The sequence below is a fragment of the Brachyistius frenatus genome, unplaced genomic scaffold (assembly GCF_029030835.1).
Source record: "Brachyistius frenatus isolate BFR_SWC_R1_liver_20210118 unplaced genomic scaffold, ASM2903083v1 Contig_3, whole genome shotgun sequence".
In the NCBI taxonomy this organism is placed as follows: domain Eukaryota; kingdom Metazoa; phylum Chordata; class Actinopteri; family Embiotocidae; genus Brachyistius; species Brachyistius frenatus.
In genome coordinates this window covers 8,265,228-8,409,406 of record NW_027210602.1, presented here as the reverse complement: position 1 = coordinate 8,409,406, position 144,179 = coordinate 8,265,228, and the positions used below count along the sequence as shown (strand labels likewise).

General features: G+C 39.1%; 3 protein-coding genes across 3 annotated transcripts; 2 read left to right on the top strand and 1 right to left on the bottom strand.

Annotated features, from left to right (window-relative positions):
- Positions 1-9,036: 9,036 nt before the first annotated feature.
- Positions 9,037-22,845, bottom strand: adra1ab (adrenoceptor alpha 1Ab). Its single transcript, XM_069707170.1, has 3 exons — positions 22,737-22,845; positions 16,433-17,878; positions 9,037-10,629 (listed from the first exon to the last, which is right to left on the bottom strand). Exons 2-3 carry the CDS (start codon positions 17,346-17,348, stop codon positions 10,160-10,162), a joined length of 1,386 nt encoding a protein of 461 aa, XP_069563271.1. The 5' UTR covers positions 17,349-17,878; positions 22,737-22,845; the 3' UTR covers positions 9,037-10,159.
- An 11,017-nt stretch (positions 22,846-33,862) lies between these two features.
- tmem230a (transmembrane protein 230a) lies at positions 33,863-42,391 on the top strand. Its single transcript, XM_069705274.1, has 4 exons — positions 33,863-33,967; positions 36,587-36,701; positions 37,944-38,066; positions 41,533-42,391. Exons 2-4 carry the CDS (start codon positions 36,600-36,602, stop codon positions 41,671-41,673), a joined length of 366 nt encoding a protein of 121 aa, XP_069561375.1. The 5' UTR covers positions 33,863-33,967; positions 36,587-36,599; the 3' UTR covers positions 41,674-42,391.
- A 1,554-nt stretch (positions 42,392-43,945) lies between these two features.
- Positions 43,946-95,912, top strand: igsf9a (immunoglobulin superfamily, member 9a). Its single transcript, XM_069705258.1, has 21 exons — positions 43,946-44,260; positions 51,876-51,970; positions 52,118-52,318; positions 62,933-63,079; positions 66,146-66,294; positions 68,472-68,583; positions 71,413-71,554; positions 75,227-75,372; positions 78,101-78,243; positions 79,840-79,980; positions 80,455-80,571; positions 82,503-82,653; positions 82,929-83,040; positions 84,639-84,829; positions 87,220-87,437; positions 87,872-87,956; positions 88,813-88,983; positions 89,371-89,407; positions 89,731-92,040; positions 92,418-92,491; positions 93,804-95,912. The coding sequence occupies exons 2-21, from the start codon at positions 51,910-51,912 to the stop codon at positions 93,965-93,967; spliced, it is 4,872 nt and encodes a 1,623-aa protein (XP_069561359.1). The 5' UTR covers positions 43,946-44,260; positions 51,876-51,909; the 3' UTR covers positions 93,968-95,912.
- Positions 95,913-144,179: the final 48,267 nt, after the last annotated feature.

Below are 144,179 nucleotides of genomic sequence, written 5' to 3'. Positions count from 1 at the left end.
AAGATTCTGCTGCTGTTGGCACATCAATCTCCTCATAAAAAAACAATCACCTTGGACTGAAGCAAAATCAGTGATGCAATCAAAACGTGCTGATAATCAACCGTCCTGTTCCTGACAGCATTAAAGTGAAAATCCATAATTTCCTGTAACATAAAACATCTGTGACTTCAGCAGCACTTTCATTTGCCCTCCTCAGAGGGATGTGCAATAATTTGGAGAAAGATGCCAAAAATATTCACCAAATGAATGAAACGTTTGAGATTTAAATGAGCGTGTTCCACTTGGGGTTTCTTCCCCAAGTTGAATTCTCTCTTGAAAAGGAAAGTTTTTCCAAACCAAACTTTGGTTTATCTAAATTTTCACGAGAACAGATGAGCCTTAGTCCCCTTCCATGGAACGATAATGTCATGATGTTCACATGGAGACGTTAAGATCTGAAGGTTTACATACGGTTCAGTGGTGTTGCAGCTGTTATGCAGTGATGTTACACAGTGGCCACGTGATGTAAAGTTTGGGGAACTGTTTCCATTATTCTGAATGGCCTCCGTCTTTTCATCCATTCAGCACACTGGTCGGCGACAGGACAGGCAGAATGGCTCTATCACAGGGCTGACACATACAGAGAGTTGACCGTTCACATTCACAGCAGCAGATAATGGGAAGTCTCCAGTTCACCTGAGCTTCCTGTCTTTGGGTAGTGGGGTAAACTGGAACACCTGGAAACCAACAGAGACCAGGAGGACAGAGAGGCCCCAGACATCCAGCGCAGGTTTAACTGACCAACCACTACTCCTCTGAATTCAATCCACATACAGCAGTAGAGGTTTATGAGGAACTGTTAATGCATGTGGGAGCTAAGGAGCTGAGATAAGGTCATGGCTAAAATGATTTTTCTGTCCAAACTCTGTGGTTTGAGTGTGAAATACTACTTGATACTCACAAGCTTTTACAGTAAAATGAAAGTGTCGTTGGTGGAGCAAGTAGCCTACTTTTAGATAGGTCAAAGTAACAATGTAAAAATAAATGTCCTGCAGTCTGACTTGAAAAGTACAAAAGTATTAAAACATGTACTGGAGAACTAAAAGTAGAATGATTCAGTCTGTAGAGAGATGGCTTCTGTAAACGGTTTACTGTTAGATTCTTAATAGTAATGAATCAACACATAACATCCTACAAAACTGAGCTTATGACTACTTTTTAAACATTTCAGTAATCCAGTAGTTCTGATACAAGGGTGCCTTCCATCCATCCATCCATCCATCCATCCATCCGTCCATCCATCCGTCCATCCATCCGTCCATCCATCCATCCATCCATCCATCCATCCATCCATCCATCCATCCATCCATTATTTTGACATTTTGGATCAAACAGACATTGCTTTATACTCCTTATACAATTTATTAGGAATTATGAGTTTAACTAAATACATTAATAAAATGCTACGAGCCAAACAGGATGTCCGGTTTAGTGGTCTCCGCTTATTTGTCGATGATGTGGTTCTGTTGGCTTCATCAGACTGTAACCTTCAGCATGAAGCCAGCTGATCTATGGTTCGAGCCTCACCTATAGTCACGAGCTCTGGGTAGTGACTGAAAGAATGAAATCGTGGACCGAAGTGACTGACAGTTTCCCCCGGAGGCTGGCTGGGCTCAGCCTTAGAGCTCTGACATCCAGAGGGAGCTGAGAATAGAGCCGGTGCTCCTTCATGTCAAAAAGAGCCACTTGAGGTGGTTCGTACTTCTGATTCGGATGCCACCTGGGCGCCTTCCATTGGAGAGGGAGGGCAGGACCTGAGACACAAGAGAGAACACACTGCACCAAACGTCCGAGTTGTTGGAGACCCAGAACAAACTCATGTAGCCTGGGAACGCTGCCGGATCCCCCAAAGGGAGCTGGATTGCTGGACAGCGAGATGTCTGTGCTGATTTGCTCACCCTACTGCCACTGTGGTCCGACCCCGGATAAGTGGCAGAAAATGGATGGATGGATCAAGGTTAAGCTTTTAAATACCCAAACACTTGATACCTGAGAAGACTTTCTGTTGCTGAATTACAGTTGAATGTGGACCCTCAACATTGTTTTTTGTTTTTAATCATAAACTTTACAAGGCAGTTATGAAGACGTGTTTATTTTTCTTTTGTGAGGAATGAAACTGTCCACATGAAGAGAATTCCACAGCGTCAAGGTTGACATAAACTTTCAACACAAACCTACCGTAACAATGAGTTCAGTATTTACTAAGTGTAACACTTAAGTTATCCTGAGATGTTACCACTGACCTTTGGACAAGCGTACTGACCTTTTCAAGCTCAGTCTGGCTTTCAGAAATGAGTCCTTACGTGGCTTGTGCATGTTTGGCGCCTGAGGATAAACACTGGCGACAGCACAGGCCATGGCATAATGTTTACCTCCATAGACTTTTATAACAGGATCATCATTTTGCTTCTGATGAAAATCAAAACCTTAAAGATCATCACTCAGCTCAGTTACTGTGAAATAATATTATATATAATCTAAGATAAAATAAAGAGGTTTTATGCACAGGCACTCTGAGACTACCTGAAAACAAAATGTGCTGATGAAGTCGAGAGCAACTCGAATGAAGAGGAGAGCTGTCATTGTGCCAGATAGCAGATGCCTTCAATTAAAATAAGTGACTAAAATTGTATATTCATCTTACATGGTATAAGCTCCTTTTAGCATGCAGAGGTGCTAAGTCTTTTCTAATTAATTTGTATTCATCGCTGCCAACATCCAAATTATTTAATTCAAGTCCATGAATACACACACAATAGATCCAAATTCCAGCATTGAAAAGGTGCGAGGAGGTTGCAAATCATTTGAATAATTTATACAGTCAGTGCATACAAACAGTGCATACAAAAAGTTGTTCTATTTTATATTGCTTTTATTGTGTGCTTTATATTTGTTTAGATACAGAATTTTGTTTTCTTTTTCTTTATAGATTTTCAAGGACCTGCACCCCTGCACAGGAGTCTGAGTTATTCTGGCTGATTTAGAGATCTGCTCAGGTTGAAGTTGAAGGAGATGCACTTCAAATAACGTGAGGCCACGAAACTCAGCAAACCGGTAAGAATAATAAAAATGCATATAAAGATGTCAATCAGTCTGTATGCACAAAAAGCATATGCTAAAAAGAGGTACACTCTGGGGAAATAAGTGAAAACGTGTGGTGCTCTGTGGGTGTTCTAAACTCAGAAAGGAAGAAATAAGACATTTTCATTTTCCACTTTATTTTTCAAGCAGAAATTGATAACGTAAAGGGAACGTACACGTTAATGGACATACTAAATCTGTGTTTGCAAGAGGGGGCGTTCTATATTTATCTTGGATCATTTTTGGAAATAAATGATAAAATCATATGGGAAATTATATGGGATCCAAAACCTGCCACCCATTGTTAGAATAATGTGATTATACCAGTGCTGCTTTCTACCACTGAGAGACCACTGAAGGGCAACCTTAAGAAGTAGAATATTGCAACCTCGTTGTCTTTACTTGTGAGGAGTTTCTGTCAGAATGCAATAACCCTGTACAACCAAGTATCATGCAACAGCAAAACGTGTAGGTGTAACAGTTACACATTTTGAAAGTGTGAAACTTACACGCATGTAAATGTCATGTGATGTGGGATCATGTGACTGAGGTCCCGCAACAGAAGCAAAAAAGGACACTTTGCAAGTCCACCTCATTATATGGGTTTTTCCTCTCTCAGTAGTAAAAGGCTAAGATATGATTACATTAATATAAAGAGGTGAAAGTGTGTCCTTATTCCATTTATTTCCAAAAAAGCTCTAAGAAAACTTAAGACACCTGTAACGACTTTTCAAATAAGACTTGGTGCCCATAATTCACTCAGGGTCTTCTATCGGGGCAAACAAAAGGCAAAATTGAGGTTTGCACTTCCACTGAAATGTTTGGATAAAGGATGGGAGCATTCGCTGACATAATTTCCCTACTTTTAAGGCTGTACAATCCAGTTTTGGTGAATAGAGAAACTTGAAAACAAGCTAACAGACACTCAGAGACAAAGCAAGATTAGCATTAATCTGGAGTCATGTTTGTGTCTACCTGATGAATGTAAAGCTGTACAGGTGGTGATCGTTCTGTAGGCTCATCACTGCAAATGTCTCCCACATCCACTTTGATTCATTAAATAATATTGATTCACGCTGATTTAAATATTAATTTCAGTACTGAAGGCTGGAAATGCCTGCGTAAGCAACCTAAGATGGAAGGACATTACATTGCTTATGGCACGACATATTAAGATTCAGAGTTATTTTCATTCATTTTTGTCACATCACAATTCCCTGTGCAGCTGCTGTCCAATCCAACTCCAAGTAAACATTAAAATCTGTTCCAGAGGAAGAAAATCTTGGTAAATATTTGACTTTTGCCCAAAGCTTAATTGGAAATGATATTTTAGGGAGCCACAAAATAAAACAACTTTGTCCAATTTAATTTTGGCTGGCAGGCAGAATTCATCACTTCACAACATAGTGGGGAATTTTGCCAACTTTAACAGAAATGCTAATGACAGGAGTTGCATTTACAAGTAGGCTACTCATTTTAGCACATTTGAGTAAACATCAGTGGAGGCAGCTGCATTACGATGTTACATCCGAGTGCGTTTTCAATATGAGAGATGTGCCATTTCAAGTGCTTAAGCACTGGTTAGATTGATTGTAACTGTAAAACTTTTCACACATGCTCTTAGAAGTGACACTCTAAAAAAGCTTGGCCAAAATACAGGAGAAAAAGGATGAATTTGAGGAAATAATAAAATTATCTGTCAGTGCAGCTCGTTTTGTTTGATAAGTAATCCTAAAATAACCTGGTTCCAGTCTAGAAATAAGTCAACTCTGCTAAATGTTAAAAAGGTTTGAAATAACAATGGTGGTTTGAAGATCAAATTACTCGAGACTAGACTTGCTACAGCACAGTAATAAGTGAAAACAAAATGTGTGCTCCACATTTAACCATATCTTTCTATCTTTGTGAGGACAATCAGTGACATAATGCATTCCCTAGTTCCTTACTCTAACGTTAACCATCACAACTAGGTGCCTGCCTCCAACCCCAACCCAAACCGAATTTGAACCTGAACCCTAAAACCAAGTCGTAACCACTTTAAAGTTGTGGGAACCAACTTCTTGGTTCTGCCTGCCGTCGGGACTATGGGATTCAGTGTGCTGATCAGCGTGTGGATCAGACAAACTGGGAATTGAACCGCTGACCTTACAATTACTGCGCTGCGTGCCTCCCGTCTGAGACGCAGCCACAACAGAACTCAACATTTATCGACCATTGAAAGTAGTCTGGAAGTATTTATAGTTCCAGTAATTATAGTTCTTAGACTAGATGCTTAAAATAAGACCTCTGTAACCATGAATTTGTACCTATTTAAATGTGACTTAAATCAAGACACTTATCAGGAAAAGGCAAGTGATATTTACATGACCTGCTGGAGAAAGTGATGATCCACAACTAGGCCAACAAGATTTTAAACCTAAATACAGCATTATTTTGCTTAGTTTGATCCATCGTTTTTGCAGTGTATCAATTCAATGGAAATGCTTCTGAGAGTGTCAATACAATTTCAAAAGTGTGTTCAGGCACTTTGACGACCCCCTGCTCAGAAAGCTTTTCAGAAGAGGTGTCAGTGACGTCTTTCAGTTTGACACATAAAACAAAACTGTACTTTCATTATGGCAAATGACGAGGTCTCTTTGACTTCCAGATGCGGTTACAATTCTTGTCTTCCTTTTTCCTTCACTGCTCGACATTATTAATCATGATCAGCCGTTGTAATGAAGCATCACTTTGCTAAGTCAACGGATCAGGTTATAGCTTGTCTTTCCTGTAATGGGAGCCTAGATCCATTTATCACAACAGTGTTTGCCTTAATTTGGCAGCTGCTGCGAAGCTCCTCGAACCATGTGCAGCTTTTTGAAAATCAGAGCTGCATGTTTAATACGAATCGGATGCATTTATTTCCATAAATAATATGGGAGCTGATGGATGCAGATACGACACCGCCTGACTGCTCTTCACATTAAACACTGTAGACAAATACTGGTGTACTCACACACATGGATGGACACAAATCCACTTGGGCGTAAATCTACAAACGCCCAGAAAGCAAGTAGTGGTCGGATGATTCTCTCTCTGTAAGCTCGCCTCTTGCACTGATATTGTGTCATGAATCATTAGCTGTCAAGTTTTTGTTTTTTATTCCCCCCCTGCTGTGAAATGCTGTGAATTTGAGCAAAACAGGAAAATGCAAGGAAGGATTGTGTATGTTGGGTTGACATTCGAACATAAGGGCTACTTATGGAGATACAAAATAAATGTTTTGTTTAGATTTAAGAACATATATGAGAATATGTTACGTGAAATGTTGTTTTATTTAAGAATATATTTACATTCAGTCTTGGAAAAGTCAGAACAACTCTTTCTGCTGTTGCTGCCTGATGCAGCACAACATTGAGTCTTTTGCTGCTTTATCCTCCAACATGGACAAAACATAGTTTTAACATTAATGCGAAGCGTTTAGTGCTTATAGAGTTAACAACAGTTTAAAGAGAAACATTAATGAACAAATCCCGAACAGCAAAGCAGGATGAAGGAATCTCATAAAAATGGCAAATCATTTGTCTTTTAGAAATTCTCTCTACATACTACCATTCATATATAAACCTTCTCAGGTAGTCATCATTACTATGATGTCAGCACGGTATAAAAATGCCTTTAACCCAAGCATATGGAAGAAAAGCAACTTGAAACAGGAGGAGGCAGAGGATAAGTAGCTAAAAGAATCCTGTGACAACTTTTGTGAAATGATAACACACCTAAAACATGTTTTTTTGAAGCCAGTAATTGACATTGATGCATTTTTTTTTTTTTTTTATGAAACAGTCAATATCTTGACGCTGGACTGGTTAATGTTGACTGCATAATGGTTAAGCTAATTAAAAAAATCAATAAAGGCAAAGAGAGGACTGTCACATCATCGACATCCAGAGAATATAATGCAATCCAATTTAATGAAATCTACCCTTTGTAAAGCTTTCAGTTATTGTTGTGACCGGCTGGAATACAATTATTGTATTACTATTATTAATGTTGATGAGAGGATGCTGTTGTCACATTTTCTTTTAATGATATATTTTTGTAACTTTAATTGCAGCACTGATGAAAGTCAAACTCTTTTACATCAAAACACTTTTAACATTTTGTCCTCCTGTAGCATCAGAAAGGCGACCCTTCTGGGTTTTAGTGAACTAAATACCAACAACCTCACAGTAATGTCCTTCAAGTGAAACGCATGGAAATTCATATCCAACCTTCAATAGTAAGGGCCCTGTTTTCATCTGCCGAGGTGCAGCGCCGTCAAAGACCAATCACGGGTCGCCTAAGCTGTTGTGCATAAATTAACCTAACCTTGTGCATAAATGACGCTAAATTACTAAACCAGATGAGTAGGTGAAAAGGCTTTTGAATTAGTTTACCGGCATACTCTTTATATTTTATGGCTGTCATTGACTTCTGCGTCATGACGCGACCAACTGCCTGATTCAGATCCAATTCAATAGACAAAAGTTATCTTAATTTTTTTTTATATGATTAAAAGGATGCATTTAATTTTGTTTTGATTATTTATCTCAGTGGGATTGAATTTGTAGAACATTCACTAAACCTGTCTTTGGGATTTTAGATTGGTCTGTTAATGAGCGCTCTTGGTCACTGAAGCCACAAAAGCAGCAGCACCTGGTTTGAGCTGGCAGAAGCGCAAGGTTCACCTTTAACACCAAAATTGCACTGCACAGGCGCAGGTTCATACCCTCTGTTGCGCCACTCTACCCATCTCGGAAGTAGCCAGGTTTACTTGGTTCTAAAATTGCAAATCTGCACAAGGGCGGAAAAAAAAAACCTTAAGCCGCACCAAAATTCAATGCACCTGGATTTGCGCTGCGCCGGGTACAAAAACAGGGCCCTACTTAAACATATAGACTGAGACATAGACTTAAACATATATTAATCAGCATGTTTTAAATCAAAAGTGATTCAATAAGAATGTTGTTTGATGTGTCAACACTGCACTGCAGCTGAAGTTTTTAGTGATGATGGTTGGGAGGTAGATTCACATGAGAATCGGGATTCCTGCCTTCCGTGATTCTGAATTTGGGAACAAATAGCAGTGCAGTTGGCAAACACTGCAGCTATAATTACAGTTCACCTGCAAAAGGAAACTTAATAATTAATAATCACTCTACATCGCAGCAGTCTTACAGTGTTGGAGACATGACAGTAATAATTCATTCTGCAATGTTGATCAGCACTTGGTCGTTCATTTCATGACAATCACAAAGGCAGAAACTTTACAATGTTTCAAAATTAATGAAGGCAGCCTTTTAGAATTAGATTTACAGCTGCATACTCCCAATACACTTACTTTCTTGCTCAGTTAGACAGAAATCTTAATCAAGATCTCTGTGTAACTGCTCCTTATATTTCAAATTGAATTTGAATAGAAGAAGAGTCTAAAAATCCCCCCCCTTGTATCTGTTCAATCAAGAATTGGGTTTGACTCAAGAGTTAAATCATGGCATCAAGAACCAAAATTAATTTCAATAATTAAAATCAAGTTCTTAACCTTGTTAATATGTCCACGTGATGTTTAAAAAAAAAAAAAAAGTATTCACCAGACATACCATGAGCGAAATACACAGTCAAGCTGAGCATTTCAACTTTGGAATTACAGTGAAAATTACGGATTCAGACAGCCGGGGTTTCATATGTCACGTACCTGAGGAGCCAATCACAGGCTGGAGATTTCCACATCATCGAGCTGCCAGCTTCGAGTTGCGCAGATCGATGAGTACTGAATGAAGGCAAAGGTGTCGTGTTACATCCAAAACACTTTAAGACATTAGTGAACGTTTTTTCTCAGGAAAAAAAAACAACCCTTCTAAATATTAACTTTTAATGAACGTTGATGAAGTTTGTAAGAGTTTAATCACTGCCAGGAGTGGAACTTTAATACTGAACTTCCATTCATCAGGTGGACAGACGGCCTAATACGGCCAAATGGGATGTAAGGTTGTAAGCAGACAATGCTTTGCTTAATTTAGCCATAACAGTATTATGAGAAGATAACATGTGAGAGTTCTTCTGCCCTTGTGGTGTCTAAAAATCAGGGAATGCAGCTTACAGACAAACAAACACATCAGACAGTTGCTCATGCATCACTTTTAAATAACCACAACATTTTCCAGTGTTTGCGTGGGAAAAACCTCTGAGGCAGGAAATCAGTATTCACAAATAGTACAAAACATCCAACATGCTGTCATTTATTTACCAACAACAACTATGGTTTATGGTGGACTAAAAGTTGAACTGTACAACAGTAATGTCTCCCTCTTATTTATCTCAAACACAAATATGAGCTAATATACCCTAATTTCTCACTTTTTCTCTCTGACAGATTATCGTTTAGTACTTTTAAAACAAAGGTCACTCCTATAATACACACACTTCTACCAGCTTCCATGTTCTCAGAGCTGTCAGTGAATGGTAATTATTTCCTTAAGGGTTTTGTATAATCTGCAGGAATACCTCTGATGCTTGAAGAAATCATCTCTCCGGAGCTCTTTTACAATGTCACTTTCGAAAGGCTGCTTTTATTCCTTGGCAGGCACTGATGGGTATTCCTTCTATAGTGATCGTACTCTCAAAAAGGGCACTTTACTTGGATTTTTACCCAAAGAGGTTGTTTCAAAAGTTTCTCACAGTGCATTCATACTTGATAGCATTCCACTTTACAGCTAATGAACAGCTCCTGACATTTAGTGCCCAGTTCTGGAGCTCAGTAATGTCTGTTGAGCAAAAATAAGTATTTTTTATTCAATTTCCAAATCAAATTTCATTTGACACTCCAGGCATTTAGACCAAAGTGAAGTCTTGGGGGCAGCAGAGTTATCTTCTGCCTGCTCTGGACAAAAGCCATTATCGTCTGGACATGCACACTGAGTAAACATATATTCACATAAAAGTTGTATACATACGGAATGTTTTTCCAAGGAAACTGAAGCACAAGATTGGATAACAACAAGTGCCTCAACACTCCCGATCAAACAGCCTCCCCTGTAATTCCAAGAGAAAGGTGTAAGACCTTAGCCGATCCGTGAGTGGAAGGGTTCTGTGGTACCGGACTTCCACTGGCTGATAAGCAGCACGCCTTCAACAGACTCTTACTCTGGATTTGTGCCCTCTGAGCCTGGTCTGCACCACCGACAGACGAGGAGGAGGTCGGCAGAGCCCTACAGCGAGCCCAGGAGGAGGCGGCAACACGGTTTTGGGCTGAGGGAACAGATGTACTAGACTTGAGGCCCGGAGAGGAGGAATGGGCGGTGACAAGTCCTTTGGCAGTCGGCACCCCAGTTCTCAGGCAGCGACCACGCAGCACGTTGTGGAAGGCTTTCTTGAACTCCCGACTGAAGCATGGGTAGATAATGGGATTAATGCAGCTGTTGAGGTAACCCAGCCAGAAGGTTATCTTAAAGATGGTTTCAGAGGGCTTACAGGATGGGAAGATGGATCCTAGAAAAAACACACAAAAAAAAAGAATAAAAAAATATTCTAATGAACCACTAATACCTGAAGTAGAAATCACTTAGAAAGCTCATACATCTGCCAAAGCTAAATTTACAGTTTTTTTGATAACGTTGTAGCACTTCAATTTATACCTCGGTACTCTTGTCCATATACTTTCATGTGCTTTTGGTTTGTGGCTTATTTCTATAATTGACTTCAAATTCAGGGAAATTCTAATGCTACTATATTTAAATTGCATTGGCCATACAATGATGTTCTCATACCTCCAACTTTGTGGCTACAAATCGTTTTCTGTCAATATGACAACGTCTTTGTGCACCATTTCAGGTTCGTAAAGAAATGTTTTTCTATTTTTGATGTGAAAGACTTTGGCTGACTGAGGGGCCACAGGCCACAACACCGACTTTGATTCTTTAGATAGTCCTCCCAGATGGGTGAAACTTATAGGAGCATCTTAAAAGTAGCTGGAGGAATGTTTGACTATTTGTAGCACGGTGGAGCAATGCTTTTATGAAGGGGGCTCCCAGACTGTTTATAAAAATTGATGCAGCCTTCGGGTCTGAAAAGTGAAGTCAATACAAGTGCCTTAATGTGCAGTACCACTAGTGACTGGCTCCAAAAACCTTCTGGCTCCAGTAGACTCCAGTTCAAAAAGTAGCTCATTCTCTCTTGAAATACAAAGTCAATACATTTTCCTCACAATTCGTTATGCCGTCATTCGCTAGATTCACTCCATCTGTTGAGTGTTCTGGTGGTCCTTTTAAAAAAAAAAAAAATTATATGGTCAATTAGATATTAGGTCTCAAAGAGAGGAGGTATGTTGGGGGGTGGGGGTTCCTGGTTTGATTTACATGCCCGGGGTGCATTGAGGTGTTCTTGTGTTCTCGGTCAGATCCACACTTCATTCCTCTCCAGCTAGTCCAAATATGGTCACTTCTCGCTCCAAAAAAAAAAAACAGATGACGATGGTGAAAACAATTCAAGGCTTCAAAACAGTAGTTCATAAACCCATGAATGATATCACAGTAGTTTTCCACTTGGTGGAGTCCCAACCGGAGGGTTGATGTAATAAACTTATCAGCCTCCAGTTTCAGTCTACTCACCACTTGTTGGGAACAATTCACAAACAGTGCAGAAATATGCCAACAAAGGCAAAAAAACAACAACTTGCAAACTTTCTTGTAAACATGGATTGAAGGTATTTTTAATTGGCTTTTCTAAGGACAGAATGCATAAATGTTTGTTAAACCATAAGGAATGCAATAAAAAAAACAATACAGATGCTTTGGTTTGTACCCAAGAAAGCTCACAAGGGTGATGTTAATGTCCACGGTTTTGTAACGATGTATTCAACAATCAAACAAACAAATGGGTGTAATTATCAGTTGTGTGCATCCTTGAGAATATGACTATTTTAATCAGCTTAATTTTGCCCAGCATTGGTGAGATAAATCGTTTCAAGACCGCTTGATGTTTATACCGTATGTGTACATTTTCTAAACGTGGTAACAGTGCACAGCACATTCAAGTGTTAAACCCCTTTACATAAAAACAGCCTCACATACAATAACCTGAAAACCAATTCGGTAAATATTGGGAATATACAAGTCTAATATGAACCAAATGTGGCTGTGTGTGTGCCGCATTGGTTGAGAAATGTGAAAATGGCAGGAGATCAACTGAGATGTATACTGATTTGTCTTGAACAACAGAATCCAGAAAAAAGTTACAAATAATGAAAGTAGCAGTTAGTGGTGTACTACAATTATCCATAAAAAAGTAGCAGCATTAAGGGCGTTATAATAAAATCTCTTTTGGATAGCAGGCTAGCACACAACCATAAACATCTACCCTTTTAGAAAATAAAACCCACAGACACAGAACTGATTTTTTCAGGCACAACTGATATCAAATAAATTCTTCACTGCAGCTTTATATTCTGTATGATGCTGATGTGCTGCGGTTACCTTGTTTGATAAAAAAAACAAAACAAGCATCTTGAATGGGCCACTGAAACTTACAGAATTGCTGCTATTGCAGCCCGAGCAAAAGGTGGGTGACCAACAAGTGCTTCAGAACAAAACAGGCTTCTCATCTGAAGAGCTCAGGGATATTCAAAATAAGAGATTGTTTTTCAAAACCTCATTCCAAAAATCTCAGAGTATCAATGCCTCTGAGCTTGAATGAGCGCTGTGAGCCATGAATGGCTGTCTCTTGAAATGCACAACTATCCTCCCATGACTGGCTGCCTTGGGAGGCGACAGGGTGACTGAGGATGCCTCCTGGCATTAAGCCCATTAAGCCTCATGCTTGTTATCTATAATAGCTTTCACAGGAGGGAGTAATAGTTTGACTCATTCCATTTCATCACAGAGTAGAAACCCTCGCTGCTACAATGTGGTGTTTTATTTGGGTGCTAGTAATTGAATTCCTTGATGTTACCTCAGAGAGACTGAGGCAGTCGAGTCGAGGTGCAGCAGGAAAGGAGAAAGGCGCTGCCTCATGTGGTGTTCATAGAGCAAAACATGCCATTAAATAAGCTTTTGTGCCATAATAGTATGTAACTATATATGGATATGTATCCACAGTGCTAGCTCACAGGAGGACTCCTGTTAGATCTACATATTAAAGGCTCAACTTGCTGTATATTTTTAGCCATGGCAGCAGAGCTCCTGTGGATAGCCATGTTGGTCTGTCAGTGAGTTGGTCTGTTTGTCACCACTTTTGCTTTAGTGTGAAATATTTTAACGTCTAGTGAATGGATTGGTACAAAACTTTGTATACAGAGATCCATACATCCTAGAAGAACTTGCCACCATGTTTGTTTAATGACAATTATTAAATGGGTTGCCATACAATTTGCAACAATATTCTGTCCCTCTGAAGATGAAATTGCAGTACGTTTTTCATTTGGCACCATCATCAGGTCAAACTTTTAATTTTCCTTTCATTTTTGGTTTATGATGAAACACCTGCAGAACTAATAATTTTCCCATCAGCCTCAGCTGTATATTTAATGCCAATTAGCAAGTGTTAGCACACTTACTTGCTAAACTAACATTGTAAACACGATAAACAAGCAACACAGAGCTGCTGATGTTGTTGTAGACGGCAAACAGTCACTTCATTAATTCTTTCTCTATTATCTAAGGATATAATCTATATTTATTGCATACATGTATTCTTCTATCTACTGTGTAAATGGATTGTGTTTTGTTGTTGTCGCTGCTTTTTTATCTGCCAATTCTGAATGAAATGAACCAAGGTTATTTGTTTTGTATTGTGTGTGCCGATATTGTAAATGTAAACTGATGTTGCACATGAAGATTATTCTCAAAAATTACAGACAATAGTGTTACGGTTTCGTGCTTTACTCGTTTAAGTGAGTTTTATATACCCCCAGGAAACATCTTAAAGTGTTTGTTAGGTCCAACTAATAGTGCAGAACACCAGAAGATTGCATTTCCAATAACGTATAAAGGTGAAAAATGGAAGGCTGTCAGAGTTGAAAGGCTTTCTGTCAAATAAATTCTTGATTAATAGACGTTATTTCCCAGCAGATATTTGGACTTTTTCCTGCAGGAAAAACACATTTGTTTCCAATAACAACTCAAGTGTCCCAGTAAGCCGTGAGTGACAGTGTTACAGTGAGCCAGTGTGCGCAACACCTGGACACTGAAACTGAAGCAGCTAAAAACAACCCATTTCCAACCATCATTATTTGACACGTCAAGAAGGCCACTTGACTAAATGTTTTGTAGCAACAAAAAAAAAACAACACATGATTTTCACGTGTGCATATGTGCATAATGTGATTGTACACACGTGAAACGTATTTTGCCGATGGGAAACGTGGTTTTCTAACATTTTGATGGTGTCATGTTGATTCCCATGTGAAAACTCTTCCACATATTTTCCCCATGTTATCAAGGCGCGTTAATAAGCAACCGGGAAGTGGGAGAGTTCCGACCTCCAAGTGTGAGAAATCACCTGAACATCTGTTGAACTGGGAGTCTCCCACTAGAAAAGTCAGAGGTTTTTGAGAGCTCCATGAAGTCGGTCTGACGTAACCCGACATGGTAATGTTTGTGGTGAAAGAAAGAGATATACTTGCTCAGCACAAAAATAATCATCATACATCATACTACTTAGAGCAGGGTATTGTGTTGTTAACCAATGCAAATTACTATATTGACAGACAACGGCGGTAACAGTCCTCCCACACGGCCATTGCTTTGTTGCTGTTTGCAGGCTGTTTTATCTGCTAAAAAAAAAAGACATGTAGGAGTGTAATGTATAGTGACTCCATTTGGTCCCTCTGATGGTCTCCATCGGTGATGATAAGGTCGTTTGTTACTTTTCTGTATTCTGACAGCAGGTTTCCTGGGGGCTGCCATTTCAAGCTGCCTGAACGAACCATCATATGTTGCAACATGTGGTAAATGTGTCATACATCTAGTCACGTGTCCCATGTGGAAAACATGGGAACCTTTTTTTCTGTAATAATAATTAATACATTTTAACAGCATCGGGAAATGATCATGAAACTACCTTCTTGTCCTTGAATATCATGACTGCTGCTAACAACACATTTAGCTCCATGACAACTGTTGATGAAGACTGTGTGATACAACTGAAAGCCCTTGCGATTGGACTTTGAGTTGCCATAGTTTGGCCAAACCACAATAACTTAAATGTAGTTATTGGTTGTTAATCCCTGTATTCAAAGAGCTGTTAATCATTTTCGAAGAGACAAAAGCTTCAAGTCTTTGGTATAACAGGCCATTTGTTTACACTTGGATTGCACCATGGACCTTTAATATGGCTGCTTATGAATGTACACACTGCAAAGAACAAAAAGACAAAAACAACAGGTATATTATTTGTCTAGATGATGTGTTTCATCCACCCTCTCTTATTACAGCATGTTCCCTTCTTGTAGGATTACAGTCCACCTGTAAAACAGAGTAAAGTGTAACTGCGTAGCTGTTTCAGCATTAATCTCCCCATCTGTGACCTGTGAGGGAACTGCTGACAGACTGCTACTCTTTAATACACGCTGGTCCACTTGACAATCAATTATCTTGGTTGAGTTTTAAGAGTTATTTCAGAAGCAATTAAGATGCTAGATTAGGCTTCACAATGGTTGGTTTCCTCTCTTACTGTACATCTTTGATAACATCACCCTTATCACCATCTCTGACAGCGTCTGACAAAATGTTGGTGTAAGTTATTACAGATAAAGCTGAGAATATCTGGCTTAGTGGGCATTTACCTTTCGCTCAGCCTCCTAATATTTGTAATGGGCTCATATCTACAGTTTCACTGCAGGAGCAAAAAAAAAAAAAAAAAAAAAAAATCCTTAATTAGTTCATTTCTATTAAGTTTTGCCACTGCTAAAATTGTTATGATTTAAGTATTTTTCAAAGTAGACCACTGTAATAAAATGGACATATGACATCAAATAGTTTCTGAATAAATTAAATTCCCATTTAAATCTAAAAATGCTAAATTTTGTTGGTCCATTATATTGACGACCACGTTTTAATCACAGTTAGGGATTATTTTTATTTATCATGCTCCAGACAGAATATTTCTCATAAACATAAAAATCTTTGAGGACTCTGGAAATACATTAAAAACAGAAGCTTTTTGAAATATTGGATTGAATTATCGTTAAGAAAAACAGATGCTTATCTTTGTGACTTGAATCTTAATAGAATGCATAAAATGCACAAACCTTTTTTTTTTTTGTTAGGTTCAGTGCAGAGGAGGGTTAAGTACCTACCGATGGGTAAAACCAGGAAAAAAGGAAGCCAGCACAGAACGAAGCACCCGACAACAATGCCAAGAGTCTTTGCTGCCTTTTCTTCTCTCGAAAACTTCAGCAGCCTCTGCAGAGGAAAGGCGAAGCGTTTATGCATTGCGGTCCCGTCGTCCTCCTCTTGTTTCCCTGTGTGAGCTGCATTTCCCCTGTGTATCCTCAGCGTCACCCCCTCCATCTCCACACCTTCCTCCTTTCTGCCCTCCCTCAGGGTTTTGGTCTTCCTCTTCGCCACAGTGTAGACACGGCAGTACATGGCCAGGATGATGGCCAGTGGGATGTAAAAAGATCCTAATGCTGAGAACAAGGCGTAGCCGGGCTCCTCTGTAATTTGGCACACTGTCTCATCTTCTGGATCAGGCTCCTTCCAGCCAAACAGAGGGCCCACAGATATCGCCGCTGAGAGTCCCCAGAGAGCAGCCACCGCAGTCAGGCCTCGCCGCCCGGTAGCCATGACGGGGTAGCGCAGAGGGTAGCTGACAGCCAGAAAGCGGTCAATAGAGATCACACACAGGCTGAGGATGGAGGCAGTGCAGCATAGGACATCCAGGGCGGCCCAGACGATGCAGAAGGACCGGCCGAACACCCACCTGCCGAAAGCCTCCGAGGCGGCTGAGAAGGGCAGGACCGCGGAGCTGAGCAGCAGATCTGCTGCTGCCAGGTTGGCGATGAAGTAATGTGTCACAGATCTCCAATGGTGGTGGAACAACACAGACAGGATGACCAGGATGTTTCCCAGGACCCCAAACACTACAAACACCACCAGCACTATCGCCAATGCCACTGCCTTGGCTACATCCACCTCTGGGTAGGCGGAGGAGCTGCAGTTGGTACAGAGATCTCCTGCAGGAAAAACACTCATGTTCTCAGCAGGAACCATCGTACCCTGTTGGGTGTGTTAAGGTGTTAAGTGTCTTCCAGATTGATGACACTCATTCCACGTCTGCTCCTCACTTACTACAGCTGCAACCCTTTTTGTGATCCTCCCAAAGCAGAAGATAAAAGCCTTTCCTGCTGCATAAACTGCTCCACCAGTTTATTCGTAGACGCAGCTGCTCTTGCCAAGACTCCACTGACGGGGTAGCGCAGAGGGTAGCTGACAGCCAGAAAGCAGTCAATAGAGATCACACACAGGCTGAGGATGGAGGCAGTGCAGCATAGGACATCCAGGGCGGCCCAGACGATGCAGAAGGACCGGCCGAACACCCACCTGCCGAAAGCCTCCGAGGCGGCTGAGAAGGGCAGGGTTCCTTGGCAGAATGTCACATTTTGAAAGAGTAACACTGCCACACTTTGTCATATTTAGTCCGGAAAAGCTTAATTAAAAAAAAAAAAGCACAAATGTTGGTGTTTTGAGTGGCAGTCACTGATGGATTTGGGATGTTGAGTTCAGGCTTTACTACAGGAGACCTGTTGAAACAAGAAAAGAGATAGAATATATTAAACAACACAATTATAATCCCAGGCTTTTATAAATACCCAAAACAGGCTCATTACTCCTCAAGTGCAGTTCTTTCTTTAGTAGCGTAGGAACTAATCAAAACACAGCACACAAGTAAGAACAAATTAAATGTAAATTGCCTAAAAAAAAAGAAGCCTATTACACATCAGACAGTTATGATTAAAGGGTAAAAATATCACTTAACAGTCTCTTTTCAGGGGATACAGTTTTTGTTAGGAAATTCTTCAAACTAATTACAGCTGCAGGAAAGAAAACAGGGTATTTTTGAGTGAACTGAGGACCACTCACAATTTCCTTTTCATCCAAAAGAACAGTGCAGCTTATTTGTCTTTTGGCCTCTGCAAGCAAACAAGTGACAACCATAAAATATCCCTTTAATAGAATCTGACTTTTGTTTAACCTTTATTTAACCAGGCAAATAAATTAAAGCAAAAATGTGTCTGTATACAGACAGTGTTCTCGGGCGGTAAGAGTAGCGAGGAGGATTATAATGGGAAACAAAAAAAGGAACGAGATATGATCAAAAACAACAGAGGTAAACACAAGGTCATCACAGCAGGAATATTGATCCTCGGGGGCAAAAAGAAAATCATTTGTGGCATTTTGAAATCCAATCAACCGTGTGGACTACAAAGAGAAATGAATGCAGAGATTAATTATTTTGTTATTTTTTTCACTCAGCTGGAGCCTGTAAAGGCTTCCCTGAAGGTCTTGTGTTTGTAAACGGCGGGCTTTAACTCATCTGCCGGAGACAGGCCATGAATTGAACCTTGAGGGAAGTCACTATTACTACCCCTGTGAAGGCTTCGGCAGCTGATAGTGCCACTCTGTGGCACTCTCAGTGCACGTGTTTGAGATCGGGGATGTCACCGAGTGAGATAAGCGAGGCAAAAAAAAAAAAGGATGAAAACGAAGCGGCGATAAAGCCCTCAGAGAGCACAGTCATGCTTGTCACATGTTCATACAGGATCAAAGGCTTTTGCTCACTGCACATCCCACCGCAAGGCGGAACTAAATTCACCCAAATAAACACTTGATGCTCGGATTTCCGCATCAGGGGCCGGAGAGGGGATTGAAATGAAATCGGTGGTGAATGAATATCTTTGATTGTTTCAGCAGAATACCTAAAGGCAGTGATATCTGGAATACATTTTCACTGGTAATGAGATTCCTCAGGGTGGTGAAGTGGCTGCAAAAATAGATAAAGTGCGTTGAACATTTTTTTCCCTCTCAACCCACCAGTGTTTGAGGAGTCCTGTGTTACTGTGGAAAGTGCCAAATAGGAAACAGAAAATAGGAAAGTATTCGGGCTATATTGACTTGAGGCTGTAGAAACAAAACAACATAGGTAGCACAAGATTATTGATACATACAGTATACGATGCCATGCGGTGTTCCTACATTCAGCGGGCTGTGCTGTTTGTATAAACATTCATCTTTCCTGGAGTTAAAAACCAGAGCAGGAAGTCTGGTGCAGGTGACACATTCCTGTCCTGATGCTGCTTGGCTGACACGTTAGATTGTATTTGCATGCGCTGTGTTGACATCCATACTAGCGTCATCTGTAAAGTCAGAACTCCTCCACATGTCTCTCCACTTCATGTTTCATTCATTCATGGAATAATATGGTTGTGGGGCAGCAGGGTGACAGCAGCGCACTGACAAAATGATGAAGTGGTGCAAAATGTGTGTAATGGCCGCTCAATCTGCTCCTCTACTGACTGCCTTCACAACATTTCCAAGAGTTTTTGGTGTCTTTTATTCATATAATTCATACTCCAGGAAAAGAGGACTGACAGACAAAATGCAAATGTTGTTCAGCTGCTTTTGTTTTTATATTTGACCAAGTCATATTGTACTTGTTAGCTTCATCAAATGACCTAAAAATGTAGAGTAAGTAAGTATCAAGGACAAATGCTGTGTTCCAAATGGCTTACTATCATACTAACACTCACTATTTCAAGTGCATCTGTGCATTCACAGTCAAGTATGGAAACATGCAGCGCACTCTAAGTACCCGGATGGTGCACTTGAAACAGTCCAAAAATTAAGAGTCAAACGCTGGACGGTTTGTACACTCACCGGTCGCCATCTTTGCTGCGTATCAGAAAGGGAAGGATCACGGATGTAAATAATTTTCAAAGTGTGGCAGCCGAAGAAGCTGCAGCACTGGAACATTAAGTACCACCATCCTGCTGTTGGACGGAAGCCATCAGGGTGTTTAATGTGTGTGTTAAACAGAGGGCACAAAAACATGTTTAATTTTGGGTAAAATAATTAAAGCTGGCAGATATGTTGGCAGGTGATGCATTTAAATTTGAGGGTTTTTTCTGGTAAGTGCAGAACACCGTAGGATATGACAATACCCTGTCGAAATTAAAGCACTGCACTACACTACTACAGCAATAGCCCTTTTTGTTAGTGTACTGAGGGAAGTACAGCATTTGAAACACAGCCAAAGCAAAATGTAATTTCATCATTTTTTGTATTGATGCTTTTTCCTATACACTACAGGAGAGACAGTAACATATATCTGGGTGTTCAATCAATCAATCTTTCGGGAAAATTCATAATCACTCAATTGTTTATTAAACCAAAAGCTAAAACTTTACTTATTCCAGCTTCTCACTGGAGATTTGCTGTTTTTCTCTGTTTCATATTATTCTAAACTGGCTTTGGGCTTTGACTACATTTTTTAAACCATAAAATGTGGAGATTGGATGCAGAGATTAATGGATAATCATAGCCATTGTTAGCTGCTGCATTGAGGCCATTTTCTTTCACTTGACCAGCAGCCAGGCCCACCAGAGACGGACGCAGCGTACATCCCTCATTCACTGCAGATAGGATTTGATTAAAAGCTATCAGCAGACATCATTACACTCCAATTTACATCTGAAATCCAAAGGTGGCCCGCTCAGATTATAGCATTAGTGGATGTCATGGAAAGATGGTGCTTTGCCCTTGAAGAAACTTTCCTTCTGGAGCTGAGCGCCCATTACGGAATTGAGTAGGCCAATTAAATGTAGCATTTGAATCATAATTAGGGTTTTGTTTTAGGAGAGAGAATATTAGCCAGGATATTAACTGACCTGACCAGGGGCATATTCAATCAGAACAGTGGTCCACAGCATGGGATGGCATTATCACTGACAACATTAAGCCTTCCTGAGATTGTTTTGTTAGTGCAGCAGATCGGGAAATCCAGCTGTGTTTGTGTTGGCCCATGTTATTAACAACATATACCAGTCCCATCCATCCATCCATCCATCCATCCATCCATCCATCCATTATCTTTATCCTGAACACGGTAAACTGCTAAAGGTTACACAGCACAAATTAAGCCTACCCAAACACAACTTGCTTTATCAACCAAAATAACTCCTCATTAACTGTCAGCAAGGCTCTTCAATCTCCACTGTCAAAACAAACTGCATGTTAAACAGAAAAGCTAAAAACATGATGTCTTATCATAAGAATTAGACTACCATATTTTTACAAACATTCTTTTTTCCTCAACAAAATTCACTAATTTAACCATTCAGTAACCTCAGAAGGATTCAATAAATAGATCATTGGGCTCATGTTTCAAAATTAAAGAATACATTTACATCTCTCTTTAGAAAGTCGCCGCTCGGCAGCTGCAACTTGGACTCCTCTTCAGCATTGAAAAGCTCACCTGACCTGTCAGGTCCAGGGATGTTACTTGCCTTTGGACGGATTTTGTGACCTTGTAAACATTTCAAAGTTCTACTCGTTCATTCCAGTCATCGCTAAAATCAGTAATGGGGGAGTCCGAATCCTACTAGAGCTAATGTTAGCGTTCTGCTTTGTAAGATGTGACGTCACATCGCCCTACATGTCTGTGATGTGAAGAAACTCACAAAAAACTCAAAGAAAACTTTGCAACTGCTTTGCAATTTTTTTGAGTGAAGCTGCTGCAAAATCTAATCACGAAAAATCTGTTAAATCCTGGAGGGACTGATTAATGACCAGTGGGCAATATCAGCAACAGGGGTACTGGAAGTTTGTAGTCATCGTAACAATATTAAACATGTAATGTACGCAATTAATATAAGTTACACATATTACGTACTTTAAATATATTCCTCGAGTTAACTTACGTTTGAAACTTAAAATAAGCCAACGCTGACTTTTGCTCTCAGACAGGATGTGAACAGCAGCCTCCTGTGTGAAAGTGTTGTTTGAACCGTCTACACCAGTCTGAACATTGGACCACTGACATAAAGGCCTCCTGAAATCAACTACTATGTTTAGGGTCAATGCATGAAGTTCATAACTTCACACTGCCTCTCTGGACGGACAAGTGTTTTTCCTCTTTCATCCTCCTGCACAGGTTGTGTTGTTAGTGTTTATTATTATTTATACTCAATAAGTAGTTATATTCGCTGCCCATTCCCTGTATCTGTATTTTCTGGATTAATATGGCCAACCTGTTGATGTTCTAAATGTAAATCTAAATGAAACCACAGAAAGAGACAGCCTTTTGTTTTTATTTATTATTTATATTAAACATGCTTTTCACTGCTATTCGAGTACATTTTAAATATGCAAGAAATAAACTCAACAATTTGGGGTGCATGAATTAGCATTGCCATCGGATTATGAAAATAAAGCAATCTTTCTCAATGTGCTCATCAGCAGCCTATTACAAAAAAAAACAAAAAAACGCAAGCACCACATCATAATGAAAAATAATGAAAAATAATGATCCATTATGGAAATTGGAAATCATTCAGGCAGTGAAGTCAGCTGTAGGATGTAAGGAGAAGGAACAAGTCTTACCTCCTACAGAGCGCTGACATCTCAGTGCACACAGTTTTTTCTTTGAGGGCAGAATTGAGGTAATTTTCTCTGAAAGCAGTCATCCATTACTGTGTCTGCCACGGACAGCATGCAGAGCATAGTCAAGTGTCTCTCTCTCCCTCCTGCGGTCCTCCTCTTGCCTCCTCTGCTAAATAAAGTCACAGTGGACCACCCCACCTGATCCTCCCAGAGCCCCGCCCCCTGCCTGAGCGGCTCCCACCTTTTAATTACCGATGTGGTCACGTGGCCTAAATAAGTAAGCTGTACACATGCTCTTAATAGTCCACATAAACTAAAGTAAATGCTTTACATGTTTCCCCCCCAAAAAGCAAGTTTTATAACTGACTTTTTTGTCTTATGATCTCCTGTTTTTTTGTGTTGTTAACATCCAACAATGGATGGATACAAATTATTACTGAGTGTGTATCCACCCTTTTTACATTATCTCATTCCTCTGTGCTACTGTATATAACTACACTGTTAGTCAATTACTGGCAAAACTACTGTACTTATTTTGAGTCAATGTACATAGACTTATGTAAATACTCGCCACAGCACTTTTATATTTTTTGCACCTGAAAATAAACCCCAATAGACTGTTTTTGTTTGCTAAAAAGTACAATAACCAGCTATTTCAGGGAATGATTTAGACTTATTATTACAATTATTAATATTATTACACTATAGATTTGTGGCTCATTTTAACATCTTCAGTGGGAACTAATTAGTGCTAATTAATTTGTGTCCCAGACGGATAGAGAAAGTCAGAAAATAATGGGAGATGATCTGCCACATTGTTAGTGTACTATAATGATGACTGTTATTGAATTACTGTGATTTGATTTTGGTGGCATTTTGAGCTTAATATCTCCCTCATATGCAACAAGGTGAGACTGTCTTCACTTGTAATGATTTTCTTATTGTATAGTAAGGATACTTGGCTTAGAACACATGTAGCGCCAACAAACAGTCAATAATGATTTATTTTAACCATGACAAAAATCTCTATCTTTAAAAAGGTGGTGCAGGTTCCTCAAACAAACCAAACACCACAAAAATCATGATGAACAGCATATTTTCTCTTTTATTTTGGAGGACTTGTTATTTATAACAGGACTTATGTATATTCCTAGTCCTCTAAGCAGGACTAATGTTTAATGACTTTTATTTAGTATTGCAATTTACCCTGACTTATTCGTGGACCAGAAGCATCTTTAAATCCAATGGGCAATGGTATAAATCCACTGACAGACTCATGCTCCCCAGAGGATGAACCTTTCCCCAGATTCTGTGTATGTGCATTCCTCTACCGTCATCATCATTGTACACAACATTTTTCATATTGTAATGGTCTGATTTCAATGAAATATGTAGAACATATACATGCTCCTGCAGGATTAAACATTTGTTATGTTAACAAGTTTGTGACTCTTTAACAATTATGAAGATGAACTACATTTTGCACTTGGTGGAGTTCTGACATTAAAAAAGGCAACGGCCTCCTACCCAAACTTCTGCAAAACAGTAAAGCACAGCATTGTCTAAACACCATTACATACTGTATATTTGTGTTTTTTTTCTCGACCCAACAAATACAAAAGCACGACAGAAATGGTGTCCACATATTTATTGTTTTTTTTTGTGTTATTTTGTGCTTTGGAAGGTGGCATCCCATCAGAAGTTGAGGGATGTGTGGTCCTCCAGGGACTGACGTGATTACATTCATGCTGGTGGTGCTTGACTTTTGTGTTGCAGAGAGATACCAGATGTGCTGAGGCAGACCATGAACAGCAGCAGCAGGGGTCCAAGTGCATCAATATTACCTCAAGGATGACAAATGGTCTATATCTTCTTTTTGTTTTTTGTTTCAGGTTGAGTAATTTATGGCGTCTCGAGCAGCTCAGTAACCTGATCACAGGTGTCTCAGATGTCGCTGATAGCCTGAAAAGCTGAGTTCACTTCAAGATTTTTCCCCCCACTTCTGTCTCGAATGTTTGGCTCATGCATTCATCTTCAAATGACAGAAAAGTCTCATAAGTCTGGGATTATACGCTGTTGGCTGTATTGATCTAGTGTATGGATCTTTCTGCTTGGCAGGGTTATGTTGCAATTTTCACTGGTCATTTGGGGAGGCTTTTACATTGTCCATACTTTGGCCTGAATTCATGTCCCCGTCTGAGGGACAAAAGCTGCTTTGTTGTTAATAATTTGTGAAAGTCACACCGGCAGGATACATTTTAAAAAGCAGAAATGCTCAAAGCTGAAACATGGCTGCATCTTCTTTGATTAGTTATTTCACTTCCATGTAAATTAACAAGAGAGAGTTTGGTTTTAGCAGGTGCAGCGTAAAGTGTTGAGCTCATCAACATTTGAATTGTTTTGCTGAGAGTGTTGCCCTCAGCTAATGTTTAGTATAGACTTTGAGCACAGTGGACACAAACAGACATATATCTCACATCCCACCGGCCCAGAGGGTGGTGGGGAACACATCACGTAGTATATTTGTACTTGCTATGTTGAGGCATTTACATGAACTTAGAGTTGTCCAATGCTTGTGTGACCACATCCTTTATAATTCACATTTGTGATTGCAATATTCAGGAAATGACATGCTCTTAAACATATGTTTCAGTGAAGAGATGTGTTGATGTCATCTGTAAGTATACAATCTATAAAATAGGAAAGAAATAGTAGAAGAGTGTCTTCAGGTGGAAAAAGAATCAATCTATTATTTTGCAACAGGTATGTACGATCTGTGACAACTTACCAACCATGACCTTCTATTGAAATTAAAGGTGAACAGATAAACAACAATAAAGCAAACAATATTTTACATGAACTGGTTATGAGTTCATGTGACCTACAAAAAAAATAGAATGAATGCACAGAAAATAGATGTGTGAGGATGAATAAAGGTTTAACTTTTTGCATCTGAAGAGCTCACCCCTCTCCTTTTTTTTTTGTCAGTGAGCAGGAATTCTTTAATGCAATTATGCTTTTGAATTTGGTAACATTCATATGACACTCTCCTTTGAAAAGTATTGAGTTAACAGGGCAATCTCTTTTAATATACTTTAACTTCAAATATAAGAAAAAAACCTGCTATTTCAAAACTGTAAATCTAGTGATATTATTGTAAACCTTAATATATTTACAGTAAATGGGGCAGATACAACAAATACATCTTGGTATAAAACAATACATTGATTCGCACTGCAAACTATATACTCCAAAGAAAAAAAACCTCTAAACAAAAAGTGAGCATTATAATCTGCATCGAGGTTGGACTTTAAATAGGACTGATGAATCAGACTGTTTTACTTAGGTGTACCCAATAAACATGGCTTTTTAGTATAGCCTATTTTTTTGCGCCATTGTTAATCAATTTCCTCTTGTGAAGAGGCACGATGAATTTATCTTATGGAAGCAAATAAACCTGAAACAACCCCATAAAAAGCCTGATAAAGTCTGGATAGTTGACAATGTTTGGAGAATAAATTATGGCATATTGGAGAAGAGGCATGTGACTTGTTACATTTAATGAACTCGGCCGCCTGCTAGTGCCTTCAGAAAATTAAAACCTGAAAAAATGAAATGAAATAACAGACAGGAAAGCCTCGCTCTTAATGAGTGTCACCTCCCCCCAAAAAACTATTAAAGCTTCTGAACTGAAAAATAAAAAGCCATTAAGTCATATCGGCTGTATCTGCTTAAGAAACACCAACTGACGTCAAAGCAAGCGGTGCTAAATATAGAAAAGGCACACATGATCTCAGTTCAGGTATCTTTAATGTGTCAAGTTGCTCTGCCAGAAGATCTAAGACGCATGTACAGTGAGAGGCCATGGGCTGCTTTGTGGGGAGTAAAGTTCAGTCTGAAACTCCCCGTCTGAACACGGCTGCTGGTTTTGAACTTCTGTCTGATAGACTCTGAAGAGTTGTCAAAACAACAAGCCCTGTGTTCCTGCCACGAAATGACAGCTTGACAGTTTTTTGCAAGTTTAAAGAAGGACTCAAGCACTCTAAATGCTGTTTAGACTTCAATCACGGAAGTGTTCCTTCCTTTTATTGCTATTTCCTACTCCCCCTTTTCTTGGTCTGTGAAATTGTTGAGGGCTTGATAACCTGTAGTTTGCTGCTTAGAGAAGGAAATGGGTGCTTATGTAATCAGAAAAGGGTATGACTTTGCTGCCGTGTCACTGATCTCTACAAATCGGACTTTCCGTCCAGACATTCATTCCTCAAGCAGAAACTTTCTTGTTTGTGGTATTCAGCCCGTTTTCACTTTGCTTGCTTAACTTGTGTTACCATTCCCCTAAAAAACCCTTAAATAAATAAATATACCTGCACTTTAAAGGTTAGGCTTCTCGCCTTGGGCTGACAAACATCTCAGAGAGACATTCCTGCACCACAGCACTCACGGCATCTTCTCATAACCGATGTCCTTTCACATTTGCCGACTTCAGACATTAAATGGATTACATTCTGAGAAAAAAACAAAATTCTCTCTCCCTTTCTCTTCCAGAGAAATGCAAACATACCCGGCCCTGGTGTCGGCTTGGCAGAGAGAAATACATTTTGTTGTTATCGGCTTCAGTTGGTTAAATACAAAATTATTTGTAGGGGAGGTAAAAGCTTGCCCCAATGAGATTAGAGCACCTAATTGTTCATCCAGTTTGCTGCTTGAATGCAGGAGAGAGGCAGACTGAACACCTCCATCCCGGATGATTTCTGTAATGAGAAAAAGAAACATGCCATTCAGGAACTATTTACAGAACTCCTTAAACTTTCAATATATTCAGCTGAGCATTAATGGCTACCTCCAACTTTGCAGGCTGTGAAAATTCAAATGAAATTCGACTTTAAGTTGATGTTTTATTCTCTTGTTCACCCTTATTACATTTTATTGACATTTAAGAAAGTAATGACTGCTGTTCAGAAGTTTTATGGCCATTGTGTCTCTTTAAGTGTAATGAAGATATCATAGATGTTCATTAGACATTTCCAAAGAGCTTTTGTTGCTCAAATAGACCCACAGATGAGTCTGGTTGAGTATCTGGTGTCAAAGAACTGTGCTTTGTATACCTGCCATCTAACTCCCTGTGGCCAAGGAGCGCAAGATAAATGTCGCGATTCATTCACTCAAATATTGCTGCCAGTTATGTTACCACAAAGTAAATGGGAAAATTAAAAAAATGGCAATTTGAAAATATTGAGATATTGTGATGAGATCCTGCCATTCATCTGCCGCCATCGCCTTGTGTTGCAGCATGATAATACACAGCCTCATATTGCAAGAATCTGTACTGAATTCCTGGAAACTGAAAACATCCCATTTTTTGCATTGCCTGCAGACTTACCAGAGATGTCACCTATGCAGCGAGCATGTTTGAGATGCTGGGGATTGACATTTACAACAGCATGTTCCAGTTCCTCTCAGTATCCAGCAACATTGGGAGCGCAAACAAAAGTGTAGTGTTTATAATTTTGCTGTGTAGTAATATATAAATGTAATTTCAGGGTTGACAGGGTTGTAGCAAAGATGCATACATATATATAGTCGTTTTCAACCTTTACTCCCTCAAAGCAGTTATTTTAAATGCAAGTTTAGAGTGGAATACCACTGTCTGAAACTTACCACATTTCTATGCAATATTCAATATATTACAAAATGTATTTGTCATTTGGTCCTCAAATAAACTATTTTAATGAGTCCAGCTTTTTCATGAACATGAAACTGGTTACAGTCAATAACAAACACACACAGGCTTTTACAGTGAGTCAGTCTTGGAAAGCTCAGGGTTGTGGAACAACAATGGTAGTTTCAGTTGTGCCTGCAGGGGTCAGATATTTGCTTGCTTCACTCACACTGTTTTGGTTTTCTGGCACACTGTTTGGTTCAGGCATCTGTTTTTGGCAAAATGTGGTGTGATAAACCGATTTTACTCTGTCCTCCCAAATCCAAACAACAGACAGATAAAGTCAGCGAAAAAGCTGTGATGGCAGTGGAACAGCTGGCAGCTACAGAGTCAGATGTGTTTCTCAGGAGTTGGGGGAGACCAAAACAGAGGTGCCCCCTGGTGGCAAAAACTAAGATAATGCAGCTTTAATGGTTGTTTCTCAGTTTCTGTGCTTCCATTAGTACACTTAAATGTTGTACACTACATGTTAGTACACTCAACTTAAACAGTGCATGAATTTTGACAGGATAGTGTTGTCTCAAATTACAGACAGCTGTTGTGAATTTATTGGAAATGACGACAACAACATTTGAATGCATCACTCGCCAAACTACACAAACTGATCACTTCCATGCAACAACAGTGGCTTTATAGTGTGTGATTATGTTCAGTGTTGAAAACAGGCTTACTCAAACATCCTACACTTGTTATTATGGATCTCACACGGTAATTTTCCCAGCAGCAGCTTGCTCAGTTCCCTGACCTGCTGTCATACATAAATCTGAAGCTTGAGCTCTGAAAGTTGAACAGTGATGCCTCCTTAGACCACAGTTCATTTTATAAAAACAGATTGATACACTTACAGCCATCAAGTATAAGACACTGTGTGTTTACCTCCCTGTGTAGACACAGCAAAGTAGGCATTTCAAAGAAATGATGTCAATCCTAATTTGATTTCTTGTGCTGGATATTTCTGCACAAGATGCCTAGAATAGGAGACTTGTTGGGGGAAAAAAGATATGGTGGATCCAATTAATCATGGAATGCACTCAGAGATGGGCAAATGGAATTTGAAATGAGTACTTGTATTTCATTAAGTTATAAAGCCTGTGGGGTCGACAAACAACGTGATGGCTACATCAACAGTCGATGTCGGAAGAAGAAAAATCTCAAATGAAAATGGAAAGGAAAGATTGCTCAAGGCGAGCAATTAATGGCGGGGACTTAGCTCAGCCAATATGAGGAATGTCCTATTGATTGCTGCTAGTGCAGGGATTGCTTCATATGTTTGAAAAAGCAAACGGATAACAGTATCTTTCAGTTTATACATGTCCACATTGAGCCATTAAATACGTAAAGTATGTTTGCCTGTGGTAAATATTATTTACTTTGTTACTCGATTCGTCAAGTTTAGCAGTGAGCTGCAAAAACGATTATGATGACAGGAAATGATGGATTAGGCTATTTCTTTATGTGTGATTATTTCTGGATTCATTTTCTGTAAATGTACTCACTTGAATTATGTATAACAGTTTATTTAATAGATATTAAAGAGCATGCCAAAAAAATGACAAATCAAAGTCACAACAAGAGGAGGAAAAAAAGTGAATTGTAATAGTGCGTCTGTCTAACACATTCTGTACATGACAGCATATAAAAAAAAAAAAATCAATATACTGTATATGCACAGATGCATGCATACACCAACTGGAATCTTTGCATGTACAATCAATTTAAAGTCATGCAGATGCACATGCATGGTTGTGTGCATATATACACACCACACTATACCGCAGGTGCATACAGAATTGGATCAGTAGCAGGTTTTGCTACACACACACATCAACCCTGCACCTGAGAGGGTACAGTTTTTGGTTTAGGCACCTGCTGATTGTACTTCATAGTGTAGATATTATTGTGTTATAGTGAGGGGTGTTCCTATTATTTTGTCCACTATGATTGGTGTAAATAAGGTGGACTACTTATGTGTATGCATGTCTGCATGGCCACTCTAATTGCCTCGCAAGAGGAGGAAATACTTTTCAAAAAAATTAAATGCACTTATCAAACATCACTTCCAAGATCACAAATGTAACAGAAGCCTATAATTGGAACATTTTGCCAAATGACATGTTATAATGACAAAAAACTAATGACAGAAACTAATGACAGAAAACTACTTTCCATTATTATTCCTACTTTACTGACAGTTTTTGAATTTTGAGAAGAAAAAGTGACCACTAGGAAACTACACAATACAACAGTAAGTACATTATGGGCTTGCTGAAGTGAACAGAATGTCTTGCCAGCTCCGGTATCTCTTTTTTTTATGACTGCTGGAGCAGCAGCAGCAGCTACAGCTTGTGAATATAAAGAATATGATGCTGCAAGCCTTATTTAGCATAGTAGCAGGCGCACCTTGGCACCAGGTCAAGTACTACTTTTAAGTAGCAACTTTTCAGCACTTTCTAATGACCAGAAGACTGAAACAGGTTTTTGTGTTATTAAAGTGCCATGAGGTCTGATAGATGGTCCGCTGCATGTGCACTGTGTGCCAAGACATTTAGTTCATTTGATCATATCTATCTTATTAAATGGACCAGTCTGGCTATTAAATGATGACTGTCAGATGCTTTTTTTTTTTTTAAACTGGTATAATTGACTCAAAGTGTGTAGAAAAACAGTTGGAAGCCACAAGTTGTAAGAAAAGTGTTTTCTTTGATTTTAGTTTACTCAGACTTTTATGCTGTTCATACATTTCTCAGTTGAGCATGGGGTCTGGTATACTTTATGCTTTAAAAACTAAAGAAAGTTGCTCATACTGTATATCTTTAGGAGTGTATAGTAGTTCCTTCTAATTGTGTTTGCTAGGGTGACAGTTGTGATGTAAAGCTTTTTCCAGTAGTTTTTTTCACTTGACTCACCAAGTTCTATTTGTAGTTCTCACAATGATTAAAGTGTCTTAGAGTCTTAACAGTGTTTTTTTTTTTAATTTTTTTTTTTTATAGTTATGGTAGTATAGCTTTCATATTTGAGCACAGTATGTTCTTATAGGGTCCCTGGGTTCCTGCCATCAGGAAAAGACAGTTGATTCGAGCCTCAAGCTATTTGTTCCCTATAGTTTGTGGGCTGGATATTGGTTTGCCTGGCTTCCCAAAAAGGTGTGCTGGTTGTTTTTTTTAAGGAGGTGCTAATGTATTTGGATTTATATACAGAAAGCTGTGACATATGATATGTCAAATTATTTCAATGTATATATATGATCTAAGTGTCACATTCCCTGCATTCCAATATCCATACCAACATTTACTATGCCAGAAAAAGATTAAGTATGTCCTAATACATAATACGTTAATTGTAGTATGCTACAAATCGTGACGGATATGACCAAAAAGGTCAAAGTTCAATGTGTATTTTTATGATGAAGTAGTACGTCCCACTTTTAGGCTTTACATACTACATGCAACACTACATACTTTTAAAGGGGAGCTGCAGTACTTATTAAAAGTAAAACGCAATAATATGCGATTCGGAATGCAGGGATTATTTATTTTTCAGTCACATATGGATGGCAATGTCTGTTGGTCCACCATTGTGGTCCAGGCAGCCAAAAAACAACTTCATTTCTATAGAGCCACCAGCAGGTGACATTGCAGGTGAAATGTTCAACAATTTTTTCAAAGAAATTCTGCGCAGACATTCATGTTTCTTTGAGGATGAACCCTACTCACTTTATCAGCCATCAGCAGGTCTTGCTTTTCACTTATCCAAGGAGATATATCAAAATCTACTGGATGTACCGGCACAAAAATTGGTAGAGACATACGTGGGTAAGTGCCATCATAGGGGTTGATAGTATTTGATTACATGTTAAACTTGAGCTCATAGTAGTGTTCATAGTTCATGGTATTGCTTCCATAGAGCCTCAGAAAAGCATGTCTTGTTCAGCTACGCTGTACCTACAGCTCCTGTCTGAGTCGTACTGGAGCTGAATGGCTTGTCTTTGAAAGATTCATTATATATAATATATATAAGCATAATCCTCATGCTATCTGACTTTGACTCCACTGATTGAAGAAATGCTGTCTGGAGGAAAGTGTCTGGTGCTATTGATAGTCTGCGCCGACTGCTGGGATCAGTTCAGCAGTGAAACAATCACTCGTGATCTTTTTCACCAGTTTGGAACATACTGCACTTCTCCAAATCAGATCAATGAATGTTTACAGCACTTCCACATCCCAATGTCTGTGTCTAACAAAGCTGATTGACGCTTTGATGACATAATAACAAGTAACCAACGAGACTTCCTCCTAATACACCTGATTTGAGCTTGCACAGTGATGAACTACCTCTTGCATTCACACGTCAATAAATAAAGTAACTTCTGTGATGATGAGGTCTAAAGTTTAAACAGTTTCACAAAATCTGCAGAACATTTATTCACTCTTATGCAGATAAAAAAAAAATACACATACGTTTGTGTGGGTTTGAAGGGCAGCTCCAACCAAATCATTAGGAATGTCTTTCACTCTAATGTCACTGCCTGTAAAAGCCCAAAGCTCGAAGTGGTAGAGCCTACAGTGAAATCATTTGTATAAGCCACAAATAAAAAGGAATGTAATGGTATGAATATACGAAAACTAAAAATAACATGGTCAAACTGAAGGAGGATGTGCTTTTAAGGAAAGCACCTGTACAGGTTTTAGCAGCATGTAAAGATGCCCAACCTTATAGTATGTCATATGAGCGGGTTTACAACAAAATCTTAACAACAACAATGCACAACTGGCTAGTTCACAACTCTTGGTTTCTGAATAGGATCTTATGAAAAGGAAAAAAAAAAAAGCGATTTGCTTGAAAATACTCAGTTCTGCAAGTACTTCACTGACAGTAGGAACATTCAGGAGCAGTGTGACATAGAGATGGAAAACTAAATGTAAATATCATACAAATAAAATCTGTTTATGTAACAGTGGCAATAATGATACTTCTGTGCCACTCCAGAAAGTACATTTACTCAAATATTGTACAAAATTATTATTATTATTATTATTATATATATATATATATAAGTTGCTTCAACATTAAATTACTCATATATAGAATAATGCATTAGTTAGTCATTTACATTGACAATTGAAGCTATTTTTCATACGTTATTTGCTGACAGCCTGTAGGACCTTTTTTTTTTTTTTTTTTTTTTTTTTTAAATTATCGTTTTAACACTGGCGTTTCTATTATCACTCTGGTCAAACCGCTGAGTTCTCCTTCCCCCCACAGCACTGATTATTAACCAGGTCAGTTCAGCCAGTACGGACGGACGACTTGGGACAAGAAACGAACTTCCAACACGACAAGGAACAGCACGAGATTTGTGTGCGCATGCGCTTTGATAGAAACAAGAAGGAAGTTGACGTAGTTTTTTTTTTTTTTTTTTTTAATCAATGAAAACAAAGTAGATGTGGTCCCACCGAGGAGCAGTCTGAGCAACGTCGAAACATTTGTTGTCTGTATTATACCTCAAGTAAAGGTAAGAGAAGAACGAGGAGAAGAAACGAGTTTTAAACGAGCGCATTCGCGCGCGGTCAGTTTCCGTTTCGCTGCTTCTGGTCGGAAAAAGTTGCTCCAGATAATTACGCAGCTCAAGTTATGCTTGAACAACCAGAGCACGTTAACGTGGCTCTTCACTTTGCAGTTACCTTCTCTGTTTTTACGTGTTTGCACGGTTGCATGCCGTCATGTCCTCTTCTCAGTAAACAGCCTTATGTAACAGTGATTGTATTGTAGATTACATGAGGGTTTGTGAACTTCAGGGGAGAATACAGAAGTCCTTTCTTATATGACGCAGTACTAATATAGTTTCACATACAAAACCTATGAATAATACTCAAAACGAGTCTTTAGGGAAACCGGGTGGCCAAGATCGCCCACTGCGTCCTAAATCCAATCTACCCCATTACAAAACAGTCTTCCTCAAAAAAACCGAAAAGACGACATTTCAGCTCCTTCCCCCTAATTGTAGCCTACTTTTTTTTTTTTTTAAATATATATATTACCTTACTAATTGTTTCTCCTAAAAAAAAAGGCTTCAATCTGCTACGGTGAAGTTCTGTTGTAGAAACACTACAGACCTGTATTAGTTGGAAAAAAAGAAAAGAAAAAGAAAACAACGAAAATCAATAAGTCATCCCAACAATCTTCTGAATCTGAAAAAGCTATTTGGAAAAAAGGTTCTGTCTCTCCCTCTGAAACCAATCCATACGAATACTGATAAACACACATATTTGTTGTTTTATCACGAATGCAAAGCTGCATACTTTGTTTTTTTTTCCTCAGGTAGTATAAGGCCATCCATAAATGGTCTATTCAACAGTTACAGTTAAATCCACCACGCTCCCCTGCTGCTGCAAGTGCCGCAATTCCACAGTAACTATAACCTGGAGCTTCCCTCGTCACAGGCTCCGTGGCAAGTTGATGTGACAGCTGTCTGCAAAATAACAGGATGTCTTTGAAAGCTTCTCCATAGTCTTTTGAAGCAGGAACTGCGATTCTTATTCATGGTTTCAGCCTCCCGTGGGGAGTGCTCGAGTGCAAGGATGCACCGAGCCAAAATCTCCAGCATAAACAAAACTTAGGCCTCAAGGAAAATCAGATCACATGTGTAGTCACACTTCTCTGAGTCCCTCCGGGGCAGATTGGTATTCTAGTATTTGTCTTTGTTTCTTTCTCTGCGTGCGGAGGCATCCAATGAAGCAGTGATAATCTGTTCAATTTATTAGTAAATCGTATTTTATTGACACTGGCCTGCTTGTGTGAAATGAAATCAAGAAACCGTAGATAAAAGCAGTAACCCCGTTGTTGGAAATAGAGCAGGACATTGAAATAAAGGTGTCACAGTTGAAATTATTTTGTTGCTGGCTTGTTACGAAAGGCATTTTGAATCAGATTCAAATGATTTACTCAGTCTTTGTTCTCGGCAGGTGCAGTAAACATAAAAAGAATGAAAGGCTTCCCAAACCTCTCTCTCTCAGTGGCCTTTCACTAAATGCATGTTAACTGGAAAGTTGAATCAGACGTTGGTTGAAGTGACTTTGTGGAAATAACTTGTGCCTTTTTAAAAAAAAACATTTTACGAATGACGAGGTTGTGTGGCGGCATATTGTTAGAGGATATGAATCTGTCAGCAATGATAGATTTTGAGTCATGGATGCTTAGTTGTAATATTTCTGAGTGCTGCTGTCATTTTAAGGTGGTTTAAATATATATATTTAATCAATGTTCTTTTATTCATCAGGTACTTTTTTCAACAAGGTAATAAAAACTACATGGCCCAGCCTTAACCCCTTTTCACCCAGGAGGTTGTTGTAATAGAAATGAAACCCACATCTTGTTTTTTTTGTTTTTTTTGAAGGTTGCGAAGCATGGCATATTCAGTGACGAGATCTCCTGGTACAACTGTGACTAAAATGGATGCAGCGTTTGTTGTGTTTTATTTATGATGCATCAAATTTGGTCGAGTCGCAGCTGAGAATTTTTAGCAGCGTTTCAATAACGTCGGTGGTACTGACTCATTGCTGTAAGGCTGTTCTTATTCCGCTGGAGTTGTTCAAATCCCACTTTGGCCTGGTGATAAGGACACTCGTTGTACTTCAAAATTCTCCCAAAACACTGATGGAAGTACTGTAATTCCACTACCAACATCAGTAACTAGTAATGCAACTAATTACTTTTAAAGATCTGATAACGTTATTACAATAACAATGTTTGAGCGGGCTTGTTACTTTTGTCTTTTAAAAGTAATTACTTTTATATATAGTAATTGGAAAAGTAATTGGATTTCTTTTGAAAGAAGTAACTAGTAACGGTAACCGATGACTAATTTTCAGTAACGTACTCGACACTGCTCCCAAATGTCTTTCATCCACAGAGCTCAGGGTTCTTCTTTGTGGCCTTAAAGTGTTGCTGCTTTTACTGACTAAACTTGAGGATGCTTTTCGAGGAGAAAACTTCAAAAAGGAGCCATGGGCTTAAGTGGTTGAGCTCAAAAGACTCTACAGCCTATATGGATAAAAAAGTGCAGTTGATAGATGACAGATAATCATGCAGCTATCTTGGATCATGACCTCTCTGCATCTCTGTTTCCAAACAGCTCCGATGGCACAATGAAGGCAACTAGAAACAACATGTTGGCTGCTGGAACGCCCAACAACAAGGTCAAATACTCACGGCTGGCTGCTGACGACGACGGTTACATAGACTTACAGGTGAGAGACGCACGTCTCTGTGGGTCGTTCGCATGCAGGCAAATCTGAGATAAATCCCAAACGATGATCTCCTGGAAAAGTTTTTAAAGCCCTCTGTCATTAAAAAGTGCTGTGCAAGAGTTCTGGGCTTTAAAAGTAAAGTGAGGCTGCTTTCAGAAATAAAACCAAGAAGACATTTTACTTATCAGTTCACTTCGAATTAGTGTGACCATCATTTGCATTTGAAAGAGCCACCAGTTCTCCTCAGTACACCTACACACAGGTACTTATGGTAACTGGCAGGTAGGTTGTTCCAGGTATCTTGGAGAACGTGCCACATGTTTTGTCTGTGGATTTCAGCGGTCTCAGCTGAATTGGATTGGAGCCAGAAAACCTTTTTGTTTCTTTCAGTGTTACTTTAACAAAGACTAAATTTGTTTTCATACCACCGGCAATTCTTTTATGTCAATGTAGGGGCACTCGAGGCACTTTCAAAGCGCGGGAACTTTTTCATAGTTCAAAGAACGGTCGGAGGAAGTACCCCCCCCCTTCTTTGTGTCCACACTGGAGGGACCTAAAACCATCAAAGTTCCTAGAACACCGCTTCGGGGAAGTCTACTTTAGGATAGCTACTTTGCATGCACAAGAGGAACGATAGTGATCTAAGTGTCCGATGATTGGTCCACCGCTCTGCCTTCGTACAGACAGCCCGTTGCTGTCCTCAAAGCGACCAGACTCTCGTGACAAAAGGCAGTAATTTGACCTCACGGAACACGGTAATGGCTGATCTATCGCTGCCTCAATCAATCAATCAGTTTGTTTGTGTTATTGTGTGAAGTTGGTGTTTTAATACGCTGGTTTTAGTTCGAACTGTTTTTTAAAGGAGTCTGGTTGCTTTGAAGCGAGTGATACCACAGGGCAGTTCTCCCGCGGGAGAGGGCGATCTGATGGTACGGTAAAGCAGTGCAAATACTGTAAATATTCCATAAACTTAGTGATATTGATTTTGTTAAAGTAGGCCTTTATCTGTGTGGTTAAATGACATTTTGCTGACTCTGACTGGAACACTACATAGTTTAGCTTAGGCGGTACAGCTCCCTGCTTCTCCAAACTGACTCATTTAACCCCGCTTCAAATAATTCCGATATAGAAGCAGCAACCACAGCTAAGCTTCTGTTATTTCTAACATGATGATGACAAACCATATCAGAAAAGTACTGCAAAGTGCCCTTTGTTTTGTCCAACAATCTTAACACTTTACAGTTCAAGAAAAGCCCGCCCAAGGTCCCGTACAAGGCGATTGCTCTGGCAGTATTCCTGTTCCTCGTTGGATCCTTACTGATAATCTTTGGGGCTCTTCTTCTGGCAGGAACCATAAAGGTTGAGGTGAGTTTGGTCAGTTCGTGTCATGAAGTCTGTTCAAATGAAAAATTGGATGGGTCCCATGTCCACATTTTCTCCCGAGTGAAGAGAAAGTGGGACTGCAGCTGAAATGTGTCTCCAGCATATAGGCTCAAATACAATTTCTTGTTTTGCTGCCAAAAAGCTTATTGTTGAGCGTGTCATGTTTTTTTCCTGTAATGGTTTTGGCTCCTTAGACGTGACAGTAAATACCCTGCCAGGCTTGTTTCCAGAGTACAAGTGTCCTGAAATGTATTTGCGACCGAAATGCTTCTGTTTGAGCTGCCTGCCTCCTGTCTGCTCCGAGAGTAATTCCTCATTGGAAGATGGATCTCAGTTTATGTTACTCCTGCAGGTGAACTTGCAAAACTTTGTATCTGCTGCTGCCTTCTAACGGGGGTTGTTGTGTCCACCGTGTTCAGGAGAATAGTCCCCTTGAAAGCCCCCTGGCTGTGGTGTTCACAACATTGTAATGGTATAAAAACTCTGAGTTCACGAGTTGTGTTTGCTGACGTTTTCAGAAATCACGGACGATGTGATTTTTTTTTGCTGTAATTGAAGCTCATATAAAGTAATTTTAGTCCTATAGTGTTTTTCTTTGTAATTTAGAAATACGCCTGAGGAAGCCTCATCTTTTCCCTCTGTCATTTTGCCTTTGCATTTCCTGCATTATGTTACCCGACATCTTCTCGCTTGTTAAATTGTTAGCATCCGTGTCTTCCGGGTCAGAGGTCTTCAACAGGGGGTCCGCGACCCCTAGGTGGTCCGCGCAGGTACTGCAGGGGGTCTGTGGCATTTTTGGTTGATGAGACAATTTTAAAGTTTTTTCACACACAAAAAAAAAAAAATCCACAAATTTAAATGTCTTTAAATACACATTAACATGAATGCGACATATTGTAGCGAATGGCTAAATGGAGGCAGAAGATGTTAATCTTTCAGTCAGAAATGGACACGTTCAGCGACACACAGGAGCTCTCTCACAGCGTGAGACGAGCCTGGACCTTTCCCTCCAAGCCTCCAGCACTCCTCTAGTTTAATATAAAACACAATTTTATACAATATATATAGCAGGGGGTCCCTGCTCCATCTCTCTAGCAGTTTGGGGGTCCTTGGCCTGAAAAACGTTTGAAGACCTCTGCACTAGGTGCTATTTCCTCGCTGCAGTTTTCTCACGTCTGAACCACTTGAATGCACATTTGAACCCGCATCTTAAACCGCGAGCTCACCAGTTCCATTTGAAGGCAGCATATGATTTGTTGACTTCAAACAGCTCCACAGGACAGCATCTCTAATGCTTGAATATTTCCTTGTCGTCTTAGATTGCGGATATCATAAAATCATTATATGTCATAAGTGTTGTCCACATTGCTGAAATCTCATTGTGTAAATATTTTATGAAAGCACCAATACTCAGCCCAACGTTATTGATATTGAGGCATTTGGTTTGTCATGAGATTTAATCGTATCCGTATCGTTTAGTCCTACCTCCAGAATGCAGAAGCTTTTTTCAAATGTGTAATACTACTGTTGATACAATACGTTCGCTAGCTGATTTTGTTCGACACATAAATGTGTTTTGTTTCTAAGAAAAAAAAGAAAAAAAAAATCATTTTTTTCTTTTCGGTGTAGAGTGATGAAATGTTAAATGTTGCATAAACGTAAAACACAGAAAACCTTTGTCTGGATTAAATCCTCTAAAATCTGCAACCTTCGGATTTAAAGTGAAGAATTTATGTGATCCGAGAAGTAAACAAGAGAGGCTTTTTGTACTTGACACATTTTGGCACTCGGTGCTATGAAGACGTTTCAGTCTGCACTGATAAAGTCTAGCGGGGGATACCCAGCCCTAGTTTTGACACATATTCAGAGACCCGACACAACATCCAAAATTCCAACTCAAGCAGCAATAAAAACGCCCCCGCTGCAGTTAATCTGCTCTTTAAATAGCTGGAATTGAACCACCGCTCTGACGTTTTATTGTCCCGCTGCCAGCTTTCTGCTCTGCTCTTGTGTTTGCTGACTTTTGTGGTTGCCTCTTACTTAATGATTCTGATATTTTATATCTTGGGCGTGCCAACTGAGGTGGAACTCCTGCTTCTTAAATTCCCCGACACCGTGTGGGAGATAAATGAGCCTGCACATATTAAATGTGGGCTTGTTTTTTTTTCCCCTCCCCCAGTCTGCAGATTATATTTGCAAAAAATGTTATCTGACATGAAGGCAGCTTCAGAGCATCTGAGCCGTCTGCTGTGCTTGCCAATTAGCCCACGTGAGGTAAACTAGCGTGTCTAATACCAGAAGATTACACAAGGCTCAAGCAACAGATAATGGAGGTACAGAGAGAAGACAGGTTCTGGTGCAAAGAAGTAGGAGGAGTTTGGGGTTGAAAATGTGTTTAAATCTTTTGTTTTCGGTGTGTGTGTGTGTGTGTGTGTGTGTGTGTGTGTGTGTGTGTCACAGGATTTAGCAGTTCATATTATGAAAATAAATGTTGACCAGTCAACCATCGCAGTGACAAATACAGGGAAAATGTTGCCTACTTAACTGTTCGCTTTTAAAGCAGAGGCTAATTTAGGTGTTTCATTTTTGTTCTGAATAAAGGGTCAGTTCGCCCCAACTCATCAGCTCAGCAGCAATGAACAAGGCAAAAGATATAAAAACGAAGATAAAATGAGATTTAATCTTAAAAAAAAATAATATCATAAAGTCAATTTATCAACCTATCTATCTTTTTTTGGGGGGGGGGAGGGAGGGGGGGATTTGATCAGCATTACCTGGTCTTTATTAGCGGAAGGGGTCTGCTCACTTCTCAGGGTGATGGCTCAGATATTACGTGACCGAGCGGTAAGCGTCGCACCGTGACAACCGAGCTGTCTCATTGACAGCTGAGCGCACTCCTGATGAAGGCCATCAAAGACCGACGCCATCAGTGAGCACAAGACAAAAGGAATGTTTTAAAGCCTTTAATCCAACACTAAGATGATATGCCTTGCTGTGGTTCACGCAGCAGTGCGTCTCTCTAAGCCAGTGAGAGGGCCATGGTGACTCTGTGCACAACACTGCACTCTGGTGGTGGAGTTTCGATGTTGAACAGAGGCTGCCTTTTGCCTCCCGCTGCCTTGTGACCGATGATTTACATGAAACCAGATCTCCGACAGATGAATGAAGTCATCACGTCTGCGTGCCGCCTGCACACCCTTTTCATTTTGAGGATGCGCTGCCAGGCAATGTTGAGATAAGCATGTTAGAGCGTGGTGACTACATCGGTCTTTAATGTGCTCCGTACAGTACCGTGCCACTTCCCGCGGCGTCTCATTAAGAAGTATATGATGTTTATCTACACGTGGTGGAAGGACATAATAACGGGTGTGATACATGTGTTGTAGATCAGTGGCTCTTGAGTCTCATATCCGTTTTCCTTTTTTTCCCCTCTTTGTTCTGGTTTCAGCATCCCGACCGCACCATTCCTGTCATCATCATAGGGCTGCTCGTCTTCCTCCCTGGATTTTACCATTTGAGAATCGCATACTTTGCCGCCAAGGGTTACCGGGGTTACTCCTATGACGACATCCCCGATTTTGGCGACTGAGCCCGTAATGGCAGCTGCCGACGGTTGCAGCATCCTCTGCCTTTGCCACACTCTGCGTCCTGAGACTGGTGCCTGGTGTTTACTTTATGAATGTATGTACCCAAAAACAAATTAAGTCCTGTCACCATTCTGCCACGGAGACGTGTTCGTCCAGGATGGCGTAGTGCAGCAGTTTTGCTGATTTATTTACATAACTGTCTTGTTTGTTCTCTGCTCTGGGCTGCATTACCCTCCACACAAAGGCTTGACGGGCCGTAGAGACTTTATAAATGAAACTTTATCAATAGTGACACACTTAATGATTAGAGGATGTCATACGAGCAGCTTGCCTGCAACACCAGAGCAACTCGCCACACATTTAAGAAACCTTAATGAGTGGTGAGTCATTACAGATGCCTTTAATTTACTGCTTTAAGTCCAGGACTGAGAATCTCTGTGCTCTGTGCACACTACTTTCACACTGTATCTTAAATAAACAGATAGATGATATGATAAATGTATTACCGTAATCTATCATGAAAACAGGGGAATTTATATTTCTTCTGAAGGATTCGAAAATCAAGGTTGATTGCTTTTTTGAAGTGCAGTTCATTTTTAAATGTAAAGTATTACTGTTTGTGTATATTCATTTGGTTTTAAATATTTAAGAAAGATGTATTTTTAAATACACTTGCTTGAAAAAAAAAAAGAAAGAAAGAAATAAAACTTTAAATTTGAAGTAGAGTTTGATGTTCTTTTTTCCTCCGTGGTTGTTGGTTGCAGTTGGATTACATCCTCTGCAGTCCTCTGAGGTGTGATTGTGACGAAAGACTATGGAAATAAACTGCGAATCAAACCATCCCTTCAACAAATAACTTTATGACACATATCAAATAAACAAGAAAAGGTCGGGATGTTTCACAAACTTACAAAACAACAGAAGACAATACACTGATCCAGTACGTCCTTTCTACGTTTGAAGGGTGTTGTCTTGATAAAAAGCAAGAATAAAGAATAAAAAGGAAGATACTGCATAAATAACTATTTCTAGAGTGATGGATTTAAAAAAAAAAAAAAACAACAACAATAGTTTGGAGAAGAACTTCTGTATCATTGGATTGTTGACTTTTCTTCACTTAACAGAGATTAAAGGTGCTTTTGTTGAGGAAAAAACACAAAAACCGGGAATTACAAAGAGCAGTTTTAATCAATGTGTGTTTTTTAAAAAAAATATTAACAGAAGAGTGACATATGCACATACTTAGAAACCATTTTCATTACTTTATTAGGAACACCCATTTGTCTGTTTTGTCTCCAATACATTCAATCAAGTACTGTACTGTCCTTACGTACACATTTGAAGTATTTGCACTCTACTTCTACTCCACTAAACATCAGGAGCCGATATTGTAATATTGTCTTTTTAATCACTCTAAACTTGTCTGACAGATTTAGTTACTTTTTAGAATAGTTTTTCATACTGTTCCTGTCGGATGAAAACCATGTATCTTTCGGTGATTTTTTTAATTTAAATTTTTCTGACAAATAGAAGAATTATATGTTACTTTACTGACTAAGAAAACAAATCTAAAAAATGTTTTAAGATAATTAAACTATTTGAAAGTTGGGTTGTGAGTTTGTTGGCTTGTTGAAACCATACATCATATAATGTTATTGAATAGAATGCATTACTGTTGAATCAACCAATCAACTGTACATAAAGTAGTTAATACAAGCACAACCTTAAATAATTGCTGCAGTAATGGACAATAATTTAACTGGAATATTAATCCAGAAACATTAAAGTAAAACACTGTCAGGGAGTATTTACTGCATTGCGTGTACTTTTACTTTTGGCAGTTTACATACTTATACTTACACATTCAAGTAAGGTTTTGAATGCAGGACTTAAACTTGCAGTGAAGTATTTCCCACAGTGTAGTATTCATACTTTTAGATAAGTAAAGAATCTGAATGTTTGTCGCAGGTCTAACAGATGGATCTTCTCTCCGTGTTTGGCCACCAACACCAGGAAAAGAACACCCTCTTGTGGTTACCGCTAAACTGGATGCCATCAAGGGGATTAAAGGCTAAACAAACCACACATAATTTCAAGCTCTGCCTGCGCAAACAAACTCTTTCATTAAATCATCTTTGGCTCCGACATCAAGGGCTTGTGGGACTGTGACGTGTAAGTTTACTTTCATGTGGTTCTTTTGAACAGAACAAGGAAACAGGAGCGAGCAGCGGGAGGCGGGGGAGGAAGAGGAGGAGGAGGAGGAGGAGGGTTGGACTGAGCCAGGGTGCTGCAGGGTGCGTCGATGTCTCACTGTCACCTGTACGTGAAATGAACACCTGTTGCCGGTTGGCTTTAAAAAAAGAAGAAAAAAAAGAGAAAAGAAATAAGAACGAAAACGCTCATATTTCAGGTAGTTTCCGTCCGACGGCACCAAGAAAGGAAGAAGGCCCGCTTTTAGTTCATCATTCAGTGACCTGGGTCCACACACTGACGCACGAGTTGGACTAATAAGGAAACAAGCGCAGGATGTGTTTTTAAAAAAAACAACCAACGGAGATCCACCAGCGGACGTCACGAACCGAGCTACAGGTACGAGAAGGTTACAAAAAAAAAAAAAGAACAACAAAAAAAGACGAGATGTTTATGATTCTGAAAGTGTTCCCGACTTTCAGCAGCTTTGAAAGGATGAGAAATGAATGCTCCGAGCTCATTCTGGGGAGTGCGAAATTTCCTCAGTCCTCTGAACTGTGTCATGCATTTAAACGTCAGTAATGAAGTTTCTATGGTGGGATTTTCATTACCAATGTGCAAAATGAGACTGACAGAAACTTTGAACGAGGGAGCAGCCATATCCCATGACCAACTTGGGTATGGTTTTATTATTTATGTGGCCCGTGTTGTTTTTTTCCTCCTGTAGCCATCGTTTTAATTTGCTATGACAGTCTTTGTTGCAGATTATTAGGCACAGCATCACAGAAAAAACAGGGGATGTCTGGTAAATGGAAACTTTGCTTCAAAAAGTTGCCAGGTGCTGTCTCTATCCTTTCCTATCAAATAGAATAATATTCAATGCCTTAAAAATGTAGGAATACAAACGACAGCTTCATGTAGATCTATTAATACTGATAAAAGTGCTGTTTGAAAAAATGTTTTTAATCAAATGGTTCAGAGGAGCAAAGTTTGATCTGTGTTTCACTTTTTACCCTCTTCTGTAACAAGGTTTTATCTCCCAAACAACAGTGCAAAATAGAGTCAGACTCAGAATATAAACTCTCTTTTTTTTTTTTTGTGCTATTTACTTTGAGTCTATCTTTATTTCACCGATTATGGGAGAAATATTCTCACAACTTTCCCAGACAAGCTTCATTTAATGATTTCAAATTCTATTTCAGGTTTGATTGAGTCCGCTGAGGCGCCAGATGGGCGCAATTTCCCATAATAGAATATTCTTCCATAAAGTTTACATCATCACGGGGAGCTGAGTGGAAATTGATTTAGCCTGTTGTTTTTTTTGTTGTTGTGAAGGACAAGAATGGGCCTGGTGTAATTGTACAGATGCAGTAAATGCTTCAGAGTTGATACCTGAAGTACAATGAAGTGAAAAGTGTTTATTCCAGTAACTCTTTTCAAAAGCCTGACGTACCTGCCAGAGTATCAAAAGAAAGATGATGACCCAAATCCCTCAACTCCAAAACATATCCCTAAATTGATTTCCCACAATAAATAAACTGAATGGAAACCAGCACCTGTCCACAATGTTGGAAAACAGTCAGAAATGTAAAATGAATGGGTGTTGTCCTATTAGGTAGGTAAAAACATTTTTGTGTATTATTTATTAAGAGTTTAACAGTCATAAAGGCAGCTGATAAAATAGCCAAATTCAAATGTTGCTACATCCTGATTGGTGCATGGATGTATCTGACATCACTTCTTTCCTGGCTGAGCCCCACCCACTTCAAGCAACAACAAAAAAATAGTGTGTAACATCCAACATGTTTGTAACTCCGGCAGAAAATAGTTCATGTCGGAGCTGTCATTTATCAAAACAATAGATAAATAAATAGCTGATTTAATAAATACGTTTTCATGGCCTTTAATTTAAAGGGGAGTTACGCTTTATTAAAACACATTGGGCACTACTTGAGACAGGATGCACCTTCAGCTGCTGAGTCTCAGCCGTGTTTACGCTGCCAAGTTTGTGGCCTCGAGCCACATGACTTGGACTCCTCAACATCAGACTCAGAGTCATAAAACTGATCTGATCTTTAGACCTGATAAAAAACAAGAAAAAAGACCTTAACATGACACCAAGATTCAAGTTTTACTCAGGGTTTAGCCTTTTGACTCGGAACGATAAAATCCTCCCCAAACCCAAAGATTAAACACTATCTCATCAAATCTCTCCATTTCCTATCAACAGCTATGCTTTGAATCAGTTCAACAGCAGCCAGTCACGTTGCATGAGCTATGAAGAGAGGTGCTTTTGGCAGTGCAGAGCAGCATATAGACAACAGATGATGCCTCGTGTTATTTGATTCACATCTAAAGACTCTACTATTGACAGCAAAATACAGACAGCAGCATGCAAAACATTCTGAAATCACAAATAATTGCTCAAAATCGGAACGAAATAGTCACTTTTTTTTAATCAACTTTAAAAGATGATATTTATCAGGACCTTTTTTCACTCTACTGAGTGGTTGTCTGTTTAAACAGTGAATTTGGTTTATGATTGCTTGTCTAGGACTTGGAAGATAAAGTTTATGACTTCAACTTGATTTAGGACTAGAGTTAGGGCTGTAACTCCACATTTAGTGGATTGAATCAACAAAAGATTGTGGCATTCCCCGGGATTCATAGGAATGATGCCCAATATTTGTACTCTTGGGGCCTGATTTACTAAAGGGATGCGTGTGTAAAATCACGTGCAAAATCCACTCAGGAGAAGTGATTGTTGTGTATTTTAGTACGACTGAAAGGAACGGTTTAGTCAGATGTGCAAATCTGGAGAGACGGCTCCTCTTATTATTGTGGTGTGAAGGAGACGCAGGAAAACTAAAGAATACGTTGAGAACGTGTTTTTACACCCGTGGAATTTTTTTTTGGAGATGTTAGAATGAAAAATTATTCAGACGTATCATTTGTCCAGCGATGACATTTCTGAGTTATTGAATGAACTGAATGATGATTGACAGCCAACAACAAGGAGGAGCCACGAAATACCAGCAATGTCAAAACTTCTTACGACTCAGCGTTGTCCTGCCTCTGGGTCATTCCAGCGTATCGCTGCTTGGATATCCCGCCCAGTCCCGTTATTCAGGTGCGCTGTCCCAAATTTAATTTCAATGGGATCAGATTTCCTTTTCCTTTTGCAGTTGCGCTGTTTTCCATTGCTGGAATCACTTTAACACACGCAAACCCCTCATTTAAATACAGCGATTTGCACCTGATATCAGTAACGCAATTACTCTTAAATAAATCACCTGCAAAATGATGGGTGCAAAATAAATGTGCAAACTTTTGGAAAAAGCATGCAATTCAGTACCCTTTATTTGAGATCTTAGTAAATCAGGCCCTAAGTGTAGATATGCAGTACCCACACAGTGGAAAACTCTTTATTTTCCCCTTTTTTTCTCTTCCCTTTTCAATCTGTTCTATTTTCTCTTAAGTGCACATCAAACCAAGCTTCGCAGAGAGTCCCTATTGTGATGTAAAGTGTGTTTGAATTTAAAAATAGGCCAAACCACGAAAAACCCAAATGTCGATTTTACAGGGTGCAGACCAAATAATGTAGGAACCTTGTGGAGAAGAGTTTATGTTCTGAAGGAGCTTAATCACAATAACCATCACTAACGCAGAGGTGGGCAAAAGCAATTTGATGAACAGCCTTTTTCACTCCAATGACATGACATTTCAAATACATGCCAGCTGTAACAGAGCTCAGAAATGCAGGTTTGAAAAGTCTTTAGAAAAAAGTGCTCGTCAAGAACCATCTTGGACATCTCACTGATGAGACTGACAAAGAGGAACTAGGGTATTGTAGAAAAAGTTAATGGACGATACCGTACATCATACAATTCAATGTGTGAGTTTTATTGAAGGTTATAGATCATCTTAAGAGCACATTAAAGTCTTGAAAAGTAAACTTGGAGTCATTCTCAAGTCTTTCAGAAATACTTGAAGTTATTCTCAAATTTCCTTTCAAGGCTTATATTTTTACTTTACCTTGTCTGACACTGAGCTCTTTCAATGCAAAAGCCTAATATTAATATATTTAAGTTGTCAAACTGGGAGGCTGCTTGCATGACTGCTTAATGTGTTCAGTAACATGGAAATCATACCTGCACCATGTTAACATTGTAATTGTGAGCATGCTTGTATGTTGGTATTAGCAATTCGATCTAAGCGCCCCCCCCCCCCCGTACTTTCTTAAAGGTTGGGTTAAGAAAAACAAATGCACATGGTTCGGGTTAGGAATACAAAACCACATGGTTACGCACTAAAACTACATTGATTTAAAGCTCTCACAGGAAAAAGGCTGGAGTCCCTCTGCTTTAAAGAAATCCATGTTTCCTTCTCCCATCCTGGCTGCTGGCGCCAAACTGCTCGGGAATAGCAAGATGGCGCCGGCCAAAATCTGAACTCGAGGCTTCATAACGGCCGTTCACAAACCAATGGGTGACGTCACTGTTGGTTGCCGCTTGTTTCCACCGCAGTGAGAAAAACTATTAGACGCTACCCTTTAGTGGACTGTCGGATGTATTTGCATGGTTGTTCAAATATAAAACCACCATTTTTTGTTGAGTGTACTTTTTTACCTCTTTAGGTCATAGCACATACCACTCCCCCCCCCCCCCCCCTCCCCATTTTACTCACGCTCTGGTCAGAGGTTAATGTCCAATTTAGCTCGCTGGCAGATACAAACAGCCTTGAAACAGTCCTAACCAACTGAACAAATACCCTGGGTTTGGTATTCCTGAAGGGATAGAGCACCTGTAGCTGTCTAAATCAATACCTGGAACATTACAAAGGACATATTTGGAGTTTAGACCCATAAAAACCCACGGGAAAGAAACAGAATTTGATCAGAAAACATTTGTGTAGGAGCCCCTTTATCTTGTTTTTTTTTTTAGGTGTGCTGTGGTAAGAGGAGGCAGAGCTGTTGATAAATCTGTTACTGTGCCTCGGTCATGATTAATCAGCTGGTCCCCATTTCTCTCCTTATGTAGATTAAAATGGCAACAACACAGAATTTCAACAGCACGCCTGTCACTGACATTTCTATTTCTGTCGGCTGATAAATCTGCGTGAGACGGGGTGCTTTCTTTCGTGAGCTACTGGCTCATTTATTACAGCTTTAAACATTTTCCGGAGTGCTGTGCTGTCACTGTGCTCATGTTTATGCACATCCTCAATGTCAGAGGAGAATTTGTGTGAGGGAAGCGTCTAGAGACCATCTGTGTTACCAGGGCTGAGAGTTTCACCTGTGCCGGCCGGTTTGCTTGGCAGCTCTCTGAGTTTTTGGTTCCGATTTTAATGACAGAAAATGTCCTGCAGCTTAATGAGATTTTTTTTTGCCTCTCATCTTTCTTCTTGCTGTGTTTGCCTCACTGTCCTCTCTTCCTCTCCACGACAGGTTTTTTTTTTTTTTTTTTTTTTTTTTGCCACCAGTGTTGATCCACGTTATTGCCTTGCTATTTCACCAGACACACAAATAAGTTTTACCTTTCCAAAGCAATAAAACTATAAACAACATTTGTATTCATCTGTAGCTGTCTGTATTTGGACACTCAGTGCAGGGTAGAAGTGTCTGGTGATATTTCTTTAATCTGTGATATGATGAATGTCATTGCTGGATATCCCATCCTTATCTCCATTCTTAACAAGAGGCAGTCGATAAAGGACAAGCAGAAGATGCTGAGCATCTGTTCATTAGGAGCCAAACGGGAAAGCTTAGTCATGGCAACAGGCAGTCTTAATTTGACTGTGTGCATGTTCTTTCATCCTCGCTTGCTGTGTGAAGAAGAGAAGCAACAGAATCATAATGCTGAAGCTTTACCTTGGCTTGCCTGGCTCACTCTCAGCAGAAGTGGGTGACGGGCAGAAATATGAGTGTTGATGCTAGAATAGACACTGATCAGCAGACGTGCTGCAGATTGAGGACTTCTTTTGACTTTCACTTTGATTTTGTGGAAAATCTGTGTATGCCGTGCTGTTTGCTGAAGCATTGTAGTGTGTTGGAACGGGCGCAGCAGCTGTTGACAGCCTGCGTAATTGTTTTTCTCCAGTTCAGACTTTGCCCCAGCCATGAAATGAAAAAGCCCATAAAAGCCTTATGGTTTGGGACAGCAGATGTGACCTGTGCTGCTTCTGGGACAAGAGAGTGTTCAGGAAGTGAAGTGAAGAGATCACTCAAAATGGCGAGGACTTCTTTAATCTGGGCATCCAAATATATTAAAGTCGACCTAGTACTTTTACCCTAGAAGTTGTGAAACATATCTATAAATACACTATATACAATAAATTGTCAAAAACAGATTTCCATGATGGGTATAGTGTTCATATTTCTGTCAATCAGCTGTGGTTTCTAATGCTTTTATTGAGAGTTTTTATCTTTTAAGTGTCTGCATGTATTTGGGTATGCGTACTTGTGTATTTATGTTTATGTGGCTTATTTTTTGTGTGAAAAGTGTTTATAAATGAAATTATTATTGTTACTTATTTTAATTAAACTGTTATAAAATTGGAAAAGTTTTGCCCTCAAAGCAACTTTTGCTTTTGGCTCTTCAGTCAAGAATTACACAACATCACAAGTGTGAAGTATACTTTCGTTTCAGTTATATTCTACATTGCTGTGGTGGAAAGTGCAGTTTTAAGAACAGTACATTTAATGTTAATAGCAATTAAGAAGTAAGAACAATTTGATGGTACTTTTGCGTTTCCATTTTATGCTTCATGACACTTGCACTTTATCACGTTTCAGACAGGCATACGATAGCTGTTAGTTTACATTTATAACTAAGATATATATATATTTTTTAACTTTTTAGACAAAGAAATTGCCTCTAAAACTTAATTTGACATGTGGTTAAAGGACAACTGTAGACGTTTAGCCACTGGGCTAACACTGGGACATTTCCAGTGACATTGATTAAAATGCATTGTTCCTGGAAAAAAACAAACAAACATATAAACAAACCTAGGAAAATAATTATGTAAAATTATTCTTAATACTTTTACTCAGAATAGAGCATCTTTCCATTGTGGTGTTATTTCTTTTAATTGCTCTTTTACTAAGCTAATGTTGGCAAACTTGACCTGATAATTGGTATTTGTACCTGGAGCTGCTGTCGAGGCAGTGTTACTTCATATCACTCGAGCTAATCATCTAAATGGGTGTTCCTCCACTGCCAGTCTACGTGAACCTTGTTTTGGTGCTGCTTTAGCGTTGCATTTACATGGAACAAGGGGACACTTGGTGACTCTTACTGGCAACACTTATTGACATCTAAAAAAGCAGCAGCGGTGTTTTGAATGATATCATGACAAATGCAGTATGGTAAAGAAGACCTTTCTTTTCATGCGGGAGGGGGGGGGGATTTCATGCAGTAGCTGGTGGTTTCAACCATAAGAGGTCATTGACAGTAAAAATGACATGATGTAAAACTGACCAATCATGCAATTTTCCTCACTTTACATATTTGATCAAATCTGAGCAGGGGTTGTTTTAACTGGCTTGAGTCAGTCGCTGTGATTCGACATTAAGTTTCACTCTTTGATGCCCACGCGCCCATCATCAGCTCAGCTTATCTCTGTCTTTGAGTGCTGATTCTCCCGGTTGCTCCAGCCAAATGTCTTCATTGATGTGCTCTAAATAAAACACTTAGATGTCGCTCCGCACGTGACTCCCCAACGATTTATTTGCCATTCATGACATTTACTTTCAGAAAAGGATATAGGGCCAGGGAGTTTTTTGGCTGCCGAGGCTGCTCTGCCCATTTGTGTAATGATGTGGGATGAATTCCAGTTATTGGAAAGCTGTATAAAAATCTGAACGCTGCTCTCCCCCGTCTGTGAAATTATGACAAAAGTGGCAGCTCTGTTATAGCCTTTTTAGTTTGGAAATCTGTCACAGATGGCTGTCTTCTTGTGCGCAGCCAAGGAAGTAATGTGATTATGACAATTGTGTCTCTTTTGCCAACAGATTGAACATGCTGCAGGTTGTATGAGTGACAGATATGGGGTCAGCGAGATCAGATTTGCAGACTTTCACTGTGGTGGCAGTTATTTGCTACTTTTGTAAGTATCTCCTTCGTTTGATTGGAAAGCTATTTTGCAACCCACCATATACTTTAAGCTATTTGCACAACACATATTCATCATGATTTTATCTAACAGTAAACTAACTGAAACTAATCTCTCATTTTGCTTTGATAAACCTAACAGTGACCATTGAAGGTGTGAGGTCAGAGGCGCGTGGAAAGGTCGGAGGCTTGGTGGAGCTGGAGTGTGCTTTTCCACCATCAGACCCAGCGGCTGTGTCCTCTGTGTCCCTACATGTGGTGGAATGGGTTCGACAGGGACTTGACATTCCTGTCCTGATTAAATTTGGATCCTACGCACCTCGTGTCCATCCACAATATGAGGGTGAGCATCTATCATCTCTCTGAGTAACCTATCTAACTTGTAACGTTGCACACGTCCCTAGTGTACACTGTGCTATAATTGGCTGCCGTTGTCTGAAGCAGCATATTTCTTTACTGTACATCCCTGCTACCAATGTATGTGTTGTAGTTATGTTTAAACCAGGCTTTGTTTTATATGGCTAAGATCTCAGTAGCTTCTTCACTTCTGTGTGGAAAGTAAAGTTGAACAGTGTAGGAGCTACTTTACTTCTAAAAAATGCCAGAAAGATGGGTTTTTGCCCAAAAAATTATTATCTTGAAAAAATTATTAAAAGGAGATCAGTCCTTCACTCTAATCAATAATTCCACGAATATTCTAGTATATTTATTTTCTAAACTTAAACCTCTTCTCTTTACTTTACATTCTTGCTCCAGAGGCTTCAGGTTTCCACAACATACTTGTGTAAATTGAATCGGCCAGGACTGGCTTCCAAGCTTGTTGTAATGTCACAAATCATGCTCTTAGGCCCGCCCCTTAAAATTCAACTTGTAATAAGTAAAGATACACTTCACAGCAGATGAATGTGAAAATGTCTTTGTGGTTTCAGTTCAATTCAATTCAATTCAATTCAATTCAATTCAATTCAATTCAATTCAATTCAATTCAATTCAATTCAATTCAATTCAATTCAATTCAATTCAATTCAATTGTCAATTAAATTTTACTTATATAGCGCCAAATCACAACACAGGTTATTTCATGGCACTTAACACATTAAAGTCCAAGACAACATCATCTAGAGTAACTAAGTGATTACAGAAAGAGTTTCTGAGGTGTTTAGGACCAAGTACAATAACTTTGTTTTTGGTCATCCAGGCCTTTATGTCTTTTAGACAGGCTTCAAGTTTTACTAACTGATTAGTTTCATCTAATTTTATAGAAAGATATAGCTGAGTGTCATCTGCATAACAATGGAAGTTGATGCAGTGCTTCCTGATGACATCTCCTAATGGAAGCATGTACAAAGTAAAAAGTATTGGGCCTAACACTGAGCCTTATGGAACCCCATAACTAACTCTTGTTTGTCTGGAAGATTCATTGTTGACATGGACAAACTGGAATCTATCTGATAAGTAGGATTTGAACCAGTCTAATGTAGTTCCTTTAATCCTCGTAACGTCTTCTAATCTCTGTAATAAGATCGTATGATCAATCGTATCAAAAGCAGCACTGAGGTCTAGAAGAACAAGTACAGAGACGAGTCCATTATCTGAGGCTATTAAAAGGTTGTTAGTAACTTACACCAGAGCTGTTTCTGTGCTATGATGAACTCTAAAGCCTGACTGAAAATCCTCAAACAGATCATTCCTTTGTAAATGATCACAAAGTTGATTTGCAACAACTTTTTCAAGGATTTTAGAAATAAACGTCAAGTTGGAAATTGGTCTGTAGTTTCCTAAAACAGCTGGATCAAGAGTCGGCTTTTTAAGTAAAGGTTTAATTACAGCCACTTTAAAAGCCTGCGGGACATAGCCGGTTACAATAGATAGGTTGATCTGATCTAATATGGAAGTATTAATTAAAGGGAAGACTTCCTTAAAAAGTTTAGTTGGGATGAGATCTAACAGACAGCTAGAGGATCCAGATGAAGAAATAATTCTAATTAACTCAGAGAGCTCAACAGGAGAGACATGTTCCAAGTATACATCTGGTCCTACAGTTGCTTTCAGGGCTACTGTGCTTAACATCACATCAGTGATGGTGGCAGGAAGGGTCGGCCTGATTCTCTCCCTAATAGTAAGAATTTTATTAGTAAAGAAGTTAATGAAGTCATTACTGCTGAGAGCTGAAGGAATAGAGGGCTCAACAGAACTGGGACTCTTTGTCAGCCTGCTACAGTGCTGAAAATAAACCTGGGGTTGTTCTTGTTGTCCTCTATTAATGATGAATAATATAAAGTCCTGGCCTTACGAAGAGCTTTCTTATATAATATTAGACGATCCTTCCAGGCCAGGTGAAATTCTTCTAAATTAGTGGAACACCATTTCCTTTCCAGCTTTCTAGTCGCCTGTCTAGCAGAGCGTAATTCTGAGTTGTACTATGGAGACAACTTCCTCTGATTAATTACTCTCTTCTTCAGAGGGGCGACATCATCTAGAGTTGTAGCAGAGATACTGCAGTGTTTTCTACCAGATGATCCACTTGTGTGGGACTAAGATCAACGTAGATGCCTTTCGCTGCTTTAACACACGGCATCGAAGAGGATAAGCATGTGACTGCTTCCTTAAACTTGGCCACGGCATTATCTGTCAGACATCTACTGTAGTGGGATTTATTCCCACATGCTGTGTCGTCCATTAATGTAACTTCAAATGTTAATAAGAAGTGGTCTGACAAAACAGGGTTTTGAGGAAATACAATTACATTTTCAGTTTCCTTGACAGAATCAGATGGAGGGTGTGGTTACCACGGTGATGGGGTTTATTTACATTCTGAGAAAAGCCTATAGAATCTAATAATGAGCTAAAAGTAGAACTGAGGCTGTCGTTGTTCACGTCAACATGAATGTTAAAGTCTCCCACTATCATCACTTTATCTGAACTCGGCACTAAATCTGATAAAAAGTCATAATTCAGTTAGAAACTCTGAATAAGGACGATAAACAACAACAAATAGAATCGGTTTCTGTGCTTTCCAGTTTGGGTGTGAGAGACAAAGAGTCAGACTCTCAAATGATTTATCACTAAATTTCTGCCTTGGATTAATTGATAGACTTGAGTGGGAGATTGCTGCCACTCCTCCTCCTCGGCCTGAATCTCTAGGAATATGATAATGAATATGACCGGGAGGAGTTGCTTCATCAATACTAACATATTCTTCCGGTTGCAGCCAGGTCTCTGTGAGACAAAGTAAATCAATCTGATGATCAGTTATCAAGTCATTTGCTAACAGAGATTTAGACCAGAGAGAGCTGATATTTAATAGTCCGCTTTTAATTGTCAGATTTTTTTGATCCATTAATTTGGTAGGATCAATTTTTATTACCTTTTTATTGATATATCTTTTCTTGAGTTTTTTTAAATATAGGTGGTCTGGGTACAGACACAACCTCTATAGGATGTTGAAGGTTTTGGGTGAGTGACAGCTCTAAAGAAGCTGCAGAGGAGCGTGTAAGAGTGCAACTCTGCGTCCTGGCCTCAACCCTGGATGTCAGGTTTTAGGGCTATTAAGAGACATGGCCATATTTCTAGAAAGAAGAGCTGCACCATCCAAAGCAGGATGGATGCCATCTCTCCGGGTCAGACCAGGTTTTCCCCAGAAAGTATTCCAATTGTCAATGAAGCCCACATTGTTAGCGGGACACCACCTCGACAACCAGCGGTGAAGTGAAGACGTACGGTTAAACGTGTCATCACTGGTCCGGTTAGGGAGGTTTTAAAGTCTGTACAAAGTGCAGAGGGAACAGTGACGCTCAAAGAACTGTAGGAACAAGAAGGCAAGCACATGTTTGAGTGTTAGGCGTCTTTAAGAATTTAGGATCCAGGTTGAAAACATAAGAATCAGAGCTGTTCTGACAAGCTTTCGCCCTGGTTTCTTACACTGAGAGGATATAACAAGTATCTTGGTCTCAGAGTATATTCAATAACACACCTTGAGTGGGAGCTACTTTTAAAGGAGCTAAAACTCTCATATTGCATCATCATCTATTGTGCACTTTCTGCCCACAGCACAGAGAACAAAGATAGTCTGTGGGGTAAAAAGATCCTCAATGGACCAAGAACACCTTTGTGTTTCTGTTATCCTTTAAAGTCATAAACAATGGCACAAATGTGGACAAAAAGAAAGCATGTATGGGTGGCTCAGATCTTCCTTTTGTCAGAGCCTGAAGATAAATTCAACCTATGGACCTTTCCAGGCTATTTGAATTTCTGCTGCAGCACCATGTAGGGTTTGATTTAAGTGCAGTTTCTGGACAGAAACTGCCTGGGGAGGCATGGTGATACCATTTCAAAGAGGGAAATTAATTTTTACAGCTTGACACACAGGTGGTAGCACATCACACAGCTAACGAGCACAGAGTAGTTAACCTTGTCATTTATTTTTTAGCATTCAGAGTACAGATAGGAGGTAGATAGCACCAATCAATATTTCATTTTATATTTACTGCAAAGGCAATTCTCTTCTTTAATACTCTTCAAAAGTCTTCTTACTCACTGTTACATCAGTCATTACAAACTCATGGACTGCAGCTAAACACTTTTCAAACCCACACAAATTGTTTTTATATTCTAGTTGAGTTTCCAAAAACTCCAGATCATTTTGAGAAAATGTTTATAAAATAATCATCCAAACATTTCAAATGTCTTGTTTTAAGGGTGCTTTTTTAAAGTTCACCACCATTACAGCTGAATTACAGGACGTATACAGCAAAAAAGAGGATGTGGAACTAAATAATGTAAGTAGAAATGCACATCAATATCGATGTAATACATTTATTGATGGATTGTGATCTTGTTTAACTGTGGTTTTCAGAATAAATGTCGTGCTGTTAAAGTAAGACTGGTATGATGCACAATCCAAATAATCTCGACATTAGGAGGGGTGTTGGGGCTTGTTGAAGGGTTGGTCAAAAAAAAAAAAATCAACTGATGTAACTGTGAAAATAATCTCAATATAATGAGCATTTTGAAACTGTTGTGAAGATCACATTAATTTCAACAGAAGATAGAGTTTGTCCAAGTTGTTATTTAAATGTCATACTCGATCTCAGGGCAGTTGAATAAATATATGTATATATATATAGGAATATTTATTAGGTACAGGCCTTATACTAACATTGACACAAGCTACTGTTCGATAGAGGTAATTTACAATTTTTTTAAGGATAAGGCAGATGTTATAGTGTAATTTTTATACAGGCTACAAATCCCATGAAAAGATTAAAATAAACAACTTGTTTCCAAAAAATGGACATAGTCTTTAGAAAGACAGAAGCCAAAGCTTAAGTGCAATACTACGGAGGGCCTCTGGGGCTGGCTCTGTAAAATCTAATTTCAGAAAGCACCGACTTCTGTTATGTTGCCATAGAAATGGGAGTTTTTGGGGCCAGAGGCTTTTTGGAGCCAACTCCTTGCAGCCTTTGGAGGTATTGCACTGTAAGGTTCCTCTGCTACACTCACATTTGTATACAGTCTATGGTCAGATCCACCCCGCGCTCCTCCCCAGCTTGTCCAAATATGGTCACTTCTGCCTCCAAAAAACAAGATGGCGATGAGCAAAATGCTAGACTGGAGGCTTTAAAACGGTATTTAACAAACCAATAGGCATTGTCGTATTGGGTTGTCAAATGGGTGTGGCTCAGTGGTATTGTGCAAATAGCTGTAATTTAGCTCACAGAGGAATGATACATTTTTGTTTTTTCCTGTATAGAAAATACTTGATAGTTGTATCATTTTCTTGTTAGTGAGGGACTTTTTAAAAATAAAATATATCCAGCCTTATCCTTCAACTCACTGTATTTTGTACAATTTAACAAAATCTTCAGATTCATTGGTTGTACTAACATCCAGTAATGAGCTGTAATCACTGCACTTAAGTGTTTGTTTGTCAAAGGAGCAGAACCTGCTTTCAGCTGAGTTAAGGCCTTTCTCATCTGAGCTGGATGCCACTCCCTCTCCCATCCCGACCAGGAAATACAATATAGACATTTACATAGCAATAAAGTCAGGGCGAACCTTGGCTGATGAATTATGGTGAGTGGGAGTGGGGCCAACTTTAATTCCAGCCCAGGCTCATAAAAGACAGTAGCCTTTTGTCGCTGACTCGCTGAAGACAATCCTTGAACATCCACTGATGTCACACCTCATTTCACTCAATTACATTGCTTCAAGAAGAAGCAGGCAACACACTGGTCGTAAAAACCTGAAAATTTGCCTGCCCTTTGGCCCATGAAGTACACCTTTTGTCCGTTCCACTCAACCGTAAGGCATCCTGCACAGGAAAGCAACATCTTTAAAGGGACAGGTATGCTAATCACATGCCTCTCAGGTGGCAAACAGAAAGCTGCTGTTCTCTACAGATTCAAAAGGTTTGAAAATGATGCTTTGTCCCCATCTCATGCTGAGCTCAGGATTTCTCACAGGTACTGGCTGGTGTGGGAGTAACAGGTGCTGCATGGGAAACTCATGCTTTAGAGGTTGAACGACTGGTGTGTGTTTCACCCCCTCAGGCCGGGAATGTTCTCGGGTATCTCAACAGTTTGGCTCCAGGACCCAGAATCCAACTGCTGTTTAGGCTGTTGTGATTCAAATGCAACTTATCCAAGTGCTTCCCTCCGCTGAGGCTCGGTTTTTGTGCACTCCTCCCCTCCTTCTTCACCACCTTTTAATAGAGTCAACTTTTTTGACCGAATTTATCCTCCTCCATTCACTATTCTTTGTGTTTGGCTGTGTTTGTAGCTTCACAAAGTGGGAGATACAGTAGATTTACTTCAGATTGCTCCCTTGAGAGTGTTGAGAGCTAAAAGGGTTTAAATGTATTTGTTGTAATAGAGCAGTAAAGATCAAAGGATTAGCATCTGCACTGTGAACAGGACAGAAAGTCCCTCAGCACCCATACAGCTGCTGACTCTATAAAATGTAAATAAAGCTGTATAAATGAACTGTTCGCGAGTCCTTCCCGTGCAAATCCTATCGCAATCAGCCTTTGTGCAGGAGCAACACATTTATCCCTGCTACAATGGCTAATATGCTTCCTTCCCCACACGGACAGACATGAGAGCCTGGGATTATTCATGTTCACTACAGCAGCAGCTAGGCCTCTACCCCTGGCAGCGAGCGAGCCCTTCAATTCAAATTTCAAACTGTGGCACAGTCGGGCTTCACAGGGCCACAAGAAACGAGGGGTGAAACCTTATCTGCTTGTGTCTCGAACCGAAACCTGAATGCCTCCGTGCAGCCTGCCAAGCGCTAACGACATCTCTCGGAGATGACGTGGGCCTGCTGCCCGCGGATGTCATATTCTCAGGGATATAAACGTCTGTGTCGCAGAAAGTACTATCGAATTTAAATAATTTCTTACACAGGCCCCCTGTCAAACCAAAACAAAACACTTTCCAGATAATTCCGCAAAAGACCTTTTTTTATAATTTGAAATCTTCATTTCTAAAATGTTACATATCCATTTTGGAAGAAAGAAAATCAATATAGCTGCTGCATCCTGCACTGAATAAAAGTGAGAAAAATAAAGATGCTCTCACTGTGGCCTTTCAAAATGTTCCTTTTGTCAGCAGAGTGCCTGCTTTCATAAAGGACCTCACACCTGTAGTCATCCCATAAAAGTAATTTGCAGTTTTGAAATATTTCATCATAAAATAACAAAAAAAACCATGTATAAAATGACAAAACCGATAAAGCAGCAATAATAATAATAATAAAAAAAAAGAGCTACAGTGTATTAGGTATACATTTTTAAAAGGACCAAAAATGAGTTTCAAAAGAACTTTTTCAAAGAAGATGTGATATTTGGAAAGCATCGTACTTCAAAATGCTTCTTCATCCACCTCAAATAACACAATGGTTTTTAATTAGTCACTCAGTTGAATAAAGACAGCTTCTCATTTGTCTTTTGAAGTCCAATTGTCTTAAAGATAATGACCGCCACATTTAATAATCTATTCAAGTCTCAGTCTACAGACTTAATTTTTTCATTTGTGGAGAGTTGTATTTCTTCACGGCGCTGAATGGTTTTGTGTTTCTCTGTCACCTAAAAGTGTATCAGAGGAGGAGGCCTTCAGGGGGCTTCAGTTTGGGACCGGTTTGCAAGAAAATGTATCGAGCAGTGTGGTGTGTGTGTGTGTGTGTGTGTGTGTGTGCGCGCGCACGTGCAGTATGTTGAGTTGAACTGATGGGAGATGCTGTTTAGTCAAAAAGCTGCAAAGCTGCTCTTTGTGTAATTAAATACTGTCAGTGTGTGGAGCACAGAACATGACGAGGAGAAGGAGTGAGTATTGTTGGTGGGGGTTGTTGTCCATATCAGTTTCAGTCCGTTATTGCTCGACAGCAGATTTTTTTTCACTTTAGATTATTTTGAAGCAAATTTCTAGCACCACATTTGTAAAGATGCCAAAAGACTAAATCGTGAATGCTCTTAACAGCAGTTATTTTTTTCTGAGTAGTAGTATAGAATACAAATGCACAATATGGCCAAAGGTCTGCAGACACAGCTTTTACACCCAGATGTGACTGCAGCACATCACTTCTGAAAACCAAGGACAGTCGCCACTCTTCAGGATAAACCCTCCACAGCATTTTGTCACCTAGTTGCAGAGATTTGCTCCTGATCAGCCACAAGAGAGTGTGTGAGGTTGACACTGATGTTGGTTGACAGCATGTGACCAGTAGCGTTGCAGTGGGGTGATGTCAGGGACTCCTGCATGCAGTGGTGGAATGTAACTGAGTTAATTAGTTAAAATTGGAGCGACTTTTACTTTAATTACATATGTTTACTACTTTATTCCTCCATTCCACATTTTAGAGAGACATATTTTACTTTGTACACCACTGCATTCATCTGACAGCATTCATTACTCTTCAGATGAAGATTTGACACAATGGATAATAGAACAAGCTTTTAAAATACCTCATAATGTTGGAGAAATTAGTGGTTTCCAACCTGTCTGTCTGTTAAAAACAATATGTTGCGGTTCAGTTCAGATGTGAGTTGTTAACAGCTCCACAAAACAGTGACTTTTCCCTCCAAACTTCTCACATGGTCTAATTTCAATAAATGTTCAAACTATATCAGCAAAAATCTAAACTTTGAGAAATAGTCAAAAAACTGAAAAAACAAAACATGGATCAGAACTTTATTTTTTCTTCTTTCATTTCCTAGTAATCAGCTGACGACCCTTCACTTTTCTACGCTGTCCTGAATATAAAACTGTAATTAAAGTAGTTGAAACTGGCTGCACCTGCAGCAGCTACAACAGTAACATGCTGCAGTATTAATATTGTAATGATGTCATATATGAGAATATATCAGTCAGAGGAACCAAAGCAGTAATTTAACTTGAATACTTTAACTACATTTTGTAGTTACTTGTGTGCTTTTACTTAAGTAGGATTTTTCATGCAGGATTTTAACTTGTAATGGAGTATTTTTACAATCCTGTATTAGTACTTTACCTCAAGTAAAGGATCTGAATACGTTTTCCACAGCTGCTTGCAGGCCAGTCAAGTTGCTTATACTGCAGCATTAATTGAAAATGTATTAAAGGTTTTAATGCTCACCAAATCTGATTTATTCCACTTGCTTACTACTCAATGTTAAAACGTTGTCCTTCATTTTCTTTGCTGACCAGCAGTGAGTTTGACTGAAAAACACAAATGGAAATGTTGTTGTTTCATTTACATCAACAATGCAAAGCTAATCTCACATCATTTTACTACACCCATGATTTATTGGCAGACTGACAACTCACTTAAGCCTTTTTTTCTTTTTTTTTCCCGCATGAGTGCACTCACTTGTTTTTACACTGTCAGACATGCACAGCACAAACACGCTGGCAAAGATTACAATGTTGAGACAAAGACACATTTCCTCCGTCTGTGTCTTCTGTTGTTCGACTGGCTTTGCACTTGCTTTAACTTCCATTCAAATCTCTTGCAATCATGCTTTTTTCAGTTGTGGTGATCAGCCCCGATCTTATTTTCCCTCCAGCCCCCTCCTCTTTGCTTCAACCTGATGCCTCCACATCCCTTCTATCAGCACAACCTTTCCTCTAAGGTGCTGTAGTGACCTATATCACACTGAGCCGGTGAACATGAGAGAGAGGAAAAAAACTGCCAGGGGTCAAAGGGTTGGATTTTGAAATGTACTAATCCCCGGAGTGTATGCTGATGTGTATTTTGCTCGACTTTAACCCCCCCCCCCTCCTTTCCCCGTGTGGATTTAGTCCCCTTCGGCGGCATTGAAAAGTAAATAGGGTGTGTTATCGCTGCCAGCATACCTTACTCCAACTTCCTGTTTCTGTTTGACTGTCAGGCCCATCCCTCCCTGCCACAGCCACCAGAAATCAGGGGCTCTGTTAATAATTACCATCACAACACAGGCTTCCCAGTCATACCGCGCTGCCACACTGCAGTGCTGTTTACATGTTCTCATTTCGGAGACGGTGCAGAGACAAGTCTGTGTGTCCTTAAATAAAGCTTTCATTGACAGCTTCTCTTTCGCCTCTCTGTCCCACGCTGTCGGGTCACTGGGCAATTGTGTGTCTGCTAAAGTGTGAAAACAAGATGGACACAGAAAGATGCAGACTGCAGGCTGGAAAAGAGAAAGGGCTGATGTTGTGAGCCACACTGGCTCAAGGGAGCCGTCACCTGGCAACCAGGAGATCAGATTTCTAAGTTTGTGTGTATGCTGTGCTTTTTGTGTGGATGTGTTGCTGTATGGTTTTTTTCAGGCAGCATTTGAGGACACAGTTCGTTTTCTGCTCAACAAAGCATGACGCTCCGATAGTTACACACAGCTCAGGACAACGAGATGACAAGTGAAGTCAGCATCACTTGCATTTGGCCTCTCCCGTGTTCCTCGTGCCTGCCCTCTCACCTTTTCACTGGCACTGTGTTTCTGCAGGGAGGGTGTCTCTAGTACGAATCACCGCCCTGAGGCTGGAGGGCCTGCTGCTGGATGACCAGGGCTTGTACGAGTGTCGAATCCTCTTACTGGATAAACCCACAGATGAGCTGGGAAATGGCACCTGGACTCTACTCTCTGTAACCGGTGAGGTGAATGGAGTGTTGTGTGTTTGTGTGTGTCTTTGTGGCTGTTTTCCAATTGGATTAGAGTTAGCTCAATAAGACAAATCAGTGATCCAACTGCAAACAAGAGGACAGGACATAAACCTATTTGAGCAACAAATATCGTTTGATCCAGAGGATTGACCTCACCCAGAAGATTTCTAACCTGACTTCTTTTGTTGTGATTGACGCAATCACAGCAAAAGAAGTCGTAGACGTAGACTATTGGAGCAACCCTTTAACCAAATACCATTGACCACCATATGCTGTAAGTTGTGTACTGCAACTCTACAACCGCTGCCATTGTTGGAACTACACTTAGAAAAAAAAAGAAGGCTTGACTTCATTGACATCACGCTTAGCTACCCCTGCTGGTCACTGATTGGTCTGCCCTTCAGAGAGGCAGGGCAAACCTTAATGTGAGCAGTGTTTCCACACTAAAATCACAGCAAAGACGGAAGCATTTGAGCAAGCCAGGCAACAAGTAGCTGCTTATGTACAGAACAAAATCTTTTCCCTTCAGCTTGGTTAACTGCCTGTGGTATTTGAATATCTCATAAATTATTCTTAGTGTTTGCACCAGGCCGCAGGTTTGCACCAATCAAATACAGCACCATAATTGGTAAGAAACCATAAACCCATCTCGAGAGAGTACTGATCTAGGGGGCGCTGTCACGGCAGAAAAACAAGTAAAACCTCATGCATATTCAATTTGTGATTTTATTTTTTATTTTTTTCGTCATTTGATTTATTTGCAAAACATGGATTTCAATTTCAGTTCGACCCTTAGCTGCACTTAAAATCCACTTATCCTGAAATCATAATTTTTTCTTAGGTAATGGTATTTATATATATATATATATATAAAAACAGACAGCAGAAGAAAATATTTTGAATGCTCCAGCTTTCATTGTGTTGATCCTCTGTTTCAGTTTGTTACTTCTTAACATGAGCCACAGTTCACATTTTAATCATTTATAGGTTAGAAATTCAAATGAATGTGTCTGTTTTTCTGCCTCATTAGGCAGTTCACACTATTCGGATGTGAACTTTTAACTCTTCCACACATCCGGTGTTTAATTTCATTTACCCTTAAAAGCCGTGCTTAAACGTCACAACTTTTGACAGGTTCAATATATATAAAACACTTATTTAAACTTTTGAAAATGTTGTTAAGAGCAGTTTCAAAAAGTGTCTGAACTCTCTGTACAGATCAGGTAATTTAGATAACTTTTGACTTTCTTCACGCAGGTTTTGAAAAGAATGATCGCTGACTAGAGTTATCGTCATATTTATTGATAGCTTTAAATAATAAATCTAAATATGAAATATGCATCATTATATTTTTTGTGCTTTGAAGTTTCTCTGTATTTTGAAAACCCTTTGCTGTGATTCCATGCACAAACGCACCGAACAGTGCGTATGAGCGCGCCACAGATCAAAGAGAGGCGAGACAGTTTCAACGAGCTGGTGTGTGTGAGCGTCAGCTTAGATGTGGGAATGATAATAGAGTATGACTGTGTACTTTAGGCCTGACATGCCCTGCAGGTATGCTCTTCACCTAGCTATTGCACTCTTCCTCAGCACATGGGACTGTCAGTGGCCTTCACCGGCTGGACATGCAAAGATAAAAGAGCTCTGTGGTGAATATAACATACAAAACATCATTAACGTACAAAAGCTTTTGTCGAGGAGGTGAGTAAGAAAAACATATTTATGGTTATTTATTATAAAAAAAAAAAAAGAAGAAGTACAATGGGGATATACAGTAAGTCCCGAGAAGTTGCAAGTGGCTTGTTTATGTTTTGAGTGTTTGCAGACATCAAAAGAAAAAAAAAAAAAATCTCTGGATGCCCTTTGATGAGATCTGAGACTTAAAGTTGCAGCAAAACATTCACGTTAGCAGATCTAAAAGGCAGCGTTTGTAACTGACATTTTTGCTTCGGTTTGTGAAATAATAATGCGTCTTGATGTCAGTAAACTGCACACAGGCTGCCGCTGTTTAACAAACAAGGCCGAGCTGCTGTCATGCTGCATGCAACTTGATTAAAGAAAACGGGGACGAGAGAGACAAAAGATTAATCGTCTGCTAGTCCAGCCTTTCTGTTTGTAGTTCCGTTCATATCGCTGTTGCTTGGAAGACAGTGTCTGCCGAGCTTTATAGTTCTCTTTGAGAATGAGAAATAAGAGAGCGTCTGTATCAGACATCTGGAGTTTATTTTTTGCCGAAATGGAGTCAATCTGTTCAGGTGATTTGTGTGCATCTTCATAAGGTACTTTCCTCAAATGGAGATGTGCACGTGTAGTTAAATTAGCATCACAGGCCTCCGTTTGACACCAAATACAACGCAAGTTTCTTTGCTAGTTTAATAGTGAAGTTGTCATTTTCCTACTCAGTGCCCATGTTGTTTGAATAGCAAATGTCCTTGCACCCATCTGAGCACACATGCACACGTGTTCAAATGAGGTGTGGTCAGGTACATTGTTGGTGCGTTGCTATCTTAAAGCAGCAGAAAGCCATGGCGCCTTTGATCAACAAAAACCTGGCCTTAAAACACCAGTGCAGTATTTTACCGTTTTATTATTTTCTGGAGTAATACATGGTAATACTCACCTACCTGGCAGGTGCACTACGAGCAAATACTCTGTTAGTTACACACACAGGGATATGCAGAAGTGTACAGACATGGAAGAGATTGAAAATAAAAAAGATTACAGTGTCAAAGATTAATATTGCGAACATCAATCTGCTCAATTCTCAATTCCGGGATGATTTCTTTTCGTTCCTACTACTTGGCAAATCTGTCATTGTAATAGCAATAGATTGAAGGGTTTAATAATGTCACATCCAAAATGCACCTATAATTGATTCAGAGACTGAGTGCAACCTATTTGAACCGTGCATCTAGCTTACCTTGCGCTCAGATTATTTCCCGTTAAATTTGTAGAAGTGGATTTGGACACAGTTTAAAATGTTCTTGCCCCGTGTGCTGTACATTGTGCACTTAGATTGTTAATATGAAGTCCTTCATGTTCTTTCTATCCCTAGCTCCACCCACCTTCACTGAAACCCCGCCTCCTGTGCTGGAGCCTCTGGTTGGAGGTCACCTTTCTCTTGCCTGTGTTGCCATCGGCAACCCTACTCCGACCATCACCTGGCTAAAAGATGGCATAGTCTTTCAAAGGAAAACTGATCAGGTATGCGTAAACTAATTGTGTAATGCATTTATGTACAATCTGTGTCTGTAGAAAACGTTACTTGTATATTTTTGCTTTCTGCATGACATTATTAAGTTGTTATTCCTGATGCACCAGTGCATTTTACTGTTTACTGCCGCTGGCCTCGTGTCCAATCATTAGTCCAGTGATCCCAAACAGGGGTAATGCTTCAGAAGGTCATAGGAGATGTTTACTTGGCTTTCAAAAGAACAGAAAAACTAAGTTCTTTGGTATTCTTTCATTGTTTGTTTTAATTGTTTTGTGAAGTATTGAAATATTTGCTTTTAAAGTGAAAAACTGAAAAGTTATTTTTTCCATTAATCAACTGTTTTACTGTGACTGATGGCACATACTTTTCTGCCATCACTACAACACTGATTTCCGTGCTCATTCTGTGGTTTGAAGTGGGCGGGGCTCTACTAGAAAGAGGTGATGTCATGTACTTCCATGCACCGATGAGGATTTAGCCACATTTGAATCAGACTCTGCGTTCCAATATCCTTACGACCATACTATTTAGTATTCCAGAAAAAGACTTAACAGGAAGAAGGACAAGAGGCATTAAAAGGAAGCGTACTCATTCCAAATCGCATCCTGTAGGAACGGATCGTGATGGATATGACCAAGAGGGTCAACGTTCAGGGCGTATTGTTATGATGAAGTAGTACGTCCCAATTGTATACATACTACATCCAACAATACGTACCTTTTAAGGGTAGCTGCAGTACGTACTAAGGGCCTGATTTACTAAAGGTTTGCGTGTGTAAACTCCACACCACCCGGAAACAAATATCCCAGCAGGTTTACTAACGATGTGCAGTGGGGATTATGTCTTTCAAATGTGCAATTTAACACGTCCATTTTGTGTGTTTGCCCTCATGCGTATGTAATATTGGGCGTTTCTGCTTGAAGTTGCAAAATACTGGGAGGGAACATGTGAATAGAACAATTTAGCACCCGCAACGACAACTAAACCTGAAAGTAGAAATAGGAGAAGTGATTGTTGTGTATTTTAGTACGACTGAAAGGAACGTATTAATCTGATGCACAAATCTGGAGAGATGGTTGCTCTTATTGTGGTGAGAAGGAGACGCAGGAAAACTAAAGAATACGTTGAGAACGTGGTTTTACACATGTGGAAACATTTTTGAAGTGACAGAGGAGAAAATTATTCAGACATATCGTCTGTCCAGCGATGACATTTCTGAGTTATTGAATGAACTGAATGATGATTGACAGCCAATAACAAGGAGGAGCCACGAAATATCAGCAATGTCAAAACTTCTTACGACTCAGCATTTTCCTGCCTCTGGGTCTTTCCAGCGTACCGCTGCTTGGATATCCCGCCCAGTCCTGTTATTCAGGTGTGCTGTCACAGGTACTGAATGCGATGTCCCGCAGAATTCACAGGTAGCTTCGTAAGGTTCACGAGCACTCATGAGGCACTGATTGAAACTGATTCACCTGTTCATCACAGAAAGATCTGGACCTGCTGATCGGTGTTTGTTCCACCGTCCCTCCTCTTTTATTTGCCGACGTTTTATTATTAAGTCTTTTTTTTGCCTTTTTGTTTTTCCCACAGTATTGACTTTCTTGCTAATAATCTCCTATATAGTGTTTTGTTTTTGTTATATTTATATTTCTTAATTTCAATGGGATCAGATTTCCTTTTGCGGTCGCTCTGCTTTCCATGGCTGGAATCACTTTAATACACGTGAACCCCTCATTTAAATACAGTGATTTACACCTGATTTAAAAAAAAAAAATGTCCTAACTTTTGGAAGGAACACATAATTTAGTACCCTTTATTTAAGATCTTAGTAAATCAGGCTTGGAAAATTAGTTTTGGAAATGAGTTAAAATTGTGGTTTTTGGCCACAATCACAAAAGCTGTGTTTGAAAAAGAAAAATATTTCCAACTGTTAAGCATTGGCTGGAAATGTTCACTTGGGGTTGTGTGGTAGTCAATAGCACGAAAGGACTCCACTAAATGTCAACAGGTTCTGGATGTAGATGGCTGGCAGCAGAGTGCCCAACGTTTTGCACATGCAACGCTTACTTCTGTCTGTCTTCCTTTATGTGTGTCTTTCATATGTATGCATCCGTAGATACTGTTTGCATCCATCCACCTTTATCTGTCATGTCATATTTACCAGGATGGAGTCTTATCTCTGCGAGCAGTGAGCATGCAGTCAGCAGGACAGTACACCTGCCACGCCTCCAATTCGGAGGGAAACGTGACTTGCGTGACAAAAGTGAAGATCAAAGGTCAGTTGTTGCCCAACAGTCTGTCTGTCTGTCTTTCTGTCTGTCTGCCTGCCAGTTCCTTCAGTCTCTGTGATGTCTGTGTGCCTGACTGGCTTGAAGCCACCATCATTTACATTTCTGTTTCTCCCTCTTGCATCATGCGACGAAGCGGCAACAAGGAACGCAAACTGAATTTGACTCTTATTTTGTCGCTGTGTCAATATTATCAGTGTCATGATATGAGACAAGACATCATCTGGGGTTTCGCAGCGTTGCCTTATCGTGATGAAGCTGTGTGTTTTTCTCAGTTTCAACGCTGCAACAGAGACGTGGCAGTTTACTGAGCTTGTTAGGCTGCAGCAGCACACTGAAATGAGTAATGCCTCTGTTTGGCCATCAATATTAACATGTTTTTTTTTCTAAAATTATTCCTCCTTGAATAGAAAATATAAATGTTTCCTGAGGTATGTGGTCAAAGTGTCACAGTGTATAATGTTTTCCATTTTTCCAGCTGCTCCTACAGCCTTGATAGATTCCCACAAGTTTCCAGGTTGCAGATTTACAGTCCAGTTTAAGGCCAACTACATGTAGAATATGCAAATAGGCAACTCTGTATCATTGGATTACACCGACACACTGCTGCATAAGACACTGTGGAATTTATTTCTGACTTCTTCCCATACTCCTACTCCAACTCCTACTGCTGATTTTCCTCTGGAGAACCAGGACTCATTTGCAGCGCCTGCGCGCAGGGAAACATTTTGATTTTGGCATAAGGTCTTTTCGAGATTTCACTTAATTTTGAGATCTCAACAGTCTCACTGGTCACATTTTTTTGAATAATAATCACCATGAGCACACACCGCCCTAATACTGTTAAGTCTAAGTCACATTATCTAAGCTTTGGCTGCATTTTTCTGCAGCGTTGCCACGTGGATGGATTGCAGTCGACTAATAGCTGATCTGGATGAAGTCAGTCTAAAAGCCCTAAACTCTGAACTCGTGGATATATCCATCATGCATTTAAGATGATAAACCTGATCGGTAATGACTGCTGTGGAGATTATGGGGTTGTTTATACATAAAACATGTGGCGTGTCAGCGTTAGCTCTCTGCAAATAGCACACGTGTCTGCACGGGGTTGGCACGGCAGAGGGAACAGATGAATGTGACATCGTAGTGGCGTTCTGCAGCCGCTGTTTGTAAGTAGTTTCAAGGCAATTATATTATATAGTTTTGTAGTAGTCATGGGACTATTGTGTTTCTAATTTTAGTGAGTTCCCATTGCCACGACACCTTCAGAACCGATAAGTGAACGTTTATCTCGTTTACATCGCAGAGAAAAACGAAGTGTTCTGTACCTGAACAGACATCAGACAGGGACAGACGACCGCTCATACAGAACGGAACGCATGGATTTGGTCCAAAGACGAATAGGGGCAGACAGATTCTTTTTTTTTTTTTTTGATTAAATATATTTATATATAACTTAAAGCTGTAGCCAGATGGACAAGTGTTTTTATAGCCAATGATGTGTTCAGGGGGATTTCTTTTCTTTCTAAATGGATCCTAATCTCCATGAATTTGTTGTATTTCCTGTTTTACATAATATTTGTTTTACTATACTTTGATTTTCGCTGTAGGCTAAATTCCTATTTCTATATTCCCTTCAGTTGTTTTTTCTTGTTTGTGTTCATTCAAATCCAACATCCTAAAACCTAATCCACCGCAGCTCTATGTGGCACAGCGTATTTTAATTTCATACCTTTTACCTCTTTATCTCTTGTTATTACCCTCACCAGGATACACTGCAGGAATATTTCTTTCTGATATACATTGCAGGGATATTTTGCATCACAGAATATCTCCATCTTGTTCTTATACCGTGATGTTAAGTTGGTTTAGTTTATTTCTTAGCTGCTGTCATAGAATGTGAGACAATTTCATATTGAGGCAACACCATTATCCCTCAAAAGAGCAAAGCTCTGGTCGAGCTTTATGTCTTTATGCAGTATGTTATTGATGTGCTACATACAGTAGCGTTCCAATCTGCTGCAGCTCTATAGCATGAAAACAAATCTGCATCCTCTTTATTGCATCTTGGGAAGTTGGAAGATACTAAAGGGTAGAGCTGATTTTATTGAAAGGGGAGTATTGTATATAAGAAATGACATTAAGCTGAATTATGTCTTGTATTTGTAAGAATGTATTCTCAGCCTTTCAGTATCTTTTTTCATTTGTCAATTATAGCTCTTAACCAAGATCTTCTTCCAATTTGGTCTGTCCAGTGGAATTGTCATATAATTGTGAGCCGCTTTAAAATTAAAGGCCAAAAAGATACATACTGTAAATCGGGGGACACATCACAAAAGGTGAAAATAAGAAACATGTTGTAACTGCTACTTCTGTGTGACATTAGTTTGTTCAGCTGACTGTAGAGGGAATTTGACCTAAATATTAAATTACCAAATGTAAGTCTTAAAAGAGAAGACATACAGTAACTCTTTTCACATAATCTGCCACACTGACAGTTTCTTAGACATCTGCCATCCTTCATTTGAATTATGACAAAGGAACTTTTCATTCTGGTGGCAGTGATGCATTTGTTGATAAAGTATTTTACTCTTAACACACAAGTTCAGTGTTTTCAGTGAGTGACCACCCTTTGTTGTGCTGCTGTTCAGAAAAACCTAAACTTGTACTCATGTACTAGTCATGATTGAATGCTAATGGAAAGTCTTTTGAGCTATTTTCGGACTTTTTATGTCATATTATCAACAGATGAATCAGTAATGATAAAATCATTTTTGTGAATTAATTACATGCATTTTGTAACCTGCCTCTCTCTAGGTCCACCTGTCATTCTTGTTCCTCCCAAAAGCACTGCTCTTAACATGTCCCAGAATGCACTTCTCCAGTGTCAGGCGGTGGCTGACCCCCCCAACATGACCTACGTGTGGCAGAAAGACGGAGACAACGTCCATCACATCGAGTGAGTGCAGTCATCACTCTTTGTTCATAAAATACATAAAATTAAAGACAATCAGTAAGAACAGATCAACTATTTGATAGAAAATTCAGAAAAGTTTTTGACATCTTGTTCGACAATAACAAAACAAAAGCCTGTCTGACATGTACACATGCGTGGGTACACCGACTGATTTGATGACATGTGTCGAATTTTCTTCTAAAGCCAACGCCTCAAGTCTAAAGCCAAAGTAAGTTGAGGGAGTTAAAAACAGGTGCTCTACCTGCTCTGCTTCAGGCCTTTAGGGACTTTATGGTGACCGACGGCCAGATTTGAGCTATTTTTGGAGTTAAATGGAGGACACCATGAGAACACAAATTGTACTCTTGAAATTTACAGTAAGTTGGGTCAAAATCCATCAATTTTATATGTTTTATTACTCAATTATTTACCACACACTCAAAACCCCCTGCCCTCAGGTATGAACAAGAGGGCTAGGGTCACTTCTTTTTATGAAAATCAGATGTTGCAGCACTCTTTGCATGATGGAAGTCCCTCCATGCATATTTTGTTTCCTGTAAATTGGCTAATTTAGCTTGGAAAATTTGTTTTTAACACTTAGCTTGCAAAATCTTGAATACACTATAACGATGCCAAAGAGGACTCTCTGGAGAAATACTAAACCCCTCCATAAGATTCTGGTACTCTTAAAGACAGAGTGGAGTGTTTGTCCCCTGGGAGGGACGATGGTGATCCCTGCTTTGATAGGCACTAAAGGCAAAGGGTGCTCATACAAAGTGCAATGTGCTTTGCCTCTGATGTCGCGATCAGGACTCCATGTTGGTCATCAGTCGCGGATCTCCTTATTCTTCGTGTTGCTGAAGATAGTTCTTAATGCGTCAGAGCTCATTATCGTGATGCAGAATGAACAGAACTGTATTAATGGACATGATATTATTTTTATATTTTCACTTCGAGTTAACATTGCCTGCACATACCATTCTTACAGGCCAACGCTGATCTAAAAGCCACGTTAAAAAGCTCAAAACTGAAAGGTTTCTTTGGTAGATCAGAACAAAAAGAGCTTTGCAGTAATCATGTCTCCCACTGATGAAAGAAATAATGCTTTATTCATGCGGTGTCTGCCCAGGAGAGAGCGAACCGTACATTGGAAATATACAACAGATGATAAAAGGTAGATTTTTTTTATTTATTTTTTGTTACCTCAGATGTCAAATTAAAATTAGCATAAAAAAAACACGAAAGTGCTTGCTTGGGGCTTGACATTTTGTGCCTGGGATTTTAAGAGGAAGCCTTCTCTTTCTGATTTTCACCTTGATGTTCTCTCTCTATGTCTGTTAATCAGCACAGAAGAGGGGAACATCCACACCAGTGTGCAAGTGTACAGTTATGACATGCTGTTATGAAATGTTAAACATAGCTATGTAAGGATTTCTGTTCCCAGTGGCAACATGTCTGAATGACACGTTTACTGTTGAGTGCACCTACAAGTTAGAATGGGCGATGTGGGAAATATCCAGTGCCACATTAGACTTTATATCATTTTATGTCCTCATGTTGATTCAATTCATAGTAACAATATACAATAGCTGATATATATTGTTGTTTGATAATCTATTGTTTATTAATTCAGCAAATGAGCAAATTAGTACATAACAAGTCCGGTGAAGGCGCGCCACCACACTTCTTGAAAATAGATAAATGTCACTGCACAGGTCTCAGTGCTCTCACCAATCCTGTTTCCAGCAGCAGCACGCTACCTGCCCAAACAGCAGACAGCCTATTGCTGGTGAACTTAATGGAGCTCTTAGCAGCAAAAAAAAAAAAAAAAATTCTCACGAGTTACAGTGTTATCGAATATTGGACATAAGTTCATCAGCTGGATTATAATGAAGGATAATGTTGCTTTGTGTCTTCTGGATTTGTAAATATTTCCCAACCACTTTATAAGGCCAGGAATTTGCCATGCTACATGTCTGTTAGACTGTTTTTGACCTCTTGCTTCCCCAAGCGGCCTAAAACTAAAGTAAAGCACACTTAATGAGGTCAATATATTGTTCTCCAAACAGGTACATATAAGTCCTCGAAACCTAAAAGTTAAGGAGAAAATTCAGATGTTATAAAAGCTTCTGTTGTGTCACTTTAAAAGGAAAAATAAAATTGGCCTGAGACTGTAAAGCAATGAATGAGCTTTTCTGTAGGAGAGGTTTCACAAAAGCTGTGCTCAGTGCCAGGGAGAAGATCTGAGTGTGCGGGGAATGGTTCATGATTGCCAGCAAATCATCCACCAGACAATTGAACACTCTCTTAAAAAACAGTGGCTGGGAGAGGGTCAGTTGAGCAGGTGGGGGGCTTAATAGGCATTACTTCTCCTCTCGAGCACTTCTCTATCACATTATACTTAGGTTAATACTCAACCTAATTTTGATGAAGAAAAAAAAATTCAGAGAGGCTTTTTGGAGCTGATACATAATGCTGTTAACAGCTGAGTAGAGCACACAAGGATTATTCTGATTATCTATTACTAATTTTGGAAAATGAGCTCTTTAGTAATTGCTTTGTTAAAAATAGTGAGGTGTTCTTTGATAATGCCAAAATAGACCTGCTGTTAGTTTTCCTCAATTTATACCCGGCAACGCTTGCATCCACACACAAAAAACAGTAAACACAAAGTACAACTGAGGCTCATGTATTTGGTCATAAACTTCTGTATTAGACATAAGGGAAACATGGATGTAACTATTGAAAGAGAAGGCAGACTATCTACTGAATTCCCTGCAATCCATCCCGCAGTTAGTGAGATATTTTAGTCTGGACCAAAGTGGAGAACCTCCTGCTGACAAGATATCACCACATACAGAGTCATGCTGCTACAATTGCTAAAATAATGTGAGGAATCACATATTATTTCATAAACGTAATCAGTAACATTCACTTAGAGTCATGTTTGTGTCCACCTGATAAATGTAAGTCCAGCTTTTACTGATTTTTAGCTCTAGTTTGGTACCCATTTGGCTCTTTCAGATCCAGTTTTTTCACCATCTTATCTTCTGTTTGTCATAAATGAGCTTGCTGAAAGAAGCTTTCTGAGACTGAATGAACCCCATTATTTTGGTCAAAAGCTGTAGAGCTACAGAGTTGTTAATAAATATTTGTAGGCATTGACCCATTGGTCATTGGATTCATTATTAATATAAAACATTAGTTATTAACATAAGTGGAGCTTGAATAAGCAAAGCATTCATTGACACAGTAGTGATACGATATATCAAGGTTAATTCAATACATACATCCTCTGACCTGGGTGCTAATTGGATCGAGGGTTGTCCCACAAACACATTTCTTTAAAGTGGATATATATATATATATATTTTTGTGAGCGGCCCTCAGGTTTTCTATCTGTTTTCTCTGTAAATGTAAGACTGTATGAAATGAGTGGGCTCTCCTCTTCCCACTCTAACTGAAATGAAATGAAATATCCTTAACCTCCATCTGTACAGAATACTGAATAACTCACAGAAAGAAAAAAAGAAAAAACAAAACTCCTACACTGTTGATGTTCTGAGAGCCTGTTTGACTCGACTGGAATGTTTGAGCCGAATTACCTTTCTCTTATTCTGAAGTCGCCTCCTTGTCCTTTACATATTAAATAATTCCTATGTGTCATTTCTCAAGGTCTCTAAAGTCACGAGTGAAGATAATGGTCGATGGAACTCTACTCATCTCCAGACTCATCCCCGAGGATTCTGGGAACTACACTTGTGTGCCAACCAATGGCCTGCTGACTCCACCGTCCGCCTCTGCCAACCTCACAGTGATGCGTAGGTTTCTGTTTGTGGTCTCTGGTTGTAAGACATCAAATATGTATTTCTAATTTTCCAGCACTTTATGGTTAAACTGTGAGTATAAGAAGATATTTTTTGTGTATGAACATATCATTTGTCAAGTGCTGTGTTGTTGAAATTCACAGCTGAAATATCAAATGATCATTGATATAGATGGATAATTAGTTATCAATATGACTGCTGTATTTCAAAACTTAAGGTAACTAGGTTAGATTAAGATAGCTTAAACTCTCCCACATCCAAAATACTAAACAACACTCAGTAATTTAATACCAGGTTGATCTCCGTTTCACTCATAGACTGTATATTAAAATGGGCGTAATCTGAAAAGTGAAGCCAATACAGAAGTGCCTTAAAGTGCAGAACCACTGAGGGCCACAAAGGGCTGCCTCCAAAAAAATCTCTGGCTCCAACGTTTCTCATTAAATACAATGAACATTGTGACATGCACTAAATTCACTCCTTGTGATCGGTGTTCTGATGGTTCTTGTGAAAAAAAAAATCTGTACGCGATTAGATATTAGACTTCAGAGAGCTATGTCTGGGGCGTGTCTGTTTGATTAACATGCCTGAGGTGCAGACAGGTTTATGTTATAAGTTTGTGGGCGTGACGTCCTTGTGGTCTCAGTCAGATCAACCCCTTGTTCCTCCCCAGTTTGTCCAAATATGGTCACTTCTCCCTCCAAAAATCCAAGATGGTGACAACCAAAATGTCAGACTTAAGGCTTTAAAATAGCAGTTCACAAACCAAGTGCTGACGTCACGGTGGGTTGGTACACAAACATATAACGGTTTAAAAGATATTCTGGCTCCCCCTGAGGTCTGAGATTGAGACACCATTAAACTCACTGGGGAATTGACTTCATTGGCGGACACGGACGGGATCCGGTCACGTGTGGATATAGCAGATGGTACACAGGGAAAATTAGAAACTACAGCGATCAGGCACTTGTATGTAATTTAAGCCTAAATGAGCCCCAAGATAATTCAGATTGGGATTCCTGTCACTAATTCACATCCCAGTATAAACAGAACAGACAACAACATACCATCATCTGGTAACATAACTTAAATAGTAGTAGGATGTGTTTTTGGCCTCTATTCCAATGCAAGTCCTTCATTATTGGGTGTCTGCCAATAACAATTACGATTTACTTCTTATCTGATTTGCAAAAGGCAGTGTTTTGCACACTGCCCTTCGCTAATGGGAAAAAGTGAATTAGAGTTAGAGTTTAGCAAATTAATGTATTTTGCCAACCTCAGGGTCACAACTTGGAGTCCTAACTAATTTTTCACATCCCATGCACTCTAATTCTCACATTTGTATGCAATGAAATTGCTGTCAGGGAGAGAAGCGCTGCAACACCATCAGACTGAGGTGGACAACACACAATAATGAACAGAAAGGCCCAGCATTTCGATCAGCTTTATTTTAATCAATACGGATCCATTAGAATATGCCCTGATCAGCTTTGTTATCAATCCTTAGGATCTGGCAGGTACAACTCTGATAAATGGATATAGTTAAGTCACAAAACACCTTAAAAATACAGGGAGGAAAATGAAAACAAAGGATAATTGAATTGGCTGCTAATATGAATCAACATATCTCTACCTCCCTCCGGTGGAGGTATACAATGGAAATATTTGAGATGCTGGGTAAACAATGTGTTCTGAAATGTTATATATTTATATTAAAAATGGAAGGAAGTGTGCAGAAATTTTAGATGAGACATAAAAAAAAATGCACTGGATTGAGCAGTAGTCATGGTAACAAACTACACTGTAAATTACCACACTTTCTGCAAGTGATGTGTAAAATTAAAACTATTAAAAGGTAGTTTTCTCATTTCTTCTGTTATTTATTGATGAGCCTTTTTTTAAGATTTTGAAAATATTGGTTTCTTTTTATGTACAGCAGACATCACAGTGCACTTACAGTGTATTTGTTGAGCCTATCCTTGTTATTTTCCTGAAATGAAATACTTGTATATTTTTTAGTTGAAAATGAAAGTTCCTATTGTGTGTTTTTAATTTTGATGGTGGGCCTGTTTTTTCTTAGAAATACAACCTAACCAACATTGGATTTTTGGGGCCGATAACAAGTAAAAACAATCGATAAATACTCCAAAATGTGGTTATCAAACACTTGTGGCAAAGATGTGTATTGGAGGCAGGATATATTTTACAGTTTAATGATACACTTTATTGTCCAATATGGCATCAGTGCACTGGAACTCTGAACTGGAAGGTAATCATTTTAAATAGATGTACATTTTTAAAAGTCAAAGGAAAATTTCAAAATGATTTCGAAAATATTTTTCTGCATCATGTTCTGTAAAAAAAAGGTTTCACATCAGCGCATGTCAGACAACATATAGATATATCTGTGATAGGCCAATATCAGCCAGTAAAATTAGCCAACTACTACATCAGTCGGGCTCTACTAATAAATGTTCCTTGATTAAATGAGAATTAATTTCCTATTAGCATTTTGGTCTTGCTTGATACATATTTGATCAGCTGTAAATACTCGTAGCCGTTGTTGAAACAGAAATACATTACAACAACGGTCTGTTCTCAAAATGAATCAGAAGTTGGATTTTCATTCGCATATGTGCTTTTACGCTGTAAACAGTAAACTGTATCTACGTGATGGATGACATCACAAAGTAAAGCACTTTTATTTCTAAACTCTTCTCAGATGCAGCCCGGGCACTTCAGATGCCCCAGGAGACATACCTCCCCACAGGTATGGACGGTGCAGTCTCCTGCCCAGTGGCAGCTCAGCCTATGCTGCTGCGTGTGGATTGGACCAAAGATGGACAACCACTTGACCTGTCCTTGGTAATAACAATAATGAATTCCAGTTGGTGTGGCGCATTTCCGCTTAAACTGCCAAACCTTCCCTGTGTGACTAAAACTCACACTTCTGTCCCCAGTTTTGTGCTGTCAAGGCTACTCTATTTATTGATTCCTGGTACTGCAAACCTCACAGGGAAACAGTGGCTGAGCCCATACATTTTCTTTCAGCAGAGACATGTCCAACACCGCTGCAGGCGAAGCGACAGCCATCAGCGGCCCATCATGCAAAAGCTTTTATAATGATCAGCCCACTCAACTTGCTCACAGAACAGCAGACACAATTTTCTTGGAATCACAGTGTGAGCACTGATGTAGACATTATGACATCCTGTATTTTTTTCCAACATTTTAATAGGACATATTCTCTGTTCACTGATATGAATGTCCTCTCAATTTTCCAGGTGCAAGGCCATTCAATCACATACATTTTAATGGATGGGGGTAATGTGTTCAGTCTTAAAAGCTTTGGAAGCAATCCCCAAGGAATTCCTCACTGCCCCTTGCTCTCTCACTTTTTTCCTTCCACTTCAATCTGCTGCTGACGTCATTGAAGAGATGAGTGAGGGAACCATTATAGATGAGGGGGAGGTGATGGGACATTCCAGCATTTTTTAACCTTTGTCTTTCTCATCTTTCCAGGTCAGAAAATCATATTTGGCCATATTATATATATATTTTTTTCCCTTTTAAAGTAAGAGCCCTGGGCTAGCAGCTTCTAAAATAATTCCCTTTGTTTTGCGTGCAAACGTTCCACCCACTTTTCTCTCCTCCCAATGCCACATGCTGACTTGACCCCCTCCTCGACACTTTGGTCTGAGCAATGGACATGTCGGGGATGAGCCGCGCCACAGGAAATGTGATAGATTCACGTAGTGCGGGACGCAGGCGGTGGCATCAGGCTGTTTTTCTGCCAATCATTCCAATTCAACCAAGGATGTCACAAGCTCTCATACCGTAGTAATACTTACTCACAGCCTCATTCTGGGGAGTATAATAGCAGTTTTGACTTCATTAAAATGAGTGTGAACCTTTTGCACAGTCAAAGCGCAAAACACACCTTCCACTGTGGCTTAATGGGAAAAAAAGAGGCAAGAATATTTTGCTGCTTTTAATGCAAATGCTCAACAGAGCATCTCTGCTATGTGTGTTTGGATTCACTCAGAATATTAAAGAATAAGCTTTTCTAATAAGAAGAACAACAAAAAAAAATCACTATCTTCTCCAGGTATTGTAGATATAATCTCGCACAACTTGTGACATGAATCCATAATGCAGATTTTTAGAGAACTTTGGAAGTAATCTGCCCAGTGGGAACTTAAGTCCTTACTTATACTGTAGGACTGAAGCAGACAGATATCAAAAACATTATTTCTGTAAATCCTTCAAACACAGCTGAGGAGCTCATGTGTTGCTTTGGAGTGGTTACAGATTCCTTGCCTTTTAGCTCTTTAAGCTTTCTTCAGTTCCATTTTAATATATACATATTTTTGCCAACAACCTTTTATATCATTCAAGGCTGGGCGTGCCAGTTCCTTTCTTTTCTAGCAGAGTAATGTGAGGATTGTGCTTTTCTTTCAGTATCCAGGATGGACCTTGAAACCTGAGGGCTCTTTGTCCATGGCCACAGTCAATGACGATGCAGCAGGCGTGTACACGTGCACTCCCTACAACAGCTACGGCACCATGGGTTCATCCGGGCCAACCAATGTAATTCTACAGGTTAGTGTGTACTCCAGACACATTAGGGAAATACTCTGCATTACATGAAGCTATTGTAATCCCAAAGGCAGATTACATTTCATGCACCACAAACACCAAATTGTTGATCCGTCATGCCCTTAAGGCTCAAAAACAGCCACTGAATGTGTCCTTCTAGTTCTACAAAAACACTCTGTCTGCACTCCTGTGAGTGTATTTTAACCAGCCCACAACTGCATCTGTCACAGCCAATTAAAAACTTAACAGGAAAGACATTTTATTGACCTTTTCACGCCGACATGTGAGCCCCCTGACATTAATAGAAGTCAACTCAGACTCCTGACAATGGTGGCACTAATGGGGAGTTAATTGTGTGGCTAATCCTTTTGTTATTAAGATAATCTTGTCCAAAGCAGCAGTAATCCAGTCTTAAAATCCATTGTTGGCATTGCAGCAATCTCCTTGATTCAGCTATATTGCTTTGGCAATTTGCAGGACCCCCCATCATTCAGTGTTGCTCCGGAGAAGCAGTACAAACAGGAGGTTGGTAGAACCCTGCTCATCCCCTGTCAAGGAAACGTGGACCCAACAATTAAAGTGACCTGGAGCAAGGTAAATGACTCACTACAGGTGAAGCTGTCCTGTTTTATTTATTTTAGTGGAAATGCCTGCAAGGATATTCACTTTTACGGTTTCATATTTTTACCTCACTTGGCTCCTGTTAAACATGTTGCAGTGACAATTTGGCACTATAAACCTGTGCTCGCACATATGTGCACATATTCTACTGTACATACGAACAATGTATTTTAACTGGAACATTTCAGTTGTTTCATGCGTTTCCTGAATGCCTTTTTCTAAATGATAAAAAAAAAAATCCCCATTCCAGTCCCGGTTCCATTTGACTCACGATGACTCATCCGACACTCGGGCATGTATACATACATTTATCCAATCAAACGTGTTTTGGGGCGACTGGATAAGCTCTCCCATATTGTATAAAACTGCACTTGACCTTAGCTTGTGGGTAGTAGTCGCTGGTTGATTAATACCATGTAGGAGGTGTGTGTTTTGATAAAAGTTGGCAAAAACTTTGTTTAGGTTTCCAGAGGAGTGTGTTCGTGGTCTGATTTATTCATTTCTACCTCGTACGCCACCTCCTCAGCTAAGGACCTGGGTGAAGGAGGTGTGGATGGATGCAAACAGTCCTCCACATCTCTACGGTTTATTGAGCTGTAGTCACTGAGCCAGCCCACTTTGGAGTTTTCTATTCAAGTCTGGAGGATTTGATCAAATTCCCTGTCAATACAATATATTCCACTGCACTTGGAAACATTGTAAATCACATTAGTAGGCTATTACAAATCCTATCTCCTCTCCTTCCACTATGTCTTTTCAAAATCCCTGTTGCAATGGGAACCAACAACAACCTCCGAGCGGCAGCGTACGCTCTGAAAAGGGCAAGTTTTGATGATCAGGCAATGAGGAAGGCTGGCTTGTTTTTTTGGGGCCTTTTGCTGATATCTAGCCATTTTAAAGTCACCAAAACAAGTCCCCCGTCCCGATACTATTTTACAAAGCAACCGTTGCTGCATCCTGGGCTCATGGCCTCCTAAGATGATTAACATTAGTGTAGAGAAATACAAACAAACCGGTGCGGTTTTTTTTTCTCCCTATACAAGACTGAAATATGGGTGGAGCTGGACTATTATCCAGTGCTGACATAGCGTGGTAAAGATAGGTCTGGCTATGCAAGGTTCCTCTAACTGCTATTTCACAGTAAATCTGAGAAGTAAATACACTTAAGGCACTTCACACAGCGACGCTGTGTGATTGTGGCCAGAAAATGAAGCCCTTTCAACCCACTGAGATCACTGCATCAGTGTTTGTCTTCCATACCATAGAGATTTAATAACCTTTTAAATCTACAACCAGCTTTTTATCATGGACACGCTCACTTCCCGAAATCATAACATGATTTAAAAAAAAAAAAATGCAGACTAACATGTAGTGGGACCAGTGTCAGATGTAAGCGACTACATATACTGACTGAAGTTCAGCCGAAAGCTACTCTTTAACATCCCTCGTTATTTAGTTTCACACCCAATCATCTGGAGAATAGAGACAAAATAAAATAAAAGACAGCAAAAAACACATCAACTAAAATATATATCTTAATAGCCTCCCCAAGATGTGAAAGGTACACGCACGTATGACCGGTGTCGAAGAAGCAGGTCATATGACAAACAGTCACAAAGTCCGATAAATGTAGAAGGTTGAGGGTGGTTGGATGGAAAAAATACACAAAGGAGACCAATTCTAGGTATGTCACGTCAATTATTTAAAGTACGTTATGAAAGTTAAATACTTTGTTATGTAAATTATTTACCTAAAATAAAATCATGTTGACTTCAGCTTTCACTGGTGTCTGTTAGAAAGCTGAAGTCAACCGGATTTTCTTTAAGGTGTACCTAAAATTGCTTAGTTGAAATTACAGAGTTGAACCCAAACCATGTGTGACTTTTCCTGGTATTTTTTGGCAGGTTGACCCGGCGCGGCGCATTTCTTACTCCATAGAGCCCAACGGTTCTCTGCTGCTGCAGCCTCTCATCAAGGACCACCAGGGGTTGTGGGAGTGCAGCGCCTCTAACCGTGTAGCCTCGGTGAAGGCCAGCACACAAGTCTTTGTTATGGGTGAGTTCTATCAGACGATAGCACAACAGCCCAACGATTACATGAGCTGTCCACATTTATAGGTTTTACTTTTTTTTTTTTTTCTTAAAATTGTCTTTACTGTGTACCTGTGTGAAGCTCTATTATACCCAACACAGGCCGGATGCCTGTGCCTCCACGCCGCCTCCGATGGATAAATGTGGTACATCTAGAGATGGCCTCTAAACTTTTGCTGTATCAGGTAGTTGAAGTGCTGGCCCATTTCCACCAACTCCTCTCCTTTCGCTCCATTACAGGAACCAGTCCCCATGCAGCTACCTCTCTGTCCGTCTCTCCAGGGGTGAGGCAGGCCAACATATCCTGGGAGGCAGGCTTTGATGGAGGATCAGCACAGACATTTTCAGTTTGGTGGGTGTAAAGCCTCCCACTTTCTTCTCGGGCTGTAACCATGGCAGCCATCGACAGCGCTGGTATTACTCTATTGATCTCGAGGATGAGGAATTCATTTATCTGTTATCACTACTTGGCAGCGACAATAAAAAATGCTGCAGCAGAGCATCACTTCATAATGCAGTGGTCATGGTAGCTACAATAGAAGGTTACTGATGAAAGAGAGCATAATGCATTTGTTTGCTGTGAATCAGCACTTTCGTATTGACAAATGAGGTCTTTTTTTTAAGGCTAAGTGTTTTAGACATGTTTGTGAGGCGATGGACAGGATAAAAACAACATTAAACTGCAGCCATTTGGGCAAAAATGATCCAGAATAATTCTGACAGGAAGATATTCTCCTTTTATGACATGAGCACAGTTTAAGAAAACAAATCCTTTTATCATAAATGTACGTGATGCCTGTAAAAGCTAGTTAAATAAGGTACATGTTTTTTTTTTTTTTTTTTAAAGGGCTAGCTAATCAAATAGAAAACTATGTTTAGATCGTCATATTTTTTGTCATCATGTCAGCAACTGATGTTGAACAGAAAACTTCTCCTAATACTCATCTTAATCACATTGTAACCCAGGGGGGCTACATCAGATGAGCTATCTTAATCCCTGAGAGGGAACTGGGTCATCGTTGCAGCAAGGAGCGCACAAATAAATACAAATCAAACATGTAAAAATAGATCAGCCAATCAATTTAAACAACCTGCCAAAGTCTCAGCTGCTTCTCGCTTTGACAACCCGACATATCGTGACCACAGGTTAGGAAGTGAAAAAAATATATTATGAGAAGGATCAGCTGTAAGAACGTTAACAGAATATCATGTGAATATTTTCATATTCACCATTTATGTTCTTATGAAGACCTAAAACGATAGCGGATAGTTCTTTTTAGCACTTCCACCAAATGAAAGATTAACGATCACGCAGTTGTTTGGCAGCTGTAAAAGCTCTGTGGGCAAACATTCACACAACATACTTTAATTACTGCTGAACAGCAAAGACATCAGCACAGACAGATCTTTTCTATCTCCTTTGGAAGTCCCATTTTTGCACAACAACAAAAAATAACTGTACTGAATTCCAATTGCAGTTCAGTGTTTAAATGAGGTTATTAACTGCATTTTAATGTGACCAATATCCTATTTCCTCATAAAGAAACATACCTCCTCCATAGAGTCAAAGCCATCAACTTCAGAAAAAGGTCTTATATTTGAGACTGACATAAATAATTCTTCTACAGTTTTAAAGAGGTGAATAGGTTTTTTCTTGGCCTCAGGGTCAAGTAATTTGCTCTCTATGAAAGAAAATTTAAAAAAAAAAAAGATGTGTAGAACTTCAGCTCTGGTAGAAACATGAAAATCACCATAATTGGAGTTGTAAGCTCTCTGTGTAATAGCAGGGATACATCAGTGCTGTCTCCGCCACAAAATCTGGAGCTGATGATGAATATGAATGATTGATGAAACCTACTTTTCAGTCATGTTTCCTAAAACCAGACTCCCAGAATTCCCTGCTGCTCTTTTGTTCTCACTCCTTTTCACTTGGTTTGCCTCCCTTGGCAGGGTGAAGAACATTTCAGGGAGTGATAATGATGGGAAGCTGCAATGGTTCTCCGTGCCCGTGCCCACCTCTTCTGGCACCAGGCTGCAGGTGACAGGACTGTCTCCTGCCACTGAGCACCAGTTCAGCATCCTGTCTCAGAATAAAATGGGAACCGGCCCCTTCAGCGACATTGCCACCGCACGGACTTTAGGTCAGTACTGTCCGCCAGTTTTTTCCACATCTGCCTTTCAGAACTGCATTCAACAGCTGATCCCGTTTAGGTTCCAGTTACAGATGTGCAGAACAGTCTCGTTCACTGAGCTCCAAAAATAACAAATCTCAGATCAGATGTTTGTACTTCTCAACAATCTATACATACGTATGCATAGCCTTTGCCAGGCCCGGGTGTTTATCAGCTGCCTCTCTCTTGTTTTTTTGCACTTCTTTTGCTTTTCCTGCAGGTATCCCTTCATATTTATGATCTGTGGTTACTGGCCCTACTTAGTGTTTATTGTTTGTTGTATCTCTCTTTTCTCTCTCTGCTCTCCCCTCAACCCAGTTGATCGAGGTAAAAGGCCAAGTTCTGTTAGAGATCTACCTTAAATGAGAGTTCGTGGGAATTGTTGAATTATTGGGTTCCTCTCCACGTCAGTGTCAAATTTTGCCTCGACTTGGCGTGAAAGTAAGGTGCCTTAGGTTTAGCCACCAAAGACCAAATGGTTAGGATTAGGAAAAGATCATTGTTTATGTTAAAATAAGTAATTTTAAGAAAGTAGCGTGATGCCTTCACCGAAACCTTTCCAGCACAAACCTAAGCATCATTTTCAGCCATGCTTGTGTTGAGAAATGCCGTTAAATTTGGTTCGTAGTGCTCAGAAGATGAAACCTAATGACTTGATCTCCTGAGTTACAAAAGCACATCTGACATGCTATGAGGATGACATTTAAGGATTGCAGATAAGATCTTCATGACGATAGTGATTTCATTTTGTCTGTAGTACCGTCAACTTGCAAAAGTTGCATTTTTTTTTTTTAACAATACTTTTTTTTATGACTTAAAACCAATACAATCTTCATCTATATACTAAATACAAGCATGCTAACATGCTAAACTAAGAAGATAAACATGGCATACATATCTGCTAGACATCAGTATTTAGCATTGTTAGAGCGCGCTAGCATTTATCTCAAAGCACTGCTGTGTCTAAATACAGTTTCAGAGAGCTTCTAGCTTGGCTGTCGCTCTTTATGGAGTTTAACCTGTTTTCCAGCAGTGGGCCGTATGCTCAAAGGCATTTTTTTGTGATGTACAGCTCTCTACAGTCTTCACAGAAGGATCAAGATTTCACCTGGGGTTAAATCAACATTAAAATCCAATTTTTGATACACCCTGTGGCGCTTCTCTTTCTTCTTTACTGAATGTATAGGTATGTTTATTCCTCTGCCTTGACCTATTGAAGGCATGGCAGTGGATGGTGCAGTCATTTTTGCTGCTAGAAACATTTTAGCATTCTGGACACAGAGTAAACATCTGAAAGATCATGAAAATACCTTTGAAGACGCGATCCGCTGCTGGTCAAAAGTCAAAAATAACATTCTGATTTTTTTTTTTTCTTCCCGAATGTTTTTTGTTGAGAGCCAAGAGAGTGATGGGCCCTCTGTGGTGAAACTCACTTTGCGTTCCAATACTCATACTACCATACTATTTAGTATGCCAGAAAAATATTCAGTATATATCATTTCATAGTATGTTCCACTGTCCAACAACATCTGATTGTATTTTGCAGTATGTATGTAGTATTTTTGCCGGCCAGCATGCTTCTCTGGCTGTTCTCACCCACAATCTTCTCCATCGTGTTGCCTGAGCTGCCAAGAGACTTGATGGCACTAATGCTCTGCCTGGTTGCAATTCCCAAAAGGAAGAAGAGGTATTAAAAAGAAGTGTAACATTAAGTGTTGCACTCGGTCCAAATCGTATCCTTTTTCCTTTTACTTAAAATGCCGTGTTACGGAAATCGATGGATACGACCAAGACGGTCAAAGTTCAAAGCGCATTTTTATGATGAAGTAGTCCCAATTGTATACCTACTCTATGCAGCAGTACATACTTTGTGAGGGTAGCTGCAGTACAAGTGAAAAGAAATGGTATGTTATTTGAAACGTAGCTCTCCCAGTTAAACTTTCCTCACAGCAGCTGCTGATCATCAATATAACAATCCTGAAAGTAGCATGAGCAGATAAAGTTGTACAAAGTAAGTAGGCTGTACCAGTGTGGCAGTGGTGCTTACCCATTTTAAACATGCCAGGCCTAAAATATCACAATAAATGGTTACTCTTGGTAATCACGAGAGGTAATATAATACAAATAGCTCATACCATGTTTGTCCTGGATTTCCTTAAACTGAACAACCTTGACAGTAAACTTGATTTCAGATTTGTTGCACTGCAAACTAACTAACATTCACCTCACCCTGACTCCTCTCACGCTCTCAAGGTTGAGCGTCGGTGGCAGAACCATTTTCCTCCACTGTGATTTCATTTTTCCCCCAGAATGTATCAGGCCGATCCACTGAAGGTCTTTTCTTTTTCCCTCCGCTCCAGATCCTCCTCAGAGGAGAAATGAGCTAAAGCCTCCCGCGTCGCTGTCAGCTAATCAGGGCTCAGCAGGTGTTGTTTTGCAATGGTCCCTTCCTGAAGCTCAGCACCCTCCCATCTCGGGCTTTGTTCTCCAGTCCCGCACTGAGCAAGGGGAGTGGTTTAATGTGGACGAGGACATCAGTGCCAACAGTACAGAGATAGTGGTTCCGGGTCTGCACAAGGTAACAAGCCAGTCGCACTGCTCCCTTTGAGACTAATCAGTCCATGCTGCTTGTTGAATGCCTTTGAGATTTTTATCTGTGCTATACCTCCGTGGTTTTACTTTTGTAAACTCTCAATTATGCACACCACATGAAGTCATCACTTTTCTGTCGTCTTTCAATCTGTGAGTGCTGCCTTTTCTTCTCTCTGCCCATTTCATCCTCTTCGTTCTCTCCTGTATAGGCCTACATGAATTCAAATGAACTTCATTAGCATTGCAAGCACAGTCCTGTGTTGACAAAGTGTGGTTTCATCCTCTGTCCTCATCACTGTGTGTGTGTGTGTGTGTGTGTGTGTGTGTGTGTGTGTGTGTGTGTGTGTGTGTGTGTGTGTGTGTGTGTGTGTGTGTGTGTGTGTGCGTGCACACGTGTGTGTGCGTGGATGCTGGTCCCAGGACTCTGTGTACGAGCTGCGGCTGCTATCTCGTCGCGGGGAGTTGCTGAGCGAGCCCAGTCCATCAGTCAATGTCTCCACCATGGGTAGGTGTTCGAGAGCAACCTTGCCCCCTTTCACATTCTCGCCACACCTTCTGTTTCAACCCATCTTGCTCTCTCAGTCTCCATGTCTGACTCTTTTCTCTAATTCTATATTTCTTACCCCCGTCCCTCTGTTCCCAGTGTTCGACCAAAATTAGAGCAGGGCCCCGAGGAACGCTGTCCATTAAAAGCCCGAATGATAGAAATAGCTCCACTAATAACTTCTCACAAGAGTTAGTGGTTGAATTTGAACTTTTCTGATTCTTCTTTGAATGTGAAATATATGGTACATGACAGAACTATCAAACAAAAGGATCTACAATACACACTGGTGTTACCAAAGGACTGTCACAACAGCCATAACCATAGAGTATATCATGGTTAACATCTACAGATAATCTCAGTTTGACGTCGGACTGATCAAAGTATGCAAATCAAACAAGTTTATAATTTGACGATGGTCATCTTTATCATCAGGGATGCATATCAGAGATTGTGTGTGACTTATATAGAGGTTTAGTGTAGCCATTATATATCTCTATCTATCCATGCATTCACACATCCATACCTACCTACATATACAATATTAATAAATATATATATAAACAAAAAAGTCTAATTTCTAAAGAATATATATTTTCATTTATGACGTATTGAGACATTTAAAGGAAACAAATTATATTTTGTTTGTCTTCATATTGTGTAGTTTTGCTGTTCTCAAGTTTGTGTTGCCGACTACAAGCAGCTAACGTTTTTCCTTTCATTAAATTACTTTTTTGTCATAATTATAGTTTGACTCTACTGACCTTGGCTTTATCGTAATTTACAAGTACACGTCACTGTTGAAATGATGTCACAGGGATGGAGATCTACCCCGCCACATCCCGACTCCTGGAGTTTGTCCCGGAGCCATTACTCGCCGGCGTGCTGGGCGGAGTCGGCTTCATGTGCTTGGCACTGGTCTTGCTGTTGGGGTCCGCCTGTGTCATCAGCCACAGGAGGAACCGGCGCCGCAGAAAGAGGAGTGATGGTAAAATGCCCCTCACTCTTGAGACTTAGCAGACACTCACTTTGATGAACTGCATCATGAATATCATCATTTATTCAATAAAATATTGAAGGCACTTTCAATCCATTATATAAATCATATCCCTCTGCATAGATTTGGCACTCCTCTTGTCCCCTGCTCATCCATTCAGTTGTAAAAGTTATTGATGTCATTTACATTACTTGCTAATTAGGGTAATTTCTCATTAGTGGCTGATAAATGTAAGTGTAATTAACTTTTTGGACTAGCCTGGGTGCCTTGGGCCCTTTAATGGGCTCTTATTAGGGTTGATTATGTTTTTACGTCTTGGTCAGTGTGGTTGTATCCTAATGAGTCAGATACAATCTTGGCCCTCTCCCTCCCTTTCAGAGCACCCCACTGCCATCTATAAATGCTCCCCATCAATGTAAGTACCCCTTTATCATTTCATTATAATACCTCCCATTGATCTTTCCCTCTGCTCTCCTTTAAGTATGTTGAAAATGCCAGCACTACAGTTCTTTTCTATTTCTTATGGTCTTTTTCTTCCTTACTTTCATCTTCTACTGCTGCTGTAGCTGTTTTTTTTTTTTTTTTTCTCTGTCTACATCTCTTCCGCCCCCTCGTTCATTCTATCTTATTTTTTCAGTCTCTACTTCTCTTCCTCTTACACCTCAGTTTTTTCTTACAATTTTCTACTGTCACCCATCCCTTCCTCCTCCCTTCACCTCCCCTCTCTCGCTCTCACAGAAAGACTTCAGGCACCAGCAGTCCAGACAGTGTGTTGAAGAAAAGCCTTCTTCCAGCCAGCTCCCTATATCCCACGTCTTCCTCTACCACCACCTCCTCCTCCTCGCAGACAGACGGTTCCTCCTTTAGCACTGAGAATCATCATCAGCGGAAGCATCTCATGTCCAACTACGGCAGAGGTTGCCTTACTAAGACAACTTCTTCCCTAATTTCCCCTACAATTGAGTTGATCACTCGAGATTCAGATGGACGATTCATACTCCCACCGTATGACACTCTGAGCGTTCACAGAAAGAAAAGTGTAAGATATGAACATCCTGCTAAAGTCCGAAGGTCTGTGTCACTGCACTCGGAGAGGGAAGACAGGAAAGAGCTGCCGTTTGTGCTCTCTGTTGATCTCCCACCGTGCACACCAGAGGTCGATTCAACAAATCAAATCTGTGGCATGGCCCAGCACCTGCCTTATCACGTCCCATACATCATGGATCGAAAGGCAAGTTACGATGGCTTTCCTGATCTCAGCAGCCTGTGTTCAAACAGTAGTTTGGCCACCACTCTTCATTACGACAGACAACTAACTCCCACATTTCCGGTGCTCCCACACATCCGATCTGGCCTTGGTCAGCCGTCGAGCACAACCGCGAGCACTTTGGTTCTCCAAATGGAGCACGAGCGGGAGAGGGGGAACCTTAGTCGTTGCCTGAAACTGGCTCAAGAGAGGGAGGAACTGGAGAGGGAGCTCCAGAGCTACATGGTACAGAGAACCTCCATGAGAGGGATGAAAGGGGACCAGTCTGACGTGGAGAGGAGGGAGAATAGTGGTGATGAGCTTGTGTGGGAATACAAAAGCAGCACATTGCCACATCACTACCACCAAGGCAGCAAAGAGAGGCATTGTCTGTCACCAAGTTCTTTCTCATCATCCTCTGTGTTCTGGGAAGCCCATCCTCCTGTCTCTACTCCTACGAAGATCCCATCCAGGACCTGTTTCAGCGCATCTTCACCTGCGACTCATTCTTGTATTAAACACGTCAACCATCCTCCTACTCCATTTTTTGCCAAACAGATCTCCTTTAAAACTGAGGAGGCAGGTAATTTTTCAAATGACAGATTAACTCTCCCACATCTCTCCTCGAAGTACCAGAAACATGAAAGAGTAGATGCAGCACCAGAGGGCCATGATAATTCACCACAATCCACTGTCTTAGAAATGCAAACGAATGATTCATGCTTTGAGGCACAGATACAGAACAATCTTAGTCATGGCAGCCTTTCAACGTTGTCTTTCCACAGCAATAAATATTCAGAGAAATCTAATTCGGCTGTTGATGCAGTGTCAGACTCTTCAAAAGTGGAGGAAGCTTTCCCTCTGCCCACTGATGAAACCCTGTGTGTTGAGATGAGTGTGGATGAGCCTGAGTTAGAGGTGTGTGTAATGCGGCCTGCAAAGCCCATGCTGCATCACAGAATCGCCTCTCATGTTCAACAAGGGCGCTCGCTGACTCGCAGAGGTTGGCGTGAGGACATAAGGAGGAGCACAAGCTTTAACTGCCGTAGCCATGCTTCTGTCGATGACATCATCGGGTTCCCAGATTCTCCGCAATCTTCAGAAACAGAACTCTGGAGAACTGCGAGCCGAGGCTCTAAAATCTTGGACGTTGAGCAGCGAAGTCAAAGCTTAGACTTGAGACGACGGAAAGACAACGATTTCCTTACTCCAGATGCGTGGATAGACTCTCTCAGTCAAGAGAACTGCTCTGTTGCATCATCATGTCACCCAGACTCTCTGTCCTGGAAACCTCAGAGCTCTTCAACCAGGAAATTATCCAAATCTCCTGCAAATTCTCCTCCACCTTACCAAGCTGCCTCCAATTCTCCTGTTGCTGTGGACCCTTTATCTCCAAGTCCAGAGAGCCTCATACCAAATCCTGACGTGCCTTGCCACTATGAGCCAAGAAGAGAGGCATCCCTCCTACCTGATGCTGCCAAATGGCCAATCGCCTACCATGAGGCCATGAAAGAAGCAGAAGGTTCCATGGAAGCCATGGAGGAAGCTTCCATATGCTTACCGCCCAACAGCAATGATCAAGAGGCACTAGATGTCGAGGCAGGAGGCTGTGAGGGAGTGCCAGATTCCAGGAGCAGCTACAGCAGTTACGCCAGCAGCGGCCGAGGCAGCATGGAGGCCCCGGGCGGGCACCTTTCCCTGTGTCACCTTTCCCCAACCCTCAGCAGCTCACCCGAGACTGTAGAGGACACCCAGGGAAGCACAGAGGACAAGCACAGTCACCAACTGGAACCAAGCCAAAGGTATTAAGACATAATGAATGAGAGAAATTATGTGTTATGGGAGAAAATGTGGCGACTATCATTTGTAGGGTGACAGAACCTTGTGTGGTCGATATGAGACTTTCAAGGTGAGCCTTTCACACAATTCAATATAATTTATAGAAAGAAATACAAAAAAACTTGAGTTACCCGTCACATACCTCATATTCATTTAAATACTATAACATGTGAAACTGAGTCGGAGACAAAGATAAATTATTTTGGGAGAGCTGTCACTTGATGTATACTTTATTGGGAGTGCTTTGCCATTTGTGGACATTAATGAATGTGTGACTGTGTATTAATCATCCCAGCTATGTTTATGTTTCGTATTAAGTGATGTTTTGTGACCTCTGTAGGCGAAAGGCCTCCGTCGATGAGAATTATGAGTGGGATGCTGCTGATTTCTGCTCGCAGCCTGGAGACCATGATGGTGAGCATTTTTGTTATCCTTTTTTTTTTTAACATGGTTAATGTTTTTGTATTAGAAAAAAAAAATGATCGCGAGCTGTTTAGATTGCGACTCCTTCTTTTTCGGATTAGTCTAGAAGTTGACATCATTATTTAGTTTTAACAATAGTAGCTGTAACTACTTGTAAATCTAGTGGCACCCATTGCTTTCTTGCAGTGTGCTTTAAGATGCACTCACATTGTAGCAGTAGCATGGTTAGCGTTGGACCAATATTAACAATTTAAAAACACTGCAAATTCTGTCCTGATAATTGTAAAAAAAAAAAAGCAAAAGCAAAATTATTTTTAATTCCTTTGGAAAAAAAATGTTCCCGAGTTTCTGAAATTGTTTCTGGGTCCCTGAAAATGTTGCTGTAGTGCTAGAGATGGGTCATGAATTTAATATTTTTCAAATAGTCATTAAACAAATAATAATACAAAAAAAGTAACATAGTTTGTATGACTATCATCTTGTCCTATTTCCCTTGTTTTTAATGGAGACTGGTAGTAAAATATTACTGCCGCCATAAGGTGCAGTAATACACCTAAAAGCTCTTTGCCAACTACAGAACAACAAAAGGAGAAGAACATGTTACTACCAGGCGTGTGTGCCGTTGTGATATTAGAATACTTTCCAGATGCACTGTATATTTCCCATCAACTTTAATGGCATTTGTTTTGCCCAAAATAACAGCACGAGCGAGTTTCTTTCTTTTTGCGTGTGTGTATGGCTTTGAATATTAGCTGAATAATTTCCAACGAATATTAGATCGTATTCTTGCTTGGAATGCTCATCCCTAGTAGTGAAAATGGACAAATTGATAGAGATTATTTGGAATTTCATATGCACTTTTTCATATATAAAGTGTACATGGTCTGTATTTACTGTTGAATTTGGTTAATCCATAGCAGAGTGTTCCCTACTTACAAGCACAAGCATGAATGCAATGTTTCTTGTATTAAACTTGCATGGCTGTGTGGTAGAGTGCACTATTACTGGAAATCTTTGCAAAGCTTCATTTGATATGGGCAACATCTGTGATTATATTTTCACGAACACATTAAGGGAAAGGTCTGACATGTCACTCCTTAGCTCCTCTGTATAGACTTGCAAGCTAACCTGCATTTGCAGTCAGATATCAATATTTAATATCCAACAAAATAACCTGTGAGTGTTTCGCATCTCTGGGAGTTGAGGATAGAAACAGGGTGGAGACTTTTAATAAAATAACATCTACACTAAAATATGAGGACGCTCAGGTACTGTAATTTCACAGGTTTCTTTTTATCCACAGGCCTGCTCCCTTCATTGAATCTCCTGAAGCCTGTGCCGTGCTCCAGCCTTCCCAGCATGCAGTGCTCCATTAAGGCACTGAAAAATTGCACTCTTGTTTCTTTGCACCAGCGGCATCAAAGCAGCTGCTCTGTTGAGCCAGAACCAGACACCGTGCTGTTTTGACAGTGCCAGCCTTTGGCTCATCTCACCTGGTGTGTCCTTTTACTTATTGACTCGCATTACAAGGTGACAAAAAGTGCATGAAACTGAGCGCTGAGGTGATCAATATAATTTATTTTTCAAACGAAAAAAAGAAGAAAGGCCAAAGTACAGAACGGTTTTTTTAAGGGAGGGTATTCTGTTTGGTCTCGTTGTTAAGCTTCAATTGAAAAATAATCGTTTTCAACACATAAAGGTCTCCGTAAAAGTACTTGAGACAGAAAATCACCTTTATGCAGCGCTTAACTTTTTTTGTTGCTTTGTGACTATTACCATTACGCTTCTGACATTTTCTTTTGAAACAGTCTGCCAATCTGCCACTATCCAAACATTTCACTCTGCTGATGGATTCACCTCATTCTCTTGTGCAGCTCGATTCACATTCATCATTCTGAGATGACTCAGAAGCCACACCAGGCACAAACCGATCTCAGTCATCATCAAGTGACTGGTTTATGCCGTGCATGATTTTTAGACATCATCAATCACCTTTGGGTTCAACAAAACAGGTGTTCATGAAATGACGTTAAATACGAAAGATGAATAGAATATAAAGTTAATCATTCTGTCTAAAATTTTAATTTTGCAGGAGATATTTATCTACTTTTTAGCTGTCCAATCAAAAAAAAAAAAAAAAAAATCGATATTGTTTGGATGAAAGGCCTTGTTTCCTCTCTATGGTTTCTCCTTCAGTGAGTCTTTAATTATGTTCAGTAATTGAAAAGGTTCAAATCAACTTGTTGGGGTGGTCCTGGTTCATTTTATTGTCATGAAGGGGAATTAGCTGATTACATTTTTTTTTTTTCACCTAATTTACCAAGGATTGGTTCACTAAATGATGATTACTTTTTTTTTCTCCAGCAACACCTTCATACTCCTTCAGTTAATCACATTACCACAGGGTAGGTAACAGCAGTGCTAATACGTGGCACCAGTTGAATGCTTTTCTTGTCGAAGGGTATGTCAACAAGTCCTCCTAGGGCCGGGAAATAATCTGACATTATTGTTTATTGGCCTACAATCAAATTGTATATGAATGGTATCCTTTTACAAATGTTTGTAGCACAAAACTATATTTTCTGAGCACTCAGTCATTTAACTATAAACCAAAGGACTATTTTAGTGGAGTCCCCATGATCAGCTGATTCATTTGGAGAATCAAGTTTGGCAGTTCTATGCTGTGTCAATGTAGTGTCCACCCGCAAATTTGGATTACTATAATTAGTTTAGAACATAGAAAATGTTTCAACACACAGAGTGTAATTAAAAATGGAAAACGAGGATTCATCTGACAGCTGCGATATATCCGGTCCTTGCTATCTATTGTGGAAGTAGAGCACTTCCTGCCTTATGGCAGCCTAATTGTTGTTTACCATAATCAAATCAAACTCTGATGGATATCCTGTAGTGATACATTGTCAAAGTGCAGTATTTTTAACCATCATGGAACCACCTGCAATACTACTACTGTCTTGAGTAGTGTGATTGCAGAGTTCATAGCATGTGTGTGAATGTTCTCCATAAACATGGGAATATTTCCTTTCACTACCATACATGTCCATTAAAAAAAAGTGTAGCGTTTGACTTTAGTGAACTCTGACATGCAAATTTACATTATTGACTGATTATGAACTATCTTGATAGAACTGACATGGGGAGGAAAAATAAATTCCCTTATTTATATAGCACCAAATCACAACATAGTTTAGAGAGGATCCAACAATTAAAAAATTCCCATGACTGAAAAGGAAAAACTCCCTTTTAACAGGAATAAACCTCAGACAGAACCAGAGGGACACCGCACACTAAACACTCAGCATGTTTGGGGTTGCCAGTAACCACAGGTTAGAAACATGCAGCGCCAATCAGATAATCTAAAATGGAAGAAGCCGTCCAATTATCTGTGTAAACCTGGGGTTCGAATCCGGTCCTGGGCCTTTCTGTGCGGAGTTTGCATGTGCTTGCGTGGGTTCTCTCCGGGTTCTCCGGCTTCCTCCCATCATCCAAAAACATGCACTTCAGGTCAGGTTACCTGGCGCTGCGGTAGTGGCAGCCTGCTGCAGCATCTCCCCCCTGAGAGCCCCCCTGCTGTAGTGATGAAATTTCCCCTCGGGGATTAATAAAGTGTATAAAAATCAAAATAAAAAAATAAAAGTCACTCAGGGCCATTTTTAGCCCTACAGTAGACGAGCTAAAGAACGGCAAAGAGGAGGGAGAAATAACACTGCTCATACAGCACAAAGCACCTGATGCTTACTGCCATATTATTAAATCGCTGGCTGTTGCTCATGTAGTCATTTGTTCATTCCCCTAAAAATCACACATTGTGCAAGCACCAGTTTGTAGACACATAATAAGTATGAGATATTAATCTAGAAGTGACAAAAGACCATGGCAGTGGCAAGCAGTGCAGTTATATAGTGGTTGTTTTGGCCCTTCAATATTATATTTACTTGAACATACACATCCATATTTATGAATAATTATGTTAATTTTGCAGCACAACAGTGGAAAAACATTCATGACACAATCATGGAGTTTTAGTTGATGATTAATTGTCATACAAATAATTGCAATCGGTTTCAGGTTTCATTTGTTTTTTTCAGTTCACTTTATTCCACTATCCTAGTTTAGGCTTCATCATAATTTGATCATACACATACGCCCCTGAGGAAGAAGAGACATTTTCTGGCATTTAACATTTGACCACTACCTTTTTGCTGCAAATCTGACAAATCTCCTCTTCTAAGTTCTTGGGTTTTCCTTTTTTTATTTGGCTTAAAACCCAACGGTGCCCTCAGCAGTGATGTGGTGATTGTTTTTAACAACCAAATCCATTATGTTAATGTCAATAGATGCTTAATAGATGTTTGGAAGACGTCATTAAGAGAGTGCGAGTCAAATCTCACACCAGGGAAAACCACATGGAAATGATGATGGAAATATGACATTTCTGTTAATTCCATCCAGCTGTTTTTAAACAGCATATTAGAAATTATACTGACAATTATGCAAAGTGATCACGGTCAGCTGAAGTAATTGCAATCAGGCCTATTCGTGACATCAAACATCAATCGGATTATTTCAGGACGGTATTTACCATCTTGAGATGTGTATATTGACATTAAAAGCATTGGTTTTCACCTGGCCTTACTCTCTACTGCAGATTATGCAATTCTAGTGGATCAGACCAGCGACTTTCCAGGCAGAAATGTTCCAGCATTGCCTTAAGCCCACAGAGAGAAACGTGCTCATGGCTCCTGCTCTCTTTTCTTCATGAACAATGAAGGAAAGCAACAGGAACAAAATATTTTGCTTGCTGCTCCTGTAGCTTAAGGCCTTCACATTAGTCAAGCAAATAATTAACTGAGAACTCCACAGTGCACCAAAGCATTGTGGGGTATCCATCCTATAATTGGAATTCACTCAATGAGGCTAAATTTGCTGCAAATCAATGTTTCTCTTCTGTAGAACATTTTCATTTTCTGGTGTACACGCAAAACCATACTGTCAATGATCAAGCCCCGTGTGCTGCTCTGGGGATTTGGAGTCAACCCTAGGATTTTTGCCTATGTTTTTTAAAATCGAATTTAAATATTGTTCTTCCTATTCATCAAAGAAAGATGGTTGGTGGCAGCACGACAGAATATAACATCTCAAAAGGAACCTGTTCACAAAGAGATGTGGACAACAGCAAAGGCTCATAAACATGACTGTTATACTGCTACCTTTTTCATTTAGTGTGTGTACTTAGGGGGATTAGCTTTAAAGCGAGCACTCTTTTATTATTACCATTCAGCGGTGAATACATTATTTGTAAATGCCAGGAATTGACTCTTGAAAGCTCAAATCCAATCAAGGTCTTATGAAAGGAAATGTCATACAAATTGAAAAGAGCAACCATCTGTTTCTCGCATAACCAACGGAAAGTTTTAAACTCACCATAATTGGAGTATTGGAGTCTGATGATTGAATGTCAATGTCAAACTTGTCCTGGCTGGATTCTCTGAGGTAAAATAAGCTATGTGATTGTAGTACTTTTCAGAATATTGAAACGGCATATATTTGTTGAAAAATTGTTGTTGTAGGAAAATAAGATAGTCTCATTGAATAACTACTGTTTATCAAATAGTCTTTCTGAAGTACCACTAAGAGGCCGCCATGGTCTGAAATTGTTAGATTCAATACATAGAGTAGTGGTTTTCAGGCTCATTGTTTTCTTTAGCTACAGATTTTCACAGAAAAATACTGTCTTTCTTTCAACCAAATTTCACTGTGTTCTCAAACATATTCAGAAGCTTAAAGCTTAAAAATGCTTATTATACAAAGTCCAGATAGAAATGGAAAATTAAAACACACTCCATGATTTATGAGCCGGTGTCCTTCTAAGTGATTAGAACCCCCCTCTCCTCCCCCCTCCCCCCAAACTGTTCAAGATCAGAAAGGTTTACAATTTTAAACATTGTAAAATTCAGAGATTGTGAAAAGCCCATTAAAACCTGCACTAGTTCTCTATAACATGGAATATAAATATTAATATATATATAAACTAGTACTTAAAAAGATAACATGCTTCATCAGGACTGTGTTGAGGAGGTTTAATTACAGTATATATGTAGTGTATACATGCATACACTACAACCTACTGGTCAGATGCTCATTCAACTCTTACTTAATTTTCATTGGTATACGTGTGTGATGTCACACTTTTCCTGTTTACTTCAAACCAAGTGGCAACCTCTGGGGCTGAACAATTCAGCCCAAAACTGCAGTTCATCCAATGGCCACTTGAGGCTACCTCTTAAAGCGATTCAATCCTCATTGACCTCTATGTTAAAAATGTCCAACTTTGTATGGGGCAGGAAGAGGGACGAAGGGAAAAAGTTTGGCATTGAAAAACAAAAGCTGAAACTCAAAAATGAATCACTGGCATTTAAACATGAATTGAGACAAGCTGTATTGGCACTCAAACAAACTCTTACTGAACAATAAAACAATTATATAAAATATAAAACATTATAATCTTACAATCTCATTATTTAATTTTATTATCTTTTCCACGTCACATTTAAGATTTGTATTTCTGTAACAGTTTTGGAGAAAGGAGGGGTTTTAGGGAAGGGGCAAAGGAGCGTCGGACTTGCACATTATTGAGATATAATTTTCACAATAAAAAACTGCAAAAGGATCATTATTTATTAACAATCCATGTTTCAAACCAGTGAAAAAAGCACAGCGAGAAAAAAGAGAAGATATCTCTGGAATTAAATAAGCAAAACTGACAAGCTAATAATGATCCGTTCTGTAGTCTGGTGCTCTCCTGCTGGATAACAGATATATTCCTGGTATTTTGTCCTTTCATTAGTGCAGAAAAAAAAGTAGGCTCAGAAGTTAGACTTGGATCAACACCTCTTTTGAAGTCTAAAACCAATTAAAACATTATAATGTGTGCATCATCTCAAGCATCACTCATTCAAGTTGTACTGGATTTATCAGATCTGAATCAACACCTTAGTTTGTAAATAAATCTGTAACTCTAAGTGCTCACTCAGAGGTTGTCACAGAGCTTGAGGAACAGAGGAACGCTCTCCTCACTCTGCAATCTGTCATGGCGTACAGATATACAGCTCCATTCTGCTCCTTCGACACCCTGCGGGCAGCCGATTTCACCGACTGATAAAATACTTGTCTCACATATGAACCGCTGTCTAATTATACTAATGGCATTAGTACCACAGCACCAGACAACCCACATCCTGGGAAATTCCATTTATTTAGACTGTTATATGGCGTTGACTTCGGAGATTACGCGGTGGGACAAACACCTATTTCTTGTCTGTGGCTGCGGAGTAGGGTTTTCAAAACGCTTGGGAGTAAACATTGAAAGCAGTGATAATTGTGTACAAGTGCAGCCGGAGCGCTGACACTCCGACAGCTTCTTTCAAAGGTGAACACTTGCAACATTCAGACGACGAAAGTCCTCACCGACAGGTGTTTTTTGTTTCTTGCTTTTTTAGCATAACTACTTGGTGAAAGTTAATCAGCTGAGATTGACATTTTGACATCTTTTTTTTTAACACATATGTCAACCCACCAGTGACTGTATGACAAGTTTATGTCATTCTGAACACAAACGTCTCCAGCTCTGTCAGTCTTATTACTTGTAGGGCCCTTTATTATAAAGAGGACTTTAATTCCTGGTGACTTTGTGGAGCGTGAGGAGTTCGCTATCCTTTAAGTGAACTGTGACTTTTGGCTTTTAAAGTCCTCGATGATTTTGGTTTCCATGGCAACCGCAAGTGGGGGTTTTAAAGCTACATTTCCCAGAAGTCAACGCAAGTGCAACTCATCTAATGTATATTTATTTTGTTCAGTCCTTACGTAACAGTTTGTGTTGTTTTGGCAAAGAAACTGTAATTTTCCTTCTCCGTGAGCAACCACGATCTGATTTCAAGTGGGACGAGTAATTTTCCGACATGTTTTGTTACTCCCATTTAAAACTAATCTGCTGTCCACAATCGTGAATTGTAAATTTGTTCAACCACTTGGATGCTTTTGAAATGAATAATTGCCAGTAGGAACTGCTGGGTTCGCATTTTCGGCAACTTGAAATGGTTCTGATACAGATTTGGATTGAATAGTAAACAGTGAGGCTGATATCAGTAAGATAAAATTACAAACCGTAATGCATTGCATGCATGCTTCATTACCTGCAAGAGAGGAGTAAACAACTGTACAAAAGAACAAACGATAGCCATAAATACATGTGGGCAGAGAAAACAAGTAAACAGAGCAATGCATATTATCATCTGTAAAGACTAACAGCATCTTATTTACACATTCAGTTATGATGCAGTGTTCTCTTTTGTTTAGAGTCATGTTCCTGGCGACCTGATGAATGCAAATCCAATATTCACTCTCCTTCAGCTCTATGTTTGGTCTTTACCAATTCCTGGGGGAAATACACAACTCTTTGTTCGCTCGCCAGTTGCCAGCTGTCTGTTTGGAGCAGAGAAGGTCGTGTACAGTGTGTTTTTAAAATTACACTATTAGAGTGGTCAGGGGGAGCTAAAATAGTAACAACCAGCTAAAACTCACTATAACGATCGGTGAAGTCTGTGGAAGCAGCAGATTCAGGTGGTGTAGCTGCACCCATATATCATTCTGGCATGGGGAAGAAAACACCATAGTTTGTTTTTTTGTTTTTTTCCCTTAAATCAATCACAATCCTGTTTGGCAGAGCTAAGCCCCGGATGCACCAACAGTAGCGTGACCAGATACCAAAAAACAAATGTGGGGCAAAGAGTGTCTTTGTGTGAAACAGGGGTCTCCAACCTTTTTTTTCTGAGAGCTTCTCATGTTTAGTAACTTTTATTGTCATAGCTGGGCTCCACCCAAACCTGCTGAATAAGTTTATTTTATGTGAACAATAACAAATTGATATTCAACGCACACATTTACACAGATGTTCCCTAGATGCCTACTGCAGTGAACGCAACTCGTGAACACAACTCGTGAACACAACTCGTGAACACAACTCGTGTGCGGCCAAACTGGTTTGAAAAGTGTCAAATAAAGTGTCCTAGTATAAGATTTAACAGGAAAATCCAGTGTTCCCCTTCGATTGGGACCCCCGGCCCCTCCAGGAGGAAACACATCTAAGCCAAAACCTAGTATATGGCTGGACCCCGTGGGAAACTGGTTTTAAAACTGCTTTTAATTTGAAAAGTCTTGGCGTTCAGTTTCCCTGCAGTGTAGTATTGATCACTCATTACGGTCCAGCCAAAAATATTGCACAATGTATTTATGTTATATTTAATTTACGAGCACCTGTTTCTTTCCAACTCGGTGTGAGAGCCTCTGCTGTGTTTTGCAAGCACGTTGCTTGTCGCAGTTTCTGTCCTCTGATCTCTGAGTCACACTCAGGGCAGAGCTCAACCTCTGCTGCTCCGACACGGTGCGGGGCGGTCACAGGTGAAGGGAATGAGGGGAGATTGTCCACTTGTTAATCACTCGCGTTGATAGCGTCATTCTGTCGGAAAGGTTAAAAAATAAATAGATTAAAAAAAATGCTGAAATTGATCGCCAAATATACCTGGGCGGCCCGCCCAAGTAATGTGTGGGAAACAATGCATATTGTTTGAACCTTACGCAATCTACTCAGAAGCGGGTCACGGGCGACCGGCAGTTCGCCAGCTACAGGTTGGAGACCCCAGGTGCGGAAAAACGTCTATTCAATTGAGGGAATACATTATTTGAATACAACTTTGTGCTGTGTGCTCTTTTTGAGCTACGCATTTCTTGTGAGACTCGCATGTATTCACAAAAAAAGACAAGAAAACCCTTAAAAGTGATCTTCCACTGGCTTCACCCAGTTAAAAATAGCTTCCAGTGTTTGTTGTAGCTGCATTCCATTTCTCAGGAGAAACTTTGGTGTGAAAAGGAAGTCAGATGATTTTATAACGACAGTTGCATGTAAAATTAAAACAGACAAATTGGACATGAAATCATGACTTCAGTCAACTAAGGCTGAAACAATAAGTTTGTAATAGTCAAGCCAATAAATTGATTAACAAGCAGAAAAGCCAAACATCCTCTAGTTCTTTCTGAAATGTTAGGATGTGCTTATTTATTTCCATTTGTATTGCTTTAAATTCAGTTTAAGTCTGTTGTTGGATGGAACAAGAAATGTAAAATATTATAAAGGACATTTTCCAAATGTGTGTTAAATATTGTTTCCTTAGCATGTCATTTGAAAACAGCTGATAGATACATTTTTAATGAGTTGCAGGCAGATTGTCAACTCATTTAGGATTTGTAACAAAGACTGACAAAACAAATCTATGAACTAAAAGAAAAATAGCACCCCATGAAATTAACATGATTAACTTCCAGCTAACATTCTCATGTTGAGGTTGTTATGTTTCATTTAACCTTGTCGATATTCAGAATTATTTTTGTATTTTTCCATCTTCAAGCAAACTATTGCAGGTATTTTATTTTACATGACGTTAAGAATGAGGACGGCAATTAGTGCTTGTTGCCGAGGATAAGCTGCAGCTATTATCTCCTGCCAAGTGTAAAATTAGTGTGATAATCAGCAATATTACCATAGAAATATGGTCGGACGTGGATAATTTAAAGATAGAAACCTAAATGGGAGTTTTTCAATCAGTCTATATGCACATCCAGCATTCAGTCAGAGAGGCAAGAATTCACAACATGTCAGCGAAGTTAATTACCTCACCGAACGTCTCCCAGCAGAGTGTGGAATATTAGCATCAGGGGAGAGAAGGACTTTTCTTCTCGTATTATTTTTTAAATTTCTTTTATTGTACAGCAGAATCTTTCTTAACCCTTATTTCACTTTAATTAGGCGTCTACCCGAGAGACAGGCTTTTTGAAAAAAAAAAAAAAAAAAACATCTGAGTTCTTGTTATCCCAGGGGTGATAACCTTGCAGTGAGTGTTTCTTATTCTATCATTGATTACAAAGTGTGTTCATCCAGAATTGATGACCTTATTAGAATGGATGGTTTTAGTGTGCCCTTGAGAATTCACTCGCACCAAAAAAGATAATTGAGCCCATTTTCTCACAGCAACTGTTGACATCATGAAGCACTTTTCAGCTCTTTGATTTATGACACTTATATTTGACTGATACACATTTTGCAGCTTTCTTTTCATTCCTGAAATAACTTAAGGCAAAACCGTTGAAGTTTGGACTCGGTAAGGGAGACTAATGTTTAAGTATAAAGAAAATATTTACATATATATAATTAAGAACATATATACAGGTTTATATGACTAAAATCAAGCATATTTGTGTGTACTGTTTTTTTTTTTAAACCTTTTTGTTTTGCTTTGTTTTCGGTTGATGTGAAGTTTCTTAACCTTGCTGCCTATGCAGCAATAATGTTTACAAAATTGACTGTAATTGAACAAAAGAACTCATCCAGATGGAAAAATACATCAAAAACATATTTCTACTGGTCATGGCTCTCAAGGCAAGATTTCTTCTTAGGAGCTTCTTTTGTTTATTCTTTAAAGAAGAATTATAGTTTTTAAATATTGGCCCAGTTTTTAACGATACATTTTCTGATTTGTGTGTAAAAGTTTGTTCCTGATAATGTGCTAGCAGACTTTGATTTTGTTCAGTAGTTTTTTATGTTGTATGCACTCCCTGCATAACGGTTTCTTTTGTTTTAAATATAAATGTAACTTAAAGTTTTTGAAGAATTTATGTAGAATGAAATAAGCTCTATTGCATGATATTGTAAATCTCTTTGTTCCTCAGTATTTTACTGTGTCCTCAAACTCATTCAACATGAATCGTAGTTGAAAGCCGAACAGGGCGACTCTGAATGTACTTGATTTTTGTCATATTTCAATTAATAAACCCGAACCCTTTTTTCTCACCCAGCATCTGTTTTTTCCTCTTCAGTTACTCAACATTGCACTGTTTATCAGACACTGGATTAAAGGGATTCCCACACATCGATTGACTCTCCCACACCAGAGACGTAACGTGAATTCTTATGCTGATAGGTATTCATCTTCGCTCATTATGAATGTTTTACATATACAAATACTTCAGAAATCGATGGGACTGTGTTGATCCAAAACCCTTTGAAAAATGGGGCTATTTTGGGAAAATGTAGATGCTCACTGGCATCAAAATTAATCATCAAACTTTGTTTCCAAACTATAAAACAAATAGAAGTACATGGCGAGAAGCTGCTTGTTTAAAAGTTTCCAAAGTTTTTAGTTTGGAAGCTTCAGAAGAAACACCTTCTTCATCATGGATCACTATTGGAGAGAGACTGAATTCACAGCAGTTAACTATGTCAGCAGGTGCACCTTTTAGATGGCATATTTAAAGTACACATACGGTGTGATCCTCAGCTCTTATTAGATGAGAGCCTACAAAAGTAAAGCCAATAAACAAGCACAAACACACACTTAAGCACTTTTCAGTTTGATTGCAATAAATTGTAACTGAAACGTGTCATTTATATTAACACTAAGTGTAAATGTTATACGGCTCCACAAATTGAAAAGGCTTTATGGAGACATGAAATACTACTCTGACTATGATTACTGATTTTTGTGTTCATTACAGTGATAGGCCTACATAATAAGCCTCTCCAGGCTTTGCTCACCAGTTACTGTGCTTTATGCGATGCCTGACAAAGCATGATTGTTGTTCTAGAAATCACTGTGAAGCTCTCTCAGACTAGCAAGGCAATTCAAGAATCGCACAACATAAAAGAGATTATTAGACCTATAATTTTCGCATCATGAAAAATCACAAATTCAAATTATAAGTTTCTGAAATGGAGCCCTTTCCAACAAGCAAACACATATTTGTCTGTTGGAAAGGGAACAAAGCACAAATTGAACATCACAGAAAATGTGTACACTAAAACTAGGGTCGAGTGGGCTTTTTCACACTTACTCTATACTTACAGCGGTAAAGCTGGCAAATGTGTTGATTTTATTTTGGACAATAATTCATGAGAAAAGCTAGAGGGACTGGCTTCTGTGTAGATAATAAAAAAAGAGAATACTGAATATAAAGGTGACTAACCATAATAATTACTTTTAAATGTTCAACAATATTTATATTCTTGGTGCATTTGATAAGCTAAGTAATCAAGGGACAACTGAACACATTTGGATGAGGTCCATTCTAGCCTGGATCACCTGGACTTGTCACCTGGCTTCACCTACCTATTGTTCACAGCTTCAGTTTCCATTGTGATTATTACCTAGAAACCTTGTTCGCGTGAAGGTTTGCTCCGCCACTCTGAAGGGAGGACCAGCCAGTGACCTGTGGGGATGACTAGCTGGAATGATTTTGAAATAAAGCCTTTGTTTCTGAATGTAGTTCCGACAATTGCCACGGTGGTAGAGGACGATGAAGCAATACAGGCGAGGAGGTTAAGAACAATACCTACATATTGTGCACTACACCCATTAGGATGAAACGATTGGAAATAATCCTAGTGTAGGGAGGCCCGACCCATGTAGCAAATTTAGGTCTGGTCATACCTGGCTGATGGAGTTGACCTTCAGGCGATAAAATCAGACACTCTCCTTTTGGTTTTCTGAGGTTTGATCATTGCCCAATGTTCCAGTCAGTTCCTGTCATTTTCATTGAGATTATTTGAAACTTTTTTTTACATTTTTTTACAATAGACAGTGAGGCCAATATGATCACAGTTTTTGATGAAATCTTTATTAATAGGGTTCAATGCAAAGTCTAAGTTCAGCTGAAATTGATCTGACTTACAAATTCACTTTCCCTATTACATATTACATATAACACCTCATGCTGCTATGATTCTTTTTCAAACCCTAAAAATTAAGCCCATTTTTTTGTTTCACCATGGCAACTGAAATGAGCAGAGAGAACACATGAAATGTTGCATCACATTTTTGGTAAACATAAATAAAGGGTGGGGTTGGATGATTGTGTTGTAGCAGGAGAGCCTGTTTTCAACACACTGTGAGTGTTGTCATGTTAGAGAATCCAAGTACCATCACATCACAGTTCATGTCATTTGCACCAAATGTTTTTCGTCAAAACCTCACAGTGAAACTTGGTGTTGACAGTCTGACCCTGGGGGAGAAATTCATAGTACACAATGCCCCAACGTCGAAGAAAACTCACCTGGTTGCACTGCTGACACGACGCACTTTCTTCAGTCTTGTACAGACTTTCGGCCCCTCTTTAAAAGTAAATGGCACACAAAAGACCTCGTCCAGCCCACTGCTTCATTGCCATAAACCTTCAAAAGCTTTTTAAGGCTCTCTGTTACCAATTTCCAGAGTTTGACATACAATTTGACGTGCGCTCTCTGACCCTCATGACATTGCAAATGCCAATACCAGTGGTCAAAAAAATGCATTTAACATTGGTGCTGATGTTGATCAAGCTACGTAACTAGGAACACTTGCTCTTAAAGGTCATAACTTCCACCTGCTTTATGCACATCTCTGTTCTGCACTCTGTTCATGTGCAACAGGAACAGTTTTGAAACTTTTGATCGCTCCTCACATTGTATTCATTACCAAATACATTTCATTGGAAGCGCATTGCTTGCCAGTACTGTACTTTTTGAGTTAAAAATAATTAGGAAACATACAGTTTATAAATGAATACGTCTGCAGAAGCTCCATTGTGTTTCCTTCATTTCCTACAACATCCTGTCATGTCACCTTATGCAACAATAATGTTTCTCGTCATGTTCGCAGTACGACTCTTGAAATGGCAGTGTTTGTCCTTTGTTACACCACTTTGCTCCAGACTGAAATATTCAGCAACAACTGCATGGATTGGTCTGACATTTTATGCAGACATTCATGGTTCCAAAAGGATGAGCAGGACGCAGTTGCTCAGGAAAATCGGAGTCTTTATTTCAAAGATAGACACAAATTACTGAGGGCATCATCTTGGCATTTGTATGAAGGGTGTGTAGAAGTGAAAAAAATATAACATAAGGTCATTGTGGCAATTTTTCCGCCCCTTCTTCACTGTGATTGGACGGATGGGTAAAAAGTGAGCGACTAGTGCAGCGTTTTACCCAAAATGTTAAATTTTTGACCTCTTAGCAACCAGAAAAAAATGCCAAATATTCAGCACTTAGTGCAGAATAAATGTTCTATGTCTCAACATGATGCTAGCCTTTGAAAAAACACAATGCTCCCATTGAAAAAAAAAAAAAAAAAAATAGGCTGCACTCAGGAAAAAACACTTTGGTGGACAAAGACCCAAAGGCATAACCTTTATTCAAATCAAGTAAGGCACAAGACTAACTTTGACAACAGTCCCTTTCTTTAAAGATACTCTTAAGAATTTTGACATGTCTTGAACTACAAACGTGTTTTGTCTATTTCCTCTTTTCAGACATTCAACATGTGTTTCACTTTCACTGTCAAGACTGAATAAATCTGTTTAGTCGAAATACATTGTCATATGGGTTGTTTAGTATTCCCAGGTGTCAATAATCCTCCAGCCTGTTTACAGCTTAAGGTGTTACTGTGATCCTTTAAGACTTGTCAGTCCCATGACGGTTCACCCTCAATCAGACGAGATGGATGCTGCCTGCAGCTGTTCATTTCAATCAGAGCAGATGCACAGCATCACATTCCACACAATCTCCATACCACACCTGTTGATTTACTATGTTTTCGAGAAAAACACTCAAAACATTACAGACAGCAAGCAAGAGTGAAGAGATTTGTCCTTGAAATGTTGTTTGACTTTGCTTGTGATATCTATACCGTGTAATGAAATGGAACCTAGCTGTTGCTGGTGGCTTTGCACAACAGCACATTGACAGTTCACTTGGACAAAACTTTTTAAAGACATGAATGCCAGATGCAAACTAAGCAATGCCAAATGTGACAGAAAAATAGCAGTACATTGATGTCAGTGGGAGCTGTCATACAGACACTAAAAAGAAGCGAAATGTCCTGCAGGAATGCACAAAGACACAGCTTGTTTGTTGCCTCTTACTTCATAATTGCTAGTCTGGGGATAAAAATGTGCCATTACCTAACATTTTCTATGATTTCCAAGAGATTATTTTGACTCACGCCTGAAGTATGAAATACGCTGATTACAATGGAAATGGTCTGTTTTCACCCTCAAATACTGCCATCAATAGACTATTTTACACAATTAATGTTCAGTGTTTCAGACAAATAGATTATTCCATTAGTCAAATTGATTACAAACAGGTCAGTGGGGTCGACTGTGTTGGCCAAACAACAAATTAAATAAAAAGTGAATGTAATCAGGCTGGTGTGCTGAGGTTTATTGAGTTTAATTTGTGGAAACATAGTGTCCTGATTTCCTAAAAAGTACCTTATACTGTTAATTCTCTTCATTTCCTTGCTTTTTTAAAAAATTTATTTATTTTTTTACATTATTTAATTGTTGGATATCATCAGAGATTGTTATTGGGTTTTATCTGCTGCTTAACGAGGACTAACTTCATGTACTCTGTTGTTTCCAGCTGTTATTCCTTCCAGGGATCTGAGTTCATCCATTCTGTCTATTGTTGTATATCACCTCTAGTGTTTGAATATGTCAATCTTCTCTGTCTTTTTAGGTGCTTCTGTCATTGGGTTTGTCCATCACCTTGACTATTTCCCCTTGTCCTGAACCTCTGTTCAACAGAAATGACAAAAGATGTCAGTCCACATTCCAGTAGAAGTGACAAGACCAGTTTCTAACCTATATTATAAAACCAGATTAGAAAAACACTTTTTTTCTTTTTTTTTTTAGAACAATAGTAATCTCAAAAAAGAAGATACTGAAAAGAGATTGTTAACACTAGTAACAGTAGTGACAGTTTGTAAAATCCCCACCAGTCAAAGTTTTCTGTGGCTGTCCTTATTTGTACTGTAGCTGGCAGTGCACTGCTGGCTAAAACAGGGACAAAAGCCATTTGGCACCACTGGCAGATAAATCATACAGAGCAGTGATACAGGATTAAACCAAGAGCCACTAATGAAATTGAGCACAGGGCTTCTTCAAGGCTATTTTCAAAATGTCCTTGAACAATCACAATCACAATTATGATGTGATGGAGAGGAAACTCAGTCAGTGGGCCCATAAATGTTTTTTATTAGAGCTTCCCCCATCCTTGAAACTTCCCTTTTCACAAAACATTACTGTTATTACTATATTGTAGTTCTGTCGGATGCAGAGGCCAGTGCCTTGCTTAGCAATTCAACATTTATGTAATGATAGCTTACGACAATCCACTATTATCATGCCAAAGACTCCGTCAGTCGTGTCAGTTTGGGATCAGTAGAGACACCTAATCCCTCAAGCACAAACCATCACACAGTGCTGTACATTAGATAGTGAATAAGAGATAACGGGAAGCCAGGAAATCGGCACTGGCCCGGAAATGATCTTTAATTCAGTCAGCCATCGTGCATTTTGGTGTACAATTGCTGTTGATTATAAGTTGTTCAAAATTCAATAAGGAAAGGCTAGGGCTTAAAGGACACCACTTACAGGACACTTAAGTCTGCATAACTTTATGGGCTGAAAATCAAAGTAAAGTAATAGATGCAGTCACATATCTATATTAAATTACAGAAACTTGGTGGATGATCAGTTGGTGAAGTCGGCGGTTGATGCTTAAACGACATCTCTAATTACTACTGTGCAGGATTTCAACTTTTTCAGTTTGCAAAGTTTGTTTAGAGCTGGAGAGTCACAAAAAAAAAAAAAAAATAAATACTTGATTTCCTTAGATATTCTAAACAGTCAGAGCCACACTGTAAAAACTGAAGGAGACACTTTGTTATAGGACACCTACAGTGTGAGTAAAAAGTGAGACATCTTTTTTAATGCAGCACTGAGAGGTTCAAACATCCATGTACGTCAGTCCACGATAATGAGGGTGCTAAAATTAAAGTTCTGTTCTCAATATGTTATGGCAATGATGGTTGTCCTCACTTCCATATCGTGTCATGTTACCAACCCCAGAATAAAAGTGTGCCAGGCAGTGCAGAAGCAGCAAGCATCTCAGCATGCGCCATGAGACACTGTTAAGTAGCCCTTCAAAAGCTTTTTGTGGTTAGTAGTGATTTAGATTTGAGTAATAAAGACTTGCAGTGTCCATAAACCACACACCCACCATCAACAGACAATTGTATCACATTATTGGCAATAACTAGGTTACTACAGCTCTATAGGCTACTGTATGAAGGTAGTTTTGTGTTTTTATTATGCAAGCAAAACAGTTTCAAGAGCAAATTTCTCACACTGCAATCAAATATCAAGTTTATGAATTCAAATATATGAACTGAGAATAAAATCATTCGCATTGCAAACAAATTTGCTTTAACAGTGTTGTTAGTTTTGGTCACAGAGTTCAGAATTTTGCTTATGAAATTAGACTTTTTGGTTGGAAAGCAAAAACTTTGTTTGCAAATCAAAACCCGTTGTGAGTTGGATGTAGTGGGCAGGACAAACACTGGAGACGGGAGGTTTTTTTGGTGGTTTGATTTAGATCCACCCAGCGTGGCTGCACATACACACCTCGCTCCCTCCGACAGCAGAAGACTTTGTGTTGAGCTACATAGACATCTGCTTATTTTATATTGCTCTATTCTATTGAAATATAACAACAACATACCTCCACGTGACTCAACACAGTCTTCTCATGTCAGGAGTTTACAGAAGCAGCGATGTGTGGTTCTAAGTCAAACCACCAATAGAAACTCCCGTCTCCAGTTTATGTATGTTCAAATTCAGTGTGGTACCTCACAGCAACTGGCACATAATGCCAAACTATAAGGTTTAATAGTACTGAAAGATGTAGGACAGAACTTCAGGTAAGCTTAAGATGTTGACCTTTTATTGTGGCTTGGTCACATGTTTTGATTTTACGTCACGTTGATTTTGGAGGACATCTTGTTGCAAACACTGAAGTAAACACAATTTAGTTTCCCTGGACAATGAGTATGATCAGTGAAAATAGTGACAAATTCTGACCTCACACCCTGAACCTTCGTGGTATTGCGTTCTATATTACAGTAAAGATGCCTACGCCTGAACTCAACTCCTGAAGGCCAGTGTACTTGTCACAAGGAGTACAAATATCTTCCTCTGTGTAAAGAGTTGTATGATGGTCTCTGTAGCTTTGACGTTTGAAAAAAAATATATACCTTAATGATGTCATCAGGATTACCCTGGATTAGGTTTAAGAATTCCTTTGTGTTCTTTTCTGGTTCAAAGAGTTTGAAAAAAGTGCATTTACTAGATGTAATGGGTGTCACAGATGCAGTGGGTCAGCTAACTGTGTTATTGTGTTTCAGTAGCCTGGCTGTGCCGACTGACGCTCACAGCTTCATTTTTCTTCGCTGTGAATACAATCTGGTAACTCGGCTCATATTAACGTTTGCACACAAAGGGCAGACCAATAAGTGACCAGTGTCGGTGGTTAACCACGTTTGTTCCGCCCCTCCTTCACTGTGATTGGACCGCTGGTGACAGTGACAAGCACAGCGTTAACATTTTTAAACTATTGCTAACTGGAATATAAATTCCCAAACGTTCAGCACTGAGCACAGAATAAACACTCAGCACCTCCTCAAGCTGCTGGAGTTCAATAAAACAATGAATAGACAGGCGTAGGCAGTTACAGCGGTGGTATTGGGTACATCCAGCAGGATAGAACATCTGCAAACGATTCCCAATGGAGTGTAGCCAGACCCATATCCATGCAGTGAAATTGGGTCTGGTTCGCACCAGGCAGTTGCAGTACGGGAATTGCAGCATTGGTGCATGACACAAACAAGGTAGATTGGCACAGTGGTGTAATGGTCACCACTATGTCTGCATGGGTTTTCTCCAGATGATCTGACTTCTTCTCAAAGTGCAAAGATATGCATATTAGGTTGATTCTAGTTGTGGATGTGAGTGTGAATGGTTGTCTGTCTTTCTCGGTCGGCTTTCCGGTGGACTGACAGCCTGTTCAGGGTGCACCCCACCTTTGTCCAGAGTCAGCTGGGAAACACTTCCTATGTCCCTAGATGAAGGATGGATGGCATACAAGTCACTAAATGTCTCGGCCTGTGCTGCATCTGTCTTGACCATTCCTTTAATTAATCTGTCTCTTGCGAGTCTCCAGACAAAAGTTAGTGTAATGCAAAAGAAACAATTATATTATGACAATAATATTATTGTCATAATAATATTATATATTATAATATAATAATCCTGGTAGTCTGCTTGGTTACATCAGGGATTATGGTAAAGTAGCAGTAAATGTCAATAAATCAATACAATGTTATTCATGTAACACTTGTTAAACAAATCAAACATTAGTTAAAGGACTTCACGATGGGTCAACAAAATGGAGGATGTAAAACATAAATGTGAGACTTGCACACTGAAACAATCAAACTCTCCCCACAGATAGCTAATTGAACCTGAGTGCAACAAAAGAGCTGTGGTTACAATGAAACGCAAGCAATGGAAATATCAATAAAAAAAGGTTATTATAGTAAAAGAAGAAAATATTAAGTAAAATATAGAATCAAACAAAATATAATCAAATGGACAATAATGATGATAAAAAAAATATAAATACTAAAACCATAAAATTGCAATACCCTACATCAAAGCCAGATGGAATAGGTTGGGTTTTAGTTTATGTTTGAATACTTTCTGTATTTGCAGCTCCTCCGAAAGATTGTTCCAGTGGCCTGGAGCGTAACGGCTGAAAGAGTTCAAATCAATACAAAATCAACAGGTAACCAGTGTGAAAACTGTAAAATGGGCGTACTCCTTTTGGTCTAAGCTTCAGCAGAATTTTGAATTGAATGTAGGTGATGTATTATACTCTTTAGCAGACCACAAAGAAGAGTGGATTCAGCTGCCAGTTATAAAAGCATGAATCATCATGCTAGCCTAAAAATAGCTCAGTTTTAAGAAAGGGTTCTACACATTTTGTGTCACGGTACACTGATTTCTGGTGATCACCCTGACATTTTGATTAATCATTATTATTTTCTATGTGTCTATAGAGGAATTGCTTTCATGGTCCACATTTTCTAAATATCATGTAGTTTTGTGCATATATGTGTTTGCTATATGTTGTTAAATGTGTGGATTTGTGTGAGAAACATCTGATTACAGGAAGGTACACCTGTTGAATATAAATTGATTTGCATAAAAAGACCCAACGAGAAAAAAGAAGGATGGAAAAAAAGCACGACTGAAATGCGCATACTCATATTTTACAATTTAAACTAAATAAAGGGAAACATCTAATTGATTTGAGAGCATACGGGGAGTTTTGGACTTTGGCTTATCTGCACCTCATGCTTTGTCTTTGGTGGGAGACAGGGCATTTTTTTTTTTTTTATCTTTAAACTAAATTGATTGTTAAATTCAATAGTGTTTCATTATAATTAGAAGATACTTTTGCTTTTCACATACACACAACAAATGACTTTCTAAACAAAACAAAGACGAGGAAAAGTAACACCAAAAACATTTAAATAAATTGTGCTTTATTTATGCCTTGAAAACATTAAACATGCTCTTGAGGCTAATTTTAATGTCATGTAAATCTTATTCATTAACCGATTATTTGCCTCATAATCACATACAAGGAGAATACTCAGTTCTGTGCTTCCAGGCAATTCTTATTTTTTTGTTTTAATTGAGCAAGGATGATGGATTCGGTCCTGTGGAATAATAAAAAAAGAGGTACTTCATGTAGATTGCACTTAAGGGTACACTTCAATCAAAAAGGCAAAGGGAAAGTCTTAATTACAGCTACAATGAATAGCATAACTAACAGCAAAATAGCAAAGTAACAGTAATCTAAATGTAGATGATGACAGGGTGTTATCAGAATTACTTTTTATACTTTTTCCACAAGTTCACTCGGGACATATGAGCAAAAACGTTTTCATCTGATTAAAATGTGTTTACACTTCTACATTACATTCTTTAAGGTAACGCAAAGACGAATCGTTGACCTTTAATATCTCCATGCTACTTAATTTTCAGTCCAAATGTCCGCTTCAGTCACTCCAGTTGCGAACACTCCACTTCACATTTTCCTCTTGAGTGTTTTGCAGCAGAATGTCAAAAGACCTATAAAAGGGCCGGTTTAGCAGGCATTTGTTAAAAGACGCATACTTAATGCACATTTACTGTCAGCGTTTACCACCTCACCCCAGGGAACATTTAAAAAACACAAGCCCAGGCTGAACTGGGGAAAAAGCGGGCAGCCTCACATACTGCTCCATTTGGGTCTCAGGTTGAGCAGCACTTTTCATAGAGCAAAATGTTTTATTGGGTCATCAGTCAGCAGAACACTATGTTTCAAAATGACATGGCCAACATTTGAAAATTAGAAATAGATATACTTTAGACATTCTAGCAGCATGACCTCGGGGAGGGTATCCGATCCACACTCTATTACTCTCTATTACTGTAGCTGGGTTTCTATGTCATTTTGTAGGAGCAAACAAGAGAACCAATCAAAAACGAGGCTCATAATTTGAACGCATACGGCCAAATGTATGGAGCCTGTGCAGAAGACATTCCTGCACGTCAAAGCACAACACAATGAACATTATATTCTTTATATGTATGGTTTTTACTGAACACCATTTCTTCAGCAGTAATCCATTTGTAATCACCAGCCTTTTAAATAGTAATTGTAATTGAATTATTATATTTATAATTTGATTGTAGTTTTGTTAGTTAATTACTTACAGCAAGTCTGTTACATGCTAGTTAGTTCTCAACACTGGATAAACACTGTATGTCGTTTGTTATTGTGAACTATTAGCAACCAGACATTAACTCTGAGTTCAATGCACCAAACAGTCTGTTTTCTTAACGATTCAAAATATACAGACTGGGAAAGTCTCTTTTTGATTTTGAATTGAATACACAATAATTACACTACACAGTTTCAATCCAATATAAAAAAAAAATAAGCCATTTTCTGTGTGATTATGTGCAATTATGTATAATGATAATGATTCTTAATTTGCGTAAACACAAAGACAAAACAGAAAATATTTCTATCACTTCATCAAAAGACATAACACATGTAATTAGAAGGTGAATCTACCACTGTTTCCTCTACTGTGCCTCTGCCTCTATTTTCTCCTTCTCTCTGTAGCACACACACTAACACATACACACAAATCTGGCACATGCACACACTCCCTCATCTCTCTCCCTCGCTGGTTCGTCTGCCACCCCTGGAGAGTTCACTGCTCTTGCTGTTTTAACCTCCAACCCGGGTTGTCCATGCTGCGTACGCTGCGTGTCACTCAGTGAACTGTTTGTTTGCCACTCATCGCTCACTGCCCTGCTCCTGTCCCCACATGGCTCCCTGCAGGCAGCAAACCGCTGGAGTGATTTCACATCACAAGCCCCATCTGCACAGGCAACTTCCCCCTCGTAGCAGCTGGTAATTTACTCCAGACAAGGCATCACTGCTCCTATCAGTGAGATAACTCTGTATTCTTCTTTCCCAAACCTCGCCCTCCCTCCTCTTTTACCCCTCTCCACAGCAGCCGCACATGCTCTGCATGCAATATGACTCACCATGCAAGGTGTTATCAATGATAATACCGTAGCAAATAAAGGCATTTATTTACACTTTACAAACAGATTGTAATTAAAAGTCAACATTAGGCGTGGTGTGCTTCCCTACCACTGAGAAATCTATACAGTTGCATTGGCTCCAAATAGATAATGAGAGAACATGTACACAATACAGAGAGACAAAAAACAAGACTTTGGTTTTCTGCCAATGCAACAGTTGCAAAGATGGCAAACAGTGACTGAACGTGTGCTGTCACACTTATGCGCTTCAACAAAGCTCCGTCTTCCCTCTGCAGCTCCCTAACTTTCCTCGTATTCTCTCTGTCTTTACCTCAGCTCTGCTCCTCCAAGGTTTCCCTTGCGTCAAATTGCTTTTGAGCCCTCACTGCAAAAATAATCTTATCAAAAATGTTCTGTCTCGTCAGAGTTTTTATTAATCTTATTTTCTGTGAAAAAACAAAAACATCCAGCAGTGCAGTGAGAGTGTGGTTACTTGTTTCCCATAGAGAGCAACATGTCCTTGAAAGAATAATATAAGTTGCAGCATTACAACTAACAAAGGTTTGATTTCAGAAAATATTTAACAACTTGAATTGCTTCAAAAATGGGCTTGAAACTGTCAATACTATTGTGCACATAAGGCACCAAAGTTTTAATACAAATTCTAAAACTGTACTTTCTTAGTGTAACATGTTACCATGCCAACAATGTTTTAGCTGCAACCACAGGAATGTCATTAGTTTTTACAGTCATTTGTTCATAAACCAAAATGTAGACTACTAAAACCTCTGCTTTACTGATGATTACTTTGAAATACATTTTTAAATATGCCAGATAAATTTGTTGTCATGCAAATTTGTAGCAATGTCTAGCAGTGTCATTTGATACGTTTCAGTGCTTGTCAGTTGTCAGTACTTGAGTCATTGGTATCGTTTCATACCAAAAAATAGATACATAATAATAAAAATAATATTCAGGTCAGACAAACACGATCAGACTTGTTTTGTTTTTAGAAGAAAATAAGACTTCAAAACGGCTAAAAAAATACTTTTTTGCAGTCTTGTCTAATTTGTAAAATAGTTTGAAACATGACATACCGAAAAATGATAGAAAATCGACATGAAATCCTTTTAATAACTCTCTGTAAGGTCCTTACAGAGAGTTATTAAAAGGAAGAAGAAAAATAAAAAAAAGGTTGTTGATCTGGCAAGGCCTTTAAAGATATATTTTTTTAAATAAATATTCCACTGAAGGAAAAAAATCATCAACAATCATCAACACTTGGCACATATCTCAAATAACTGCTAGTTTGTCCAGGATGGCCGCGCCAGCCGTTTCAGCCTAAAAGATGTTGGCTGGATGCAAAAAGAAACGTCCAAAAATCCCAAGATGTCATCACAGGATCTGCAGGTAACTCGTGAAACAGTTGGTGTCAACAAAGGCATGCATTTACAATCAGAAAGAGACTGAGCAACTTTGACATTCATGGGAGGCGTGCCGGGGAAAAGCCTTTGTTGTCCAAAGTCAAGGCCTTTTACAATAATGTACTCTCAACAGACAGATCAAATATAGACTTGTTTGGCCACAGTAGCAGTAGGAATGTGTGGCACAGACCAAAGACTGCTTTTCAAGTGAAAAAACTCATACCAGCTGTAAAACATAGTGGGGGAAATAGTATGGTTTGAGATTGCGTCGCTGCTTCAGAGGCTGGGCAGCTCATTGATTATACTATGAATTCTGCAACAAAGAGTGCTTGAAGATAATGTGGGATTGTTTGCCTGAAAGTTGAAGCTGAACCAGAAGTTCCCCTTTCAAAAGGATAATGATCATATAGATCCAAAACTAAAAGCAACAAGGAGTGATTCAAAAATAATCAATGGAGGACTATTAAATAGGCCTGTCAGGTAAAAAGACCAGATTTGAATCCCATTGAAATGTTGTGGGGGGGATTTGGAACACGTGTACATGCAAGAAAACCTTAAAATCTTGCCCTTGACGGAATTGATATTATTTGTCAGCACCGTTTAAAAAAGGATCAAGTGTTTGCTTGTTCAGGTGTAAAAAAAAAAAAAATAAATAAAAAAAAAATATATAGGATGTACTTTGGCACAAATGTAACTGTAAAAATAAAAAAATAAAAAATACACATTTAATTTCACATATCCTGTGCCACCAAATGTAATTTGCACTATTTTTTTTTACAATCTCCATGTTCTCTATCTTTGCATACTTTAAGGAAAATTGCCACGCGGAAGGCAATTAAAGGCATTCCTCAAGCCGTCATGGCAAAGCATTGAGGTCTTTATTATTCAAGAGGGAGTATCCCAATCTATACTAATGGCTGTGCATCCTAATCGTATGTAGGTTACTTCTAGTTCCACTTCAAATTGGATTAAGCTCTCACTTGCAAATACTCCCTCTAATTCACTCAGTGCTTCCATGACAACGCATCTAATCAGGACAATGTAAAGGTATATACACATATGCACAATTTATATGTACAATTTGGTACAAATATCATGTTTAATATCTTTACTTATGTAGCATGTGATTATATCTATCAAATTCGCAAAAAACACGTGAGAAAAGTTTTTTTCTTATTTTCTCTGAAACTTTTATAAAGATTAATTAAAACAGTTTAGCACAATCAACGCTTCTCAACTCATTAAATCTTAATTAAAATCTAAATCAAAATGACAAATTACATTTTACTGAGGAAAAATTATGTTTAAGTTTTTGTGCTTTTGAAAAGAGTAACCCAATCTTATATTGATCAAATACTTCATCCTTGTATTTAATGACAGCATTTAGTCACATTAACCACTTAGAATTAGGGCTTTTTCACATGCAAAACATCCCCAAATGTAGTCAGTAACAGCTGCAAAATTGTGAGGCCAAAATGAACAACACAGGGCTGAGAATAAGAGGCAGTTTATTAAATACAACAAGTCTTATCAACATGCCTCCTTATCCCAGTGTAACGACGCACCGCCATTACCAATTTTGTGGACGGTATCTGAGATGTAGTGTGACAACAATGCTGGATTAAAGTCACCAAATAGAGAATACACAATTTTATTAAATGTATTCATTGTTGAAGTGTAAGTGCTGGGAACCATTTGCACAGCTGGGCCACAGGGTTGTTCCTTGTTTTTCTCCCTGGGAACAAACCAATAAACATGTGCAGTGAGTGACTGATTGAACAGACTGATTGCTAGAATATAAAATGAGTAATGTGGCAGAACAGCACACTAAGGATGTAAATTTGGTTTAAATATTGGAACAACTTACCTCTACCTGTTTCCTCTTCCCAGGGTGTTCTGTCAAAATACTTCCCAAGGGGCTCGAGCACCCATTTATAGTTCCGTGAAGTACCAACCACAGGAAGCAGGTGGGGGGAGGTTGAGATGTTCTGTATATGTTGCTCTGTTTATTAATGTAAATTACGTATTGATGTTTCCTATATTTATAGGGACTGTAAATATTTAAAATATTTTGGATATCTTTGGGTTGGTGGATTAATATACATATTTATTGGTATTGGTATGTCCCGGCTAATTAGTGTAATCAGGTGTATAAAAGGAGCTCAGTTTGTTTGTGTATGGGAATACTGGGAGGTGACGGCAAACCTGTGCTGTGGTGGTTTATGTAAAAATAAATGAAGCTTCACCTGAAACCCCTTATGGACTCCTGACCTGCTCATTTGCTTCCATGGCTGCTCGGGCATGTTAACACCCAGGCTGAGATTTGCAAAACTCCAGGAAAGAGTGATATTTTTACTTCTGGCTAAATACAACTCTAGATTAGAAGTTAAATAACACCAGGTCATTGACACTGATGTCATGACCTTCATGGAACAACACTAGGGCAAAACCATGTATATGTTTGGACTGTGTTTAAAATGTTAGAGGGCTTTTAATTTTAACCAGATCCAGGTAATTTGCAGCATTTGGCCCTCTAATGGTTTAACTGAATAACTCACCGAGTGACCGAGGCTGAACCCAAATTTCTTCCCACTGTACATGCGGACAGTGCCCTCTCAGACTTCAGTAGTTGGTTCGGTGACAAGTCGTTCCCGACTGGAGCAATTTAGGGTTCAGTGTCTTGCCCAAGGACAACCCACTCTACCATCCGAGCCACAGCTGCCACCCATGTTTTACACATTGATAATAAGTTCATTTTGGTTATTTAGTTGGCAGTTGGAAAAACTACCAACATGTGTTTAATGCAGTGAATTTGGGGTAATTAAATCAGTATAATTTGTGGAAGTCAGAACCCCAAACAGACTCCAGATAATCTGCTTTAGGCCCATTGTGGACTCTATTGTAGGTTTGGACAGGATTCACAGATTTCCTGAGAACAGAAAAATCCATAAATCTGAAAAAGCGCTGAAATTCTGACATTTGGATTAAGCTAGACACTTGTGTTTATAGGGCACACCCTACGGGTGCATTCCAGACAGAAATGTGACATAATACATTGAGAGTCAAATTCATTTCAGTAAGCTCTTAATGGACATACTGTAAGTCATGCGTGAGAACCACTTTTTTACTTGAATTCATAACAGACTGCTCTTTTCCAACAAGTGAACCACAGATTCAAAGCATATGATCATGGTTCATCATATGTATCATTCGAGATGCAAGGCCATTGGCAAATGGACTGCACTTACATAGCGCTTATCTATAAAAGTGCTTTTCAATGTTTGCCTCTCATTCACCCACTAACACACACACACAAACTCACATACCAATAGTACCAGATTTGCTATGTGAGGTGCTAGGAACCAGAAGAAACCTTTCCAGTGAGATGCTCAACCCTATTAATCATAGACATTTTCAGAAACCGTGTTGCTCCAAGAACAGCAGTGATAATTACGAGTTACCTCCTCATTTTAATGCCATTCATTTTTTTTCATTTTGTATTTCATCCTTTGAAAAAGTTTTGATAACTGACTCGTGGTTGCTTTTTAGTGCCATTAGAAGTTGGCTTTAACACATCATACTGAGTTTATCACTCTGTGCTAAATGATCAAGTCTGCATTCTAATATGCTCAATGATAACGCCAACATGTTGATGTTTAGCACGTATAATGTTTTCTAGGATCACTGTCTTAGTTTAGTGTGTCAGCAAACTCAAAGTACAGCTGATGCTGATGGGATTATCATTACTTTTGGAAGCATGTTGTCTTAATGCAAAGTATTGCACAAATCAAGCCGAATATGGTAACGTAATAAATATTTGGTATTTTGTCTAAGTATTTTGCTCAATAAGTGAGAACTTGAACTTGCTGTTGGCGCTGAAGGAAACATCGAGCCAGGTTTTTGAATTCTGAATGGGTATCGTTTACTGCTGTTTTACCAAAGCTATTGGTTGTCAGAAAGGAATGTACGAGGTGCCTTTTGTAGCACCGTTAACACCCGGGTCGAAGAAGGAGGTCATCAGACAGAGTAGGGAGAGTGACAAAGTCCTCGTGGAAGTGGTTGGATGGATCAGATGCAAGATTTCCACCAGGACTGTTCAATTATGTTAGAAAGTAAGAGTCAATGTGGATTTCTTTTAGATAACAAAGACTTATGCAAAGTAAGTTAAGTAACGTAAATTATGTTACTTATGTCAAATTACTTACTCTAACCCAAACCATGATCTTTTCCGAAACCCTGACAAAGTGTCTTCTGGTGCCTAAAACTAAGGTACCTTGTGTATCTCCGAGACGCTAGCTGGCCTGACAAAACTGCAGTATCTGACACTGTGGGATAAGAAGATACTGAAAAGTAATTATTACCAGTCATTAGGAATTATTCTCTTGGAATCAAGACTATCAGGACATGATCGCATGGTAATCCATCAATGGTTCACTGTAGACCTACCTGGTGGACTGACCAACAGATAGAGCTGTACCACTTGCTAGCGTGGCTAAAACATGTGTTTTGTTTTGTTCAGGCAGTCAGATAAATGTCCACTAAAAAACGACATATTCAGAATCAAACAGACTTCTCTCTACCCTCAATGTGGAACATGAAAGTACTGTTTTTAACAATTTCGAAGAGAAGCTTTCTAAGGTGTTTAGAATAGACTGAGGATGTGAATCAACAGCAGAGGTAGATTACAATGCAGGAATATTGTGGGAAATTTACAAATTTAAAATGAAAATGTTTCTATGTTTTGAATGTTACTATTGTTTTCCATTATAATCTACTGATTATAAAGATTTGCAGCCTTCCTCATAAGATCCAGTCTTTTCTGGGAAGTCACAGTCATGGAGCCTGGGATCTTTATGGGCCACCTAAAAGCCTTCCATTACACAAACTACTACAGTGACAACAAAATGTGCCCTTTTTAGGTGGATTGGAGAAGTGTGTGTGTGTGTGTGTGTGTGTGTGTGTGTGTGTGTGTGTGTGTGTGTGTGTGTGTGTGTGTGTGTGTGTGTGTGTGTGTGTGTGTGCGTGTGTGTGAGAGGCAGGCAGCGTGATAGCTTGGACAGTTGAGGGGTCACCAGCTGACCTTGAAATCCGTCTCATCCAACAAGATAAGAGTGTCGATCGGAGCCACAGACAGGAACAGCACTTGGTCTGGCTTAGCCTCTGCTCTGTGATGTTCACTGTTAAATGACCAGTTCACTGGGATTTTTGTCCTCACCAACCTTTCAGCCTGACACAGTGACAGCTCTGCATCAAAGGCTTTAATCATGAAAGTTCTCACAGACAGGTAGTTGGATATTTCCCCTTTGTGACCCTGGAAGCATCGTTAAGCAATGAACCTGTCAGCAGGAAGCATCTTTCGACAGCTGAAGTTTGACTGGAAGGATATTCACAGTACTGCATGTACATGTTATCCACACTCTACTTGTCTTCTGTCTTAAGTGTTAGAGTCTTGCAAGCTGATAATTATTCTAACTTCTTTTTTTGTGTGTGTGGTTCTTGTCAAACAGAGAAACAAACAAGCAAAACTAAAAGATGTGTCTTTCTGCTGAGAAAAACAAATACTTTAAATGACATTTGAAATAAAGAAAATGACACCCTTTGGGTACACAGATTAATAAATGCAGACAAAAACGTCTGAGTCTTTTGATTTTTTTTTCCTTCTCCCGAGAGGGGCTTGAATTCACAGAGTAATTAGTTGAGTAGAATACAACCTCTAATTTACCCCCAGCCCATCCTGCTCTCCTCTGCAGCAAAGTTTACATTTGGTAATGAATTAAGAGCCTTGCGCTATTAAAAGGGGGTTTTGCTGACATCTCTATAAGCTTAAGATAAGCCGGGCCTAAATCAAGAAAAATGCAGACCCAGCACATTGCAGTCCAAGGAAGTCTTAGTGAGAAAAGCTTTCAGCGAAAGATAACAGTAGGTGTGTTTGCCTTTGCATTACCCATAAAACATCCTGGTTTGTCTCACTTTGAAAATGCTTTTAGAGGGAGTCCTACATAATTAGAACAGAAAGCTTGTTGTTGCTGCTTCATGTAATAAAAAGCCATTTTAAATTCAATTTAGTGTAAAAATTAAGAATTCTATTTTATGACAAATTTGTTCAAACATAATATTTCTGTTGCATGTAATTGATTCTATGAGAGAATTCAATCAAAATCTTCCACAATCTGCTGCAGTCCGCTTCTATAACTAGTCCTTCTCTGCCACTGTCTGTCTTGCTATTAATACTACATACAGTCTGGAGACTGAAGTTATGAACAACAAAGGCTAAATTACATTTTGTGTCCTTTTGTGTGTTCATGCTTTCCAGGTTCGGTCCCTGACGTTTCTTTCACAGCGACTACATACTGTGCACACTAACGTGAGGCTGCCTCCATTTATTGACAGGCAATGCGTGTCTGTCTACTGCAGAGAGGCGAACTTTGATGCACTAGCTGATCTCTGAAAGCTGAATGTGTTGTGGAAGCTATAATTTTCTGTGTTCATCACATCTTGACGTTGTGAAAAGTGCAGTTACATCATCCACACAGCAGACTGCTTTAGGAAAGTGTTCATCAAAACAAATGAGTGCAAGATGAATGTGAATTAGCTCCACTGTAGGGGTCAATAATGTTAATTATGGTGGAAACAAGCAGTAATACGAGTGTTATCTTAAGACTTAATTTAGCTTCAAGCCAAAACATTTGGTTGGGAAGAGTTGTTTCCTGGCAAGTCACAGGTTTGTTTCACACAACAATCAATCTTGTTAACATCCTTGTTAAAGTGTCTTTGAGCAAGACACTCAAACCCCATTTGTTAATAAGGGCTCTTCTGCCTCTGGCTATAAGGGTGTGTATTTCAGGGAAATGTAGTTTGTTTCAAATGATTGCACACCTGAGTGATATGTGTAGTATTCTTGCACATGCCTGTGTCCCAATTCTAACAGAGTAAACTATTGAGTACACCAAGTAATAATTTTACAGTATAATTTTTTGTAGATTTTAGTTTTTTTTGTGTGTGTAAAATCAATGTTCTTTTCTGTTTTGTACCTACAGGACATGGTGCAACACTCATGCCAATGGACATCAATCAAACTGACCTTGGAGTGGCACTGCCAATTAAACTTGAGAAAGGGAAAGCAGAATTTTTTTACAAAGATTAAACACTTTTTTTCTTATTTTCCCAGATTTTCCTGCAGCAGTTTCACAACCATTTGCAGTTGGTTTTATTTTATTAACTTCACTACATTAATGGTGAAGGTACTTTTCATTTCAGACAGCAATTAAAGTTACTTGGTTATGGTGAGAGAAAGTTTCCAAGAGAAAATCACGGAAAGATTGTCTTCATATAACGAGGAACCAACATTGGTAGGAGAAGGCATAGTGGTCTCTGGTTAAGCAGTTTCAAGCTATGTACACTTTGACAACGTGTTATCTGTAGCTGTTGGGTTTCATGAATATAATGTATGCACCAATGTTCATATTGACCTTAAAACAGAAATAAATATGTATATATTTTCCCTGTATTTTGCATGACAAGGATGAAAGCACATTTACTTATGTCTTTTCATAGCATTTGCAATTTTAAAATATGATCATTTTCCCCAATGAATAAATATAATTGTGCTTCATTTGTTTAATTGGGTTATTTTTTGTATCTTGTTTTAGGACAGTCTGATGATGGTTTAGGTCATATTTATGCATAAATATAGAGCATTCTAAAGTGTTCACGAACTTTGTTAAGCCTTAACTAAATCCAGCTAATTGTCTATATGTACACGAGCAGTGGTGCTGCTCCCACTCAAATTCTATTTTTACATTAAGTGTTTAATAAGACTAAATTCATTTATTCAGCATTACTTAAGCATACGCTGACTGAATGCCACCACAGACAGCACACACATTTAATTTTGTTCCAGGCCGCATGCAGGCAAACTTTCCTAAGTTGCTGAATTCCTCCCGGTTCCAGCAGCACTGACCCAACTGTGGAGGGGCAAGCGATAAAAGGATTTCCAGAGCTCAACAGAGGATCACATCATCCTAAGACAGTTCTGATAAGGTTTTGTGCTCAAGTAATGCTCTTTCAGTGCACTGGCGCAACACAAGGAGGATCACAGTTTGCCCACAAGGTGAAAACTGCAATGAGAATACAATAATGTTGTTTTCTCTGCTTTACCCCGATGTTCTGGGGCAGTTTAATGCAAACACATGTATTTATTTTCTAATAAAAATGTATTATTTGATGACTTTTAATTAATGTATTGATTTTAGCAAATATAAAAATAATATTTAAGTTCACTGTACAAATCTGTATTCAATTAAGAATAAAGTAGATGCAAAATGAGATTTTCCTAGCCAGTTTTTCATGTATTAAAAAAGGAGCATTTGGTTTTTAAAAGTGAGATTTATATGAAATGTAGATTATCAGAACAGCTTGATATTCTCTTTATTATGCATTGTGAAGAAAGAGTGGAAGATGGGAGCAATTAAACCTGTAACTTGTGTTTTATTGTATGAATGATGTGTAGACATTGATGTTAGAATTGTGTTAAATTTACTTGTAAAGTGAAATTCTATCCTACGTCAGGTACATTTCCACATTGTTTCATGGACAATATTTTTGAAACACCGTAGCATCAGAGCAACCTCGCTAAACTACACATGGGACAGCATCGCCACCACACGCAACACTGCAGACCAAGTGTTAAATAAGACACCAGAAATGCACACGCCAACAATCCATTTGGACAACCAACATGTCACACATAATAAGATTGACAAGTTAAAAATGCTATTAGGGGCCTACTGTGTAAACACAGTGGCACATGAAAAAAGCAAAGTGCCATGCACGGTGAACTCACACAGGGACAAACTACCCAGAAACAGGCAGCAATCTAAATTAACAAAATGCCCAAAGGCACGGTGCACAAAAGTAGCAACTCTTCGTCACAGAACCCTGCACATGCCTAATACGGCTGTGTAGAAAGAGTCCCCAATTCAGTATGTTACAGCAAAACATTTGGAGAGCTCCTTCTCCTCTAACCGCCTTTAAACTGACTAAAGTGGGCAGAGCCGTCCACTCATCACAAAGAGAAAGCGAGAAGAACACAAAGTGGGGGAGGGCGTAACGATGTTTCACATTGAAATGTAGTCATTAATACTGCTGAAACAATTTCCACTTTTTCAAATAAATTGACTAAGCTTTTATCAATGTTCTGTGCTCATAATTTTCTTTTCCTCGTGTTGTCCTGTTAATACCGTCCTTTATATTGCGATAAAAAAAGACAGATAATACCAATGTGATGCTGTGTTGTATGAATGTGCTAATTTCCAGTGGGTGCTGGAACATTTACACCATGTGCTCACTCCTAAGTTTATCAGCCAAAAGATTACCTTACAGATAAAACAATCCACATTGGGAGATATGTCCGCAAACAAAAGTATAATAAAAGAGTTTTAGATTACGAAGAAACAAAGGTTAAAAGAAAGTGTAACTGTAGCCTGTTTGCAGAGTGGCTTTGTGTGTTATATGAGCCAACAGTGAGCTGTAGAGTGCATGCACTGTATTTAAAGTGTATTGATTTCCCTGTGGAACCATGTTATGAAGAAACCCAAAGACAAATTGGTGCCATTATTGTCAAGATCAGTAGCCTCTGTGTTTCCCTCCTGTTGATTTTGCAGGACCAGCACTCATTCAAGTTTCACTCAGGTATCACATCAATAGAGCTGAGAAGCGGTGAGCAAGAAAGTAGCTGATGCCTACTAAAAATGTCACCAGATTTGTTGTTTGGCCCCCGTATGATGTTCAGTTAACGAGAGGTGTCTGAAAAGTTGCCAAGTCTGGAGGAAAAGTTGCTAAATTGGCAACAATGGAGTGCTTGATGAGCAAGCAGTTGCTTTAGGAAATCTGAGCACTGATGGGTAGAAACTATTATTTTTGTTTTTGGAGCTTACCCCTGCCTACGCATAATATCTATCTCCCTTTATTGGGAGGCACAGCAAAGTGTATCATTGTATCCAGATACAAGGTTTATTTTAATAGAAACCGAGGCTAGATTGTACTTTCCTGTAGTACAGGCATTTAAAGGGCATTTAAAAAAAAAAAAAAAAAAATTCCACTGGCAAGCGTTTACAATTATATTGCAGATGCATTTATAAAGTTTACATCCACTTCATTGAGATCACTAGATGCATTAAAAATGTTTAGAGCCTGTGTCTAACAACCTCAAACTCTACCTAATTAAAATCTGACCACCTTCCCCTTCAAAAAGGTGCCTCTTCGTACAGTGTAGTCAGCTTTTGTAATCACACGTGCACATGCATCAGTGATTACAAAAGCATGTGTCACACGTGCAATGTCGTGTAACTTGGAAACATGACTTATGACAGTTATTGCTTCCACCTCCGTGCACTTCAGTTTGTTGCACTCCATTCTTGTACATGCAACCAAACAAATACGTACACATTAAATATACATGTATTTTGCATCTGCTGCATAAATATTAAACATATCTTCATTGTCAAACATTTTAATTGGTTTTGCCTTTGATAAACACGTGGCGACTAAAGCGCAATTAAGGCATTCATCGTTAGATTAAGGACAGTTTGAGGCTAGACAAATACTGTAAAAGTGAATCTAACATCGATATCCACAAACACTCACACTGCTCATTTTTAGAAGAGTATGGTGTGAAGTTGCTAATGAGCTATATTGATGATACCGTTGGAATCACAAGCTGTAGGCGTGCAGTTCACATTGGTCTCTTCAGAGGATTTTCTGACTATACAGTGCATCCGGAAAGTATTCACAGCACTTCACTTTTTCCATATTTTGTTATGTTAGAGCCTTATTCCAAAATGGATTAATTTTTTCATCAAAATTCTACACAACATAATGACAAGGTGAAAAAAGTTTGTTTAAAATTTTTGCAAATCTATTAAAAATAGAATAGTAGAACTTCAGTAGCGCTTAAAATGGCACTTACTGATAGCACTTTGTAGTTTATCTTTCTTGAAGAAATTGTATCTGTACCCTTCCCCAGATCTGTGCCTTAAAATCCTGTCTTGGAGGTCTACAGACAATTCTTTGGACTTCATTGCTTGGTTTGTTCTCTGACATGCACTGTCAACTGTGGGACCTTATATAGACGGTGTGTGTCTTTCCAAATCATGTCCAATCAACTGAATTTACCACAGGTGGACTCCAATCAAGTTGTAGAAACATCTCAAGGATGATCAGTGGAAACAGGATGCACCTGAGCTCAATGTTGAGTGTCATGGAAAACGCTGTCAATACTTATGTACATGAGATTTTTTTTTAATTTTAATTTTTAATAGATTTGCACAAATTTCAATTTTTTTTTTCTTCATGTTATCATTATGGGGTATTGTGTGTAGAATTTGGAGGAAAAAAATGAATTTAATCCATTTTGGAATAAGGCTGTAACATAACAAAATGTGGAAAAAGTGAAGCGCTGTGAATACTTTCCAGATGCACTGCAACAGTGGAGCACAATAACGTGACTTGTCCTTGAATATTTGCCTGCACTCCTGAAATGTCACATATTTATTTCATAAACAAATGATTAAGAACGGCCATTTCTTCTCTTAAAATGGCACTGAATCCTTACATTAACATTCCAAACAGATTAGCATCTTACTATGAACACCTAATAATGTTTCACCTGGTGTCACCACCAATTATTTACTTCCTATAAGTCCTGTGCGGTTGACAATCGTTTTGTTAAAATGTTTTGTTGTTGTTGGTGACGCTTAATAGGACTTGTTCAGTATTCATAAACAAGCAGGGTAGTGCAGGACTTGACAAACTACAGTGCCTCAAATAGACTGGATCAAATGGAATAGAAAAGCAAGGATTCCTAATTATTGCCGTTAGAATACAGAAAAATATTTTGTTTTTGTTTTGCTTCCTACCTCAGGATATAGATGTTTATAAAAATCCCCTTCATTGTACTCCAGTTGTGCGCTCACTTAAACGGTTTCTTATATTTCTAGAAACTAATTTTCATAAATATGTATTCATTTGTCCAATCCTTATTTGTTTGTCCTTTGTTTGCATCATTATTTCCCATTAATGCACAGATGGATGCATTAAAATTAAATTAGCATGCCCTCAAACAGACACACGCTAAAAAAAAAAAACAGCTCCCATATTGTCCTGCAGCTTATTATTGCAAGCTGTCAGGCGCCGTGTCGTTGAGAAACTGTAAAATTGTTTTTCTGAGGGAAATACTTTCGAATTCAAAAACATTTATGTAATCCTTGTTTCATTTGCATATGACCATGTGTCTTTTGCGAGAACGGGAGTGAAATCACTCGACGAAATGATTGTATGCTTCCCTCGGGGGGATTCCGAGCTCGCTTCCAACCCCGCCCAGCTCTTCAACATTAGAAATAGATTGATGTCTTTGAAATGCCCTCCTGAGTCCATTTTCTGTACTCCAGAAATATAGAATGACAGTGTTACTACATGCCACCTGAGATGAAGGCTTTTACAGATGCTCGTGACACTAGGGTGGACAACAAACGATTAATTTAGTTCAAAATGTGAAATGTTTTTGTTTTTTTTTCTTTCTGCTAAACTCAATGTGGTGAAAACAGATATAGATCTTGCAGCATATCATTAGACCATGAATGAGTGTACATGTTTTTTGCTAATGGCAGTGGAAGCAAAGCCCTGGGCTTATCTTGCTGTCACCCACTTCAGGATCTGCTGGCGCGGCTCTTTGTGTCTATGTGTTTTGTTCAGGTACGGAGGGCTGAAGAGACATTTTCCCCTCTCTAATCTGGCAGAAAGTTAAGGAGTGACTTGGGGAAACATGATTGTTCACCTTGTATAGTGTATAGTATTAAAGTTCAAGAGTATTTAAATGAACAACAATTGCACATGTTTTTTAATGGCAATGATGTTGCAGGCATTGACACACCTCATAACGTGCTTACTTAAAAAATGACCTGTGGCATTTGAAGAGTCGACTGATAAACATTAATTATAGATTGAATCTGAAATAAAAGGCTAGAAAGAGCACAGGAGTGGTGTCTTTTATATAATAATATCATATTAAGTGTTAACAGCATGTTTTCAAGTGTGAATAAAAACATAAAGGATGCTTTGAGAATCACTGACAGTGTTTCACTCATTTTTGAAGTGTTGTTTAAAAAGTAGTGCTTTAGATGTAGGGATTTATTTGAATTGAATTGTGTCTATGTGTAAGGGATCATGATAAGAATTATTATTTTAAATATTGATGTTAAAGAATATGTCACAATTTGATTTAACGTAATAAATGTAGTTTCTCATATCATGGTGATACATTTATATACTTTTTTTTTAAATTAAGGTGACAAATAGAACATATATAGTTAGCTTTGTGCCATTGTGCAAGTATATATTACATCTAACATTGTATATTTCTTTGTCAGAACTGAAAGTTGTTTTTGATTTTTGCAAATATTGTAACATTTACACGTAGAAATCCCCACCCATCTATTCATACACAGTGTTTCATTAGACTGTAACAACATGAAGGCAAATAATGTATGTGTGCTGTTCTTGTGCTCATATTTGTGTTAGCGTTAGGTCAACCAACAAAAGTGTGTATGTTGTATTTTGTAATTTGGTGTTTCTTAATGTAATTTCTGTGTCTTCTGTGTACTCAGTGCATACATCATTAGTCCGGGTTTTCTCTGTGTTGCTAGAAGGCATAGGTGCTGTTGTAGTGATGAAGTAAGAGTGGGCAGTTATTGGACTAAAAGCTATTCATTTTACCATTATTTTAGACTAATATCCTGATAATGTTAATTAAAAAAATGTGCCTTTCATTTAGAATTGTGCCATACAAATACGAATCACAAAACACAGTAAAAACAAGGTTTATAGTGTGATTTTTCTTCTTCTAATCCTCCCATAGTCAGTCTTTATCCAGCAGTTAGTATAGGGGCAGGTATGGTTCAAATTGTCTTTGTTATCTTATCCATACTGTTATTAATCAAAAAATGTTTTTTTTTTTTATTATTTATTTATTTTTTAATCAATTATCTTATTCATCTGGTTCTTTACCAATACTTGTATTAATTCTGTTTCACTTAGGAATTATAGGTTTTCTTAACTTCAGGGCAGGATTGAAAAAAGAAAATCTTTTAATATGGTGAAATATTGATTCTACAGCAGCAACAGTAATCGAATAAAAAATTCACAGAAGCAAAGTCACTATAAATTAAAATATAAGAGACTAAGAACTTTTAAAATGTCGATCAAATAAATAACATTCTTGACATGAAAATACAAAGTGAATTTTAGAAAGGATGAAGATCACAGACATCAATCCTCCTGTCCTCCATCCTCTCTCTACCTGCAGAAGAAGGAGGGGTGCCGTCTCAACCAGCAGCCAACTTTACAAGAATTTGACTACATTTAAGAAATGTAACAAACTAAGCTGAACTTAGCAGCCAGACATTTCTCTGTTCTGTTCCGAAGCAGCTCAGATTGTCACTAAAATGAAAATAACTTGTCCATCTTAAAGGTCATTACACTTTAAGTAAATCAGGCCAGGTTGTCACAAACATCACTACGAGAGCTAACCTAATTTACTTTAACCAGAAGGTGGTTAGAAAGACATGGGGAATTTGATCCATTTGTATACTCTGACTAACAGCTTAAACTGTACAAACGCTGCACTGCTCCGTTTACACATAAACACATAATATATATATATATATATATATATATATATATATATATATATATATATTTATGTTGACTGTGTTTATTGGTTTGTTGTATATAATATATATAGATATTTAATGTACTGTATATATACTGTATGTACTGTGCATTTTATATTTTATATTTATATTTTTTATTTTATTGCTTTTCTATTATATTATTCTATTCTATTATTATTTTATTCTATTGTTTCTATTATTGCTCCTGTATGTATGCTGCTGTGGCGAAAAAAATGTCCCCTCAGGGATTAATAAAGTATATACCTACCTACCTACCTACTTGTAACTTCATATTCTGCTTCGTTCTCTGGTTCACCGTCAGACACGCGCTCTCTCTCCCTCTCACTCGCCCCACATTCAGCAACATTTTGTTTTGGTTCATTCGGCTTTGGCGCCGAGAAGAAGCATTTGGGCGTTGTGCCAAAATTATATAATGGTAGGGAAAACCCTGCTAGTACCAGTCCGTCGACGCTGTTCCATCAAGAGACACAATAGAACCAGTTTTATTTTTAGAAAACGCCTCAAAACAAGGACCTCTAGCTGCCCCAGTGAAGCGTTGGGTGATGTTAACACAGCATGACAAAACATGGTTAGTGGTCTTTTTGAACAATGATTGCAGTCATTCTAACCAGCCTGACTTTAATTATGTAGCTTTTCTACAGGGCAAAAACAAATGATGTCATTGTTATTTCTTTTTGGAATACTTGTTGATTACTAGCGTTATTTTAAATGTTCTCTAACTTTCTTTTTCAAATACCTTTGTTTATTTTTTTTTTTTTCTGTGAGCTTTGTGTTTTAATAAATGACTTGCGATGTGGAGACTTTCTCCATGAAACCAGGGAGTTTCGGTTATAATCAAAACTTAAAACAAACGTTACAAGTAGGAAGTCAATTAAGAACAGAGCATGCGCTGTTGCGATGGAACCAGTGGTCATGGCAATTTTCTAGTATATGTCAGAAATATATGCTCGAATCGAAGAAGAAAACAAAGAATTTGTAAATAAACGTTTGTTGTTTTTCACTCAGAGAAAACAAATACAGGACTGTCAGCCAAGCAAGCAGTGTTCGAGTCCTTGAGAAAGTAAACATCAACATGGATTTATTTAAATTAACACAAGTAAGTCAACTTATGAAACGTAATTAGCTTTTCTTCCAAAACCTAAGCAAGTGAAAGTGCCATGACTGTGTCACATGTGACTCGTCTTCTCCTGAGCCTAAACACACGGTTTTCATCCGCAAACCTTCAGAACTTTGTAAACGTGACATGGAAACAGGTCAGTAGAAAAGAAAAATGTTGGCCTTTCACAATTTGTGTGAAGCTAAACTACTGCGTTTTGTGTTGTGGACAACGTAGCCATTGCACATTTTGATTTGAGACTAACTGTCCTTTGTGTTTATGTTTACACTGCAGCTGGCAATATTTTGATGACTTTTTGCTTCATTCTCAGCACACAGTTAAACATGAAATAGTAGAATATAGTGATAGATTGAAATAAATTCAAACTTTGTACATGTTCATTGCAGCTTTGTAGATAGCAGGCTGCGAGGTGTTACTGATAATTGCTTTACGAAAACAGCATTTATACTTGCACACACAAAGAGACAGGGTCACACAACAGACCAAAAAAAATAGATGTTTGTAGAAAAGAGACGGAAATCTATAGCCATTAAATGATCTGCTGTACTGCTAGTCTACTCAAAGAACGAGTCAAGCCAAAGGAAAAGCAAAGCAGTCACCACTGTGACTAATTTTAATTTCGGTTTCATTCAGTCTTTTCACACATTTTTTTTTTTTTTTTTATCTTGGTCATGTTGAGATGTGTTAAAAATGGAAAAAAACAAAACACCCACAACTAAATATTTTAGCATCTGCCTTCTTACAGAAGCTGTTCAGTGAGTTGAACCAACCACACGGCAGCAGCTTCTCCTCCTCAGCTATTTGTATATGCTATTGCTTTCACCTCCACAACATGACAGGTATTTCCAATCCGCTACATTGACCACTGATTGACACCTATTAGCTACCCACTGTTTTGGCTGTGAAAATGTAACAGGTTGGATAAGGACGTGTTACTGTGCTTTCATTTACCACATAGAAATTAAGGAAGGCAGATGCTACACAGTTCACAGTGGAGTTGTAGATTTTTTTTCTTTTTTTTCTAATAACTTCAACAAACCGGATTAAGGCACCGTCTGTTGATACTGGAAATTATATGTTTGGAGCTACTGAGGCCCAACAAACAAGTTTTGTTCATAGATTTTTGGCAAACAAGAGACTACATGAGCAGATTGGCACAAGAGAAGTAACAGTGTTACTAAGTCCCCGGACACTCTGCCTGCATGGTTGTGTGTGTTCGGTGTGTGTTGCGCCACACAGCCTTGCGTGAGACGTGCGTGTCATGCGCGAGTCATGACTTGTGTGTGCAGTACGTCAACTAAAGAACAGAACCAAAAAGATAGGATGGCCTAACACGTGCCATATAGATAGATAGTTACTTTATTATTAATCCCACAAGGGGAAATTTGCAGTTCCCCGCAAAAAATAGACAGGGAAAAGATCCGTGATCACATGTGTCACTGTATAATCCTATACATTGGATGCTCTAATTATTGCGTGGCGATAATTGAACAGGTGAAAAGCAGTGCATTCCCAGGGATCTCTCTTCTGTTCTTGTGTATCTCGCTCTGAGCAAAGGTAAACAAAAATCACGTGCCTGCTTTCTGGTTACAGCTCACACTTGTCAGACCTCAAACAATCAATACTGAAGGCCACTCAGTTATTCAATGACTGACAGTAGCAATGCCCCTGCAGACATGCTGCCGGTGGGGACACACACTCGTGTGAGCTGCAGCTGTGCAGTGTAGGAGAGGTACTATGCCACCCAGCCAGTGTGTGTGTGTGTGTGTGTGTGTGTGTGTGTGTGTGTGTGTGTGTGTGTGTGTGTGTGTGTGTGTGTGTGTGTGTGTGTGTGTGTGTGTGTGTGTGTGTCTCCCAGGCCTGAGGAAAACTTGCTGCCCAGTAAAAGATGCTGATACTCTGTTGCCATAGATGCAAGTACAGGTGACAATGATACCTTGAAATCCAGTAAGCAAACATTGCTATACCACCTGTGAAAGAATTTTCATTCATCAATCAGGTTTATCTTTTTCATCGGGTTTCCTTGCTCATGAGGTCAATGTGGCTTCCTGATTTTTGTGTTGCCATTAGACAAGGTCTATTATGGCTTTAGACAGAGACAGTGGTGTTTCGAGGTTCAAGGATGAGGCAGGCGTGTTTCTTAATCTGGGAATTTAGAACATTTTAGTGGATCTGGGAGGGTAGGAAATCACAGATGGATTGGGTGGACACCTTAACACTTGTCATTTTGCCTCTCCTCGAGTTCTGTCAATAAATGCCGCTGTTTTGCCACAAAATTTACTCCAATTTACTATTTCCATCACACTTGGCTCTCAGCTCAGAAAATCAACTTAAACAGTTGAGTATGAGAAGTTATGTTGCACAAGAAACAGACATGGCTCTGAGACATCTATTTTTGGTACATCCCACAATTAAGCAAATACAATTTCTTAATATAGCACAATTCATACAGTGGAAGTAATTCAAAGCGCTTTTCATAAAAAAAAACTAGATTAATACTAAAATAACTTATAATACAACAACACAGAATTCATGAATAATAATGAGAAACAAAAATGAGATCACTAAATTATTGAAAAGAAGACAATTAAAACTATGTAAAAAACTGATGGATCCATTAAAAGATAAGTAAAAAAAAAAAAAAAAGAGACACAGAGTGTTGTAATGAAACTAGTGATATGGTCTCTTGCTTTTTAGGTTAAAAGCCTTGCAGCAGAGCTCTGCAGGAGCCGCACAATTTCCGTTGATATCGTAGAGTTCCTAAAATGGAATTACAATGCCCTGAGTCAAATTGCTACAACAGCATGGACAAGTGTTTTTGGGTCACTTTGGGGTACATCTTGACAACATTTCTAAGATGATGAAATGTCCGTTTGTTGCTCCTCTTTATTAAAAATGTAAAAGTCACTTCAGGGCCTTGACATCTCACTTACAATCCTGAATTCTCTATTCTCTTGCCGAAAAATTCACTCTTAGATTTAGTACCCACGAGTTAAAATCATCATCTAGCTTAACAATTTATCCCTGGTTCATTTATTAATGGCAAGCAGACATAGCGTTAGGTAGCTCAGTAGATCTAGACTTTTAAGCTACGAGATGTACAGCTGTGTTTCATCAGCATAGCTAGAGAAGTTGAATATGTTCTCTGACAACATTGCCTAGAAGAAGCATTTACAACAAGAAGAGCAATGTTCCAAAACAACTCCTTTGTGCAACACACATAAAGTATGTCTGATGTGGACTCAGCCACACTAATCAAGGATTTCAATGCTGATGAGTAAACCAGCGGATAACAATCCAAGAAAGGCCAACAACAGAACATAATATTATGATTGATGGTGTCAATGGCAGCAGTGAGATCAAGAAGAAGCAGAACAGAGACCCTGCTTGTATGAGCGCTAATTCACAGCTCATTCATAATTTTTGGGAGAGCAGATTCTGCGCTAATTTGTATAGCAAATTGGACACCCTTGGGCAAATAACACTTTTTATTAAGTGTAAAGAGGTCAAATAAAAGAATCCTCAAATATTGCACAGTTACTTTTATTTTATGAACTGGAAACATTTTTTTTTTAATTAAGTCAAATTGTGGAACTGTGGCCAAGATGAAGTCGAGATATAATGTGTCATAGAAATTGTGGAGTTACTCAATCTATGAAAAGAAACCTCAAATGACCATTTGATGTCTTAAATTAAAATGTATTGACATACTCTATCAAGGAGAGTCAAAATAGTTTAGGTTGACATCTTCCCATTCAGTCTAAGCTCCTCTGTCCTTTAAATGTGTCATTTAAAAATGTCCCACATTGCTGTATATCTCGAGATAATGAGAAGCGCCACGCTCATCTTAAACCAGGAAAACTTTCAGTTAAACATCTGCTTCTTTGTGTTTCTGCTAAGCACACCTTCTGGGTTCTCTGGTGATGCACCACTCTCTGTGGATGCACAAACAGGGTCTACATGGAAGACTCATCATAAGGAAACCTGTCATCTCATTACAAAGTCAGTATATGAATTATGCAATGCAACATCTGGATAAACCGGGGTGGTTTTAGCCAAAAGTGCTGTTCAGAGACTAAATTCAAATTGAGCTGTTTGGCCACAATCGTCAAAGGTTGGAAGGACTGTACGGGTAAGGGAAACTATTGATTCAAATTCCATGTGTTTTGAGATGGCTGTCACAGTTCCCTGTCTATAGAGCATCAATGGAAATATGTCCATAGATCTTTGACATGCTATCCATGCAAGAATGCAACCTACAACTATCTCAAAACGTATAGTAATCTGTGTGGGAGAGTGGTTTAAATCAAGAATAGAAATACTCCTACCCTATGCAAAAATTATTTACAAAGGTTAATATCCACCAAAGGAGAGGTAAAGGGTGGATGTAAAAAGTAGCACATGCTACAAGTAATTTTTGGTTTTCCATATTTTACATTCATAAAATAATTTATGGATGTCAGGATCTTCACCTGTTCCTGTGTGTCTTTCCCTTTGTTCCCCCCATTCACCTTTTCCTCATGTTTCCTGTCCCTTCCCCTCTTTGTTTTTGTGTTTTGTCTGCCCGCCTCCAGAAAACCTCCCGCTACCACACATCTAATTAGCTGGCACAGCTTTGGATCATTCCAGTAATCACCGCCTGGCAGTATATCAGCCCCGGTCCTGCACTCCACCTTTGTCGGTCTGTTACGTCAGATCACCTGGTACCACGCTGTAGTACTTAATAAGGCCAACTACCTGGTTCTGTATTTTTGGTTCTGACCTCTGCCTGTGGCAGTTGTTACCAGCCAGGACTACTTTGTGGTACTTACCAGCTGTCCAGTGTCGATCCATGGAGATCACCTGAGTAGAAGCCATCCTGTGTAGTTGCACGGAAATAACCAGAAGACATGCCTTGGCATTCCTGTGCCGGTCCACGGGCTACCACACAGTCGACCCTGCCTGCTGTCCTGTGTCGGACCACGGGCTACCACACTGTCGACCTGGGTCGATCTACGGGATACCACACAGTCGACCCTGCCCGCTGCCTTGTGTCGGTCCACGGAGATCACCAGGTGACCAGCCCTCATGTTTAGCATCGGTCCACAGACCTCCTTGCCTGCCGACTGTGCGACCCTGTCCAGATCCAAGCAGCTTCGGAGTGGAGTAAGGGGACACTTGCACCACCTGGCTTGGATCACCCTGCCTCAGCTCCGGTCACTGTAAAGCTGGATTAAAATGTATTATTCGGTGTCAAGTTGTTAACTTATATAGTGATTAGGTAAATTAGCAAGTCAGTAAGTATCTATTCAGGCTTTGTTTCACAAGTGTGGATCTGACAACTGGGGATTTTAATGTATTGAGGATATGTTTACTGTTCAAGGCTCCAGAACCAACCTTCGTTAATTGTAACTTTATGTGTAAAGAATATGGTAAATGTTTACAATGGACATCTGGTTGAGAAAATCAGGGCCATGGATAGTTCTGCTGCAGAGTGGCAGAGCAGTTCTTTTGAATTATCTCTGTGATAAACCTTGACAAATACAGTGAGCCACATCAGAAATCAGTCATAGTTCCATATAAGCCTGGAAATAATCAGACCATTTGAGGATTCAGAAATATTTAAATACCCAAGAAGTTACACCTTGTAAAATGAAGATGATTTTGCATTGTTTCTTTCTCCCTTTGAACAAACAATCAGATTTTCCTGAGTTGTAGCCTTCCATTGAAGTAATGTTCAGATTTCATCAACTCATCAAAGGCTTGTACAGGTGAATCTACCTGCAGCCATTGTTATGCCATAATGGCCTTGCAGGACGAGTAGCAGGCAACTTATCCCAAGAGAAAACAAGGCAAGCATTAGGTAGGCTAAAACAAGCCATAATTCCATAGAGAAAAATGGAAAAAAACGTTCTATTTCCTGATGAATCCAAGTTATAGATTTGTGGACAAACTGACAAGTGGCAAGTTGTGATTTGGAAAGGATGTTGAAATCTCCATTTAGGATTATTCTCTCATAATATATCATGCATGAGGCTAGTTCTGAACATTTTAAGAAACAATGAAATCTGTCCAAGTAGCCTCCAGCAGGAGTCTCCAACCTTGTTTTTCCCTGAGAGCTACTTTGACAAAATACAAATAAAAACAAGTAGCTGTAACATGTATTCACATAGCTGAACTCCACCAAACCAACTGACTATGCTTATTTTAAGTGAACAATAACAAATTGATACTAAACACACACTCAACTGGTAGCTTGTGAGCAACTGGTTGTAGATCCCTGCCCTACAATATATTTTGCATTACAAAAGTTTAGCCTTAAGGGTGAAAGCAGGGTATTCAAAGATCATACGTTTCCAAGGTCAAATCCTCCACAATTAATTGAATCTGCCTCAATGATAGCTATTCGACCCCCTATTTGTTCTGACAGAATGCTGAAAGGTATAATTTGGGTTCATGAAATCATTGGTTAAAAAAATAAATCTTTCATTTGAAAGTGACCTGGAATGTCCCCCATTCCACCAAGTCTTAACGACTGTCTTTAGAATACAGCTGTGTCTCTTACGCACACAGCGGTCATGCTGTGATGTGCCAGGTGAAGGAGATATTGGCTGGAGTGTTTGTAGAGAGACAGAGACCCTGCGGGTATCACACTGCAATTGCTGTCCTTGTGGGTTTCAGCAGTGTTTTTCTCTGAGGCTTCTCCTGAGGGCATCAGCAAGGTGTCGCAATGGTGAGATGGAGGGGGGCAGTGTGTTGGTGATGCTGATTTTTTGACTGGAACTGTGTGCTAGAACTCTGCTAAATTTGTCCTAAGTGCATTTGTGATGTGGAGCACTGGGTGAGATAGGTGCAGGCAAGCTAAGTAATACCTGATTGTGTCCCAAGCAAAGAGGGGTTTGTAGAGAGGCGAGTCGAGCTGAGCCGAGTTGAATTTGAGTTGATGGTATTAGTTAGCTACTGTACCAGGATTTAGAGCAGCTAGAATATATCGCATGGAGTTCATGCTGTTTTCTGCCTGTGATGGACAGCATTATTCAATTTACCAATGGGAGTGGAGCAGTGTTTCTTTTGTCAATGAAAATTATAACAAAAAATATTCATGAAACTAAATACAGAGTAAAATTTCAAGACACACACTGAGAAAATAATCTTTTATTTTTCGTCAATAAATAAAAGCTAAACAAAAATGTACAAGACAGCTGAGTGACAAAATAGTCACAATTTCAACGTGTTATTCACTGACAAGCCACATTTATGAAATCTAACATTTTCTGAATGAGCTGCAGCTCTTCAGTGTAAAAAGTGGCTTCTAATGCCAATGCTAATAGGTGAGCACGGTGGTAAAGAGCACTTCTGCTCGAACAATGTTAACTGGATTGACTGAGGAGAGTCCATCTGTTGTATCAGTGCACAGCAAAGGGACTGAGCCCTTTCTACTGATCTCAACATAGACCAAAATAACACATATAACCATGGTAATTGCAAAGAAAGATGATGATTGCCGTATAAAAATGCAAACATGAGAGTAAAATGTAACGAATGCAAACAGGACTAGTGTTTTTAGGTTTTACTGACTACTACATTTCACTAAAACAAATGCACATTCTAGTCAAAACACGAAAACTAAATCACCATGTGGTGTCAAAATTCACACTGGAGTGTAGGCGTTCAGTGTACATTGTTCCAGTTACCGGTATCCTTGATTAATGTTGGTAGCAAAGACAGTGGTGCTTATTATTATAAGTAGTATTACTTGTTCTAGTGGCATTCCTGCACCAGCAACTAACAGGACAGTGTATTTCCTCACAGTTGTAAATATAAGTGACCTGTCAAAATAAGCCTGTGGTCCATCCCAGCATGCAAAATTCAGAAAGAAGAAAACACCCACTGGACAGGTAACCAGATCACAGCAAGGTTGGATTTATTAAATAAATAAATCAATTATAAAAACATGTATTTTCTCTCTCTTTCAGTGGGGTGTTTTATAAAAGCAACAGTGTGCTCAAAAAGCTGCTTTGGAGGGATTTTCAATGCCTTTGAACTTTTCTAAAATCAAAGCAAACACAGCCTCTGTTTTTGCCTATTGCTTTAATCCAACTTGGCAAGTAAATTTACCCAATTAGCATTTTTAATAAATAATACCCCCACAAAATGTAAATAGATTGTGTTTGCCAACGGTAACATCAGTCTTTTCCCAACTTTAAAGTTTATATCTAAAAATGTGTTTAAAAAAAAAAAAAGTGTTCAATGACTGAACCACATTAGTTGTGGATTGATGGAGGTAATAATCCACTCTGAGAAAGACTTCCAAAATTGCATGAAGGGTGATGCAATCTTTCTCATTAAAGATACAATTATGCTGTAGTATAAGTTCATGCTAAAATTGAGAAGTTCATTATGAAATGAGTCAGATTCAGGTTTTTTGCTCACAAGGCGATTCCAAAAAAGAGAGATCAAAACATGTAATGCTTCGTGCTGTGTCCCTTAGCTTGAAATACATTGCTATTTTGGCAGGAGGTAGTCATCCTCAGCCAAGAAATCCACTGTGTTAAGCTGTGCCCACCATCTCCTCCAGGCTATCGGGAGTTCCTCTGTCCCCTGCTAGTTTCTCCCAAAAAGAAAAAAAACAACAAGAATGCAGTAAGAGCTCACTGTATAAATCTGCTTTGCTTAGATGCAAGAATTTGCATGTGTGTCATCACATATGTCGTCGTGTATCTCCATATTTTTGTTTACGTATATTTCCCTTCTGTTGGTTCTTTATAGATATGATTCTTTCATGCCAAGAGGCTCTAGCCTTTTTTCTGTTTCTAAAAAGCTGGAACCCTCTGAAGTGCAGGTTAGCAATCCTATAATATTTATACAGCATTAACATCCAAAATAACAACGCTCTTCTGGAGGCTGCTGCCTGTTTCCTGGCCAATCAGAGGCGACAGCCAGCAACCAATTTATAATATGCATTATTGCCCACAAAAATAAGCATCACTTTTGCTGGAAGAATAATATTTTTATTTGTATGTGTGCAGGTTTATGAATATGTATTCACATAAGGATGGGATAAAACTATGACTTTAAACATTTATGAACAATAAGAAATAAAGCATTAACTTTTAAGGACACTGCAAGGGTTTAGATATCTTTCATTGTGTGCATGTCTGCAGGGCTCTACAGTGCAAGTATTTTACTTGCATATGTGCCTAAAAAATAGATATGTCCGATTTAGAAAAATAATGTAGGAGCACAGTGTGTGGGTACAGATGACAACCTACCACAACCGTTGGTTGCATACGTAACGTATCAGCTGAAGAAAAGACAACTGTGAAGTGGTAATATGTTACCTGTATCTAGTCCACAATAAAAGCCTCCCACTAAGTGAACCAGTGTTACATTGTTGCTCAGTTGAATTCTACTAGATGACTGATTGAGTCAACATTGGCTGGGCAAATTCAGTGACTTCCTGTAATATTTCAAATTAAAAGCCCTTATTTAAAATTAAGAGCACTGTAGTGTTTTATACACTGTCTGCCCACACACAAAAAAATTGACTTAGTCTTTTAATTTTAAACAGTATCCTTTCTGTCTAGTAGACATGGACCAATGTGTGATTTTGCTGTTATGTGCTATTGCACACGTGTGTCCAGTAAACACTAAACTTCTATGTGTGCCCTTAAATTTATTTCATTTAGAAGCAGATGTAGTCCTTGGAATTTCAGTTTCCTAACCATTAACTATTTATCGATGTAAGTGGTTACACCTTCCTTACAATCAAACACACACACACACACACACACACACACACACACACACACACACACACACACACACACACACACACACACACACACACACACACACACACACACACACACACACACACACACACACACACCAGAAAAGAAAGGACACAGGACATTAAAAAAAATAATTAATCTTGTATCTGCTCCAGAAACACATTTGTTCTGTACAATATTCAGATAGTTTCACATTCTTAATAAACCCACTACATGTTTGATGAATGCAATAAAAGAAGAGAAATTACATCTTTAGCTGAAATGCTTATCATGTGTCACCACCCAATTTAACAGTAAAAGTGAATAAACTGTATGGTTTTCATAGAATTATTGAGAGAACCATTAGTATAATTTCTCCTTGAATAAAGGGTTTCATGTACACACTCAAAGGCTGTTGTTTCTTTTGTGTTAAAAAAAAAAAAAAAACTATTTAGAAAAGCACATTCCCACCCCACCCCTAATTAGATACATCAATCTCGGGGATGTGCATCAGATAGAGCCTTCCAGTTCATGCACAAGTTTTGCTTTGCACAATGAACTGCTGAATTCTGAAAGTTTATTCACTACTTCGGAAATTATAATCTATCTGGGAAGCATGTTAACGAAGAGGCAATTACAGGGTGAGTGCATTTTGTTGTCAAGGTTTTCTCCATAGTATTGACTTCACTGAAATGTAACACAAGTCACCCAGCTTCAAATAGCACTATAAATTCCTTAACTACATTTCACTATTCACTGTATGATGGAGAACTCTGTGTCTGGGAATTAGATCCGTGTAATTGTAGGCTTAGAGTTGTATATTCTGTCAACGTGTGAATGTTTTCGATAATGCTATTTGAGAGAAACAATCAAGGGACCAGATTTATTCCAAGTGAACGATTAGGAGCATTGATTTATCAAATGCACAACAGGACAACGCACTCAAGCTTCATTACTTTTTGAGTAGCTGAGAGATCCTGAGCTCATCAGGAGCCAGAGTGCTGTAGACAAAGTAGTTTC

Coding starts and splice junctions, on each gene's coding strand:
- adra1ab (XM_069707170.1), bottom strand. CDS start 17,348: ATGGTTCCTGCTGAGAACATGAGTGTTTTTCCTGCAGGAGATCTCTGT. Junction 10,630..16,432: donor TTTCCTGGTTTTACCCATCG/GTAGGTACTTAA, acceptor TGTTTTTTCTAG/GATCCATCTTCCCATCCTGT.
- tmem230a (XM_069705274.1), top strand. CDS start 36,600: ATGAAGGCAACTAGAAACAACATGTTGGCTGCTGGAACGCCCAACAAC. Junction 36,702..37,943: donor ACGGTTACATAGACTTACAG/GTGAGAGACGCA, acceptor AACACTTTACAG/TTCAAGAAAAGCCCGCCCAA. Junction 38,067..41,532: donor CAGGAACCATAAAGGTTGAG/GTGAGTTTGGTC, acceptor TTCTGGTTTCAG/CATCCCGACCGCACCATTCC.
- igsf9a (XM_069705258.1), top strand. CDS start 51,910: ATGGGGTCAGCGAGATCAGATTTGCAGACTTTCACTGTGGTGGCAGTT. Junction 52,319..62,932: donor TGTCCATCCACAATATGAGG/GTGAGCATCTAT, acceptor GTGTTTCTGCAG/GGAGGGTGTCTCTAGTACGA. Junction 80,572..82,502: donor TTAAAGTGACCTGGAGCAAG/GTAAATGACTCA, acceptor ATTTTTTGGCAG/GTTGACCCGGCGCGGCGCAT.